The sequence below is a fragment of the Macaca fascicularis genome, chromosome 1 (genome assembly GCF_037993035.2).
Source record: "Macaca fascicularis isolate 582-1 chromosome 1, T2T-MFA8v1.1".
NCBI classification, from domain to species: domain Eukaryota; kingdom Metazoa; phylum Chordata; class Mammalia; order Primates; family Cercopithecidae; genus Macaca; species Macaca fascicularis.
The window spans coordinates 233,050,853-233,176,900 of NC_088375.1; the positions used below are offsets into that span (position 1 = coordinate 233,050,853).

The 126,048-nt window shown below is 56.4% G+C and overlaps 5 protein-coding genes, 2 long non-coding RNA genes and 1 pseudogene across 117 annotated transcripts; 5 read left to right on the forward strand and 3 right to left on the reverse strand.

Moving 5' to 3' along the window:
- The first annotated feature begins 7,040 nt into the window (after positions 1-7,040).
- SLC35E2B (solute carrier family 35 member E2B) lies at positions 7,041-47,277 on the forward strand. Of its 13 annotated transcripts, none has more exons than XM_045388435.3 (9): positions 7,041-7,167; positions 24,120-24,588; positions 25,256-25,391; positions 25,862-25,989; positions 29,850-29,970; positions 31,644-31,697; positions 32,061-32,133; positions 36,261-36,406; positions 42,151-47,277. In XM_045388435.3, the coding sequence occupies exons 2-9, from the start codon at positions 24,267-24,269 to the stop codon at positions 42,386-42,388; spliced, it is 1,218 nt and encodes a 405-aa protein (XP_045244370.1). In that variant the 5' UTR covers positions 7,041-7,167; positions 24,120-24,266; the 3' UTR covers positions 42,389-47,277. The 13 variants fall into 13 exon arrangements, 9 of the variants coding, with proteins under 9 accessions (XP_045244370.1, XP_005545108.1, XP_073879486.1 ...); XM_005545051.5 differs by having other exon boundaries at positions 7,041-7,099; XR_012427533.1 differs by lacking the exon at positions 29,850-29,970.
- LOC141409094 (uncharacterized) lies at positions 44,267-45,275 on the forward strand (annotated as a pseudogene).
- A 2,330-nt stretch (positions 47,278-49,607) lies between the features above and the next one.
- CDK11B (cyclin dependent kinase 11B) lies at positions 49,608-75,878 on the forward strand. Of its 46 annotated transcripts, XM_074023045.1 has the most exons (23): positions 49,608-49,654; positions 49,728-49,963; positions 51,077-51,200; positions 51,273-51,319; positions 53,788-53,903; positions 55,121-55,248; positions 57,447-57,585; positions 63,982-64,118; positions 68,310-68,432; positions 68,820-68,915; positions 69,000-69,158; positions 69,706-69,771; positions 70,365-70,540; positions 72,510-72,600; positions 72,788-72,910; positions 73,215-73,336; positions 73,584-73,689; positions 73,892-74,013; positions 74,099-74,206; positions 74,305-74,421; positions 74,623-74,771; positions 74,978-75,167; positions 75,248-75,878. In XM_074023045.1, exons 4-23 carry the CDS (start codon positions 51,311-51,313, stop codon positions 75,338-75,340), a joined length of 2,370 nt encoding a protein of 789 aa, XP_073879146.1. In that variant the 5' UTR covers positions 49,608-49,654; positions 49,728-49,963; positions 51,077-51,200; positions 51,273-51,310; the 3' UTR covers positions 75,341-75,878. The 46 variants fall into 46 exon arrangements, with proteins under 46 accessions (XP_073879146.1, XP_073879135.1, XP_073879142.1 ...); XM_074023034.1 differs by having other exon boundaries at positions 49,608-49,963; positions 68,310-68,471; XM_074023041.1 differs by having other exon boundaries at positions 49,608-49,963.
- Positions 75,879-76,434: 556 nt separating this feature from the next.
- On the reverse strand, positions 76,435-78,985 carry MMP23B (matrix metallopeptidase 23B). Of its 3 annotated transcripts, none has more exons than XM_045388671.2 (8): positions 78,749-78,985; positions 78,212-78,342; positions 78,005-78,144; positions 77,770-77,937; positions 77,212-77,376; positions 77,025-77,135; positions 76,757-76,880; positions 76,435-76,637 (listed from the first exon to the last, which is right to left on the reverse strand). In XM_045388671.2, exons 1-8 carry the CDS (start codon positions 78,902-78,904, stop codon positions 76,463-76,465), a joined length of 1,170 nt encoding a protein of 389 aa, XP_045244606.1. In that variant the 5' UTR covers positions 78,905-78,985; the 3' UTR covers positions 76,435-76,462. The 3 variants fall into 3 exon arrangements, with proteins under 3 accessions (XP_045244606.1, XP_005545123.1, XP_073879528.1); XM_005545066.4 differs by having other exon boundaries at positions 76,754-76,880; XM_074023427.1 differs by lacking the exons at positions 77,025-77,135; positions 77,212-77,376 and having other exon boundaries at positions 76,754-76,880.
- A 1,517-nt stretch (positions 78,986-80,502) lies between these two features.
- MIB2 (MIB E3 ubiquitin protein ligase 2) lies at positions 80,503-95,627 on the reverse strand. Of its 50 annotated transcripts, none has more exons than XM_074023219.1 (22): positions 95,433-95,627; positions 94,461-94,567; positions 93,250-93,384; positions 87,372-87,640; positions 87,127-87,298; positions 86,255-86,361; positions 85,957-86,151; positions 85,718-85,860; positions 85,493-85,600; positions 84,366-84,470; positions 84,121-84,283; positions 83,913-84,046; positions 83,676-83,824; positions 83,420-83,576; positions 82,924-83,084; positions 82,703-82,829; positions 82,380-82,613; positions 81,871-82,049; positions 81,616-81,797; positions 81,402-81,467; positions 81,202-81,298; positions 80,503-80,812 (listed from the first exon to the last, which is right to left on the reverse strand). In XM_074023219.1, exons 4-22 carry the CDS (start codon positions 87,616-87,618, stop codon positions 80,803-80,805), a joined length of 2,736 nt encoding a protein of 911 aa, XP_073879320.1. In that variant the 5' UTR covers positions 87,619-87,640; positions 93,250-93,384; positions 94,461-94,567; positions 95,433-95,627; the 3' UTR covers positions 80,503-80,802. The 50 variants fall into 50 exon arrangements, with proteins under 50 accessions (XP_073879320.1, XP_073879292.1, XP_073879315.1 ...); XM_074023191.1 differs by having other exon boundaries at positions 87,372-87,682; XM_074023214.1 differs by lacking the exon at positions 95,433-95,627 and adding an exon at positions 94,992-95,178.
- Positions 95,275-97,277, forward strand: LOC123572322 (uncharacterized). Of its 2 annotated transcripts, XR_012427560.1 has the most exons (4): positions 95,275-95,392; positions 96,333-96,461; positions 96,621-96,787; positions 97,101-97,277. It is a non-coding gene; the product is annotated as an uncharacterized lncRNA (long non-coding RNA). The 2 variants fall into 2 exon arrangements; XR_012427561.1 differs by lacking the exon at positions 96,621-96,787.
- Positions 97,278-104,785: 7,508 nt separating this feature from the next.
- Positions 104,786-112,890, reverse strand: LOC141409095 (uncharacterized). Of its 2 annotated transcripts, XR_012427567.1 has the most exons (4): positions 112,803-112,890; positions 112,369-112,626; positions 107,292-107,398; positions 105,536-105,982 (listed from the first exon to the last, which is right to left on the reverse strand). It is a non-coding gene; the product is annotated as an uncharacterized lncRNA (long non-coding RNA). The 2 variants fall into 2 exon arrangements; XR_012427568.1 differs by lacking the exon at positions 107,292-107,398 and having other exon boundaries at positions 104,786-105,982.
- A 67-nt stretch (positions 112,891-112,957) lies between these two features.
- FNDC10 (fibronectin type III domain containing 10) lies at positions 112,958-115,108 on the forward strand. Its single transcript, XM_005545239.5, has one exon. The coding sequence runs from the start codon at positions 113,099-113,101 to the stop codon at positions 113,777-113,779; it is 681 nt and encodes a 226-aa protein (XP_005545296.2). The 5' UTR covers positions 112,958-113,098; the 3' UTR covers positions 113,780-115,108.
- Positions 115,109-126,048: the final 10,940 nt, after the last annotated feature.

A 126,048-nucleotide genomic window follows, 5' to 3' on the forward strand; every position in this document is an offset into this window, starting at 1 on the left:
CTGTAATGAGAATCTTTGACATGAACACGGCGAGGGACTCAACACGCTGATTCTCCTCCTGCCTCTACCATGAGTCTCCAGCCTGCAAAGCACTGGCAGCTGTGGTGCATGTGGGTGCTGCTACCCCGGCACGCGCCTCTTCCACGGGCACAGGTGTGTGGAGGCCGTGGTCAGAGCCTGGTGTCCTGGTTACTGCTGCCCGGGCGTCTGTATTTTGAGTAACTGCTCTGAGTTTTGCACATGAAGTTGTCCTCATCTGCTGGAGACTGATAAGAAAAAGGCGGCACAAAACATTCGCCGCCTCCGGTGAGCTTCCCGCAGCCATCCGGCTCCACCTGGGCACGTTCTCTGAGGCACGTGTCTCCCCCGCTCACCCTCGTCTGGGCACCGCAGCATCGGCAGACTTAGCGTCCAAAAACCCCGAGTGTGATTCTGGGCAGCGGGCCTGGCTTTAAGTCTGCCGTGACCCTGGGCACAGGAGAGGCCCAGCTGTGGGCTTAGGAGGAGAGAGGGACCAGCACCCAGCGTCAGGGCCGGAAGACAGCAGTGTTCAGAATTCCAGCCACTCATCTGAAGAAAAAAGGTGTGAACTGAGCTCTAAAGCAGCACGAGACGGAAATGATCTAGAAAACTTTGGATTTTTGACGTAAATTTTAATGTTTCATATTAATTTCTTGAAAATTTATTAAATGTCATTGAAAGCCTTATTACGATTTTCAGATCCTTTCAATAAACAAGACTTGTAAAAAAGAAGCTGGGTTAATAACACCTTTCTTCTGACGCCTTGTAACCAACATAGAGGGGTTGGGCAGGGTCACCCCCATTAAATCCTGGCCCCAAAATGCCCATCCACCGAGTGTGGGGCCGGCAGGCCGTCCTCCCCAAGGGGCTGTGTGGTGCCCCAGGGGCTGGGAGTGCCGCTGGCTCTTCTGGGCAAGGGGGCACTGCCCTGGCAGGGGGAGGGGTAGACAGAGGGACTCAAAATCGTGGGGTGGTGTTGCCTCGGGCAGGCTGTGTTTCTCCTGGAAGAGCCACTGAGACCAGGGGGAGTTGGGTCCCTGCATCCCCGGGGCCAGCAGAGCTGGAAGGGCCCCTCCATCCGGGCTGCCTAACTCAGGGGCAGCCACAAGCCAGGTGAGGACCTGCTGTCCCCTGGGCCCAGCCTGGGCACCGACATCGGCCTCCCTCCCTCCAGTGATGTGGTCCTCCCCGCAACCCCCCAACACCGCAACCCCACACCATCCCTGTTGTCCTAACAAGGCCCAGATGAATGTGGCTCAAGGCTTTGCCCGGAGCCAATCTGTGCTACATGCGTGCAAGGCCAGGAGAGACCAGAATGACCACCCCATGGGCACCTGCACCACCAGCACCCTGCACCGTTTTGGGGATGTGAAAGCCTGGGCTGTGGGCCCCTCCCTACTGACCTGGAGCACCTCTGTCTCCCCGGCCTGGAAGAGGCTGTGGATCAAGCCTTAAGCTTCCCAGCTTTCGGGAGCACAGAGGCCCCAAGACATCCTCGGGGGCTGCCGGGCTCAGGCCTGGGGCTTGGAAACCTTTTCGATCCTGAAGCGGCGGCATCCAGGGTCTCTGCCGGGCCAGCTCCAGCCTGTACCCTGGGCACCTCTGTGCTGGGCCTGGCACCTTCACCCTGCCTCCCACAGCCATGGTGTCTCCTCAGGTCAGGTCAGAAGGTGCTGCAGCCAGGCCCAAACACCTATCCCAATTCCTGCGGCCCCTGCGGGGTCTGGTGAGGCCTGTTCTGCTGGGAGCCCAGGAGGCTGCGACCCTGGAGCCGGAAGTCCGGTTGGGGGAGAGCAGGGTGGGGAGGGTATGGCAGAGGAGCTGGCCGGAGGAGCCCAGGGAAGGCTGGCAGTGCTGGGGATGTCGGGGACGGCAGGAGCTGGTACGTCACCGCGTGGTTCAGCCGTTTCCAGCACATCCCGCCCCAGAAGGATCTTGACCAGGGCATAGGCTGCCTTCAGGGTCTGGTAACACCAAGGAGCCAAGGCAGGCAGTAAACTGAGGCCACAACCTCCTTAGGAGCCTCCACCACCAGGACACGCACCGGAAAGAGGAAGGAGGCCCCTGCGGAGAGCAGGGTGGGCAGGAGTGGGTGGCCAGGACAGGCAGTACCTAGTAAGGGGTGGTGGGGACCCAGGAGCCACAGAGGAGCTGGCTCGGACACCCTGTGCAGGAGGCACTTGGGGCCTGTGCTCCGGCCTCACCAGGGCTGCCCCACACCCATATCCTGCTGATAAGCCCCAGGACCAGGATCCCCACCCAGCTGCTCTGCAGAGGGGACAGGAGGCCAGACAAAAAGATGGACAAACACACACACAGACACACCACACAGAAAAATAGGCGTGGGCACCACTGAGACACACACGGGCACCACACTCAGACACAGACACACACAGAAAAAGACACATGGACGCCACTGAGACGCACACACTCAGAGACACGCAGTGCGCTCTGGGAAACAGGACGGTTCCTCCAAACCAGCAAAGGGCCCAGGAAAGCATGGGTGGCCCTGAGTATGGAGGGTCTGAAGGCTGCGGGAACTTGCCCATGAGTGACCTTGGCCTGGAGAACTCCCTGGCCTCTTTCCCCACCTGCTGATGAGGACAAATTGCAGGGGCATGAGCGGCTGCTGCTCCCCCACCGCTGGACAGGTGACCGAGTGGCCTGCAGGCTGGGTCTCCAGGTGGGGACCCTCCCCGCTTCCTCCCCATCCATGGGGCCTTGGCACAGACCCCATTCTCTGGGCCCTCTGTTCACACCCCACACCTCCCTGCTGTCCTCAACGCCCCTTGGGAAACTTCAGCTCCTCTGGGCTGGCAGGTCTCACCCTCCCTGCTGAGTGGGAGCCCAGACCCAGACTGAGGCTGGCTGGGGGACATGGAGGAGCCTGTGGGCTGGGGGGACCCAGAAGGGGGCAGAACAGAGCTAGCCATGACCTTTCCTTCCTGCCTTCTAGAAGATCATCCAGGCCCTGAAGGCAGAGGAAAGGAATCCCACAGCCCATGGGCCCCTCAGCCTGGGGAGACCCTGCCCTGAGGTCAGCAGGGAGCCCAGGGAGGACCGTGTGGAGGACTCTACCCAGCCATGTCGCAGGCAGCACAACCCGGGAGGTCCCGGGAACCAGGGATGCACTTTGGAGGTTTGAATAGCGCCTGGACCCATCAGCCTCCCACACAGCGAGGTTTCCTGACTCCTAACTGACTCCACATCGTGTGGATAGAAATTCACTGAAATACATGACAACAGCATGCAGGCAGGAAAACATGTGCAATAATACAACAGCTCGATGTTCTCAATACAAAGCTCATGGAATTGACACAAAACACTAATAGAAAAATTGTCAAAGGGCAGAAACCGATGACTCAAGAAACAATATAAATAGCTAAGAAGTGCCAGGCACGGTGGCTCATGCCTATAATCCCAGCACTTTGGGAAGCCAAGGTGGGTGGATCACGAGGTCAGGAGATTGAGACCATCCTGGCTAACATGGTGAAACTCCATCTCTACTAAAAATACAAAAAAAAAAAAAAAAAAAATTAGCTGGGCGAGGTGGCGGCGCCTGTAGTCCCAGCTACTCGGGAGGCTGAGGCAGGAGAATGGTGTGAACCCGGCAGGCGGAGCTTGCAGTGAGCCGTGATCGCGCCACTGCACTCCAGCCTGGGTGACAGAGCGAGACTCTGTCTCAAAAAAAAAAAAAGAAATTTAAAATTAAAATTATTAATACACGCCTCCCAGGCAATATAGCAAAGAGAAGTGGGGCATGGTGGCTCACGCCTGTAATCCCAACACTTTGGGAGGCCAAGGTAGGTGGATCATGAGGTCAGGAGATCGAGACCATCCTGGCTAACAAGGTGAAACTCCATCTCTACTAAAAATACAAAACAATTAGCAGGGCGTGGTGGTGGGCATGTGTAATCCCAGCTACTCAGGAGGCTAAGGCAGAGAATTGCTTGAACTCAGGAGGCGGAGCTTGCGGTGAGCTGAGATCACAACACTGCACTCCAGCCTGGGCGAGAGTGAGATACTGTCTCAAAAAAAAAAAAAGGCCGGGCACGGTGGCTTGGGCCTGTAATCCTAGTACTTTGGGAGGCCAAGGTGGGTGGATCACAAGGTCGGGAGATGGAGAACATCTTGGCCAACAGGGCGAAACCCCGTCTCTACTAAAAATACAAAAATGAGCTGGGCGTGATGGCGCACGTCTGTATTCTCAGCTACTCAGGAGGCTAAGGCAGGAGAATCACTTGAACCTGGGAGGCAGATGTTGCAGCGAGCCAAGATCACGCCACTGCACTCCAGCCCGGGCGATGAGAGCGAAACTCCGTCCCCCCCCAAAAAAAAAAGAAAAAAAGAGTACTTTTTATAAATCTGCTTTTGAAATCATTTGGATACTACAGCGACCCTGCTGACCACAACAGCCGAGACTAGTGGGCAAATCACCAGACATTTCTGGGTTTCCTGCAAAGTAGGAAAATCTACTTTGTAAACTGCTCTCAAATTTATGAACTCCGTGTGGATCGTGAACTCAGGCACCAGGCAGATTGCACCCCACTGCGTTAATTTCACTTCTGAGTCTTTTATAATTTTCTTTATTCCTTTTTTTTTTTTTTTTTTGAGACGGAGTCTCACTCTATGGCCAGGCTGGAGTGCAGTGGCGCGATCTTGCCTCACTGCAACCTCCACCTCCTGAGTTCAAGCGATTTTCCTGCCTCAGCCTCCCAAGTAGCTGGGATCACAGGCAGCCGCCACCATGCCCAGCTTTTTTTTTTTTTTCATATTTTTTGTAAAGACGGGGTTTCACCGTGTTAGCCAGGACGGTCCAGATCTTCTGACCTTGTGATCCGCCGGCCTCGGCCTCCTAAAGTGCTGGGATTACAGGTGTGAGACACCGCGCCCGGTCTTTTCTTTTTTTTTTTTTTTTTAAGACAAGGTTCTCACTCTGTCGCCCAGGCTGGAGTGTGATCCTAGCTCACTGCAGCCTCGACCTCCCTGGTTCCAGCCATCCTCCCACCTCAGCCTCCAGAGTAGCTGGGACCACAGGCACCATCACCGCGCCCTGACCGGCTCCCGGGGGCGCTCCGCGCCCCTCCTCCTGCCCCACTCCTCTGGGACATCCCCACCAAAGACCCCGCGGGAGGAAACAGTCCCAGTCTCTGGCCCAACCGTGTTGCGGGCCCCACGGGAAAGCCTGGGGAAGGAGGCTGCCATCAGCGGACGCCCTGGCCAGGATCTGAAGCTTTACGAAGGTTCGTACAACGTAAAGAAGAAGAAGTGAAAGTTTAACGAAACGTAAAAGTAGTCTTTATTTATTTACGAGACGGAGTCTCGCTCTGTCCCCCAGGCTAGAGTGCAATGGCGCGATCGATCTCGGCTCACTGCAACCTCCGCCTCCGGGTTCAAGCGATTTCCTGCCTCAGCCTCCGGAGTAGCTGGGGCTACAGGCGCGCGCCACGAGGCCCGGGTAATTTTTGTCTGTATTTTTAGTACAGATGGGGGCAGTTTTACCATGTTGGCCAGGCTGGTCTCGAACTCCTGACCTCAGGCGATCCGCCTGCCTCAGCCTCTCAAAATGCCGGGATTACCGGCGTGAGCCACCTCCCCCGGCCAAAAGTAAACTTTTCTTTTTTCTTTTGAGAGGGAGTCTCGCTCTGTCGCCCAGGCTGGAGTGCAGAGGCGCGATCTCGGCTCACTGCAGCCTCCACCTCCGGGTTCAGGCGATCCTCCTTCCTCAGCCTCCAGGGCCGGGACTACAGGCGCCCCCACCACGCCCGGCGAATTTTTGTATTTTTAGTAGAGACGAGGTTTCACCTTGTGATGCGCCCGCCTCGGCCTCCCAAAGGGTTGGGATTACAGGCCTGAGCCACCGTGCCCGGCCCAAAAGTAATCTGTAAAGAGCCCTTTAGCTGCAACTTCATGAGAAAGTAACGCTAGGAAATCGCTCCACGAAGTTCCAGAGCCAGAGTCCTCGGGGCCGCGGGCAGGTGTGTCTGCTCCGGACGCCCCCAGCAGCGCGGGCGCCAGCCTGATGCGGAGGCCCCGCCCCCGAGCGCGCCACAAGCCAATCAGCGCCCTGAGGCGAGTCCTCACCCCGCGCGGCGGCCCCGCCCCCCAGCAGCTTTCCGTCAGGCTGGGCGGAGCTCCTTCCGCCAAGAGGCGCTTTTGTGTCTTCTAAGTTAAGCGTATTCAGTGGATTTCTTATTCCTTGAACCCAAACCTGGGGCCTCTGGGGCTTAGAGAGCGGCCTCCACAGACTGGCCGATCCCGCCCTGAAGTGCCGGCGGTGGAACAGCCCGGGCGGAACCAGCGGGCTGCCGCGGGGGTGGGGGCCGCTGTTTCCCCCTCCCATGTGCCTGCAGTGGAACAGCCCGGGAGGAACCAACGGGCCGCGGGGGTGTACTGAGCTCACCGTCTTCCTCCTCCCTCTGCCTGCAGTGGAACGGCCCGGGCAGAACCAACCGCGCGGCCGCAGGGAGCACTCAGCGCGCCGTGTGTCTCCCCCCAACCCTCCCCGTGCGCCTACAGTGGAACCAACAGACGGCGGCGGGGAGTAGGCGCGCCGTGTCCCCACCGTGTGCCTGCAGTGGAACGGCCCCGGCGGAACCAACGGGCGGCCGCGGAAGGGCACTAAAAACTCCTGTTTCCATCCCCCCATCTGCCTGCAGTGGAACGGCCCGAGCGGAACCAACGGGGAGGGGCGCTGAGCGCGCCGTGTTTTTACCCCCAGTCTGCCTGGAGTAGAACGGCCCGGGCGGAACCAACGGGTAGCGGCGGGGGCGTTGTGGGCCGCGGCGCGGTTCCCCGCTCCCCGGCTCCGGGCACTGAGGGGCGGCGCCCGCGGGGCAGCGAGGAGCCCGATGCCGGGTTCTGCGCGTCATTTTCGGCCCCGCGGGCGCCCCGTGAAGCCCACCTGGGTCCGCCCGCCCTGTGACACTCCCCATAGCCGAGCTCCGAGCCCCCTCCGCGGCCTCGCATCCGGCCCCTCCAGCGCGCGCCTCTCAGGCCCCGCCCGCCGGCGTCCCTTTGTTGTGAAGGCGGCGGGGCCCAGCGCTATGCCTGCGGCGGAGACTGCATCAGGCTGTTGGTGGGTTCTGCGTGCTGGGTGCTGTGCTCGGTGCTCGGTGCTGAGTGCTGGGTGCTGGGTGCTGCGAGGTCGGTGCTGGGTGATGGGTGCTGGGTGACGGGTGCCGGTCCTGATGCTGAGTGCGCGGGCGCCCGGGGTTCCCCTGCCCGGATTGGCTCCGGGGGGGTCCTTTCCTACGGCGGGCGCTGTGCGCGGAAAACGTTTTGCGAGCTGGCTTTGTTTTCACGTTCGGGAGTCCACGGCGACCCCCACGCCCTGAAACCCGGGAACGCGGTGTGCGTGGCCACAAAAAAAAAAAAGCAAAAATCTCCCGACAGCCGAGCTCCCGTTCGGTGGCTTTTTAGTTCTTTGTTTGTTTTTTAATGGAGCGCAACCTACTTTGCTCAGGAAGCCTGCACGTCACATTTTCAGGCCACACGAGCCCGTGTTTTAGGAAGGGTCGCTGAGGCAGGAGTAGGAAGGTTTTCCACGCCACTCACGCATTTTCAGTGTAGGCAAATCAGAAAACGGAGGGCAGAACGAAAATGAGCGGATCTGGGAGTCCAGGCTGCGCTTCGTCCACATCTGTAACAGATGTTTCCTGGTGAAGATGTGTAGGGCGCAGTGGGTTACCTGGGCGGGGGGGGGCACAGGGCACCCTCCTCGGGGTGCCTGTGGCGTTGGGCACTTGTGTGGTCTCCAGCTTCCGGGTGTTGGAAGGGAGTGTCCCCCTGCAGCCTGAGCCTCTGCCAGATGGTTTCCTTGGGAGGAACTCCCAGGGGGAGGTCTGAGTTCCGGGGCATGGTTTGAAGATTTGGGACACGTTTTGCCTGAAATGCCCTTCTGGCTGTTTGAACCCACCTGGACTTCCTGACCAGGGGCACGGATTGTTAACCTCTGGTGCAGGGGCCTGGCTAGGAGAGGTCTGCACAGTTGGACAGGGTGCAAAGTGACGCTTTGTCATAATCCGGTGCTCAGATTCCTGTGGTGGGACGAGCAGCTCCTGTGGCTTTATCCCATTTTAAATCCAGGTTTTCTTTTCCTTCTAGTCCTCGGGCTCCTCCCGGGGACCCTTGTCCAGACAGCGGAAGGGAAGGATGTCACTTCTGAGATGAGGTTCAGAAAGGCCAGGGCTCCTGTCCTGGCTGCTGTCTCCCCCTCCCTGATGAGCTTGCTGGATGAAAGCTCCTGTCAGGCTGTGGGGTGTCCTGTGGAGAAACTGGCAAGAAACTGGTCTGGGGCCTTTCCACCTATAGCCAGCAAGGAACTGAACCCAGCCAGCATCCACGTCATTGAGCTCAGAGGTGGACCCCAGCCCCAGCTGAGCCTTCGGATGAGGCCACAGCCCTGGTCCACGGTGTGATTGCAGTTTCAGGAGGGGCCTTAAGCTAGAGGCGCCTGGCTAAGCTTCCCACAGATTCCTGCACCACAGGAGCCGACATCAAAAGCATTTGTTGTTTTGAGCTGGTAAGCGTGGAGTGACTGTTACAGGGCAGTAGAGAAGGGACATGTACCCTTTGTTCTTTTTATTGGCCTTTTAGAAGTTGTCCTCTGTGCCGGGCGCGGTGGCTCAAGCCTGTAATCCCAGCACTTTGGGAGGCCGAGACGGGTGGATCACAAGGTCAGGAGATTGAGACCATCCTGGCTAACCCTGTGAAACCCCGTCTCTACTAAAAAGTACAAAAAACTAGCCGGGCGAGGTGGTGGGCGCCTGCAGTCCCAGCTACTGGGGAGGCTGAGGCAGGAGAATGGCGTGAACCCGGGAGGCGGAGCTTGCAGTGAGCTGAGATCCGGCCACTGCACTCTAGCCTGGGTGACAGAGTGAGACTCCGTTTCAAAAAAAAAAAAAAAAAAAAAAAAAAAAAGTTGCCCTCTGTGAATCGCTTGAACTTGGGAGATGGAGGTTGCAGTGAGCTGAGATGGTGCCACTGCACTCCAGCCTGGGCAACAAGAGCGAAACTCATTCTCCAAAAAGAAATAAATTATCTGTGAAATATGTTTTTTTTCTTTTTTTTTTTTTTTTTTTTTTGAGACGGAGTCTTGCTCTGTTGCCCAGGCTGGAGCAATGGCACAGTCTCAGCTCACTGCAGCCTCCGCCCCCCAGGTTCAAGCGATTCTCCTGCCTCAGCCTCCTGTGTAGCTGGGATTACAGGCCCCCACCACCACACCTGGCGAACTTTTGTATTTTTAGTAGAGACAGGGTTTCATCATGTTGGCCAGGCTGGTCTTGAACTTCTGACCTCAGGTGATCTGCCCGCCTCAGCCTCCCAAAGTGCCAGGATGACAGGCATGAGCCACCATGCCCGGCCGACTTTTTTTTTTTTTTTTTGCCTGTTTTTCTAATTGGTTTGTAGGAATTCTTTATACAGTCTGCATATTAATCCTTTGTCATGTTGCAAGTATCTTTTCCCAGGTTGTGGCTGTTCAGTTCACTTTGAGGTATGTATATATATATTTTTTTGTTTTTTTGTTTTGTATTGTTTTGTTTTTTTGAGACAGAGTTTTGCTCTTGTTGCCCAGGCTGGAGTGCAATTGTGCGAGCAGCTGGGGTTATAGGCATGCGCCACCACACCTGGCTAATTTTGTATTTTTAGTAGAGACGGGGTTTCACCGTGTTAGCCTTGATCTCCTGACCTCGTGATCCACCCGTCTCGGCCTCCCAAAGTGCTGGGATTACAGGCCTGAGCCACCGCGCCCAGCCATTTTTTTTTTTTTTGAGACAGGGTCTCTCCGTGTCACCCAGGCTGGAGTGCAGTGGCGCGATCTTGGCTCACTGCAACCTCCGCCTCCTGGGTTCAAGCAATTCTCCTGCTTCAGCCTCCTGAGTAGCTGGGATTACAGGTGCACACCACCACGCCTGGTTAATTTTTGTATTTTTGTAGAAACAGGGTTTCACCATGTTGGTCAGGCTGGTCTCGAGCTCCTGACCTCAAGTGATCCACCCGCCTTGGCCTCCCAAAGTGCTGGGATGACAGGTGTGAGCCACCGCGCCCGGCCCACTTTGTGGTACACTTTGGTGAAACAGAATTCTTTGTTTAGCCAATTTAGTCCACCTGACCCTTTTTTTAATGGGTCATGCTTTTGGGGTTTGATTAGAGAAATTATTGTCCTACCCCAAAAAGGGTCAGGAGGACATTCCCTTATATTTTCCTGACCATAAAGTTTGGTGTTTTTTTTTTTTTTTTTTTTTGAGACGGAGTCTTGCTTTGTTGCCCAGGCTGGAGTGCAGTGGCGTAATCTCGGCTCACTGCAAGCTCCGCCTCCCGGGTTCATGCCATTCTCCTGCCTCAGCCTCCTGAGTAGCTGGGACTACAGGCACCCGCCACCACGCCCAGCTAATTTTGTTTATTTTTAGTAGAGATGGGGTTTCACCGTGTTAGCCAGGATGGTCTCAATCTCCTGACCTCATGATCCGCCCGCCTCGGCCTCCCAAAGTGCTGGGATTACAGGTGTGAGCCACCGTGCCCGGCCAGCATAAAGTTTTACACATTTAAGTTTCTCATAAGAACAGGCCACCTGGGTTCAAATCCTGACGCGGCTGCTGTGAAGCCCTGTCTTACCTTTGTGTGTCTCACGTGGTGATAACGGCACCTTCCCCAGAGGGCTATTGTGTGGATTCACCGCTGTGCAGAGGGCCTCGGACCCTCCAGCAGCAGAGTCAGGGCTGCGTCCGTGTTACTCGTTGTCGCCGTGTGTCTACTGATACGGGATCAGAATCCGGTTTTTCTTTTCCCCTGGCGTGGACAGCTGCCTGGTATCATAGACTGAATAAGGCTTGCTGCTTCAACAATTGGTGGTGCCTCCATTCTGCACACGCCAGACCTGTTTGTTTGTTTGTTTGTTTGTTTTGAGAGAGTTTCACTCTGTCACCCAGACTGGGGTGCAGTGGTGCAATCTCAGCTCACTAAAGCCTCCGTCTCCCAGGTTCAAGCAATCCTTGTGCCTCAGCTCAGCCTCTCGAGTAGCTGGGACTACTGGCACCCGCCACCACGTCCAGCTAATTTTTCTATTTAGCAGGGTTTCGCCATGTTGGCCAGGCTGGTCTCAAACTCCTGACCTCAGGTGATCCGCCTGCCTCTGCCTCCCAAAGTGCTGGGATTACAGGCGTGAGCCACTGCGTCCGGCCAGCATATGCTAGGCCTGTTTCGAGGTCCTTATTCTTTTGCATTTGTTTACTCGCCCAGCCCTGCACCGAGGTCTCAGACTGAACTAGAAGTCCTCCTGTCTTGGGAGGACAGCTGCCGCCCCCTCCCCGCCCTGCCGTCTCCTCGCAGGACGTGTTTGTTCTACCCATCGTGTGTGCATAGTCTCCCTCTGTGATTGACACGTGTCTCATAGGGCTGGATCTATCTTGAGACTACATAGCCTCTTGTTTCTAAGCTTTTTTTTTTGAGACGGAGTCTCGCTCTGTCGCCCAGGCTGGAGTGCAATGGCGCGATCTCCGCTCACTGCAGCCTCCGCCTCCTGGGTTCAAGTGATTCTCCTGGCTCAGCTTCACTGAGTAGCTGGGACTACAGGTGCCATCACACCTGGCTAATTTTTTTGTAGTAGAGATGGGGTTTCACTGTGTTGGCCAGAATGGTCTCGATGTCCTGACCTTGTGATCCACTACCTCAGCCTCCCAAAGTGCTGGGATTACAGGAGTGAGCCACCGCGCCCGGCCGTTTCTAAACTTTTACTCAGTAGTTTTAGTGTCTCTTGGTGACACTGTGTGATTGGGATTATTGTGATGGTTGCCACATGGTGGCTTCTCATTCCCTCACTCTGATGATCATGGATTGACTTTGTGCTGAAAGAAAGACTTCCCCTCCGTTGCCATTCATTCATCAGCATGGCCTTGTGGGCTGTTGTTTTACTGGGGGTTCTGATCCTTTACTGTGTTATTTACTCTGCCTTTCAAGCCCCCTGAGCCCTCCCTCAGCCAGCTCTGAGTTCATTCCTGGAACACAAACTTTCGGTGCAGCTAACCTGACAGCTCCTCGCATCTTTCCCACCACAGCCCAAGAATCAGTCATTTTTCAAAGAAGCCTGGTTGGCTTTAGTGGAGAATGATATAGATTATTTTTGGTTTTGTTCTGTTGTGTTTTTTAGACGGAGTCTTGCTCTTTGCCCAGGCTGGAGTGCGGTGGTGCAGTCTTGGCTCACTGCAACCTCTGCCTCCTGGGTTCAAGCGATTCTCATGCCTCACCCTCCCAAGTGGCTGGGATTACAGTCACCCGCCACGACTAATTTTTTTTTTTTCTTTTGAGATGGAGTCTCCGTCTGTCACCCAGGCTGGAGTACAGTGGCCCGATCTAGGCTCACTGCAACCTCCGCCTCCCGAGTTCAAGATATTCTCCTGCCTCAGCCTCCCAAGTAGCTGAGACTACAGGCGCCCGCTACCATGCCTGGTTAATTTTTTTTTTTGTATTTTTAGTAGAGACTGGGTTTCACTATGTTGGCCAGGCTGGTCTTGAACTCCTGACCTGGTGATCTGCGCGTCTCGGCCTCCCAAAGTGCTGGGATTACAGGAGTGAGCCACCGTGCCTGGCCTAATTTTTTGTATTTTTAGTAGAGACTAATTTTTTGTATTTTAGTAGAGACTAATTTTTTGTAGTTTTAGTAGAGACAGGGTTTCGCCATGTTGCCCAGGCTAGTCTAGCACTCCTGAGCTCAGGTAATCTGCCTGCCTCAGCCTCCCAAAGGCTAGGATTACAGGCGTGAGCCACCACGTCCAGCCCCGTTAGTGGAGAATATTTAGAAACCAAGGTTAGGGTGCTGGCGGCGCTGTCCATGTGTCGCTGTCTCTGGGCAGATGTGCTGTGTTCAGGTGTGTGCGTGCGTGCATGTCGCCTGTTCACCCATCTGTTACATCCCGTGCACTCTGGCCCAGTAGCACCATCACAGGCAAACACCATGGGGGTCATTCCGTCCATCTTCCTTTCTTCTTTTTCTTTTTATTTATTTATTTATTTATTTTTATTTTATTTATTTTTTTTTTTATTTTTTTTATTTTTATTTTTTGAGACAGAGTCTTGCTCTGTCCCCCAGGCTGGAGTGCAGTGGCGCGATCTCGGCTCACTGCAAGCTCCGCCCCCTGGGTTTACGCCATTCTCCTGCCTCAGCCTCCCGAGTAGCTGGGACTACAGGCGCCCGCTACCTCGCCCGGCTAGTTTTTTTGTATTTTTAGTAGAGACGGGGTTTCACCGTGTTAGCCAGGATGGTCTCGATCTCCTGACCTTGTGATCCGCCCGCCTCGGCCTCCCAAAGTGCTGGGATTACAGGCTTGAGCCACCGTGCCCGGCATATTTTATTTTATTTTTGAGACAGCCTGGCTCAGTCGCCCAGGCTGGAGTGCAGTGGCGCGATCTTGGCTCACTGCAAGCTCCGCCTCCCAGGTTCACGCCATTCTCCTGCCTCAGCCTCCTAAGTAGCTGGGACTACAGGCGCCCACGACCACGCCCGGCTGATTTTTTGCATTTTTTGGTAGAGACGGGGTTTCACCATGTTAGCCAGGACGGTCTCGATCTTCTGACCTCATGATCCACCCACCTCGGCCTCCCAAAGTGCTGGGATTACAGGCGTGAGTGCCTGGTCTTTTTATTTTTTTGAGACACAGTCTCTTGTTGCCCAGGCTGGAGTGTGGTGGCATTATCTTGGCTCACTGCAACCTCCATCTCCTGGGTTCAAGTGATTCTTTTGCCTCAGCCTCCCAAGTAGCTGGGATTACAGGTGCATGCCACTGCACCCAGCTAACTTCTATATTTTTAGTAGTGATGGGGTTTTGCCGTGAACTCCTGACCTCAGGTGATCCACCTGCCTTGGCCTCCCAAAGTGCTGGGATTACAGGCATGAGTCACTGTGCCCAGCCTCTTCTTTTCATTTTTATTTTAATTTTTTCACTACAAGAAGGACTTCCTTTCCTATTTGCATCTCTCTTCACTTACAGTATGAAGTCTGTCTCCCGTCATCTACAAAATATTTATGTGTTTGCCCAATCCAGAATTCTAACCCATGACTCAGCAAGAAAAAGAAAAGAAAAGGGAGGCTGGGCGCGGTGTCTCACGCCTGTAAATCCCAGCACTTTGGGAGGCTGAGGCGGGCAGATCACGAGGTCAGGAGTTCGAGACCAGCCTGACCAATATGATGAAACTCCCATCTCTACTAAAAATACAAAAATTAGCTGGGCATGGTGGCTCACACCTATAATCCCAGCACTTGGGGAGACCAAGGCGGGCGGATCACCTGAGGTTGGGAGTTTGAGACCAGCCTGGCCAACATTGAGAAAACATGTCTCTACTAAAAATACAAAATCAGTGGGGCATTCCTGTAATCCCAGCTACCCGGGAGGCTGAGGCAAGAGAATCGCTTGAACCTGGCAGGCGGAGGTTGTGGTGAGCCAAGATCTTGCCATTGCATTCCAGCCTGGGCAACAGGAGTGAAACTCCATCTAAAAGGTAAAATAAGTACAAAAATTAGCTGGGTGTGTTGGTGGGTGCCTGTAATCCCAGCTACTCAGGAGGCTGAGGCAGGAGAATCGCTTGAACCTGGGAGGCGGAGCTTGCAGTGAGCTGAGATGGTGCCACTGCACTCCAGCCTGGGCGACACAGCAAGACTCCATCTCAAAAAAAAGAAAAGGGAAAATCGTGCTTAAAGCTTAGTATTTGTTTGGAGCTCCTTGTGTGTCTGGATCTCAGTGTGTGTCTGGAGCTCCTTGTGTGTCTGGAGCCCTTGTGTCCGTCACCTGTGCACCCGCATCCAGCGTACATGCACCCGAGTTCCCGTGGCTTGTTCTGCTTCTCCCCTCGGTGATTGTGTCGTTCATTTGATCTGTGGTGTGGTTGATGCATTTGAGTTCGTATTCCATTTCAGAGACCCTTTTCCCCTACTCTTGTTGATCTAATTATTTTTGCTTTTTTTTTTTTTTTTTTTTTTTTTGAGACGGAGTCTTGCTCTGTGCCCCAGGCTGGAGTGCAGTGGCACGATCTCGGCTCACTGCAAGCTCCGCCCCCCGGGTTCACGCCATTCTCCTGCCTCAGCCTCCCTAGTAGCTGGGACTACAGGCGCCCGCCACCACGCCCGGCTAATTTTTTGTATTTTTTTTAGTAGAGACGGGGTTTCACGGTGTTAGCCAGGATGGTCTTGATCTCCGGACCTCGTGATCCGCCCGCCTCGGCCTCCCAAAGTGCTGGGATTACAGGCTTGAGCCACCGCACCCGGCCTATTTTTGCTTTTTATGCAAGTGACATATTTTCATGGTTCCAGAAGTCAGACCTGGAGCCGCCTGCCTCACTCCATCCACTCCCGCCCGCCTCACTCCACTCCGCTCCCGCCCGCCTCACTCCACTCCGCTCCCGCCCGCCTCACTCCACTCCGCTCCCGCCCGCCTCATTCCACTCCGCTCCCGCCCGCCTCACTCCACTCCGCTCCCGCCTGCCCCGTCACTGAAGAGTCTCCTTATTCTTGGGTGTATCTTTCCTGTATTTTTTCTTTTTTTTTTTGAGACAGGATCTCACTGTGTTGCCCAAGCTGGAGTGCAGTGGTGAGATCACAGTCACTGCAGGCTCATCCTCCCAGACTCAAGTGGTCCCCCCACCTCAGCTGGGACCACAGGCCTCAGCTGGGACCACAGGTGCATACCACCAGGCCCAGGCCTAATTTTTGTACTTTTTTGGTAGAGATGAGGTTTCATCATATTACCCAGGCTGGTATTGAACTCCTGGGCTCAAGCGATCTTCCTCCCTCAGTCTCCCAAAGTGCTAGGATTACGAGCATGAAACAACACCCCCGGGCAAAAAATGTTCCAACTTGTTTTTTTTTTTGAGATGGAGTTTTTGTTCTTGTCGCCCAGGCTAGAGTGCAATGGCGTGATCTCGGCTCACTGCAACCTCCACCTCCCAGGTTCAAGCGATTCTCCTGCCTCAGCCTCCCGAATAACTGGGACTACAGGCATGCGCCTCCATGCCTGGCTAATTTTGTATTTTTAGTAGGAGATGGGCTTCACCATGTTGGTCAGACTGGTCTTGAACTCATGACCTCAGGTGATCTGCCCTCCTCGGCCTCCCAAAGTGCTGGGATTACAGGCGTGAGCCACAGCGCCCGGCCAAAATTTTCCAACTTTTTATTTTGAGAAACTTTTTAGACTTACAGCAGAGCTGCAGAAGTTCACCCATGTGCCCTTCTGTCCGCTTGCCCTGACAGTAAGACCCTCGGGAACCTCAGTTCCACTCGCTGGCGTCACATGGCCCTGGCGACTCATCCGCGGGCTGTGTGTTCAGCTTGGGCCAATCTCCTGCACCCATCGCCTCTCTGTGGCATGAGCCGCCCAGGATCCCACGTGGCATCCTGCTGTCCTGGGCCTTGGGCTCCACAAGTCCTTGTCTTTCATGGCCTGCAGATTTTTGGGTTTGCTTGACGTTTCTCACGGTTAGATGTGCGGTTACATATTTGGGGCAAGAAAACCTTGGTGGTGACGGAGCCTTCTCCCGGCGTCAGCTCAGGGAGAGCAGGAAGTTGCTGTGTCTCCTGTCTGGTGACTTGGTGACTCTGGCCCTTGGTGAAGGCAGCGTCCACCAGTTTCTCCAGAGTGAAGTTATGCCTCCTCCTTTGTAATCAGCAGACGTCTTGTGGGGAACTCACTGGAGAGGACACGTGTCCCTCCCTGAGTTTCATGGCAGGTCCTATTTCCTCTTTCAACATCCTTTGGTTTCATCCGTACCCCAGGGCTGATCCTGTTTGGTCTCATCCATGCCTGCGGGGCTCTTTCTGCCCGTTTTGGGACTTGTCTACCTGACGTGTTCCTTCTGTCTGAGAGCCTCTGGCCTGGGGCTGGCGGCCTCCTGGGAGCTTCCAGGCCACTGCGCCTCCGCCACTGCCACCACTCAGCCTGGCAACCTTTGACCTTCGACCTTCATCATTGATCATCTGTAAACATTCTCAGGCCTGACTTGTACAAGGTTTTGTCCAGAGAGGACTTGTTTCTCTGCCCACAGCTGGGTCCCCTACAGGCCCCCAGATCAGCCTGGCCACCCCAGGCTCCCCTCTCTTCCTGTTGGGGGGGTGGTCCTGGGAGCTCCCCTCCGTCTCAAGAGCACCAAGACCCCTTTGCAGCCGCTGCCGTCCAGGGTCCAGTTGTTGAGTTGGGGCTTCTGTGGAGCCGCTCGCCTGCCCCCACCGTGAGGCAGGAGGCCCTGGTGAGGTTTTGCTTCCACTGTCCTGTTTTTTTTTTTTTTTTTTTTTTTGAGGCGGAGTCTTCACTCTGTCACCCAGGCTGGAGTGCAGTGGCACCATCTCGGCTCACTGCAAGCTCCGCCTCCCGGGTTCGCGCCATTCTCCTGCCTCAGCCTCCGGAGTAGCTGGGACTACAGGCGCCCGCCACCGCGCCCGGCTAATTTTTTGTATTTTAGTAGAGACGGGGTTTCACCGTGTTAGCCAGGATGGTCTCGATCTACTGACCTCGTGATCTGCCCGCCTCGGCCTCCCAAAGTGCAGGGATTACAGGCGTGAGCCACCGCGCCCGGCCTTTTTTTTTTTTTTTTGAGATGGAGTTTTGCTCTTGTCACCCAGGCTGGAGTGCAGTGGTGTGATCTCTGTTCACTGCAACCTCCGCCTCCCAGGTTTAAGCAATTCTGCCTCCGTCTCCCGAGTAGCTGGGATTACAGGCTAATTTTGTATTTTTTTAGTAGAAACAGGGTTTCTTCGTATTGGTCAGGCTGGTCTCGAACTCCCGACCTCAGGTGATCCCCCTGCATTGGGCTCCCAAAGTGCTGGGATTACAGGCGGGAGCCACTACACCCGGCTGGCCATCGTGTTCTTAATTTACAAGGCCCACTTGGGTTGCAGCCAGTCCCCACTTACCATGGTCTGAGTTGTGATTTTCTGACTTTGTGACTGTGGAAAAGCCAAATGCCTTCAGGAGAAACGCTGCCCTGAGCTCACAACCATCCTGTCTCTCACTTCCGGTGGGGTTGTCTGAATTTCATCAGCTGCTCAGCACGCTTGTAGCCAGACTCCGCGTTAGGCGGCTTAGCCCAGGTGTCACTGATGTGGGTGTCAGTGCACAGAGGTGGGTAAGACACATTCAGTGCCAAAGGACGGGCTGGGGCTGTCTGTAGAGACGTTGGTGGCCTTGAAAAGATGGTGCGCCGGGGCTGGTGTCTCACGGCGGCCGAGTGTGTGCCCTGCGGCCCACGCGTCTCCTGGGCTGTGCTCCAGACGTGCGTGGACAGCGAATGATCCTCCCTCCTCAGCCTCCCAGAGTCTGGGGTTCCAGGCGTGGGCCACCACCCCTGGCCAGATGTGAAGGTTTGACTGAAACAGGCACCTGTACCTGGGGGACTCCGAGACCCGGTTTCCAACCACGATGTTTTGCACTTGTGCTCGGATACGAGATGTGTTTGGTCTTTGTTCCTGGTTCCTGGCACAGAAGCTCCTCGAAGCCTTGGAATTTCCTGAGTGACAGGAGTGTTTCAGATCACACCTGAGCTTATGCTGATGAGGCGGGGGTTGGCCCCGGGAGAACGGGGTTTGGGGGGACTGGTCGCCAGAAGACCAGGTGACCCCAGGATTGGAGGCTGGGAGCTTTCAGCCCCACCTGCCAACCTCAGGGACACAGCGAGCGAGGGTGGAGAGCAAACGCTGTAAAAACCCGTGAATGAGAAATGAAAGAGTGGGATGGTCTTTGGATTGCAGTATGCGAGGCGGCGCTGGGGGAAGGGGGTGGTGCCCAGAGAGGGCCTGAAACCCAGCGCCTGCCCAGGCCTTGCCTTCGTGTCTCTACATCCAGCTGCTCCTCTGTTTTGTTGGCAGTAACATAAGTGCTTTCTGGAGTTCTGGGCAGTCCTGTCAAACTGATTGATCCCGAGGAGGGTGTCCTGGGGACCCTGATTTATTTATTTATTTATTTATTTTGAGACGGAGTCTCGCTCTGTCGCCCAGGCTGGAGTGCAGTGGCACGATCTCAGCTCACTGCAAGCTCCGCCTCCCGGGTTCACGCCATTCTCCTGCCTCAGCCTCCAAGTAGCTGGGACTACAGGCGCCGCCACCACGCCTGGCTAATTTTTTGTATTTTTAGTAGAGACGGGGTTTCACCGTGTTAGCCAGGATGGTGTCGATCTCCTGCCCTCGTGATCCGCCCGCCTCAGCCTCCCAAAGTGCTGGGATTACAGGCATGAGCCACCGCGCCCGTCCAGGGAACCCTGATTTATAGCCGTGGGTCAGGAGCACGGCCCACAGCCTGACTGGCATCTGAGGAGGGGGCAGTCTTGTGGGATCCCGCCCTTGCCGCGGGGGACCTGGCGCTCCCTCCAGGTGGAGGGCTTTTGAACCAGAGGACACACAGCTGGTGTCTGTGGAGAATTGTTCAATGTGGGAAAAACCCACATCTCCTGTGGGAAGTGTTGTGTGGGAGTGCAGAGAAACCGCGTGCCTCACAGGACTTTATTTGTGTATTTATTTGTTTGTTTTTGGACACAGAGTCTCAATCTATCCCCCAGGCTGGAGTGCAGTGTCTCGATATGTGCTCACTGCAATCTCCGCCTCCTGAGTTCAAGTGATTCTCCTGCCTCAACCTCTGAGTAGCTGGGATTACGGGCGCCCACAAACACACCCGGCTAATTTTTATATTTTTAGTAGAGACGGGATTTCACCATGTTGGCCAGGCTGGTCTCGAACTCCTGACCTCAAGTGATCACCTGCCTCCAAAGTGCTGGGATGACAGGCGTGAGCCACTGCGGTCGTCCATTCACAGCAGTTTAAACGGAATTATTTTCCTCCGTGTAAATCTTTTTTTTTTTTGAGACAGAGTCTAGCTCTGTCACCCAGGCTGGAGTGCAGTGGCGCAATCTCAGCTCACTGCAACCTCCGCCTTCCGGGTTCACGCGATTCTCCTGCCTCAGCCTCCCGAGTAACTAAGATTACAGGTGTCCGCCACCACGCCCAGCTAATTGTTATAATTTTAGTAGAGATGGGCTTTCACTGTTGGCCAGACTGGTCTCGAACTCCTGGTGTCATGATCTGCCTGCCTTGGCCTCCCAAAGTGCTGGGATTACAGGTGTGAGCCACCGGCCCGGCCTTCCCCGTTAAACCTTGAACTCTCAGAACTGCTTAGGAAGGACCCTGGGCTGTGAACTCTCACAACTACTTAGGAAGGACCCCGGACCCGCGGCTGCTCAGCTGGGTTCCAGTACCCGAAGATACTGTTGCCTTCCCCTGGGCGCCGTCCCCAAGATGAGAGCACCAAGTGTCTTTCACTCTCAGGCACTTTCGTGTTTTTACTTCGACACGTGGTGCTTCCTGCACAGCCGGCAGCGTGTGGTGGAGCCGAGTTGTGCGTTTCTGTCTGTGATTGTCCCTCAGGCTCCCCCCCTGCTCTAGTGGGTTTGGGTTTGGAGTCCGCCCCTGGGACTGAGCCCCTCATTTCCTTTTTTTTTTTTTTGTTTTTTGTTTTTTGTTTTTTGAGATGGAGTCTCGCTCTGTCGCCCAGGCTGGAGTGCAGTGGCGCGATCTCGGCTTACTGCAAGCTCCGCCTCCCGGGTTCACGCCATTCTCCTGCCTCAGCCTCCCGAGTAGCTGGGACTACGGGCGCCCGCCACCGTGCCCGGCTAATTTTTTTGTATTTTTAGTAGAGACGGGGTTTCACCGTGGTCTCGATCTCCTGACCTTGTGATCTGCCCGCCTCAGCCTCCCAAAGTGCTGGGATTACAGGCGTGAGCCACCGCGCCCGGCCTTTTTTTTTTTTTTTTTTTTTTTTGAGACAGAGTCTCGCTCTGTTGCCCAGGCTGGAGTGCAGTGGCCGGATCTCAGCTCACTGTAAGCTCCGCCTCCCAGGTTCCCGCCATTCTCCTGCCTCAGCCTCCCGAATAGCTGGGACTACAGGCGCCCATCACCACGCCCGGCTAGTTTTTTGTGTTTTTTTAGTAGAGACGGGGTTTCACCACATTAGCCAGGATGGTCTCCATCTCCTGACCTAGTGATCCGCCCATCTCGGCCTCCCAAAGTGCTGGGATTACAGGCGCCTGCCACCATGCCCGGCTAATTTTGTATTTTTAGTAGAAACGGGGTTTCTCCACGTTGGTCAAGGTGGTCTTGAACTCCTGACCTCGTGATCCACCCGCTGCAGCCTCCCAAAGTGCTGGGATTACACTCGTGAGCCGCTGTACCCAGCATTTTTTTTTTGGGAGATGGAGTCTCGCTCTTTCACCCAGGCTGGAGTACAATGGTGCAATCTCGGCTCACTGCAAGCTCTGCCTCCCAGGTTCAAGCGATTCTCCTGTCCCAGCCTCCCGAGTAGCTGGGATTACAGGTGCCAGCCACCAGGCCCGGCTAATTTTTTTTGTATTTTTAGTAGAGACGGGGTTTTGCTGTGTTGGCCAGGCTGGTCACGAACTCCTGAGCTCAGGCGATCCGCCCGCCTTGGCTGCCCAAAGTGCTGGGATTCCAGGTGTGAGCCACTGCTGCTGGCCCAGAACCTTAAGTTCTTGATGTACAGAGAACAGCAGCATCATTGAAGTGTGATTTCTGTTTTTTTGTCTCCACTAATTGTGAGCAAACATTAGGGTGGGGACTGGGCTGCTTGTGCGGGTCCCACGGGCTTCTTGGGAGCCCAGTGTCAGCAGAGAAGGGGAACGGGGGCCCTCACTGTGGGGAGCAGTTTTGCCTGGAGTGCTGTGAGTTTCTCAGATGGAAACTAAGTGGACAGACTGTTCTGGCAAGAGAGGGATGCGCGGCCGCGTGTGGGCTGGGAAATGCTTGCCTTTGGAATTCCAGGTTTGCCTTGATGTCAGGTGGGCCATGACGGGCATCGTCTGCCCACGCCCGGAGCCCGGCGTCCTGCTCGTTGTTCCTGGGGGTGGGTTCTTGAGCGTTGCCTCCTTGCCGTGTAAATGAATTTGGTTTTAGAAACTCGCTGGTGGTGGCAGAGTCTGCGTAGCAGGTGCTGTGACAGCGTCCCCAGTCGAGGTGGGAGGGAGAGGGCAAGGGCCGTGAGGCCCAGTGAGGTGGGGAGTGAGATCCCGGCCTGCTGTGCAGAGCCCTGTCCCCGTGCTCTGTCCTTTTGTTCTGCCGCACCCTTTGTTCTTGGATTTTCACCTCAGGAAAGCCAGGTAGCTGCTCCACCCCCAGCCCGGGCCCATCAGTCCGGGAAAAGGGCACAAAGTCTCCTAGCTCCCTGGCTCAGGGCCCAGCCAGTCCTAGCTCCAGGGAGGCTGCAGCCCACAGAGATTTAGCTCCCGGCTCATTGTCACCCCAAGCTAAGCCGCGGACCATGCTGCTGAGCAGGAAGAAGGGAATGGTGCCTCTGTGGAGATCCGGCACTGTCAGTGGCCTGAGGAGTGGACACAGTCGCCTTTTGCTATTCTGAGGCTGTGAGAAGTGGTGGAGGGGCTGGCCTCGTCCCCACTGAGGCCTGGGGTGCCCTTGGAGGCAGCTGTCCTGGTGCACCGAGGGGTCAGGGCACACATGGGTGGCCTGGGAGCGTCCGGGTGGCACTGAGCTAGCGGTGTGATGGGCAGATGGGGAGCTCTGGGTGCACAGACACACAGAGCAGGGGTAGGAGAGGAGAGAGGGGACGGCGGCAGAGGCCACAACACACAGAGCAGGGGGAGGGGAGGAGAGAGGGGACGGCGGCAGAGGCCCTGGTGTTGCCCCCACTGGGGAGAGGGCAGGACCACCTGTTCCCGGGTGTGGAGAGGCCGAGTTTCAGGCACCTCTGAGCACTGCTGGGCAGGTGAGCTGGGGGAAAGGCCGGCCTGAGCACCTGGGGGAAGTCTCGGTAGGGGAGGGGGCGGAGTGCGTCCTTCAGTGTGAACATAGAATATATATACAGACAGCACGCACGCAAGTGCATAAGCATAAACCTAGAAGGAGGTCGTGGGTGAGGTGGGAACCCCAGTTTCCTGGGGGAGAAGTGAGAGGAGGAGGGGTCCTGGGTCGGGCAGCGCGGCCGGCACCACACGCTCCCAGAACGCCGTGTTGGTGAGACAGGATGGGTGCCCCTTCAGATGCACAGCCACCCACCGAAGTAGGAAGAGAAACCCAAGTGTGAGAAACAGGAAATCAGGGCTGCCTGAGTGCTGGGGTTGAGACCTGGGGGAGGTGGGGTCTCGGTGCTGCGGAGTCACGGTGGCACCTGCGCAAAGCCCGAGCTGGGGGGATGATTCCCACCGGCCCTTGGAAGGAAACAGGCTGTTCTGACCTTCCCGGAGGTTGTGGGAAGGGAGGGGGTGTCTCGCCTGAAAAGCCACAGTCACCTGAGTGTGAGGCAGGGGTAAGTGTGGCTTTGTACCACGGGGTCTGTCTAGAGAGTAGCATGGAATTAGTCCTGGGACACCTGGCGGCGGCAGCCACAAAGCCCATCAAGAAGGTGCAGCTGCCAGCCAGGGCGTGAAGGACCCACAGCCCCAGGTCTGCCAGGAAGGTCAAGTGTGCCTGGAGACTGTCTCCCAAGAGCAAGGATCTGCCAACACGTGCAGAGAAAAATGGGATTCAATTGCTAAAACTCTCTGGACAGTGAATGATTGCATTTTCTTTTTTTTTTCTTAAGACAGTCTCACCCTGTTGCTGAGGCTGGCGTGCAGTGGCACCGTGTCGACTCACTGCAACCTCTGTCTCCTGGGTTCAAGCAGTTCTCCTGCCTCAGCCTCCCAAGTAGCTGGGACTACAGGCACCTGCCACCATGCCCAGCTAATTTCTTTTTGTATTTTTAGTAGAGACGGGGTTTCACTGTGTTAGCCAGGATGGCTATGATCTCCTGACCTTGTGATCCGCCCGCCTCGGCCTCCCAAAGTGCTGGGATTACAGGGGTGAGCCACTGCACCCGGCCCCGCCTGGCTAGTTTTATATTTTTAGTAGAGACGGGGTTTCACTGTGTTGGCCAGGCTGGTCTTGAACTCCTGACCTCAGGTGATCCACCTGCCTCGGCCTCCCAAAGTGCTGGGATTACAGGTGTGAGCCACCGTGCCTGGTGCAATTGCATTTTCAGAGTAATTTTAAATTGGTGGTTGAAACCTTTGAGGACATTGAATGTTCAAAACGGGTAATATGTTTCCCTTTCTTACCGTTTTAGCGTCTGCTTCTGCGCTCTGCCTGGGAGAGGCCCTGGTGGCCTCGTTCCTGGCGCCCGGAGTCCCTGCTGCGGCCCCACCCCCAGGCGGTCCCGGTGACCCATGCTGCCCAGCCTGGAGGTAAAGTCGTTCCTGGCAGTGGCTTCGGCATGTCGTCCTCGGTGAAAACCCCGGCGCTGGAAGAGCTCGCTCCTGGCTCTGAGGAGAAGCCTAAAGGCAAGTCGCCTCTCAGCTGGGGCTCTCTGTTTGGTCACCGAAGCGAGAAGATTGTTTTTGCCAAGAGCGACAGTGGCGTGGATGAGAACGTCCTGACCGTCACCATCACGGAGACCACGGTCATCGAGTCAGACTTGGGTGTGTGGAGCTCACGGGCGCTGCTCTACCTCACGCTGTGGTTCTTCTTCAGTTTCTGCACACTCTTCCTCAACAAGTACATCCTGTCCCTGCTGGGAGGCGAGCCCAGCATGCTAGGTAGGCGGCGGCTGGCGCGGGGTGGAGACCAGCTGCCTGGGAGGGTGTGGGGAGCCCGGGTCAGGATGGGAACCCGGGGTGGAGCCCGCTGCAGGTGCGGGGTCAGGATGGGAACCCGGGTCGGGATGGGAACCCGGGTCAGGATGGGAACCCGGGGTGGAGCCCGCTGCAGGTGCGGGGTCGGGATGGGAACCCGGGGTGGAGCCCGCTGCAGGTGCGGGGTCGGGATGGGAACCCGGGTCGGGATGGGAACCCGGGGTGGAGCCCGCTGCAGGTGCGGGGTCGGGATGGGAACCCGGGGTGGAGCCCGCTGCAGGTGCGGGGTCGGGATGGGAACCCGGGTCGGGATGGGAACCCGGGGTGGAGCCCGCTGCAGGTGCGGGGTCGGGATGGGAACCCGGGTCGGGATGGGAACCCGGGGTGGAGCCCGCTGCAGGTGCGGGGTCGGGATGGGAACCCGGGTCGGGATGGGAACCCGGGGTGGAGCCCGCTGCAGGTGCGGGGTCGGGATGGGAACCCGGGTCGGGATGGGAACCCGGGGTGGAGCCCGCTGCAGGTGCGGGGTCGGGATGGGAACCCGGTTCGGGATGGGAACCCGGGGTGGAGCCCGCTGCAGGTGCGGGAGGGGTGATTCTCCCGCTTGGCTTTGGCCCCCTCCCTCCCGCAGGTGCGGTGCAGATGCTGTCCACCACGGTTATCGGGTGTGTGAAAACCCTCGTTCCTTGCTGTTTATATCAGCACAAGGCCCGGCTTTCCTACCCACCCAACTTCCTTATGACGATGCTGTTTGTGGGTCTGATGAGGTAAAGAATCTCACGCTTTGGTTGAGTCTCTTTTTCTTTAAATGTAAAGTCCCTGTCTTGTTACTAGAGCGGGGACTCTGCTGGCTGGTGAGTTTTCAGTGCAGAGTTTATAAAAGCGTCAGGGCCGTCCAGATTTTAGGACACCAGGTGAATGTGAATTCGTGGCTCTCACTGCCTCTTGCGCAGTCAGCTTCTTTCCAGGCTGGTGGTCACAGGACAAGCTGCCTCCTTGTCTCTGGGGCATTTTCAAAGGGTGGCGGATGTCACTTCACGTTGGGCGCAGTGCCATTTCCTGGGGGCTCGACCTAAAGCGTCGCAGAAGCAGGTCCAGGCACCACGTTGGTGATGAGGAGGTGGGAAGAGGGGCTGACGTGCCCATTGACCGAGCAGGTCCCTTGGAGAGAGCCTGCCCAGTGGCTGCAGGTAGACAGACTCGTTCTAAGGTAATGGTGCTTTTTGCTAATTTTTAGGTTTGCAACTGTGGTTTTGGGTTTGGTCAGCCTGAAAAATGTGGCGGTTTCGTTTGCTGAGACGGTGAAGAGCTCCGCCCCCATCTTCACAGTGATCATGTCTCGGATGATTCTAGGGGAGTATACAGGTGAGGCCCCTGGGCCCCACCATCCCAGGCCTTCATCCGCGCTGCCTGTCTTTGCCCCCTCCCATGGGGCTCTGCCGAGAGGACCACTCAGAGCGGGGCCCACACTGGCAGTGCCTTCACTTCTCTCCTGAAACATTTTCCCCACGGTCACATGTGCGGGGGTGTCTTGGAGCCTGGTGTCTGCCAGGTCTTCTCACACTGGCATGCGGAGGTCAGGGCAGGGTTGTACCTCATGGCCCTAACTGGGTGGGGAGACAGTTGGGGACTGGGCAGATTCCTGGCAAGCAAGATTACCGCAGGTGCCAATCACTGACCCGAAGAGGATGGGCGGGGGCCGCCTTCGGCCAGCATCACACAGGTGGCTGTGGCTCCTGGTGTATGGGCCAGCCTGTGCCAGCACCCTACAGCCTCCCCAGCGCCCGCCACCACAGGCCTCTCCTGGGCCCCAGCCCCTGACCTCAGCTGCAACCCAGGCTCTTGCCTCTCCCACCTCTTAATGACTCACAGGCGATTTCCAGCGACATGTAGGCTCCATGTCGCATACCCGGTGTGGCTGCATGAAAACAAGCGAGGGACAGAGGCACCCACAGAGCGTGGCGTCTTGCACGGAGTGGGGGGGGGGGGTATGTACACACGTGTTCGCCCGTTTAAGAAACGACAAGATCTTAAGGCCAAGGCAAATGTCTGTCTGCCTTTGGGGACGGGAGGAGGCTGAGGGTCCAAGGCGGGGTTGGGCTTGCCCCACGTGCACGTGAGACCCGCACACACGTTTAGGTGATTATAACAAAATCAAAGCTTAAAAGTCAACTGCTTCTTTGTTTTTGTTTTTTTGTTGTTGTTTTTTTGAGGCAGGGTCTTGCTTTGTCGCCAAGCTGGAGTGCAGTGATGAGATCACGACTCACTGCAACCTCTGCCTCCCGCTTAGGCGATCCTCCCACCTCAGCCTGTTGGGTAGCTAGGACCTCAGACATGTGCCACCATGCCCGGCTAAGTTCTGTATTTTGTGTGTGTGTGTGTGTGTGTGTGTGTGTGTGTGTGTGTGTGTGTGTGTTTTAAACTGTGAATGTACGTTAGTCATTTTTCTTACAATTGAAACTTGAAACTCTGGGGATTCAGAATTAACAGTCTTGCCTGTGAGCTTCTTCTCGACACCAGAAAAAGTTCTGACCTTGCATTTCACATTGTTCTGCTGGGCTTTGTCCAAATGAACCCTTGTGAGCTGCTGCTGTCATTTTCATGAGGATTCTCTTGTCCACAATTTCACCTGGGAAGACCAAGTCCTCAAGGATTGTGACGTACGCGACTGTCAGACCGTGGATCCTGGGACACCTTTGCTTATTTTTTGTACACCTTTTTTGAGTTGGTTTAGACAGAATTCTCCTCTAAGCAATAGACAGCATACTTCCCAGTGAACTTTTTCTTCAATTCATGTACTAGCCAGACTTGGATTTTCTGGAATGATTTCAGAGGCAGAACAGGAACAAAAACTATAACTTCCTTTTTTTCTTTTTTTTTTTCTTTTTTTTTTTGAGACGGAGTCTCGCTCTGTCGCCCAGGCTGGAGTGTAGTGGCACGATCTCGGCTCACTGCAAGCTCTGCCTCCCAGGTTCTCGCCATTCTCCTGCCTCAGCTTCCTGAGTAGCTAGGACTACAGGCGCCGCCACCACGCCTGGCTAATTTTTTGTATTTTTAGTAGAGATGGGGTTTCACTGTGTTAGCCAGGATGGTCTCCATCTCCTGACCTCGTGATCCACCCACCTCGGCCTCCCAAAGTGCTGGGATTACAGGTGTTAGCCACTGTGCCCGGCCCTTTTTTTTTTTTCTTTTTTTGAGATGGAGGCTTCCTCTGTCGTCCAGGCTGGAGTGCAGTGGCGCGATCTCGGCTCACTGCACCCTCCGCCTCCTGGGTTCAAGCGATTCTCCTGCTTCAGCCTCCCGTGTAGCTGGGATTCAGGAGACTGCCACCACACCCAGCTAATTTTTGCATATTTAATAGAGATGGGGTTTCACCGTGTTGGCCACGCTGGTCTCGAACTCCTGCCCTCGTGATCTGATCTCCCACAGTGCTGGGGTTCCAGGCATCAGCTGCTGCGCCTGGCCTGTGGTAACTTTCTGACCACCAGCGACCTCCGTTTCCCTCGCTGCCGTGGTGATCAGCTCCCTGAGCTGAGCCCTGACGTCCGAGTTCATTTCCAGCTCCCGAAGAACTGAGAAGCCAAGAACAGCAGGGCCAACCCTCAGCGCATGTCTGAGCACCCCCGGCCTCATATGTGTGTGTTTTATAGAGATGGGGTCTCGCTATGTTGCCCAAGCTGGTCTTGAACTCCTTGCCTCACGTGATCCTCCTGCCTTGGCCTCCTAAAGTGCTGAGATTATAGGCGTCAGCCGCTGCGTCCGACTTTAAAAAGCAATCCTGAAAATCATGAACAAAATGACACAGAGCAACCTTGTTGCCCATCAAACCGTGCAGAAAGGAGCTGTTTATTTCCAGCAAGTTTAAAACGTCGATTTGACCTCCAGCCATGGTAGATGAGATATTAGAAAACCAACTCTCTTGCTGACAACAGTGAGAAAATCTTGATGCCATTTAGCAAAAAGAAGTCTGTAGGGGAGGCGTTGGAGAGTGACGGAGGTGCCAGGGCCTGAGGCACTCAGCTTCCGGAGCCTCGGGCAGCCCAGAGAAGTGACCCTGTCTTAAGGCACCACCCTCCCCAGTGCATTTGCTAATGGTTTCTGAGCAGAGCAGTCTCCTGGGGCTGAAGGGGCACAAGCTGGAACGGGCGCGCCACCTTGGGGACCCCCAGACTCCAGACCTTCAGCTGGGATGGGAATCTGGTGCTGGATAAAGGTGTCTGACGCCCCAGCGGCATGTCACCAGCAGCAGCACGTCCTCCCGGAAGGGTGAAACGGCGTTCAGTCTCCAGTGTTCTCTACACATTTCATAAATGTTGTCTGGGATTCAACCGGTTTCCAGCAGAGGACGAGACCAGGTGATGGCAAATGAGAGGATGCCCCAGTGGCTGGAGCCTGCCAACACGGACTCGGGTCCCTCTGCTACGCCAGGGTCTCGGCCAGGCCGCATCTGCGGGTTTCCCACATTAACTTGACTCTGGTTTCTTTTTCTTCTTTTGAGACAAGGTCTCACTCTGTTGCCCAGGCTGGAGTGCGGTGGCGTGATCACAGCTCACTGCAGCCTCGGCCTCCCCAGCGCAGGTGATCCTCCCACCACAGCCTCCCCAGTAGCTGGGACCACAGGCGTGTGCCACCACACCCAGCTAATTTTTGTATTGTTTGTAGAGGTGGGGTGTCCTTGTTGCTCAGCCCTGGGCTCAAGTGATCCTCCTGCCTCGGCTTCCCAAAGTGCTAGGATTACAGGTGTGAGCCATGTTCTGCGGATTTTTTAAAAATTCCTTCACGTAAAAGTGTTTTGTTATGTTTCAAAAGGAACAGAAAAGCAGCAACTCAATGTGGGCGCGCCCCTCCTGGCCCCCAGAGTCTCTTTCTCTGCAGTTCCCGGGGGACCATGTTCACACTCACCGTTTCACATTCACAGAACATTCTGAGCATCCACAGAACTAGGAAGGTTTCTGGGGCTCGCCCGCCCGTGGCTGGGGCTCAGCCTCTGGGAGACGCATCGCATGCAGAGTGAAAGGCGCCACCTTTGCCGTGGGGACGGGACTTGTTCGCAGACGTGGACTTTGATTTGCTTTATCTTACAATGTGAAGGAACTGACAAGTATTGTTTTTGAATTGAAGGAAGCGTCCGTTCCTTTTATAAGAGGGAACGGAAACAGCCTGGGCCTCGGGAGGGAGCTTCCACCCGGCGGGTCAGCCACTCACAGGGGCTGTCCTCTTGCCAGGGCTGCTGGTCAACCTCTCCCTCATCCCAGTCATGGGCGGGCTGGCACTGTGCACGGCCACTGAGATCAGCTTCAACGTCCTGGGGTTCTCAGCCGCGCTGTCCACCAACATCATGGACTGGTGAGTCACAGAGAAGGTGGGTGTGAGGGGGACAAGACCTGGTGCTCCCTTGCCTGCATCTGGGTGTGCGGATTCTCAGATGAGCTGAGAATTCTTCCCGTGAGCCAAAGCAGGTGCATCCTATGCTGCGCTTTCCTAAAGAGCAAAATAGGCCGGGCGCGGTGGCTCACGCCTGTAATCCCAGCACTTTGGGAGGCCGAGGTGGGCGGATCATGAGGTCAGGAGATCAAGACCATCCTAGCGAACACAGCGAAACCCCGTCTCTACTAAAAAATGCAAAAAACTAGCCGGATGTGGTGGCGGGTGCCTGTAGTCCCAGCTACTCGGGAGGCTGAGGCAGGAGAATGGTGTGAACCCAGGAGGCGGAGCTTGCAGTGAGCCGAGATCGCGCCACTGCACTCCAGCCTGGGTGACAGAGCGAGACTCCGTCTCAAAAAAGGGAAAAAAAAGAGCAAAACAGCAGTTATCCTCGTAAGGTAACTTTCTCAAAAACAAGCCAAAATTTCAGGATGGACAGTCTTGATACTTAAAATACTAACCATGGAGACACGGTTAGTTGATAAATGCCTAAATGCACGGCATATGTTCAGCGGTGCGTCTCGCTCAGGGCGTCTTCACGCGGCTGCCAGAGCAGGGACAGTCCCCCAGCGGCAGGTTCTACCTGTTCGGGAGCTGCGCCACCTCCAGGCCGGGTGGATCCTCTGCTTCCTTGGTGGCCGTCGGTGTCCTGGTGTCACGATGGCAGAAAGGATGAGAGGCCAATTCCCACAGTGAGGACGGCACGTGGCGGGGTCCAAGAGGAAAGGGCCCTGTTATTCATGTCTTTGTCACTCAGTAGAGAAGAGCGGTAGACGCTGCACTTTGGGGCCTGTTCAGATTCACCCAGAATTGGGCGTCCACATCCCTGCTGTGCTGTTAATGGCCACACTCCAGCCCTGGCAAAACTTGCCCTTTGAGAATGACTGGCTTCTAGGCTTTTCCTGCTTTTGAGGAAGGAAAGGAAAAGACACCACCACCGGTGTCTAAGAGTTTATCATTATTACTAATAAGCAAAACAGGTTCATGGTGAGATTTTGAATAATACAGAAGTAAAAATAAAAATCTGTTGGGCGCGGTGGCTCACGCCTGTAATCCCAGCAGTTTGGGAGGCTGAGGTGGGCAGATCACAAGGTCAGGAGATCAAGACCACCCTGGCTAACACGGTGAAACCCCATCTCTACTAAAAATACAAAATATTAGCTGGATGTGGTGGCGGGCACCTGTAGTCCCAGCTACTCGGGAGGCTGAGGCAGGAGAATGGCATGAACCCGGGAGGCGGAGCTTGTAGTGAGCCGAGATCTCGCCACCCCACTCCACCCTGGGTAACAGAGCAAGACTCTGTCTCAAAAAACAAAATCTGTTGGGCGTGGTGGCTCACACCTGTAATCCCAGCACTTTGAGAGGCTGGAGTCGGTGGATCACTTGAGGTCCACAAAGCTGGAGTTGGAGACCAGCCTGGCCAACATACTGAAACCCCATCTGTACTAAAAATACAAAAATTAACCGGGCGTGATGGTGGCACCACTGAGGTCTGGTCATTGTCGCTGTCGCTGCGTGTGAGCGCAGACACCTAGTCCCCTGATGTTCCGTGCTGAGGGCTAGTATTGATGCATCACCTCTTTTCTTTATTCTAGTTTGCAAAATGTTTTTTCGAAAAAGCTTCTCAGCGGGGACAAATACAGGTTCTCGTAAGTATTACTCGTCAGTGAAATCTCCAGGTCATAAGACGAAGAGGACTTCCTGCCCACTTTAAGAGTCAGAGCACCCCACAGACCTGACTCCCTTCCTGTCTGGCTTGGGTGGTCTTTACAAGTACCTTGTCTAAGGTCGGGAGGGACCCGCCTGCTTCTCAGCCGCTCCCTTGAGCCCCTCAGCCAGCCTGGCGTGCGTTTGCGTTTTCATTTCTGGGAAGCTGCAGCGGCCCTTGTCCTGCCTAGAGAGAACGAACGTCTCGTGGGCTGGGGTGCCTGGATGTTCTTGCTGTGAGGAGCTGCTTGTGGACCCGGCCTCTCCCGACATGGCGGGGGCCCAGCGTGTTCTGTTGCCCACAGGGCCCCGGAGCTGCAGTTCTACACCAGTGCCGCCGCGGTGGCCATGCTCATCCCGGCCCGGGTCTTCTTCACGGTGGGTTTCAGACACAGGTGTCCCGTCCTTACTCGCCCGGCTGCCTTATCTGGTGATTCAGGGGCAGAATGACTTCCCTTTCCAGGCCGTGTGCTGGCTGGTCGTGCCCAGCTCCGCCGCCGCCCTGCTTAGCTGAGGTGCTCTGGGAGCCACTTGGGGTTTGCAGCTCAGATTTTTGTGTGAAGACTTTTATTTTGTTTATTGTTTGTTTTGTTTTGATTCTTCATCATTCAACTTGAGGGGGCTTTTAGGCTAGCTTAATTTCTTTTTTTAATCACAAAAACTTTTTTTTTTTTTTCGAGAAGGAGTCTCGCTCTATATCCCAGGCTGGAGTGCAATGGCGTGATCTCTGCTCACTGCAAAGTCTGCCTCCTGGGTTCACGCCATTCTCCTGCCTCAGCCTCCCAAGTAGCTGGGACTACAGTTGCATGCCACCACGCCCAGGCAATTTTTTTTTTTTTTTTTTTTTTTTGAGATGAAGTCTCTCGTTGCCCAGGCTGGAGTGCAGTGGCACAATCTGGGTTCACTGCAACCTCCGCCTCCAGGTTCAAGCGATTCTCCTGCCTCAGCCTCCCGAGTAGCTAGGATTACAGGTGCCCACCACAACGCCTGGCTAATTTTTGTATATTTAGTAAAGAGGGAGTTTCACCGTGTTGACCAGGCTGGTCTCCAATACTTGATCTTAAATAATCCACCCGCCTCGGCCTCCCAAAGTGCTGGACAGGCGTGAGCCACTGCATCTGGCCTAAATAGTTTTTTTTTTTTTTTTTAGACAGAGTCTCGCTCTGTCGTCCAGGCTGGAGTGCAGTGGCACCATCTCGGCTCACTGTGAGCTCCGCCTCCCAGGTTCACACCATTCTCCTGCCTCAGCCTCCTGAGTAGCTGGGACTACAGGTGTCCGCCCCAACACCCGGCTAATTTTTTTGTATTTTTAGTACAGATGGGGTTTCATGGTGTTAGCCAGGATGGTCTCGATGATCTGACCTCGTGATCCACCCGCCTCAGCCTGCCAAAGTTCTGGGATTACAGGCGTGAGCCACCGTGCCCATCCCATGTTAACTATTTTTAAGTGTAAAGCTGAGTGGCCATCACCATCACCCATCTCCAGAACTCTTCGTTTTGCAAAACTGAACCTTTGCCCTCATTCAGTACTCTCCATTCTCATCCCCCAACCCTGGCACCCTCATTCCACTTTCTGTCTCTGAATTTGGTGACCCTAAAGACGTCATACAAGTGGAATCATATCACATCTGTCCTTCTGTGTCTGGCTTATCTCACGTAGCATGGTGTTTTGGTGTTTTGAGGTTTACATGTGTTGTTGCATGAATCAGTTTCTTCCCTTCGTATTTTTTGAGACTGGGTCTTGCTGTGTCACCCAGGCTGCAAAGCACTGCAGCCTCATAGCTCACTGCAGCCATGGTCTCCCAGGCTCAAGCGATTCTCCTGCCTCAGCTTCCCAAACAGCTGGGATGGCAGGCATGTGCCACACCTGGTTTATTTATTTATTTATTTATTTATTTTATTTTTATTTTTTTTTTTTTTGAGACAGAGTCTCACTCTGTCGCCCAGGCTAGAGTGCAGTGGCCGCATCTCAGCTCACTGCAAGCTCCGCCTCCCGGGTCTACGCCATTCTCCTGCCTCAGCCTCCCGAGTAGCTGGGACTACAGGCGCCCGCCACCTCACCCGGCTAGTTTTTTGTATTTTTTTAGTAGAGACGGGGTTTCACCGTATTAGCCAGACTGGTCTCGATCTCCTGACCTTGTGATCCGCCCGTCTTGGCCTCCCAAAGTGCTGGGATTACAGGCTTGAGCCTCCGCGCCTGGCCTATTTTTATTTTTTGAAATGGAGTCTTGCCCTGTCACCCAGGCTGGAGTGCAGTGGGGCGATCTTGGCTCACTACAGCCTCCACCTCCCGGATTCAAGTGATTCTTCTGCCTCAGCCTCCAGAGTAGTTGGGATTACAGGTGTGCGCCACCACTCTGGCTAATTTTTGTATTTTTAGTAGAGACGGGGTTTCACCATGTTGCCCATGTTGCAGTGGCACAATCTGTGCTTACTGCAGGCTGGTCTTGAACTCCTGACCTCGAGTTATCTGCCCACCTCGGCCTCACAAAGCGCTGGGATTACAGGTGTGAGTCACCGTGTGCAGCCAGTTTTTTATTTTTTGTATTAACAGGGTCCTACTGTATTGCCCAGGCTGGTCTCAGACTCCTGGGCTCAAACCTCGGCTTCTCAAAGGTGGCTCCCACCTGGGATGACAGGCGTGAGCCACTGCACTCAGCCTTTTTTCCTTTTTTTTTTTTTTTTTTTTTAATGAGACAGTGTCTCGCTGTGTCGCCCCACCCAGGCTGGAGTGCAGTGGCACAATCTTGGCTCACTGCAAGCTCCTCCTCCCGAGTTCACGCCATTCTCCTGCCTCAGCCTCCTGAGTAGCTGGGACTACAGGCGCCGCCACCACACCTGGCTAACTTTTTGTGTTTTTAGTAGAGATGGGGTTTCACCGTGTTAGCCAGGATGGTCTCGATCTCCTGACCTTGTGGTCTGCCCACATCGGCCTCTCAAAGTACTGGGATTACAGGCGTGAGCCACCGCGTCCGGCCCCTTTTTTCTTTTTTAAGGTTGAATAGTACTCCATTGTGTGGGTAAGACCACATTCTGTTTATTCATCCATCCATTGTGGGTTCTTTCTGCCTTTGGCTGTTGCAAATAATTCTGTAGTGAATGTGGGGATGCAAATATCCCTTAGAGACCCTGCTTTCAATTCTGTGTTTTAGTATTTTTAATAATAGGTACCTCTTTATTAACTCATTAAATAACCAGATCTAGCAGTAAGCCTAGTGTCTATGGTAGTTTGATGTAGTGATGAGGGTAAACAGTATTTCAGGGTATCAGCAACAACTGCTAACAGGATATGAAAGTATCTGCAGTTTTGTTTTTTGTTTTTTGTTTTTGTTTTTGTTTTTGAGACTGAGTTTCACTCTTTATTACCCAGGCTGGAGTGCAGTGGCGCAATCTCAGCTCACTGCAAACCGCCGCCTCCCGGGTTCAAGCGATTCTCCTGTCTCAGACTCCTGAGTAGCTGGGATTATAGGCATGCACCACCACACCCGGCTAATTTTTGTATTTTTAGTAGAGATGGTGTTTCACCATGTTGGTCAGGCTGGTCTCAAACTCCTGACCTCAGGTGATTCACCTGACTCGGCCTCCCAAAGTGCTGGCATCACAGGCGTGAGCCACTGCGCCTGGCCTATCTGTAGTATTAAAGTTTATTCCCAACATTCATAATTGAATGAAATGCTGAGTTTCAAGTAAAGGTTAGTAAAGATAAAGATGCAGTTTTTTCCCAGTTGAGTTCATGGACTTTCTAAATGCAATTTGTAGACTTCCCTAGAGTCCCCCACACAGAGGGTTCTCTGTGCGAGGTGCAGTTGCAAGTTCTTATCTTATTGTCGTTTTCTGGATTTTAATCCGTTAGCTGTCAAGGCTGGCTGACTTGGCCGTTCTCCCTGCGAGGAAGTTGTGGTTGCCGGCCGGGGCCATCAGTTCTTGTGGGTGTGTACCCAGCAGTGGAACTGCTGGATTATATAATAATTCTGTGTTTAATTTTTTTTTTTTTGGAGATGGAATCTCACTCTGTTGCCCAGGCTGGGGTGCAGTGGTGCAATCTCATCTCACTGCAGCCTCCGCCTCCCGGGTTTAAGTGATTGTCCTGCCTCCCTCCTGAGTAGCTGGGATTACAGGCGCACACCACCACGCCTGGCTAATCTTTAGATTTTTAGTAGAGACGGGGTTTCACTGTGTTGGCCAGACTGGCCATGCCCGGCCCTTCCTTGGGGTTTCTGTTGCATTTTCCTGCTGATGGTGATGTTCGGCTGCTTTCATGTGCTTGTTGTCTGTTTGCATCAACATGGTGAAAACTAATTAGTGCAAAAAATAATGGGAAAAAAAAACAGAAAATGGATGAGTGCACAGTTCAGCTCTCCGCCCTAGAGGCATTTTCATAGCTGTTCTCAGTGTCAGCAGCTTTACCCAGTGTCTGGGCAGGAGTGGCGCTGGGCATTTTTGGTGCATGATTAGTAAATGGAAAATGCAAACCAATAGAATATCGTTTTGTTTTTGCCACATAGGACGTCCCAGTGATCGGGAGGAGCGGGAAGAGCTTCAGCTACAACCAGGACGTGGTGTTGCTGCTTCTGACAGATGGAGTCCTGTTCCACCTTCAGAGCGTCACGGCCTACGCCCTCATGGGGAAGATCTCCCCTGTGACATTCAGGTGAGCAGGGGAACTTCCAGGAGCTGAGGGTGTCCAGGTCGTTTCGAGAAGAGACTAAAAATCTAGGTATTTTTATAAGAGACACATGTGGCCAGGCGTGGTGGCGGGCGTCTGTAGTCCCAGCTACTCAGGAGGCTGAGGCAGAATGGCGTGAACCTGGAAGGCGGAGCACTCCAGGTTCACTCCAACAGAGCGAGACTCCTTCTCAAAAAAAAAAAAAAAAAAGAGGCCGGGCGCGGTGGCTCAAGCCTGTAATCCCAGTGCTTTGGGAGGCCGAGACGGGCGGATCACGAGGTCAGGAGATCGAGACCATCTTGGCTAACACGGTGAAACCCCATCTCTACTAAAAAATACAAAAAACTAGCCGGGCGAGGCGGCGGGCGCCTGTAGTCCCAGCTACTCGGGAGGCTAAGGCAGGAGAATGGCGTAAAACCTGGGAGGCGGAGCTTGCAGTGAGCTGAGATCCGGCCACTGCACTCCAGCCCGGGCAACAGAGCGAGACTCCGTCTCAAAAAAAAAAAAAAAGAAAGAGACACATGTGATTCTCTTCCACGGGGATGACTGTGGCTGTGCACTGTAATTACTAGGCCATTTTATACCCATGCCATTTGAAATGCAAATGATAGGCCGGGCCCAGTGGCTCACGCCTGCTGATCCCAGCACTTGGGAGGACAAGGCAAGTGGATCATTTGAGGTCAGGAGTTCAAGACCAGCCTGGTCAACATGGTGAAACCCTGTCTCTACTAAAAATACAAAAAAATTAGCCAGGTGTGGTGGTGCGCCTGTAATCCCAGCTACTGGGGAGGCTGAGGCAGGAGAATCACTTGAACCCGGGAGCCGGAGGTTACAGTGAGCTGAGATCATGCCACTGCACTCCAGCCTGCGTGATGAGAGCGAGACTCCATCTCAAAAAAAAAAAAACAAAGAAATGATAAACTGTAAAATAAACTGTAAACTGTGTGAAATAGGTTTTTAGGGAAATCTCCACTAGAAGTCTTTGCATTTGACGGTTTTTGAAATTGAGTGCTGGCCGGGCGCGGTGGCTCAAGCCTGTAATCCCAGCACTTTGTTTTTTTTTTTGTTTTTTTTTTTGTTTTTTTTTTTTTTGAGACGGAGTCATGCTCTGTCGCCCAGGCTGGAGTGCAGTGGCCAGATCTCAGCTCACTGCAAGCTCCGCCTCCCGGGTACACGCCATTCTCCTGTCTCAGCCTCCCAAGTAGCTGGGACTACAGGCGCCCGCCACTTTGCCCAGCTAGTTTTTTGTATTTTTTAGTAGAGACAGGGTTTCACCGTGTTAGCCAGGATGGTCTCGATCTCCTGACTTCATGATCCGCCCGTCTCGGCCTCCCAAAGTGCTGGGATTACAGGCTTGAGCCACCGCACCCGGCCAATCCCAGCACTTTGGGAGGCCGAGGCGGGTGGATCACGAGGTCAGGAGATCGAGACTATCCTGGCTAACATGGTGAAACCCCGTCTCTACTAAAAATACAAAAAATTAGCCGGGCACGGTGGCGGGCGCCTGTAGTCCCAGCTACTTGGGAGGCTGAGGCGGGAGAATGGCGTGAACCCGGGAGGCGGAGCTTGCAGTGAGCCGAGATCACGCCACTGCACTCCAGCCTGGGAGACACAGCGAGACTCCGTCTCAAAAAAAAAAAAAAAAAAAAAGAAATTGAGTGCTTTTCCGTCTAGAATAGCAGGGTGCCTCGACTAGTCTTGTCTGCAGGAATGGAATGGTCTCTTCTGGGCTGTCCAGTGCAGCAGCCACTGGCCACATACAGCTTCTGAGCACTTGAAATGTGGAGAATGTAACAAGGACCAGATTCTGAATTGAAGCTGATTGTCGTCAGTTTGAACTTGAACAGACACCTGTGGTCACTGGTTCCTGTGCCGCGCAGCGCAGCTCTAGAAACGGGGGTGAGGCTCCTTTGGCTTCTTTCCACTTCTGTAACTGAACAGACTGAAGTTGCAATTTATTTATTTATTTATTTTATTTGCCCCAAAACGGAGTCTTGCTCTGTTGCCCAGAGCTTGAGTGCCGTGGTGTGATCTCGGCTCACTGCAACCTCCGCCTCCGGGTTCAAGCGATTCTTCTGCCTCAGCCTCCTGAGTAGCTGGGATTACAGGCCAATGCCACCATGCCCGGCTAGTTTTTGTATTTTTAGTAGAGACAGGGTTTTGCCATGTTGGCCAGGCTGTTCTCAAACTCCTGACCTTAGGCAATCTGCCCGCCTCGGCCTCCCATAGTACTGGGATTATAGGCGCGAGCCACCACGCCCAACCAAAGGTGCAATTTGAAGACGAAACTAGCCGGGAGGACTGGAGGTCGAGGCGGGCGGATCGCCTGAGCTCAGGAGTTCAAGACCACCCTGGGCAACGTGGTGAAGCCCCGTCTTTACTGAGACACAAAAAATTAGCCAGGCCTGGTGAAATGTACCTGTAGTCCCAGCTACTTGGGAGGCTGCGGCATCAGAATCACTTCAGCCCAGGAGGCGGATGTCGGAGTGAACCGAGATCACGCCACTGCACTCCAGCTTGGGCTACAGAGTCAGACTCTGTCTCCGAAAAAAAAAAAAAAAGACTGGAGACTTTTTGGTGGCAAATACAAAGGAACGAGGTTATGTCACCAGCAGGGGTAGAAGTCCCCGCGACTGGCAGCAGCAGCCGCCTCACATCCTATTGTGGAAGTCAGCGGCCCTTTTTTCTGAAACTTCTGATCTATCATGAGGTGGTGGAATGGTCCCCAAACATGAAGTGAAAATGAAAAGCAGATGTTGGGGCCGGCGGGGGTGGGGGACAGTCAGGCGTAGCTCTCCCTCTTCTCTGCTTTCCGTCTGGTCCAAGTCAGTGCGGTAAATTCTCAAATACCCGTCGGAGCTGGTAGCCGCGCCCCGCGCACGGAGCGTTCCACAGCTGAGAAACTGGAGCTCGCGCCTCCTCTCACCAGCAGGCCCCGCAGGCCCCACACGGAGCCGTCTCATCCATGGCGCTGCCCCGCCCCACGCTTCCTGCATCCTGAGCAGGAGGTGTCTCCGAGACAGGAAAACTGGCTGTGCTTTCTGAGTTTTTCTAAGTTCACAGTGGTCTCCTGGGCTTGGTCACTGTCTCTCCCCAGCATGTTTCTTTCTGGGGCCAGGAATTATTTCCAAATGCTCCTGAAGCCTAGTGTTTTAGTGAACATTAGTGATTGTTAGCAGTGGTTTAAAAAAAATGATAAAACCTTTTTTATTTTTTGAGACAAGAGTCTTGCTCTGTAACCCAGGCCGGAGTGTGGTGGTGCCGTCTCAGCTCACTACAACCTCCGCCTCCCTGACTCAAGTGATCTTCCCGCCTCAGCCTGCTGAGTAGCTGGGACTGCAGGTGTCCACCACCACGCTGGGCTAATTTGTGGGGTTTTTTTTGTTTTTTTTTTTAACCAGAGTCTCACTCTGTCGCCCAGGCTGGAGTGCAGTGACGCGATCTCGGCTCACTACAACCCCGCCTCCCAGGTTCAGGAAATTCTTCTGCCTCAGCCTCCTGAGTAGCTGGGATTACAGGCGCCCGCCACCACGCCCAGCTAATTTTTCTATTTTTAGTGGAGACAGGGTTTCATCATCTTGGCCAGGCTGGTCTTGAACTTCTGACCTCAGGTGATCCGCCTGCCTTGGCCTCGCAAAGTGCTGGGATTACAGGCGTGAGCCACCACGTGTTACCCAATTATTTTTCTTTCTTTCTTTCTTTCTTTATTTTTTGAGATGGAGTCTCACCCTGTCCCCCAGGCTGGAGTCCTGTGGCGCCATCTTGGTTCACTGCAAGCTCCGCCTCCTAGGTTCAAACAATTCTCCTGCCTCAGCCTCCCGAGTAGCTGGGACCACAGGCGCCCGCCACCACACCTGGCTAATTTTTTGTGTGTTTTTAGTAGAGACAGAGTTTCACCGTGTTAGCCAGAATTATCTTGATCTCCTGACCTCGTGATCCACCTGCCTTGGCCTCCCAAAGTGCTGGGATTACATTCATGAGCCACCGTGCCCAGCCTGCCCAATTATTTTTCAATAGTAATTTTTTGTTTTATTTTCATGTTGTAAGAGCAGTGAATTAAGTACTCATTATGGAAAGTTTGCACAGGGTATTTCCCGTCACCCTTTTTTTGCACAGTCCTAACATTGTGTATTTGGTATCCTTTTTCACCCAACAAATGATCTCAAGGGATTGTTTTCCCTGGGGCTGCAAAGGCACTGCGACTGTGTGGGCGATGTTCTTATTCTTTTTTTTATTGAGACAGTCTTGCTCTGTTGCCCAGGCTGGAGTGCAGTAGGTGGCGCGATCTCAGCTCACTGCAGCCTCCTCCTCCCGGGTTCAAGCTATTCTCCTGCCTCAGCTTCCCAAGTGGCTGGGATTACAGGCTACTACCCAGCCCGCCACCACACCCAGCTAATTTTTTGTATTTTTAGTAGAGACGGGGTTTCACCGTGTTAGCCAGGATGGTCTCGATCTCCTGACCTTGTGATCCGCCCGCCTCAGCCTCCCAAAGTGCTGGGATTACAGGCGTGAGCCCCCGCGCCTGGCCTGATGTTTTTGTTCTTTAGAGAACAGGCTGAAGTACTCAAGGGGTGAAATGTCACGATATCTGTAATTTTTGTTGTTGTTGTTTTTTTGTTTTTTTTTTTTTTTTTGAGACGGAGTCTCACTCTGTCGCCCAGGCTGGAGTGCAGTGGCGCAATCTCGGCTCACTGCAAGCTCCGCCTCCCAGGTTCACGCCATTCTCCTGCCTCAGCCTCCCGAGTAGCTGGGACTACAGGCGCCCGCCACTGCGCCCGGCTAATTTTTTCTATTTTTAGTAGAGACGGGGTTTCACCATGGTCTCGATCTCCTGACCTTGTGATCCGCCCGCCTCGGCCTCCCAAAGTGCTGGGATTACAGGCGTGAGCCACCGCGCCCGGCCTTGTTGTTGTTTTTTTGAGACAGAGTCTCTGTTGCCCAGGCTGGAGTGCAGTGGCGCGATCTCGGCTCACTGCAAGCTCCGCCTCCCGGGTTCACGCCATTCTCCTGCCTCAGCTTCCTGAGTAGCTGGGACTACAGGCGCCCGCCACCACGCCCGGCTAATTTCTTGTATTTTTAGTAGAGACGGGGTTTCACCGTGTTAGCCAGGATAGTCTCAATGTCCTGACCTCGTGATCCGCCCACCTCGGCATCCCAAAGTGCTGGGATTACAGGCGTGAGCCACCGCACCCGGCCTCAATATCTGTAATTTACTTAAAAATATTCCATCCGGGTGTGGTGGCTCACGCCTATGATCCCAGCGGTGTGGGAGGCCCAGGTGGGAAGATCACTTGAGCCCAGGATTTGAAGACCAGCCTGGGCTACACAGTGAGATCCACCTCAATTGGATGAAGCTGATGAGGCGATATCATGAATTCCTGCGTCTAGATCACAGGACGTGGCTGTTCCTTAGGTTTCTCCTCCTCTGCCTTTTTTAATAATGAAAAGCACCCCTTAAAAAAGAAGGGGCGAGGGAGCAGGCAAGCCCCACTCAAAGCTCCCAAACCCCTGGGCTGAGCTCACCACCACCCAGGTCCCGTCGAGCACCCCCCGCCCCACCCTGGCCTCCAGACCCGGGGTCAGCCGAGCTGCTGGCTGCAGGCTTGATGTCACCGTGACCCTGAGTGCCCCCACCCCAGCCTCCAGACCGAGGCTCAGCCAAGCTGCCGGCCACGGGCCGAGGTGACCATGACCCCGAGCGCCCCTGCTCCCTCCCCTTGTCTCTGCAGCGTCGCCAGCACCGTGAAGCACGCCTTGTCCATCTGGCTCAGCGTCATCGTTTTTGGCAACAAGATCACCAGCTTGTCAGCAGTCGGCACAGCCCTGGTGACAGTTGGGGTCCTGCTCTACAACAAGGCCAGGCAGCACCAGCAGGAGGCGCTGCAGAGCCTGGCTGTGGCCACCGGCCGGGCCCCAGAGGACACGGTGGAGCCGCTGCTTCCACAGGACCCCAGGCAGCATCCCTGAGAGCAGGAAGCTGCCAGCTGCTGCTGTGCTCGTGACACTGCATCCCCCGGAAACGGACAGGGACACCCTCCTCCATGGCCCTGCTGGGGTGCCGGACACAGGGAGCTAAGTCGGCCATTCCCTGAGGTTTTCTTGGTTTGCCAGTGAAGACCAGCAGAAACTCAAACTGGGGATTCCAGGTATCAGCTTCCTGGAGTGGAGACCAGAGCCCCCTGTCAGCTGAGCCCATGCCCGTGTAATGTGAAAACAGCCTCTGCGGCTCCCATGCTGGGGGTGCCCACTTTCTCTCTGGGCAGCACCCCAGGGTCCACCGGGAGCCAGGGCTGGGTCCAGTGCCAACGAGAGCTGCTCCCTGCTACAGCCAAGAGAGCACTCAGCTTCCCACACCAGCCATCGAAGGCCCTGAGCCCTGGACTGGCTGCAGATTGGCCCTGGGCATGAGGTCACAGAGCAGGGCTGACGGGCAGGGACAGAGGGCCCTGGAAGGAGGGGTCTCCTGCTGCCACAGTGGGCAATCAGAACTCCTCACCTGACCCACCAGGGCTGTGGGCATCCTCAGACTATCCCAGAGTCATCACGAGCCTCAAGCTACAGCATTGCATGGAAATCAAGGGCTATGACCACGGAGGCCATTCCTCGCTTCTGTGAAGAGGAAGGCCCCCGTACCCCTTCCACATCCTGGGCTGCGTGAGCCCCCCACTCCAGCGTGCCCTGCCCATCGCCTTCCACACCCTGGGCTGCATGAGCCCCCCACTGCAGCATGCCCTGCCCATCGCCTTCCACACCCTGGGCTGTGTGGGCCCCTGCCCCACTATCCCTTCCCCACCCTGGGCTGCGTGAGTGCCCGCTCTGGGGCGTCCTGCCTGTCACTTCCACACCCTGGGCTGCATGAGCCCCCCCACCCCAGGGCACCCTGCCCTCCTACCTGTGGTGGTTTCTTAGCCCTGAGGTTGAAGACAAACCTCTCATGTTTAATTTGGGAGGAGATGTGTACATTCCTTTTCTTTTTTGGACTCTGAGTATCAGGCAGACTATTCTGAGGTCCCTGTGGGGTGAGCCTGCCTGTTCTGCCTTGGAGCCCACTGTTCCTAATCTCATCATCCAGTACCTGTCCCGACTCCCCACGTGAGCCTTGGGCAGGACGTTGTAGTGTTGATGGCTTGGGTTACGTGGTGTTTACCTGGCGCCATCCTTGCTGAAAAAGGAAGCACCCACACTGAATGTTCTGGGGCACATGGTGTGTATCAGGCGCCCACCCCGTCCCACTCTCCCCGAGGGACAGCAGTAGTGCATGGTGGGGCCAAGGGCCAGCTCAACCCATCCTCCTCAGCATCACGCATCCCCGAGGGTACAGGAGGCCTGAGGAGTGGCTGCTGGAGCTGTGTGTTAGGCAGAGGCTTCTGACCATGCCTGAGCCCTTCACCCCCCGTCTCGCAGCCGGCGAATTCCTATGCCTGGTGCAGTCTGTTGCCAGCCAGCCTTTGAGACCCAGAGCTCCAGGGCTTGTCAGAGGCAGCATGGGGCTCCAGTGGTCCCGAGTCTCATTTCTCTGCTTGCTCCATCCTGAGTCTCATTTCCCTGCCTATTCCATGCCAAGTCTCATGTCCCTGCCTGTTCCATCCCGAGTCTCATGTTCCCTGCCTGTTAAGCCCCGAGTCTCATTTCCCTGCTTGCTCCATCCCGAGTCTCATTTTCCCTACATGCTCTTTAGGCCATTGGCGCCTGAGGTCACTTCACTGGTTTTCCATTTGGCTTCTCACCTGGGAAATACAAAAATAGCCCCTCCTGAAGATAAAATCGTTCGGAAACAGCAATAATTATGACTCATTAACTTCTACCTACTCAAAAAAGTCTGCCTTGATGGTAGACTGAAATGAGGCTTTTTAACCCACAAGCAACCTTTTTATTTTTTTGAGACTGTCTTGCTCTTTCACCCAGGCTGGAGTACAGTGGCATGATCTTGACTCACTGCAGCCTCGACTTCCTGGGCTCAAGTGATCCTCCCATCTCAGCCTCCTGTGTCGCTCTAACCACAGGCACGTGCCACCATGCCTGGCTATTTTTTTGTTGAGCTGGGCTCTCACTTTGTTGCCCAGGCTGGTCTTGAACTCCTCAGCTCAAGCAGTCCTTCCCACTCAGCCTCCCGTAGTGTTGGGAATACAGGCGTGCACCACTGCACCTGCTCCAGCCACTTGTATAAAACCACTGACCTGTGTGTGGAGGACAGGCCAGGTGTGTGCTCACTGCACTGCGAAGACGGGTCATCACGTGACTTTCCCCAGTTTTCCATTTCTCTTTTTCTGCTTTCCTCAAAAACCAGTATAAGACCGGGCACGGTGGCTCACACCCGTAATCCCAGCACTTTGGGACGCTGCAGCTGGCGGATCACAAGGTCAGGAGTTTTGAGACCAGCCTGGCCAACATGATGAAACCTCGTCTCCACTAAAAATACAAAAGTTAGCTGGGTGTGATGGTGGGTGCCTGTAATCCCAGCTACTCAGGAGGCTGAGGCAGGAGAATTGTTTGAACCCTGGAGGTGGAGGTTGCGGTGAGCCGAGATCGTGCCATTGCACTCCAGCCTGGGCAACAGCAAGACTCTGTCTCAAAAACACTTAGAAAATGCCCTGGAGGTGGCAGAGGATTGTAGATATGTGAGGCCAACCCCCAGGGTGGCCCTGTCCGCCTCCCCATTGAGAATGGCTGCCAGGCTTCCCACTAGCCTCTGAAGATGATGGTCTGGTGTAAGGAAAGGTGCAGGTGCCTGGTTCTGAGCACCCTGGAATTTCTGGCCGCACATCCTCTGGTGCCCTCCCTTCCACCCTGACAAGGAGCTTCCAGCCTGTTTTGATTTTCTGTTTGTGGACCAGAAACACGTTTTTCCAAATGATGAGCAAATAGGGTGATTTCCTTTGTAATGCTGCTCTGGGGCCTCTTCCTCATCCTGGCAGAAGCAGCCTGGATACCATGCGGCAGCCGACACTGTGCCCTTGCTCAGGCATGCTGTCCCCTCCCTCTCCCTCAGTCTCCTCTCCATGCCCAAGTCGGTTTCCAGCTGCTGGTCTTCACGGCATTCCCAGTACAGCCAGGCACCAAGAGGCAATACCCAAGGCCTGGCTTGGCCATGTTAACAATTGTACAGACATATATTTTTAAATAACTTTTGTGTAATACTTTTCTAGCATAGTAAGTTCTTGTTAACTGTCACAGATGTCCTAGAAACACCAGGTGTTACTTCCACTGAGTGTGTCCGTGGTCGTGGTCTATGCCTTTGTAAACAGAACACTTGAACCACCTCCCGAATTGCGTCATCTGCTTCTTGAAATTGACACTTAAGAGATGTGCATCTCTCTTAACTTTCAAGGAAACTTCCCCACTAAATGGCATGAAAAGGTTTAAATAAAATCCGAGAGTCCCAATTCCCTCTATAACAGTGTTAAAATAATCTGTCTACCTGGAAAGATGAAAACACTCTTGCACAACCCAAAATGTGTCTTTAATTTGTGAAAAATTAACATGGTGAGTCAAACAGTCATTTTAAAGAGCTGAGCAAAGAATATCATCAGCCAAATAGAGCTCTGCTTTGTAGGGTGCCTTTAAACTCCTTGCCACAAAACCAGTGAGCTCTGCTTGCTGCTGCCACGCTCCTGGATGATCACTTAGATGGGTCAGTGGGAATAACAGGCGAACAAGACAGTTCTTTACATCTGTCCAAATGATGTCCTTTCTCAGGCCTGGAAGTATTTCATTGCTGGAAGAAGGAAACAAGAATGTCATTGCAGGCCGGGCGCGGTGGCTCAAGCCTGTAATCCCAGCACTTTGGGAGGCCGAGACGGGCGGATCACGAGGTCAGGAGATTGAGACCATCCTGGCTAACACCGTGAAACCCCGTCTCTACTAAAAAATACAAAAAACTAGCTGGGCAAGGTGGTGGGCGCCTGTAGTCCCAGTTACTTGGGAGGCTGAGGCAGGAGAATGGTGTGAACCCAGGAGAGGGAGCTTGCAGTGAGCTGAGATCCAGCCACTGCACTCCAGCCTGGGCGACAGAGCGAGACCCTATCTCGAAAAAAAAAAGAATGTCATTGCGGATAGAAACAGACTGCTCTCGTTTGCCCTTGACCAACATGGTACTGAGGGGTTTATTGTTTCCCAACGCACATGCGTGCCCTACTTGGGGGCCTTACTTTATAGAACGAGAGCGTCCGAGCTCCCCTAATGATTCTGACTAGTTCTTTCCTGGCTGAGGATACAGGAGTGGGACATCCACCCTCAGATCCCTCAGAGCACAGAAACCTTCAGCTTGGCTGTCTCAAGTATTTCTTCCAGTTTCCCTGTGGGCCTCTGATGTTTGAGTTTGATGGCTGCTAGATCCTTAACGAAAACTCAGTTGGAAACTTCCAACTCGCAGTCCTAGTTTGTTTGTTGTTTTCCATTTCATTTCACTTACAGCTGAAAGTGGCATTCAGCTGACTTGCTCGTTTAAACTGTTCACAGAGTCTGAACTGCCAACGTGGCGTTGGAGGCTCCATCTTTTAAGAGGGCCACAGACTTTCCCACATGGGAAAACTTGAAAATTACATCAACAATCAACGTCAGAGCCAAATTATATTTGCTTTATACCAAACTATGGAGAACTAAAAGTACATTGTACAAAATGTTTCTAGTGTTTTGTATGTGACCTATTTCAATATTTATATTACCAGATCAGTGCTTTCCAGCAAACGATTCTGTTAAATAATGTAGCCAGTCGCTGTTAATTCTGCAGCAGTGATAAGCTGATACTGTGCAACTAATCCTGTGGAGGCCTCCTGCTTATTTTTGTCTAAACTAAGTTAATCATGGTAGCAGCTATGATTCTTGCTCAGCAAAGTAAAATAAATGTTAAATATGGACTGCTTTGTTTTCTTCCTTGTGTAGCTCTGGTGTTCATGCTGCTGAAATGATCAAGGTTGGCATCTTAGTGCCTACACCAGTTTCTAGCAACCTAAAATGAGCAAGAGAAACCAATTCTCCAAAACAAGAGGCTGTTTGCAAACAGCCAAGGATTGCAATCCAGGGTCTGTCCACAGGCTCATCTGAGAGGCTGGGGCAAGGGCGAGCTTCTGCAGGTGGAAAGAAGTCCACGTAAGCTGTTCTGACACAAAGGTCAGTGGCTACAGGAGCTTGTTGCGGTGGTGGCCTTTGTTCACCAATGGGGCTGGCTGTTGCTAGCAGAGGGTCTTCACAGAAGTGGCTTAACCCCAAGTTCTAGTTGGGAAAGGCCTTTGTGGCAGCTCCTACTACAAACACAAGTGCGAGGCCGCTTCCTCCTCGTTGCCTCCGGGGTCGATTTTATTAGGGTTTGACTAAGTGGCAGCATTTGGGTACTCACTGATTTCATGAAGAGTAAATGGAGATTTTTGGCCAGGTGTGGTGGCTCATGCCTATGATTCCAGCACTTTGGAAGGCTGGTGGGTAGATCACTTTAGGTCAGGAGTTCAAGACCAGCCTGGCCAACATGGCAAAACCCTGTCACTACTAAAAATACAAAAGTCAGCCAGGTGTGGTGGTGCACACCTGTAATCCCAGCTAGTCGGGAGGCTGAGGCAGGAGAATCACTTGAACCCGGGAGGCGGAGGCTGCAGTTACCCAAAATTGTGCCACTGCACTCCAGCCTGGGTGACAGAGCAAGACTTCTTCTCACACACACACACACACAAAAGCCAGGTGCAGTAGCTCACGCCTGTAATCCCAGCATTTTGGGAGGCCAAGGCAGGCGGTTGACGAGGTCACGAGACTGAGACCATCCTGGCTAACACGGTGAAACCCCGTCTCAACTAAAACTACCAAAAATTAGCCGAGCGTGGTGGAAGGCGCCTGTAGTCCCAGCTACTCGGGAGTCTAAGGCGGGAGAATGGCGTGAACCCAGGAGGCGGAGCTTGCAGTGAGCCGACCCGCTCTCCAGCCTGGGCGACAGAGCGAGACTCCGTCTCAAAAAAAAAAAAAAAAAAAAAAAAAGAGCTTGGGTACCCAAAGCAAGCAGCATTTCATTCTGGAATGAAAAAAATTCCAATACCCATCGCCCTTTTTGTGCCCTTGTCAATTTCTTGTCACATTTTACAGTTTCCCATTTCAGGCCCAGTAAATGCGGATGTTTATGTCTCTTTCCTGAGATTCAGATGTCTAAAGCAGTTTTCTGTGACTTTTCAAGTCAAGAGGATAACCTAACATACGGAAAGGGAATTAATTACTCGTTTTATCCTCTTCTGGAATGTTCGGAATCCATGGGTTTGGGGTGGGGCCTTGGGAGTTGGGGAAGCACCATACCCAGTGAGTTTGCACAAGCACTTTGAGGACCCACTGCCAGTGTCAGCTTTAAAATCACACTATAAAAGCCGGGGTGCGGTGGCTCACGCCTGTAATCCCAGCACTTTAGGAGGCCGAGGCAAGCAGATCACTTGAGGTCAGGAGTTCGAGACCAGCTTGGCCAATGTGGCGAAATCCCGACTCTACCAAAAATAGAAAAATTAGCCGGGCGTGGTGGCGGGCGCCTGTGGATCCAGCTACTCGGGAGAATCCCTTGAAGCCGGGAGGAGGCTGCAGTGAGCCGAGTCTACGCCACTGCACCCCAGCCTGCGTGGCACAGCGAGACTTCGACTCACAAGTAAATACATAAATAAATAAAATCACATCGTAAGAGCTCTCCCTGCCCTGTTTTTGGGTAAGGTTCAGAGTTAAACTCCGAGATAGGCCTTTACAGGACGCACAGACCTGAGGCGCCTCAGGAGGTAACTCGCAGGTAAATGGAGCGCGCTCCACCCACCCGCCACTAGGGGTCCCAGCGGTCAAGGGAATGGAATACGGGCGTCCAACGCGAAGGCACTCCGATCGCAAGGCGCGGGCTTCGCTACCGGGAAAGTCCCGGTCGGATTCCGGAAGCCGGCCACGCGTTCTGCGCAGGCGCAAACTGCTCCCAAAGTAGGAGTCGCTCCGCTCGGCGCCCCGATGCTTGCGTCATCAGCCCGCGCCGAAGTCGGAAGTGCAGTTCACGGCGCTGTTTCTTCCGGAGTCCTGGATCTGAGCAAGCGCTGTCTTATGCGTCATCATCCCGCGCAGGCACAGGAAGTGCCACACAGAGGGAACCCCTGTCGTTGTCTCGAATTCTGGGCCGGAGGCCGGCTATTGTGTCATGATTACGCGCCAATACAGGAAGTGACGATACTCCTGGCGCGCGCCGGTAGCTGTTTCTTCTCTGGCTCCGGGACCGGCGGCAGCGGCGGCGGCGTAGGGGTGAGTTCCGATTGGGCAGACCAGGTGTGGGAGCGCGGCGAGAACTGCGCACCGAGGTCTTTCTTCCGAGCAGGCCTCGGAGCGGGGCGGACCTGGTCCCGGGGGCGAGCGATACCCTGGCTTCCGCGGACAGTCTCATCCCGCACCGAACTTCGGGTGGTGGAGGCGGCGGACCCAAACGCTCTCTGGAGCCAGCGTCTGCCAGGCTGAACCTCAAGTGTGCGTGACTGCACCCAAGGAGATAGCCCACTGCCCGGGTCAGGTGGCCTTGTTCGCGAGCACATCTCGGAGCGTCTCCCCGGTCTCAAGGTGCAGCTGTCCAGTGTGCTAGTGGCTTCACGTAGTCCATGTGGTCCTTCTAGCAGATTCTGACAGTAAAAGCAGTGTTTGATGAGTGGCAGGTCATGAGTTAAGAGCCTTTAAACGGACGATCTTTAATCCGCGATCGATACTGTCACGTAGGTCGTGTTATTCTGGTTGTACAGAAGACTAAACTGAGGTGAATTACGTTACCTAAGACCATGCAAGAATGACAGAAACGAGATTTGATTTCAAGCGGTCATTTTTCAGAACGCTTTTTTGTCGCCCATGCTACAGTGCAGTGACTGTTCACAAGCGCACTTCAGCCTGGAACTCCTGGGCTCAATCGGTCCTCCTATCTCAAGCTTGCAGAGTACCTAGAACTACAGGCCCTCGGGCGCTTGCCACCTTGCCCCTGGCTTACAACTTATCCTTCTTTTTTCTTCCTTTTTTTTTTTTTTTTTTTTTTTTTTTTTTTAGATAGGGTCTTGTGCAGTGACGGGGCCTCGGCTCACTGGAACCTCCGCCTTTCGGATTCAAGCGATTCTTCTGCCTCAGCCTCCTGAGTAGCTGGGATTACAGGCATCTGCCACCACGCCCAGCTAAGTTTTGTATTTTTAGTAGAGACAGGGGTTTCGCCGTGTTGGCCAGGCTGGTCTTGAACTCCTGACTTTGTGATCCACCTGCCTCAGCCTACAACTTTTTTTTTTTTTTTAACCAAGTCTTACTTTGTCATCCAGGCTGGAGTGCAGTGGCGCAGTCTTGGCTCACCGCAGCCTTGACCTCTCTGATTCGAGTGATCCTCCTGCTTCTGCTCCCTAAGTAACAGAATACAGGCACGCGCCACCACACTCAACTAATTTTTGTGTTTTCTGTAGAGACGAGGTTTTGCCATGTTGCGCAGGCTGGTCTTGAACTCCTGAGCTCAAGTGATCCATCCGCCTTGGCCTCCCAAAGTGCTAGGGTTACTGTCTTGAGCCACTGCGCCAGGCCACAACTTCTTATTCTTAATGAGGATTTATTCTGAATGCCCAAAAGTGACTAGGTTCAAGTGTTCAGAAACAACAGAGCACCATAGCTTGCTGTGTCCTGATGTAGGCTGAATTATTTTTCTTTTTGCAGTGTTTTAACTCAAATGGGTGATGAAAAGGACTCTTGGAAAGTGAAAACTTTAGATGAAATTCTTCAGGAAAAGAAACGAAGGAAGGAACAAGAGGAGAAAGCAGAGATAAAACGCTTAAAAAATGTAAGCCATATTTTTTAAGTAAGTGGTTTTCTTAAAGGAGATTTAATTTCTTTGCCCTCATTTTTCCATTAGAACAACGCTTCTTCGGTGAAGTTCTTTTGTACTTCCAAATGTCACAGGTGAGCCCAAAATCTATTACAAAAATTAACAAAAACATTTAAATATTCAGTTGACATTAAAGGCGGATTTAACACACTAAAGCTGTATCTAGATTGAGCATACATGGAGAATAAAATATTTTGAATGTTAAGTCATTAGCAAAACTGGACTAATTTTTCTCATTTCATCATTAGTACATTCATAATACTATCTCTAAGTATTTTTAATATAGTGGGAACTTGCCTTGAAATTAATATAAATATTTTACATCTTTCTTGGTTTGCATAGTAATGTACTCGGTAAACCTTTTCAGGAATTTGGTAAGAGGCATTGGCAAAGTACCTCTTTTGCTAAGATTTGTAGCATCATTTGAGATGTTTGTGAGTACAGGCATACCTTGTTGTATTAGACTTCACTTTATCGTGCTTCACAGATTTTGTAATTTTTCCAAGTTAAAGGTGTATAGCAAACTCTGCATTGCGCGTTTTTGCAATAGCATGTGCTCACTATGTTAGAGTTTTTAAATTTTTTTTTTTTTTTTTTTTTTTTTTGAGACGGAGTCTTGCTCTGTCGCCCAGGGTGGAGTACGGTGGCGCAATCTCGGCTCACTGCAAGCTCTGCCTCCCAGGTTCACACCGTTCTCCTACCTCAGCCTCCAGAATAGCTGGGACTACAGACACCCGCCAAATTTTTTGTATTTTTAGTAGATACGGGGTTTCTCTGTGGTCTCAATCTCCTGACCTTGTGATCCGCCTGCCTCGGCCTCCCAAAGTGCTGGGATTACAGGCATGAGCCACCATGCCCGGCCGAGTTTTCTTATTTATTTATTTATTTTGAGATGGAGTCTCGCTGTGTTGCCCAGGCTGGAGTGCAGTGGCGCGATCTTGGCTCACTGCAAGCTCCACCTCCCGGGTTCATGCCATTCTCCTGCCTCAGCCTCCTGAGTAGCTGGGACTACAGGCACCCACCAATATATCCAGCTGATTTTTTGTATTTTTTACTAGAGATGGGGTCTCACCGTGTTAGCCAGGATGGTCTCAATCTCCTGACCTTGTGATCCGCCTGCCTCGGCCTCCCAAAGTGCTGGGATTATAGGCATAAGCCATCACACCCAGCATTTTTTGTTTTTTTTTTCCTGAGACAAGTCTTGCTCCATTGCCCAGGCTGGAGTGCAGTGGTGTGATCTCGGCTCATTGCCACCTCCGCCTCCTGGGTTCAAACGATTCTCCTGTCTCAGCCTCCCAAGTAGTTGGGACTACAGGTGCCTGCCACCATGCTCGACTAATTTTTGTGTTTTTAGTAGAGTTGGGCTTTCACTTTGTTGATCAGGCTGGTCTCGAACTCCTGACCTCAGGTTATCCACCTGCCTCAGAGTCCCAAAGTGCTGGGATTACAGGCGTGAGCCACCATGCCCGGCCTAAACCAAACTTTTATATGCATTGGGAAACCAAAAATTTGTGTGACTCACTTTATTGTGGTGGTCTGGAGCCAAACCCAGAATATCTCCAAGGTATGCCTCTACTATATGAGGTATCACAAAGTATTTGGTTTGTAGGATACGTCTTAAGACTCATTTTTGGCTCATATAAGCAACTAACATACTTGGCATAGAGTCTAATGTCTCTTGTCATATATGCTATTTTTTAATTTCTCAGGTTTCAGAGTACAGAGAGTTGTAATTTTTTTGTTTGTTTGTTTTGTTTTGTTTTTTGAGACGGAGTCTCGCTCTGTCACCCAGGCTGGAGTGCAGTGGCCGGATCTCTGCTCACTGCAAGCTCCGCCTCCGGGGTTTATGCCATTCTCCTGCCTCAGCCTCCCAAGTAGCTGAGACTACAGACGCCCGCCACCATGCCCGGCTAGTTTTTTGTATTTTTAGTAGAGACGGGGTTTCACCGTGTTAGCCAGGATGGTCTCAATCTCCTGACCTCGTGATCCGCCTGCCTCGGCCTCCCAAAGTGCTGGGATTACAGGCGTGAGCCACTGTGCCCGGCCGAGAGTTGTAATTTTAATGTGTTGCGATTTGAGTGAAAGTTTTTTGTTTTTTTTTTTGTCCCGAGACAGAGTCTAGCTCTGTCGCCCAGGCTGGAGTGCAGTGGTGTGATCTCGGCTCACTGCAATGTTCACTTCCCGGGTTGAAGCCGTTCTCCTGCCTCAGCCTCCGAGTAGCTGGACTTACTGGCACTGCCACCACGCCCAGCTAATTTTTGTATTTTTAGTAGAGACAGGGTTTCACTGTGTTGTCCAGGCTGGTCTCGAGCTCCTGACCTCGTGATCAGCCTGCCTCGGCCTCCCAAAGTGCTCGGATTACAAGTGTGAGCCACCGTGCCCGGCCACAAGTTGTTTATATTTTATAACACTGGCTCATTCAGAGTATATATGAAAGTTTGTTTTTGGATGTTGTCCAGGTTTGATTATTATTAAAAATACTTCTATCTATGAAGGAAAAAAAGGTATAAAGAAAATGATTAGCTTTATCTTTGCTTCTTAGTCTGATGACCGGGATTCCAAGCGGGATTCCCTTGAGGAGGGGGAGCTGAGAGATCACCGCATGGAGATCACAATAAGGAACTCCCCATATAGAAGAGAAGACTCCATGGAAGACAGGTGAGCGGATGCAGAGGTGCAAGAGCAAGCTGCGCACAGCGTGGCCTTGCAGGTCCTTCCTAGGGTTACTGTGACAACTGCCTGCTGTTGTAACTACTGAGGGGGACTCTGGTTTTTTTGAGACAGAGTCTCAGAGTCTCGCTCTGTTGCCCGCCTGGGCTGGAGTGCAGTGGTGCGATCTCCCCTCACTGCAAGCTCCGCCTTCTGGGTTCACACCATTCTCCTGCCTCACCCTCCCGAGTAGCTGGGACCGTCACCTCGCCCGGCTAATTTTCTGTATTTTTAGTAGAAATGGGGTTTCACCATGTCAAGCAGGATGGTCTCAATCTCCTGACCTTGTGATCACCAGACTCAGCCTCCCAAAATGCTGGGATTCCAGGCTTGAGCCACCTTGCCTGGCCGAGGTGTACTCTTTTCTAGAGTTACTGTGACAGGGTGTGCTGTTGTAACTGTTGAGGTTTGCTCTTTCCTAGGGTTACTGTGACACAGCATAACTATTGAGGTTTTTATGTCACAGTTGTGACTGACTCTCATGTGTTATCTGTGGCCCTCCACACCCTTGCCCCTTCTTCCTGTAAAGAACTTTGCCATGTGTTACAATGATTAATAAAATTTACTATATAGGATTTTGCACAGGCCAGGTGCGGTGGCTCACGCCTGTAATCTCAGCACTTTTGGAGGCCAAGGTGGGCTGATCACCTGAGGTCAGGAGTTGGAGACCAGTCTGACCAACATGGTGAAACCCCGTCTTAAAAGGAAAAAAAGGCCGGACACGGTGGCTCATGCCTATAATCCCATCATTTTGGGAGGCCTAGGAAGGCAGATCACGAGGTCAGGAGATCGAGACCATCCTGGCTAACACAGTGAAACCCTTGTCTTTACTAAAAATAGAAAAAATTAGCCGGGTGTGGTGGCGGCGCCTGTAGTCCTGTAGCTACTCGGGAGGCTGAGGCAGGAGAATGGCGTGATCCCAGGAGGCGGAGCTTGCAGTGAGCCGAGATGACGCTACTGCACTCCAGCCTGGGCGACAGAGTGAGACTCCGTCTCAAAAAAAAAAGACGCCTAAAGTTGGAGAGTTACTGTAATTTTTTAAATGATGTTTCAGCTTCGTTCCTATCTGAATCCTGCGTTTTTCTGGGTTGAAGAAATCTCATAATAGCCTCATGTTTCTTTGCACTTTCTCAAGCGTGACACAGTGCTGTTGTGTTTTATTTCAGAGGAGAGGAAGATGATTCTTTGGCCATCAAACCACCCCAGCAAATGTCTCGGAAAGAAAAAGCTCATCACAGAAAAGATGAAAAGAGAAAAGAGAAACGTAGGCATCGTAGCCATTCAGCAGAAGGGGGTACAAAAGCATTTACTTTCTTTGACATCATGTTCAAGTGCTGTTTCTTTCCTGTTCTTACTCTTCTGCCTTCCCCAGAGCACCACTGAAAAACTAGAGAGAGCAAACTCTGGCCGACAGCATGAGTGTGTCCCAGACCATTCAGGAGGGCTAGTCCTTTTTTCCTCTGGGGTTTTCTCTCCCCCGTTATATTGTTTGGGAGCAGTTTGTTTACATTTAAAATGCCCTTAATTCAACAAGTGTAGGAGGAAAACACCCCCAACATGGGTATTTGGTCAAGTCCAGAGAATGGGTTTGGCTTGAGCAGTTGTTTGATCTCATACCAACATGAGGAGGTTCTTACAGGTGTTAGGAAAATTGGACCTGGAGCCTGATTTAAATCTCATTATTATAAATACATTTGATGCCGGGCGCGGTGGCTCAAGCCTGTAATCCCAGCACTTTGGGAGGCCGAGACGGGCGGATCACGAGGTCAGGAGATCGAGACCATCCTGGCTAACATGGTGAAACCCCATCTCTACTAAAAAATACAAAAAACTAGCCGGGCGAGGTGGCGAGCGCCTGTAGTCCCAGCTACTCGGGAGGCTGAGGCAGGAGAATGGCATAAACCTGGGAGACGGAGCTTGCAGTGAGCTGAGATCCGGCCACTGTACTCCAGCCTGGGTAACAGAGCGAGACTCCGTCTCAAAAAAAAAAAATAAATAAATAAATACATTTGATAAATTAATGTGGCTTCATTGCACGGTGTAGAAGCCTGCTGATAGCAAAGCTTTTTTCTGTAGTCTTTACGAATAGTGATTTTTTTTTATTATAAAACTAATAATTGGCCGGGCGCGGTAGCTCAAGCCTGTAATCCCAGCACTTTGGGAGGCCGAGACGGGCGGATCACGAGGTCAGGAGATCGAGACCATCCTGGCTAACACAGTGAAACCCCGCCTCTACTAAAAAATACAAAAAACTAGCCGGGCAAGGTGGCGGGCGCCTGTAGTCCCAGCTACTCGGGAGGCTGAGGCAGGAGAATGGCGTAAACCCGGGGGGCGGAGCTTGCAGTGAGCTGAGATCCGGCCACTGCACTCCAGCCTGGGTGACAGAGCGAGACTCCGTCTCAAAAAAAAAAGAAAAAAAAAAAAAACAAAACTAATAATCATAGTTTATTCAGCGTAGAAAATTTTTAAAAGATGAATAATACGACCACGCACGGTGGCTCATGCCTGTAATCCCAGCACTTTGGAAGGCTGAGGCGGGCAGATCATGAGGTCAGGAGATTGAGACCATCCTGGCTAACACGGTGAAACCTCGTCTCTACTAAAAAATACAAAAAATTAGCCAGGCGTGGTGGCGGCGCTTGTAGTCCCAGCTACTTAGGAGGCTGAGGCAGGAGAATGGCGTGAACCTGGGAGGCGGAGCTTGCAGTGAGCAGATAACGCACCACTGCACTCCAGCCTGGGCGACAGAGCGAGACTCCCTCTCAAAAAAAAAAAAAAAAAGATGAATATTACAATTCTGCTCTTCTGTGATAGCAGAATTGTTTTTCGTTTTTCTTCTTTCTTTGTAATTACATGCTTGTTGCAGATAGTTTTCTATTTTCAAAGTTTTTTATTTAACATAAAATCATGATTATTTGGCTGGGTGCAGTGGCCCAGGCCTGTAATCCCAGCACTTTGGGAGGACAAGGACGGAGGATCGTTTGATCCCAGGAGTTCAAGACCAGCCTGGCTGATACAGGGAGACCCTGTCTCTTTAAAAAAAAAAAAAAAAAAAAAAAAGATGATTGTTACTTAACGTTAGCATCATTATTTAAATATTTAATGTTCTTGATTCAATTTCATTTTCATGTGGGTTTTTTTTTTTTTTTTTTTTGAGACGGAGTCTCACTCTTTCATCCAGGCTGGAGTGCAGTGGTGTGATTTTGGCTCGCCGCAACCTCCGCCTCCCAGATTCAAGCGATTCTCCTGCCTCAGCCTCCTTTAGTAGCTGGGATTACAGGCGCCCACCACCATGCCCGGCTAAGTTTTGTATTTTTAATACAGACAGGGTTTCACCATGTTGGCCAGGCTGGTCTTGAACTCCTGACCTCAGGTGATCCGCCCGCCCCAGCCTCCCAAAGTGCTGGGATTACACGCATGAGCCACCATGCCTGGCCTCATGTGAAATTTTTGAAGTGAGATTTCTTTGCATGACTCATTATTTCTCATTAGGGAAGCACGCTAGAGTGAAAGAAAAAGAAAGAGAGCACGAACGTCGGAAACGACATCGAGAAGAACAGGATAAAGCTCGCCGGGAATGGGAAAGACAGAAGAGAAGGGAAATGGCAAGGGAGCATTCCAGGAGAGAAAGGTGAGCGGGCTGGGTCAGTTGAGGACTTTAATGAAAGGGTTGTGGTGGTGTGTCCCGTCACAGCAATGAAGAAGAATTTGGCAATAGAAGTCACATTTGGTGCAGAAGTGGTAGATAGAAACAGCACAGTGAACACTGGACGAGGCTGACCAAGAGAACTGTCCTGAGGGAGTGAGTTTTTACTGCATCTGGAAGTCAAGAACGGGGGTAATTTGATTGAGGGAAGACAATGAAGGGATCAGAAATCTGCACGTCCGGCTGGGTGCGGTGGCTCACTTTATCCCAGCACTTTAGGAGGCTGAGGTGGGAGGATCCCTCGAGCCTGGATGGTCAAGGCTGCAGTAAGCCGTGATTGCGCTACTGCACTCCAGCCTGGTTGACAGAGTGAGACTCTGTCTCAAAAAAAAAGAAGAAGGGGGATCCCAAAAACCTTGAAACAGTCTGGAAATCGGGACACTGGACTCCTAGGACTCCTGGGCATTAGTCTGTATGTTCGTTCCCCTTTATAAGCTCAGATTCATAAGAAAGAACATCGGTGTAGCCCCGCATCTGTTTTATGAACCAGGAAAAGGCTACAGGCCAGGTGCAAGCAGGCCCATCTCTGCCTTGAGAGTGAGTCCAGAGAAAGCTTGCAAGCTGCTTCAGGAAGGGTGAGGGCGTGGGTGGCCCTTCCACTTCAGACTGGCTTTCAGCAGCCAGGGCTGGGTGCACAGCATGTAAAGATGATGAAAGGGCACTGGTTCTTGTTGATGCCAAAGAGTGTGGGAGACACTGAGGCCCAGAGGTCAAGGTCCGAGACCACTTGGGGGTGGGCAAGGTTTCAGTTGGCCAAGTTCCTGTTAGTGTGTGAAACATTCATGTAGGCCAAGCCCTGTGCCAGACACCAAGTGTGCCTTGTCCCACGAGAGTGGAGCTTGGGATAGAAGTGTGGAGGTTGGTAGATGAAATTTGGGCTGTCATTGATTTCCCAGAAGGGATAGACGGGAGAGTGAAGGAGCGAAAAGTGTTGGGGGCAGACTTGTGGGTAGGGCCAGTTGAGATCAGCCAATCCAGAACTGGGTGTGGTAGCATATGCTACTTGGGAGGCCAAGGCCAGAGGACTGCATGAGGCCAGCCTGGGCAACGTAGGGAAACCTTGTCTCTGACAAAAAACAAACTGATAAGGATAATCTGAGAAGCACCGATGCTTGAAGAACTGCTGACTGTGGGTGAAAGTAGTAAGAATCTGACCTTCTGACCTTCTGGCCTGAGAGCTGCTCCCTCTACTGCCTCCACTCTGCACTTGGGAAGCACGGAGGTTCCACTGGGACAGGGCAGCCGCAGGACCTGCAGTTTCCTTGCTGCCTTGGAAGGGGTTACTCCATTTAGAGCAGTGGGCAACCTTGACTCCTAGGAAGCCAAGGTTGAAAATTAAAATAGGCTTATGGGAAAGAATAGGGGTGGCCATAAGCTATGAGGGAGATAGATTTCACAGACAACCAGACAGGCCTCGATGGTAACAACTAAAGGGAAAACTTAGAATCCAGAACTGCTACAAATGGATCATCTAAAATACAAAGAAGTATGACAGTGTGACCCGTATTGAAGAAGATCATCAGTAGAAACTGTCTGAGTGTCCAGATGTTGAATTTAGTAAAGGCTTGGAAACAGCCTGTCTATGGAGCAGCAGAAATTATCCATTCTGAAGAACAGAGAGAAAAAACAAGAAAAATGAACAGAGCCTCAGAAACCTGTGGTACAACATCTGCTGTGCCGAAACACGTCCAATGGGGGTTCCAGGAGAGAGGAAATACATTTTTTACAGTAATGGTTAAAAACTTCCCAAATTTGAATTTAAAAAAAAATCTGCACATTGAAGAGCGCAGGAAGTTTGAACTAGAATAAATACAAAGTCACATCATAGTCAAACTGGCGAAAGCCAAAGACAAAATGTTGAAAAGCCTCAGAGAAGAATGACCAATCCCATGAAAGTGGAGCTTCAATACCGCCAGCCGCTGACTTCTTAGAAACAATGGAGGCCAGAAGGCAGTGGAGTGGCGCACTCAAACTGCTCAAAGAGAAGAACCGTCAGCCAGGAATCAAAACGGTTCTACCCAAGTGAAAGGGAATGAAAGACAGCATTCTCTGAGAAGCAAAGACTGGTGAAATTCATTGTTGGCGAGACCTGCCTTAAAGGAAATACTAAAGGAAGACCTTCAAGTTGAATGGAAATGACACCAGACGGTAACTTGAATCCTCAGGAAGGAAGGACAGGCGCTGCAGATAGCAAGTGTAGGTTGACATCAATATCCTATAAATATCTCTCCTCATATGTTAGGTTTTACTGGAACTACGGTTGTATAAAATAATTACACGGTGTTGTCATGGCATATAACACAAATGAACTGCACAAAGAAGAGAGAATGAAGCTGTATTACAACAGCTTTATATTTTACTGGAATTCAGCTAGTATTGTGAGGCATACTGTGATCTCTAGAGCAGCCACTAAGAAAACAACTTTTTAGAAATTACAAATAACAGATTAAAATGGTATGGTATGCTAAACATATGTAATTTAAAATCATAAAGGGAAGAATAAAAAAGACACGGAGCAAAGCAAAAACAGTAAATCCAAGCGTGTGTGTAATTACATGACATGTGAAAGGTCTGTGCCCCAAACAGACAGGGCCGATTATCAGATAGAAAAACAAGATCTAACTGTATGCTGTCTCCTAGAGAACGGGAAAAGGGGCAGTGTAGAAACACTAGCTCTCATAGGAGAGCTTGAATGGCTGTACTCATACCAGATAAAACATATGTTAAGAAATATTAGAAACCACCCTGGCCAACATGGTGAAACCCCATCTCTACTAAAAATACAAAAATCAACTGGGTGTGGTGGCGCATGCCTGTAATCCCAGCTCCTCGGGAGGCGCAGTTATGAGAATCACTTGAACTAGTGAGATGGAGCTTGCAGTGAGCTGAGATTGTGCCACTGCACTCCAGTCTGGGCGACAGAGCAAGACCCTGTCTCAAAAAAAAAAAGCTAGAAACAACAAGGAGCAAGGACTTCACAGCCACAAAAAGGCCAATGCAGCGGGAAGAAGCAGCAGTGACACGTGCGAATGCATCTAACCACAGAGCCCAAAATCCGTGAAGCAAACACTGATCGAATGGAAAGAAATCCATCATTTATTAATTAGAGTTGGAAATGTCAGCCGGGCACAGTGGCTCGTGCCTGCAAACCCAGCACTTTGGGAGACCAAGGTGGGCAGATCATCTGAGGTCAGGAGCTCGAGACCAGCCTGGCCAACATGGTAAAACCCCATCTCTACTAAAAGTGCAAAAATTAGCCAAGGATGCTGGCGGGCACCTGTAACACCAGCTACTCGGGAGGCTGAGGCAGGCGAATTGCTTGAACCTGGGAGGGGGAGGTTGCAGTGAGCCGAGATTGTGCCATTGCACTACAAAAGAATTAAATTAGAAATTAACAACAGAAAGAAACCTGGGGAAATCTTCAAACGTTAGGAAATCTAACAACACGATTCTGAATAACCCATGGCTCATAGAAATAATTATAAGGAAAACAAAATATTTTGGAGTAAATAAAATTGAAAACAATGTGGCCAGGCGCAGTGGTTCACGCCTGTAATCCCAACACTTAGGGAGGCCGAGGTAGGCAGATCATGAGGTCAGATCAAGACCATCCTGGCTAGCACAGTGAAACCCTGTCTCTACTAAAAATACAAAAAATTAGCCGGGCGTAGTGGCAGGCAGCTGTAGTCCCAGCCACTCAGGAGGCTGAGGCAGGAGAATGGCGTGAACCCGGGAGGCGGAGCTTGCAGTGAGTAGAGATCAGGCCACTGCACTGCAGCCTGGGTGACAAAGCAAGACTCTGTCAAGAAAAAAAAAGAAAAGAAAGTGTCAAAATTTAGAGATGCAGCTACAGCAATGCTTAGAGAAGGCACTTACATCAAAAAAGGTTATTACATTAACCAAGGCTTTCTTCACCCGAAGAGATGAGAAGGAAGGAAAGCAGCAGACCCTGCCGTGCAGAAACTATAGAGATGGCAGAACAGTCGCCCGGAGTGCTGGGTCCTGGACTACAGGTGCCCATGAGGAACGGGGTTGGTGATGGAAATGCCGAAAACTGGCTCGTGGTGACTGATGGTTGCAGAACTTCATCAATTTGCTAGAAATCATTGGATTCAGTGGTCGAATTTTATTTGTCAGCTTTTACTTTGAAGTAGTTTAGGATTCACGAGAATTTGAAAGTAGCACCTGGAATCCTGGAAGCCTCCATCCAGCCTCCTCCAGCGGTGACATCCGATGTAGACCAGCGTTGGCACAGTGCTGTGCACTGCTAGACTGGAGGCCTTTTTCCATTGTTCCCATTTCTTAGGTGTGTTCATTTCTCTGTGTGTATAGTGATACCTTTTTTTTTTTTTTTTTTTTTTTTTTTTGGAGACAGAGTCTCGCTCTGTCGCCCAGGCTGGAGTGCAGTGGCCGGATCTCAGCTCACTGCAAGCTCCGCCTCCCGGGTCTACGCCATTCTCCTGCCTCAGCCTCCCGAGTAGCTGGGACTACAGGCGCCTGCCACCTCACCCGGCTAGTTTTTTGTATTTTTTAGTAGAGACGGGGTTTCACTGTGTTAGCCAGGATGGTCTCGATCTCCTGACCTCGTGATCCGCCCGTCTCGGCCTCCCAAAGTGCTGGGATTACAGGCTTGAGCCACCGCGCCCGGCCGATACTTTTTTCTAAAAGCGTATTTTTCATATTATATCTGGGCTTAACTCTAGAAGAACACGAAAAATTGATTCTCACGGATCAATGTTAGTTATTTGGCTGCTTTATGATGCAGCCAACTGCAGATACTCGGTCACTCATAGCTCCTACATTCGCAATGACGCCTTTTTAGGGAGCTTCCCCTGCCCCTCCCTTATCATGTTCGTGCCCACATAGGTGGGAAGTGGTCTGGGGTCCATGTGCCCAGACAATCCATTGAGTCACGGTCAGCACCGGGGCCTTGGCCTGAGTCTGTGGCCTCATCCCCACTATTCCTAACAGGCTTTTCTGCTGGGGTTTTTGTTTTGTTTTGTTTTGTTTTGTTTTTAGCCTGTGCAGATTTATCTCATAGTTAATTTGGGTTTAAATTTGGTTGTCATACATACTGAAGGAAATGCTCTGTTTTAGAGCTGCTAAACAGAAATATGCCAGAACCAGTGGGGTGTCTTTTTGTTTGTTTTTCGAGACAAGGTCTCACTCCTGGTCAAGCAGTCCTCTCACCTCGGCCTCCTGAGTAGTTGGGATCAGCGGTGCACACCACCGTGCCCAGCTAGTTTTCTGATTTTTGTAGAGACGGGGTTTCACTACATCTCCCAGACTACTCGTGTGACTCACTGGGGACAGAGCTCTCAGAATGTGTATATTGGCGGGCAAAGTGGCTCATGCCTGTAATCGCAGCACTGTGGGAGGCAGAGGCAGGAGGATCACTTGAGGCCAGGAGTTCAAGACCCTGTCTCTACTAAAAATGCAAAAATTAGCCTTGTGTGGTAACACACGCCTGTAATTCCAGCAACTCGGGTGGATAAGACACGAGAATCGCTTGAACCCAGGAGGCGGAGGCTGCAGTGAGCCGAGATCGTGCCACCGCACTCCAGCCTGGGCAACTGAGTAAGACGCTGTCTCAAAAAAAAAAAAAAAGAGGCCGGGCGCGGTGGCTCAAGCCTGTAATCCCAGCACTTTGGGAGGCCGAGACGGGCGGATCACGAGGTCAGGAGATCGAGACCATCCTGGCGAACACGGTGAAACCCCGTCTCTACTAAAAATACAAAAAACTAGCCGGTGGAGGTGGTGGGCGCCTGTAGTCCCAGCTACTCGGGAGGCTGAGGCAGGAGAATGGCGTGAACCCGGGAGGCGGAGCTTGCAGTGAGCTGAGATCCGGCCACTGCACTCCAGCCCGGGCTACAGAGCAAGACTCCGTCTCAAAAAAAAAAATAAATAAAATAAAAGAAAAGCGGCCGGGCGCGGTGGCTCACACCTGTAATCCCAGCACTTTGAAAGGCTGAGGCGGGTGGATCATGTGTCAGGAGATCGGGACCATTCTGGTCAACACGGCAAAACCCCGTCTCTACTAAAAATGCGAAAATTAGCTGGGAGTGGTGGGCACCTGTAGTCCCAGCTACTCGGGAGGCTGAGGCAGGAGAATCGCTGGGACCCGGAAGGCGGAGGTTGCCGAGATTGCGCCACCGCACTCCAGCCTGGGGGACAGAGCGAGACTCCGTCCCAAAAAAAAAGGAAAGTAAAAGAAAAACTCTCCGTGTATCGAACTGCATAGAAAGCCAGTTGACAAATTTGGGCAAAAACGCGATAGCAAGCTCTCTGTTTAGAGGGAATGATGGCGTGTGCCTCTTCCAGGGACCGCCTGGAGCAGTTAGAAAGGAAGCGGGAGCGGGAGCGCAAGATGCGGGAGCAGCAGAAGGAGCAGCGGGAGCAGAAGGAGCGCGAGCGGCGGGCGGAGGAGCGGCGCAAGGAGCGGGAGGCCCGCAGGGAAGGTAGGCGGCGCGGCGGCGGCTGCGCTCGGCGGACGCGTGTCTGCTGCCCCCTGGTGTCGGGCACTTGCTCTCACAGGCGGGTGCTTGGTCCCTGTGCTCGGTTTTGCCCCCGCCTTTTTTTGGGAGAGTTTTGCTCTTGTCACCCAAATTGAAGTGCAATGGCGCGATCTCGGCTCCCTGCAACCTCTGCCTCCTGGGTTCACGTGATTCTGCCTCAGCCTCCCGAGTAGCAGGGATGACAGGCACCCGCCACCATGTTCAGCTCATTTTTTGTATTTTTAGTAGAGACAGGGTTTCACCATGTTGACCAGGCTTGTCTCGAACTCTAGACCTCAAGTGATCCACCTGCCTCGGCCTCCCAAAGTGTTGGGATCACAGGCCTGCCCCTGCCTTTTTATTTTTTTTTAAGACGGAGTCTCGCTCTGTCACCCAAGCTGGAGCCCCGTGGTACTATCTCGGCTCACTGCAACCTCCGCCTCCAGGGTTCAAGCAATCCTCCTGCCTCAGCCTGTGGAGTAGCTGGGTTTACAGGCGCCCGCCAGCACGCCCAGCTAATTTTTTATTTTTCGTGGAGACAGGGTTTCGCCATATTGGCCAGGCTGGTCGCAAACTCCTGACATCAAGTGATCCGCCTGCCTCTACCTCTCCAAGTGCTAGGATTACAGGCATGAGCCACCGCAGCTGGCCACCCCTTCCTTTTTTATTTCCCCAGTTTTTAGAAACTGTGATAAAACATGTATATTGTAAAATGTACCATCTTCACTATTTCTTTTTTTTTTTTTTTTTTTTTTTTGAGACGGAGTCTCGCTCTGTCGCCCAGGCTGGAGTGCAGTGGCCGGATCTCAGCTCACTGCAAGCTCCGCCTCCCTGGTTTACGCCATTCTCCTGCCTCAGCCTCCCGAGTAGCTGGGACTACAGGCGCCTGCCACCTCGCCCGGCTAGTTTTTTTGTATTTTTTAGTAGAGACGGGGTTTCACTGTGTTAGCCAGGATGGTCTCGATCTCCTGACCTCGTGATCCGCCCGTCTCAGCCTCCCAAAGTGCTGGGATTACAGGCTTGAGCCACCGCGCCCGGCCTCATCTTCACTATTTCAAGTGTAGAATTCAGTGGTATTAATGCATTCACAGTGTTGTGCAACCATCTATCCACAGAACTCTCTTCTTGTAGAATTAACACCATCCCCATCAAACAGCAACTTCCTGTCCCCAGTCCCGGCACCCACCATCCCACTTTCTTTCAGTTTGGCTGCTCGGGATGCCGCTTGTGAATGGAATCGCAGTCATTGTCCTTTTGTGACCGGCTCACTCAGCAAAGTCCTCGGGGCGTCGTGCTGTGGTGGGGGTCGGCGGGCCCTTCCTTCTGCACCCTTGGAGGAGGAGGAGGAGGCGGCGGTGGCAGCCAGCCGCCTCACCAAGCTTTGTTACCTCTTAGCCTTACTGCCTCCCCCTCATTTTCCACATAATTGTCTTGTGTTCAGTTGTTTTTGGTAGAGAAATGTTTAAATTCCTCTCTCATTTATGTTTTATATCTCTCGACTTTCTGATTACAGTAACGATTACACTGAACATCCTGCAGTTATAATGCACTAGTTCGAATTGAATGCCAAGTTAACTGCAGTAAAATACAAAAACTTGACTCGGGGAGTGTATATTCAGGGCAACTTAAATCTATGCTCCCAGGCTGCAGCCCTTTGAAATAAAAACACAATGAAGAAAACAAAAAACAAACTGCTTCTTTAGCAGTTCCACTCCCACTTCCTGTCGACATCACTAGATCACATTTATACATTGTCCATAAATGATGACATCTTTATGCATTGTCCATAAACTTAATAATCCCTTTTTAAATGCATTAGCCTGTTAAACTATGTAGAAAACAAAAAGTGGAGTTAAAAATCATTGTCACAACAATGCTTTTTGATTAATAATTGCTGCTTTTTAAATGTGTTAATCTTTTAAGTTATATAGAAGATAAAAAGTAGAGTTCTAAAACACTGTTACAATAACACGAGCTTTTATAGTTACCCACGTCCTCACCTTAATGGAGATCTTTATTTCTTCACCCAGCTTCCGGTTTCTGTCTCGCGTCCTTTCATTACACCCCACACAACTCCCTGGAGCTTATTCTTCAGGGCAGGTCTAGGTCTAGCAGTAATGAACTTCCCTCTGCTTTTGTTTATCTGGGAATATCCTCATTTCTGTCTCACCTTCGAAGGAAAGTTGCTGGATACGTGGTTCTTGGTTGATAATTTTTTTGTTGTTTTGAGACAGAGTCTTGTTCGGTTGTCCAGGATGGAGTGCAGTGGAGCAATCATAGCTCACTGCAACCTCGAACTCCTGGGCACAAGTAATCTTCCCACCTCAGCCTCCCACGTGGCTGGGACGACAGGCATGTGGCACCACACTCGGCTCATTTTTCAGTAGAAACAAGGTCTCCCTGTATTGCCCAGGCTGCTCTTGAATTCCTGGGCTCAAGGAACCCTCATGCCTAGCTGACAGTTTTTCCTTTTCACTTACAATATTTCAGCCCATTGTCTTCTGGCCTCCAAAGTTTCTGGTGAGAAATCTGATGATCTTATTGAGGATCCCTTGGATTCTTTTAAGATTCTCTTTGGCTTTGGCTTTCAACTGTTTAATAATGGGTTTTCGTGTGGGTCTCTGGATTTCATTCTACCTGGAGTTCATTGAGCCTCTCTAATGTTTATATTCATGTTTTTCATCAAATGTGGGGGGTTTTAAGTAATTCTTCAGATACCCTCTCTGTTCCTCTCCTGCTTCCTGGACTCCCACGGATCTGTTGGGGTCCCCGAGGCCCCTGAGCACTGCTCACTTTTCTTCAGTCTCTTCTGCTTTTTCCTCAGACAACGTGATTTTATTGTTGTATCTTCAGGCTCACCAATTATTTCCTCTGCCTGCTCCATCTGCTTGTGAGTTTCTATTGTGAATATTTACTTTTTAGTGTTTATTGTGAATATGTACTTATTAGCTCTGGAATTTCTCTCTGGTTTCTCGTTGAATCTTCTGTCTCTGTTGATATTTCCGGTGTGTTCACGCGTCATTTTCTTGACTTTCTCCACATCTTCCTTTTGTTCTCTGAGGAACTGAAGGTTAAGACAGTTCGTTAAGTCTTCGTCTGGGACATCTACCATCAGGTGATTTTCAGGAACGGTGTCTTGTTGGCTTATTTTTTTTCCCTCTGAATGGGACATACTCTCCTATTTCTTTGTTTCTCTTGTGTTTTTCTTAGTCAAAAAAATGGACATTTGAATCTCATGATGCGATTCTTCCTGGTCACCACTCAAGGCTGTGCACGTGCTGGTTTGGTCGTGCTGGGCTGTGTCTGGGGTCGGCCTGTTGTGGAAACTCGGGCTCTTCAGGGGTCTTTTCCGAGCCTATGCCTTTCCCTGGTCATGTGCAGACACTCTTTAACGTTCCCGTCAATACAGCTGTTTTTAATGTTCTTGTCCTGAGGTGTCTGCCTCCTAAAGGGGGAAAAGAGAGAAATGAAGGGGGCAAAGGGGGATGTGGCATTCATGCCCTGGAAGTACCTTCAGCCTGGGGGACAGCCGTGGCTGCTGCCTCTTCATGCCTCTGGGGTGGGACGCACAGTCATCACACCGACCTCGGGTGTGCGTGTCCGTCTGCCCACCTCAATCCGTCTACCCACGTGTGTCCGTCTGCCCTCCTGGGTCTGGCGAGCTGCATGCAGGCTGCTGCCTGCCACGGGGGGAGTGGGGTGGGAGCCACTAAATGTGTGAAGAGGTGACGTTGATTCATGAATCACAATTTACTCGCCAAGATTTCCCCTGAAGTTGCAAACCTTCAATAGACTACAGAGCACTTCGGTAGTTGCACAGGACTGATCCTGTGAAGCAACTGCTATCTAGGTGGGGAGACTGATTCCCAGCGCTTCCTACTCCATCTTTCCAGAATCTTCTCCCGCCCCTTCCTTTTTGACCAGTGAAGATCAGTCTAGAAGGTCCACCTGGGTCCTTGGGCTCACGGCCTCCAGGTTGGAGCTTTTTCTCCCTGGGCTTCTTAGCCTCTGACCCCGATGCCGTCAGCACCGTGTGTGCGCTGTGGGTGTGTCTGCCAGGTGTGGGTGTGGGAGACGAGGCAGCTGTGCCCAGGTGGGGCCTTTTGAGGAAGGCAGTGTTGCTAGTGCCATCTCCCTCTCTGCCCTGCACGCCAGTGTCCGCACATCACCGAACGATGAGAGAGGACTACGGCGACAAAGTGAAAGCCAGCCACTGGAGTCGAAGCCCGCCGCGGCCGCCACGGGAGCGGTTCGAGTTGGGAGACAGCCGGAAGCCAGGTGAGGCCAGGCCGGCGCCTGCGCAGAAGGCAGCACAGTGTGAGTCTTTTCTGGGGGATGTTTGGCATAAATTTGTAAGATTCGTGTAATGAAAGCCCAGCTAAGTAATGTCTTCAGAAGAAAATGATAGATGTGCTGGCTGAAGTCCTCTCGTGTTGTGAGAGAGACCGTGAGTGTCTGTGTGCAACCAGGACACAGGACGTGTGTTTATCCGCTGGGACCTTTGCCACTGGCCCCATTAGAGAAGTGACTTCCAGCATCTGTGGATAAGCTGGTTTCTTACCAAGCGAAGTTAATCATGCGAAAGGCACTAGTTTTGGGGTGGTGTTACCTTGTTTGTTTAAAAAGCATTTCCCCAAATTCACTTTTAATGGTTTATTTCATAAGTAAAAGAAGAGAAAATGGAAGAAAGAGACCTGCTGTCCGACTTACAGGACATCAGCGACAGCGAGAGGAAGACCAGCTCAGCCGAGTCCTCATCAGGTACCTGGAACCGCCTGGCCAAGGCCTTGACCGCTGCTGCCAGGAAGGCCCAAGTTCACCCTCCGCTCTGCTGTCTTTCTACAGCGGAATCAGGCTCAGGTTCTGAGGAGGAAGAGGAGGAGGAGGAAGAGGAGGAGGAGGAAGGAAGCACCAGTGAAGAATCAGAGGAGGAGGAGGAGGAGGAGGAAGAGGAGGAAGAGGAGACCGGCAGCAACTCTGAGGAGGCGTCAGAGCAATCTGCCGGTGAGTCACCACGATGACTGTGTGAGGTGTTGTGACTTCACTGTAGTGTTAGAAACTGCAGAGAAATAGCTGGTGGGCGGGGGAGTTGAAACTCCCTTCTATCTAGGACTTTCTCAGGACACCTCCACGTCGATTCTTTTGTTTGTTTTTTGAGACGGAATCTTGCTCTGTTGCCCAGGCTGGAGTGCAATGGCACGATCTCAGCTCACTGCAACCTCCGCCTCTCGGGTTCAAGTGATCCCTCCTGCCTCATCCTCCCAAGTAGCTGGGACTACAGGCGTGGGCCACCATACCCGGCTAATTTTTGTATTTTTAGTCGAGTCAGGGTTTCACCATGTTGGCTAGGCTGGTCTCGAACTCCTGACCTCAGGTGATCCACCCGCCTCGGCCTCCCAAAGTGCTGGGATTACAGGTGTGAGCCACCGCGTCCGGCCTCAGTGTCGATTCTTGGGAACACTTGTTGCTTAGCTGAAGCGGAGCCCGCATCCTGCCTGTGATAGCACTCACCCCAGTGCCGGTCTGAGCAGACGCTTCCTTTCTCTTGCAGAAGAAGTAAGTGAGGAAGAAATGAGTGAAGATGAAGAACGAGAAAATGAAAACCACCTCTTGGTTGGTAAGAGGCCTCCCTGGAGACAGAGCACCCTCCTTGTCTGTCTCCAAGTGCAGCGGCCCTCTCTTAAGACGGCCGGTCCTGCAAGGCATGGGGCACGCCAGGGGCCGGGAGGCTGCCTGATTCATTGGCCGCTCCAGTCTGTGCCGGTGGGGCCCGAGTTCCTCAGTGAGGCACAGTGCTAACCAAGGACGTCCTGTGTGCCCAGCAGGGCCGAGGAGCTAGGAAGCCCAGTCCCAGTTCCCCACAGGGGAGGCCAGTCAGATGGTGGCTCGGCCTGTCCCTGCAGAGTGGAGGCCTGCCCTGGCCTCCGGCCGGCAGTGAGGCTGTGTCTTCCGCCTGGGGGACATGGATCCAGGCGTGTCCCCCGCAGGACACCGCGTACCTCCTCCCAGCTCAGCATCTGGGCGCTTTTTCAGTCGAGCCCGCCAGCGCTCCTAGGCCTCAGTGCCCTGGGTCCAGGGGGCGAGAGCCCAGCACCAGCACCTCCCAGCAGGACACAGGGCAGCCCTGCCACATGCTTCATGTCCCTGGGGCAGGAGGAGGTTCGTGATCTTTGCTTGTCTTAGCTTCATAATTAGGTTCACCTTTTCCAGTTCCAGAGTCACGGTTTGACCGAGATTCCGGGGAAAGTGAAGAAGCAGAGGAAGAAGTGGGTGAGGGGACGCCGCAGAGCAGCGCCCTGACAGAGGGCGACTACGTGCCCGACTCCCCGGCCCTGTCACCCATCGAGCTCAAGCAGGAGCTGCCCAAGTACCTGCCGGCCCTGCAGGTCAGGCCCTCCCCTCGCCCCGGGCCGCTCGCTGTCTGCATTGGCAGTTGGAGTTACCGCAGGGGCTGAGCGAAGCCTGGCCCCGTGTTGGCGTCTGTCTCCTCACAGGGCTGCTGGGCCCACCGGGGCAGTGAGGGGCAGGCACAGCCGCTGGCCCCTCGTGCTTCTGGGTCCCGCCTCTTTCTCGTGCTGGACGGAACTGGGTGGACAGGGAGGTGCCCGCAGCTTGGAAGGCAGGCAGCCTGGGCGTGCGGCTGCCCTGCTGTCACTGCCACCTGAGCTGTGTCCTCCTCCGCGCTGGAGAACAGTGCCCTCCAGTTGACCCCTGCGTGGGTGGGTTATGTAGGCATCAAGGCCTTGTTACCAGCATCTGTGCAGGGCTTGGATGGTGGCTGCGGGAGTCAGTGTAGATGTGTGTGGCCAGAAGCCTTTTGTTCAGGCAGCTATCAGTGAGGCAGGATATTGCTTGGAGCGATTTGGAAGGGACAGGCCTGAGAAGGTGCCAGTGGCCTCGGGGGCCTAGGAGACCGGCAGGGACTCGGCCCCTCCGTGGTGCCTGTGGGTGGAGAGGTTCTCTCTGGCACATGCGGCCTCTGTCGACTGCTCTCTGCATTGTGAGCGCCTCTGCCCCTCAGTGTTCCTGAGCATGGGCGTTGGGCCACAGGCCACCCCGAGTATGTGACATCCGGCCTGGGCACCGGCCCCAAGGTACACCCAGGGGGAGGTGCCCTGGCATGGGGCGCCGTGCTGCACCTGGCAGGTAGTGCCCGTCCTCAGTGTCATCCTGGTACAAGCAGGGGACACACCCAGTTTGACAGGAACACTCTCTGGATGGCCTTTTTTTTTGGAGACTGGGTCTGGCTCTGTCACCCAGGCTGGAGTGGAGTGGCTTAATCATAGCTCACTGCAGCCTACACCTCCCAGGCTCAGACAATCCTCCCATCTCAGCCTCCTGAGTAGCTAGAACTACAGGCGCAATCTACCATGCCTGGCTAAGTTTTTAATTTTGTAGAACACAGTTTTGTCCGGGCACAGTGGCTCACGCCCATAATCCCAACACTTTGGGAGGCCGAGGTGGTGGGTGGATCATGAGGTCAGGAGTTTGAGACCAGCCTGACCAACATGGTGAAACCCCATCTCTACTAAAAATACAAAAATTAGGCCGGAAGCGGTGGCTCAAGCCTGTAATCCCAGCACTTTGGGAGGCCGAGACGGGTGGATCACGAGGTCAGGAGATCGAGACCATCCTGGCTAACACGGTGAAACCCCATCTCTACTAAAAATACAAAAAACTAGCTGGGCGAGGTGGTGGGCGCCTGTAGTCCCAGCTACTTGGGAGGCTGAGGCAGGAGAATGGCGTGAACCCGGGAGGCGGAGCTTGCAGTGAGCTAAGATCTGGCCACTGCACTCCAGCCTGGGCAACGGAGCGAGACTCCGTCTCAAAAAGAAAAAAAAATACAAAAATTAGCCAGGCGTGGTGGCGCGTGCCTGTAATCCCAGCTACTCAGGAGGCTGAGGCAGGAGAATCGCTTGAACCCAGGAGGTGGAGCTTGCAGTGAGCCGAGATCTCGCCATTGCACTCCAGCCTGGGTAACAGAGCGAGACTCCATCTCAAAAAAGAAAAAAGAAAAGAAAACAGTCTTGCTGTGTTGGCGAGGCTGGTCTTGAACTCCTAGGCTCAAGCAATCCTGCCTTGCCCTCCCGAAGTGCTGGAGTTACAGGCCTGAGCCCTCACACCCGGCTGGGATGGCCTTTTGTTCACACTGGTTTTGTTTCATAATAAAGTGTCACATGGTCTTGCAAGGAAACAGACTTTGAGAACTGAGCTGCTCCTGGCCCTACCCCCTGCCCAGTCCCACAGCTCTGCCCTGCACCCGCCCTGCGCCAGGTGTGCCGTGCCCGTGGACGCAGCTGCCCTCCTTCCAGCTGGCATGGCCACTGAGACCTCACATAGCCGCTCCCTCCCCAGGGCTGCCGGAGCGTCGAGGAGTTCCAGTGCCTGAACAGGATCGAGGAGGGCACCTATGGAGTGGTCTACAGAGCAAAAGATAAGAAAACAGGTGGGTGGAGTCCCGGCTCACCCCACAAAGACAAGGGGAAGTGGGGCAAGGCCTGGCCGCCCGAGAGGTCCTGCCTCACCTGAGCAGCTACTGGAGGTTGGACCTCTCAGCGTCTCTAGAAGCCAGAGGTCAGCCTGGCCCTGGGGCTTTGCCACTCCCTCGCAGTAGCAGGTGGCCTGCCCCACAGGGCTGAGACCCAGCGCGTGGAGTGGTCTGCGCCAGGGCTGGTCTGCAGGTTTGCATTCCCAGCGTCCCGCCCAGCAGGTGTGTGAGCCGGGGACTCTTGGGGAGTCAGCCACTGGGATCCCAGGTAAGGCCAGCTCTGTTGGGGAAGTTGACATGGAGTCAGTGTGGCCGCTGGGATCCCAGGTGGCTGTAGGTGGCTGTGGGTGTCCGTGGTGCGTTGAGAGTGTGGAAGCCTTTGGTCCGTTGGTGTTGCCATGACTTCGGCTGGGCGTTCTCCTGGTGCCCACGTGCCGCCACCTAGAACGAGACCCCCCTCTGTGAAATGCACTTTGGGCACTGCCTGTGATCCTCACTGAGCAAGTCCACAAAACCACTGTTGGTGCCGTGATTTTGAGAATGCCTCTCAGTGCCGTCTGTTTTCTTCACAGATGAAATTGTGGCTCTGAAGCGGCTGAAGATGGAGAAGGAGAAGGAGGGCTTCCCTATCACGTCGCTGAGGGAGATCAACACCATCCTCAAGGCCCAGCATCCCAACATCGTCACCGTTAGAGTGAGCATGGCCCCACCACGCACAGCCCCGGGTAGAAGCTTTTCCCACGGCCCCATGTTGTCCTGGTGCTGTCCTGGGGCCAGGTGCTTCCCTGCGCTTAGCGGAGCCCTTCACAGACCACACAGAAGCAAGCATTCGCCCCCCGGGTGGCACTGGAGGTCCTACTGTCCCTCAGCATCTGCTCCCGGGTTCAGGTGGTGGCAGGGGTTGGGGGGCCCTGAGGTGCCCACAGAGCCATGCCCTGCAGGAGATCGTGGTGGGCAGCAACATGGACAAGATCTACATCGTGATGAACTACGTGGAGCACGACCTCAAGAGCCTGATGGAGACCATGAAGCAGCCCTTCCTGCCAGGTACAGCCCCAGGCCTCTTGGCACACAAGCGGGAGCAGTGTCCTGGTCACCCCCGCGGTGACACTGCTGCAGGGAGGGCCAGCTGCATCCACAGGGAAAGCCCTGAGAAGCCTCTGTTGCTGCTGAGGCGAGTGGGCCACCCTGAATGCCCTGGGCTGGGGGCGGTCGGGTCCACATGGGAGCCTGTCTCCCTCCCTCCCAGGGGAGGTGAAGACCCTGATGATCCAGCTGCTGCGGGGGGTGAAGCACCTGCACGACAACTGGATCCTGCACCGTGACCTCAAGACGTCCAACTTGCTGCTGAGCCACGCCGGCATCCTCAAGGTGAGCCTCCCCCACCACCCACCGAGCGGCCCATCCCGGAGAGACCTGCCCGGGCCCATCCACAGCCGCCCATCTGTCCTTGCAGGTGGGTGACTTCGGGTTGGCGCGGGAGTACGGATCTCCTCTGAAGGCCTACACCCCGGTCGTGGTGACCCTGTGGTACCGCGCCCCAGAGCTGCTGCTTGGTGCCAAGGTGAGTCCTGGGCATCTGAGAGCCTCCCCTGCCCCCCATGCAGTCTCCCACAGCTCCGCGGGCCCTGGCCCTCCTGAGCGCCTCTCCTGTCCTCGTAGGAATACTCCACGGCCGTCGACATGTGGTCGGTGGGCTGCATCTTCGGGGAGCTGCTGACTCAGAAGCCTCTGTTCCCAGGGAAGTCGGACATCGATCAGATCAACAAAGTGTTCAAGGTGGGTCTGGGCCCCGCTGCAGTTGTGCTGTGGGGTTGTGGAGGAGCCTCAGGAATGGGGCTGGGGGGCACACAGGTGCTGGGTTGAGATGGGGACCGGGGCCACCGAGAGCCCTCCTGGTGGTTTGTCTTCTCTACTGGGACACAGGTGCCAACACCATGGGCCACGTGGCGTGGCTGTTGAAACGCCTCTGTCTTTCAGGACCTGGGGACCCCCAGTGAAAAAATCTGGCCCGGCTACAACGAGCTCCCCGCAGTGAAGAAGATGACCTTCAGCGAGTACCCCTACAACAACCTCCGCAAGCGCTTTGGGGCCCTGCTCTCAGACCAGGGCTTCGACCTCATGAACAAGTGAGCCCCGTGCAGCCGGGCAGCGGGAGGTCCCAAGCCATAGTGGTGGCTTCCCGGTCCCAGGCCCACCTGCTGGCTCAGCACTTTCCAGAACTGTTCTGGTGCCTGGTGCCCCATGCCCTGAGCCCTGTCCCAACACAGCCCATCTCTGGGGGACCCAGTGGAGCACTCGAGCACCTCCTGGGCCTCTGGTCCCCTCCCCCCAGGTTCCTGACCTACTTTCCCGGGAGAAGGATCAGCGCTGAGGATGGCCTCAAGCACGAGTATTTCCGCGAGACCCCCCTCCCCATCGATCCTTCCATGTTCCCCACGTGGCCCGCCAAGAGTGAGCAGCAGCGTGTGAAGCGGGGCACCAGCCCGAGGCCCCCTGAGGGAGGCCTGGGCTATAGCCAGCTGGTGAGGGGCCTGGCTGGTGGGGCGTGCCCAGAGGTGGGGCTGGCTTGGGCAGGGTCCTCACGGTAGCCGACTCGTCCTAGGGTGACGACGACCTGAAGGAGACGGGCTTCCACCTTACCACCACGAACCAGGGGGCCTCAGCCGCGGGCCCCGGCTTCAGCCTCAAGTTCTGAAGGTCACAGTAGACCCCGTCATGGGGAGAACTCAGCCGGGACCACAGGCGCGGCTACTGCGGCTGGAGCTGCCATGAGACTCAGAACTCCTCATCTTATTTCGTGTTCCACGTTTTGTTTTTGTATTTTGGTTTGTAAATTTGTAGAATTAAATCATTTTCCTTGTTGTGGAGGAAAGAGCTGTGTTTTCAGGTCTCCCTGACTTGCCCAGGGAGGAGAGGGTGGGCATCTGCGGGCACCTACTTGGGGCAGCACAAACCCCCACACGCCCTGTCCCACTCTCGACACACCGGGCTGGCTGGGCCGTGATTTGGAGCAGGTGGGGGTCGGGTCGATTGTTTCATCTTTGGAGCTGGAGACCTGTTTCTGTGTTGGGATGAGTGATGCTTTCCTGCCCCAACTCGCTCGTCCAGACCAACCCTGTCCACACAGGCCCCCGGCCCCCAACTCCCAGCCCCAGGTATTCTGGCAGCCTCAGCAGGTTTTTATACAAGGTTGTTACGAGTTTTAAAATGTATTAAAATATTCTTGGAGGAAAGCTCCCCGTGTTCTTCTTTCAGTAGCCCGGGACCATGTGTGAGAGGGCAGTCGCAGACCACCAGGCTCTAGGGGAAGAGGGTGGGGTGGGTGGCTGTGGCCTCTGACCCCACGTGGGCCAGTCTCTTCCCCAGGCAGGAGGGGTGCTCCTATCTCCGGGGGGCCTCCACTCTGGCAAGGTGGTCCCCCACCCTGTGCCAATCCTCCCAGCCCCCACCCACATCCCCTTGCAGAAGATCCTGGAGACCCATCCCAATCCCGAGCTTCCCTTCAGGAAGCTCCCCTTGCCTCCCTCCCCCATCTCTGAGCAAGCCCTAGACAGAACCCAGGCTTCCGGGGCTACCCCACGTGCTGTCCCCGGCACTGGGGCCTCCACTATCCCACTTTTCCAGGGGCCACCTTGGCAAAGCCTGTCCCGTCCTGTGCTGTATCTGTCGTCTGTGCAGGAAAGCAGGGGGTGCCTGGCCCCAAGGACGCCCACCTCTTGGTGGACCAGGGGCTGGGGTGTCCACCTGCCCAGACTGCCCGCTGCCCTCCCAAGAATGAACGAGAGGACATAGAGAGAAAGTGCTTTATCAGCCGGGCTCAGCCCCGCACACGGACTCGCCAGGAGTAGGTGGTCAGCACGCGCTGCTGGCGGCGCACCACGCAGGTGTAGGTGCCCTCATTGACGGCGTTGGCAATGATGCTCAGGTGTGCCTCACCCAGGGCCAGGTAGCCGGGGTAGGAGAACTCCAGGGGCTCCTGGTCCTTGTACCAGCTGCAGGGGGGCGGGGTGTCTCCTGCAGGCACAGCCTCCACCCACTGCCTGCCCTGCACCCCTGCCCCAGGGCCCCAGGCTGCCCACCCTGAGGACCCGCCAGGGCACCCACTTACTACACTTTTCCTTTTTTGTGGAGAATCTTGTGGCCGCACCGGAAGGTCACGTTCCTGCCCTCAGGCACCAGCCTGGTTTTGGTCCTGGGGGGCGGTGGGGTGGTGGCCACCGTCGGGAAGGGGAATTCTGCGCCGGGTAAGGGAAGAGCCCCCTCAGCCCAGACCATAGCCAAGACCCAGCCCCCACGCAGCCCCGTCCCGGCCCGTGGGAGCCCAGACCATAGCCAAGACCCAGCTCCCACGCAGCCCTGTCCCGGCCCCTGGGCATCACCGTAGCAGAAGTCGCAGCTGCTGGGGCAGAGCCTCTTCATGAGGCGCCGGCGAGCGTCGCAGAAGCCCCTCCGTGCCCAGGACGCGCACACGAAAAGCCTGTCCAGGCATCCTGCCGGGAGCGTGGGAAGCACGGCCTGGCTCAGGACCGCCCGATCCCCGCCCTCCCGCCCGACGAGGGGACTCACCGTAGAGCCGGTGCAGCCCCCACAGCTCGTCCTGGGACAACGCCTTCCAGCCGCGCAGCGTGGCGTTCAGGTGCATGAGCGCCCGGCCGTGTTGTGAGTGCATCAGGCCCAGCGCGTGGCCGATCTCGTGGGCCGCCACGTGCACCAGGTCCGTGAGCCACACGCCTGCGGGCCCCGGGGATCAGCGCCTGGGAGCCCCGGGCCCAGCCCCGCCGCCCGTGGGCCAGCTCCCCAAGGCCCGGCACATCTGCTGGAGCGCAGCCGCGGAGCCGCCCTCCGCCGCAGCCACGGAAAGATAAGAATGTTCTGGGCCCAGGCGGTGAGCTCGGCCCCCAGGAATGCAGCTCCTGCTCCCGCTCCAGAGTCGCAGGGGGATGGGAAAGGGAGTTCAGGGCTGCCGGGACTGGGGGCTCCCACGGGCTCCCCTCCTTGCCTGCTCGACTCCAGTAGCAGCCACCACCCCGGAAGGTCCCTCCTGCCGTCTGCCCCAAAGCCCGACCGCGGCAGCCCACTGCGCGGCGGAGGAGAGGCCTCCAGGAGGCCAGCCTGGACGGTCACCTTTCTTCCAGCTGTAGCGCGTGGGGCCCAGCACCCAGTACTCGCTGTCGTCGAAGTGGATGCCGCCGTGCGGGGGGAAGAAGGCATGGGCCAGCTCCCCCGTGGGGCCATCGAAGCAGTGGTGCAGCGCGGAGACCAGGCAGTCCGTGTGGTTGATCGGGTAGAAGCCTGAGGGGAGCACAGGGCTGAGAGGCCAGGCGCGCACGGCCGGGCCGGGGCGGGGGCGGGCGCCCACCTATCCGGAGGTCGCTGGGCTGCTCGGGGGCCACCTCTCGGAAGCTGAAGGGGGACACGTCGCTCCACATGCGGAAGGCGGCAGCCAGGGCCCGCCGCGTCTCCCGCGGGCTCAGCAGGTTCCGAGGGAAGGAGAGGATCCTGCAGGGAGAGCGAGCTCAGCGGGGGCCGGCCGCGCCCCCTCCCCCAGGGCCAAGCCAGGGCGCACCTGTAGGTGAGGTTGAAGTGGTCCCAGCGCAGCCTGGCTGGAGTCAGCGTGTAGCGGCGTCTGCGGGGGGCCAGTGGGCCCGGGACCCGGGTTGGGGGGACCCCCGAGAGGCCCAGCGCAGCGGCGTCTCCCTTCAGGGAAGAAAGCGTGCGTGGGAGGCATCGGTGACGGTCCCCAGGGCCAAAAACTGCCTCGGAAAATGGACTGGAAGGAAACGGGGGTGGGGTGCCCAGGGCTGGGAGCAGGCGTGGCGGGTCCTGTCTGCCTGTGGTTTCGGGTCTCCTAACCTGAGCGTCCTGTTGCATGTCCCTGGGAACGCGGCCCAGTGGAGGCGAAGGGGCTGAACAGCAGGGCGCGGCCTCCCACCCCTCCCAACAACTGGACACAGGAGAGTCCGACCCTCCGACCTCGGGACGCACATCCGGACCCTCAAACACCCCACACACCCCGCACACGTCCTGCGGGCCCCCAGACAGACCAGACCCACAGACGTGAGAACCCTCACCCCGACACCTGGCTTCCCCGCCCGCCGCTCACCTGCGCTGCGCTCCAGGCCGGCACCGCCGGGGCCCCCAGCCGGGCCAGCAGCACCAGCACGGGGAGGAGGCACAGGGCGACCAGCGCGGCTCCAAGCCAGCGGCGCTCGACGCCGGCCCCCGGGGCCTCCGAGGGGACACGGGCCCCGCGGCCCATGGCGGACTTGCTGTGGGGCTCAGGGCCGCATGGGGCAGAACGGCGCGGGGGCCCGGGCCGCAGAGCCGCCGGGGAGGATCTGGAGGGGAGGCAGTGGCTGGGCGGCTCGGGTTACAGCCCCGTGGGTGGGGGGGGAGACGGGGCGGGAGAGGGGGCAAGGCTGCCCCTGAAGGGAACCAGCTGGCCCGACCGTTGGCCGAGCTGCCTGCTGCCTCCAGCCGGGGGCATGGGGACCCGCGTCCTGTGGGCCAGGGGCAGAGGCCTGGGCATGGCCTGCTGGGCGGGGTCCTCGGAAGGGGGGAGCGAAGAGGGCCCCAGGCAACCCGGGAAGGGCAGCGCCAAGGCTCCCGCTTAGGAAAGGGCAGCCAGTGGGGTCCCCGAGCCGGCCGGGCAGTGAATGACCTGGTGGCTTTTTTCCCAAATGGAATCCCCAACAATGCCCTGAGCCCCACAGGAGCGGAGTCTCCATCCTGGCCCAGGAGGCTGAGCTGGGCCGCAGGGGACGCGCCGCCCGCCTGACAGTGTCCCCGAGAGCTGGGAGGGGACGGCAGGATGGGGACGTGGCAGTGAGTACGGGGCGGCGGAGGGGGAGGCGGGGAGGGGGTGCGTGGGTAGGGAAGGGCCACGGAGGGTGCCAGGTTGCGGGTCGGAGGGAGGGAACTTGTCGGGGTCTCCCAGGGAGCCGGGAAGGGGCGGGCCCTGGCTCGGGGGAACCCCGTGGGCGGCGGCGCGGGAGGTGGAGGGTGTGTGGCTCCTGAATCCCCGGCTAGGCCCCAGTAAAGGGGAGAGGGAAACGGGAGGGGGAACGGGAAGCGGAGCCAGGCGCCGGGCATAGAGGTCTGGACCGGTCCTGATTGGGGGTGGGGGCGGGGAGCTCGGAGGCCCAAAGGCTCGACGGGGCGGCCTGTGTCCAGACGCGAGCGGCTCGGGGCTGGGACCGAGACCCGGCACCGGCGTCCCGTGGGGCGGGGGTGGGGGATTGGGCAGAGAAGCAGGAGATTCCGAGCCAGACCGGCCTGTGTCCCGTCCCTCCCCGTTTTCCGCGCCGGCCTCGGGCCCAGGGTGACGGCAGCCCGGCCAACGGGGTCAGCGCCAAGCAGCTGGCGGCGGCCGCGGGCGGTTCTTGGAAAGCGCGAGCCGCTGGACCCGCCCGCGTATTTGCTTCGACACCGCCCCCCACCAGCTTGTCCCCCCCACCTGCTTGCGCCCAGTCCCTTCCCCAGGTCCCAGACCCTGCCTTGGACGCCCCCCAACTGCCTGCTGGGACGGGACCCCACAGCCCTGGGGAGCGTCGGGCCCCTTGGGTCAGAGCACGAGCCCCCACGGCCGCCCCCAGGACGGAGGAGCGAGGGGGGCCCGGGGGCGAACACAGGAGCCCCCGCCCCGTCGGACCCGGGCCCGGGTGGCGGGAGGCGGCCGTGCCCACGCCGGGAGGGTGTCCTGGCCCGGAGGCCGCAGTCTGGACGGGAGTCTAGACGCAAGAGCCTGGGGCGGGCGGGGCGCACCCCAGGGAAGGAGGGGCCCCCAGGCTCGCCCGCGTGTCCCGAGGGGAGGACCCCAGAGGCGCCCGGTCCCCCAGGCAGACAGCGGAGGCAACGTCCGAGAATCTTTTTATAAAACACAGGGCGGGGGCTCGCGAAGGCAGCTCGGGCGTGGCGGGCGGCGCGGCTCACACGAAGATCTGGATGCGGTCGCGGATGGGCTGGCGGCAGATCGGGCAGGCGCTGAGCGCGGAGCCGCAGGGGGCGCATGCGCCGTGGCCGCACTGGAACACGAGGCGGATGTGGCTGTCGATGCAGATGGGGCAGGTGATACGTTCCTCCATCTGCCGGTAGCGGCTCTGCAGCTCCTCCACCAGCTGGCGCGGCGGGCCGGGGGCGGGGGCGGCGCTCGCCACCTCAGAGCCGTCTGCGGGGTGAGGGACGGGTGTGAGCTGCGAGGCCGGTGGGGGAATGGGGGAGCGGGGAGCTGCAGGCGGGCAACGGGGGGCGAGGCTGGGGGCGGGGTGTCACCTGGGACGGGGTGTGACCTGGAAGGAGTTGGTGGAGTGGGTGTGACTTGGAGGCAGAGCTGGGGCCGGCTGCGGGCAGGATGTGAACCGTGGAGATCAGGCGTAAGGTGGTGTGGGGGCTGGAGTCAGGGCCGCAGGTGGGGTGGGTGTGACCTGGGGCGGGGTGTGATGGGGAAGCGGTGCTCTGGGTGGGCGGTGATCTGGGGTGGGGCTATGGAGAGTGTGACCTGGGAGGGGCCGTGAAATCCAGCGGGACTAGGGTGTGAGCTGGGGAGGAGGGTGTTACCTTGAGGCGGGGTATGGGCAGGGTGTGGTCTGCAGCAGGCCGTGACCTCTGGCGGGGCTAGGGCCAGGGTATGAGCTTTGGGAGGGCGGGGCGCGACCTGGGGAAGGGCCATGGGCAGAAGTGTGGGAGGGGTGGGGGACAGGGACCCGGGGACCACCAGCTGAGCAGGAGGCGTGTCGGGGGCGCCGAGCCTCACCCACCTGCGCGTAGCTTCTTGCTGACGGCCACCTGGCACCTGATGCACTTCTTCATCCTGCGCGCGCACTCTGCAGAGAGGAGCGCGGTTGGCTGGGGCTGGACTACCCGGGCGCACCCCCCGGGGCCCCCCCTCACCCTCGCGCACTCTGCGGAGAAGAGCGCCCGGTTGGCTGGGGTCAGACTACCCGGGCTCCCCCCCTCGGGGCCCCCACTCACCCTCGCACACGGTGCGGTGCTGGCATGGCGAGAACAGCACCAGCAGCGCCAGCTCGGAGCACACCAGGCACTCAGCAGCCTCGGGCCCCGGCGCGGCGCCCACGTGCAGGTTCGTCACGGTGTTGGGGGTCCCGAGCGCGTGCCTGGGGCCTGGGGCCGCGCCCCCGCCCGCCTGTCGCTCCCTGCAGGGGGAGGAGGCGGCTTGAGAGGGGCCCGGAGGCCGCAGGACCCCCTCCCCACCGCCCGCGGGCTCACCGGAAGCGCTGGGCGCAGCCTTGAAGGGCCTTGAGCACGCGGCCCTCGGCGGCCAGGTCCAGCGGGCTCCGGCCGCGGTGGTTGGTGTAGCTCACGTCGGCGCCCTCCAGCGCCAGGAAGCAGGCGACCGCCGCGCCCACCGTCAGCTCCGTGCTGCCGGGGAGGCCCGAGGCCTGTAGCTGGGCGGCAGGACAGACGCCGGTGAGGGCGGGCGCCGGGGCAGGCCCGAAGGAGGCATCTCCTGGCACCCGGCAGCCCCAGCAGCCGGCGCCCCAGGTCTAAAATAGAAGGCAGGGGCACCTCTTCCGGAACCCAGGTGGGACAGGCAAGAGGGGCACCCTGCTGGGTGAACTCTGAGACCCTAAGCCCCACCTCTCCCCACCCCATGGGCACCACCCCTCTCCCAGGCTGCCTAGGGGTGCAGGCTGAAGGATCACATAGAACTTGGTTCCGTCTGCTCCACCCCCAGAACGCCTGGCTCCCTGGGCCATCACTGGACACTTCCTCACCCTGGACATCAGCTGCAAGGGCCCTGGGTCCCCCCCGGCCCCATCAGCCACCAGGGGCAGCAGCTGATGACGCTGCAGCGCCACGTGCAGGGCTGTGTCCCCCTCCTCGTCCTCGGCGTTGACACTGCACCCAGCGTCCACCAGCAGTGGCACCAGCCCCACATGGGCCTGCTGCACGGCTAGATGCAGCGGGGACTGCAGCTTCCGGTTGCGCACATTCACGTCACAGCGGCCCTGGGGAGGGGTGGGCACGGGCTCAGACCAGGGACCCCAGTGGGCCTCCCGCTCCCTGGTCCTTGGGCAGGCCTGGGCCGCGCCCTCACCTCCCGGATGAGGATCTGGGCCACCTCACGGTGGTTGTTGAGGGCGGCCAGGTGGAGCGCCGTGAAGCCGTCCTCCTTCTTGGCGTCCACCAGCTGCCGTGCCCGAGCCAGAATCTTTCTCACAGCTCTGTGGGAGTAGGGAGGTTGGTCTGGGACCTGGGACTGTCCCTGGGCAGCACAGCAAGAGGCTGGCCGCAGCTGTGTGCCCACTCCACACTCACAGCGAGTGGCCTTTGAGGGAGGCATGGTGCAGCAAGGTGAAACCCTGGCTGTTGGTGGCGGTGACATCGATGTTTGGCACCTCCGTGAGGACCTCGACGATGCCACTGGCGCCAGTGCCCGCCGAGATGGCGGAGTGCAGGGGCGTGTCCGAGTGGGCATCCTGCTGGGCAGAGTCCGTGGTCACTTGGGGTGACTTCTGCTTGGGTCAAGAGCCAGGGCACCCAGGGAGCAGCGCTCGCGGGCAGGGGGCACCCAGGGAGCAGCGCTCGCGGGCAGGGGGCACCCAGGGAGCAGCGCTCGCGGGCAGGGGGCACCCAGGGAGCAGCGCTCGCGGGCAGGGGGCACCCAGGGAGCAGCGCTCGCGGGCAGGCGGCACCCAGGGAGCAGCGCTCGCGGGCAGGGGGCACCCAGGGAGCAGCGCTCGCGGGCAGGTGGCACCCAGGGAGCAGCGCTCGCGGGCAGGGGGCACCCAGGCCAGGTGGAAGCAGAACTCACAGGCAGGTTGACGTCACAGCCATGCTCACACAGGGCCCGCACCACCTCCAGGAAGCCCCTCTGCACGGCCACGTGCAGCGCTGTGCTCTGGGTGCTGTTGATGGCATCTGCCCGGCACCCAGCATTCAGGAGCACCCTGCCGACCTCAGGCTGGTTCCTGACGGGAGAGGACGTGAGAGGGAGGGCGCCGTGCCCACTGGTTGGACACACAGGCTCAGCCCTGCCAGGCCCCTCCCGGGCCCCTCCCAGACCTCACCCCAGGGCCGCGTAGTGCAGCGCCGTGTTGCCCTCATCGTCCGGCAGGTCCACGCCCGCCCTGGCTTGTAGCAGCAGCCGTACCAAGTCCACCTGACCCAGGTAGGCAGCCACTTGCAGAGCGGTCCTGCCTTGGTTCTTGGTGTCCACCTGCCAGGAGAGCCAGCAGGTGAGTCCCTGGCCTTCTGCCCCTCACCCTCAGACTGGACGGTGTGGGAGGACGGGGGCGGGAGCTCGCCTGCTCTGGACGCCTCCGCAGCAGGTCCAGAGCCCGGGCCATGTTACCCAGCGCCACCTCCACCACCAGCCTTCCCGGGTGCTCCGGGTCACTCTTCTGGGCCCGAAGCTTGTCCAGGGCCACGCTCAGTGAGCCTGGGGGGCAGGGCTGAGGTTAGCAGTGGCCAGGGGCAGCCCCACCGCCCACGGCCGCCTGAGCTGTGCCGCACTTTTGTTCTCCCGGGCGCGCTCAGCCACGTCCAGGTTGGCATCCTCCTCGGGCCGGTAGGCCACCAGGCAGGAGGGGCTGAAGGTCCACCGCTGACCAGCGACTGCTACACGCAGGTTCCCGTCTCCAAACACTTTCACCACTTTCCCGACGCGGCCCAGGGCCTGCGGGGAGGGGAGGGGGTCACAGCAGGCTGCAGGTGTGGGGGGCAGCGGCCCTAGCGGCGGGGGCGGCAAGGGGACTCACAGGGGCCATGTCGTCCGTCCACTCGCCATGCCCAGCCTGCAGCCGCTTCACCGTGTCAAGGTCGCCGATGACCCGGACCACGTCGCCCACCCAGAAGGAGTGGTGCTGAGCAACAGAGAGGGGCGTGAGGGGCCCCCCAGCTGTGTGTGGCTGCCCAGGCTCATGGAGCACAGGAGGGCAACCCGCTGAGCTCCGCAAGACAGGCAGGCCCGACTCGGCCCCCGCCCCGGTCCCGGCCCCGACCCTGACCCCGACCCCAAGCACTGCCAGAGGCTCTGGCTGGACGAGAGCCCCAGGTGTCCAAGGCAGCCCTGGGTGTCCCCAGCCCCAGAGCCATGGGAGGAGTGTCCAGGCAGACAGAAGCCAGCTCTGGGCAGGTGTGAAGCCGAGGTGGCCGGCCGTGGGGAGCTATACGCTGACCAGCAGCAGGCAGCATGGCCAGGGCCCCGTGAGCCAGTGTGGGGGTGGGGCCCCAGGACATTGGGGTGCAGGGCGGGCCCACTCTGCCCCACCTGAGCCCTCATATGCAGGGAACTCACTCTACAAGCCCATCTCATGACTCCCCTTGGCGCTTCCTCAAAGGTGCCCAGATCCAGATTTGAGCTCTGACGCTTTGTCCTGGGCCTGCCCCTCCCAGGGCCATCCAAGCTGCCACCGCCACCACCTCCAGCCCCTTCGCTGACATACTGCTTCCCAGGCAGCCCTCACTACCTCCCACACCACTAGGGTGGTGGGGACCGCCACCCTAGGCCAAACGTGCACCTCCCTGTCCTCACCAGCCACCCCCATCGGCCCCCATACAGCACTAACCAGGAGCGTCTCAGCCCAGCTGCCTCCCTCCCGCCCACGAAGCTGTCCTGCCTTCCTGGTGTCCTGGAACCGAGGGAGGCCCTAACCTGCCCGTATCAGCCACGCCAGCTCCCAGAGACATACCCTCCTCTGGGTTCCTTCACACCCAACCCCCTCTTCTCCTCGACCTCACCCACCAGTCCCTACCCTTCCTTCAGGGCTGGGGACTCGTGGGTACAGCTGGCACCCTAGTCCTGCCTGACCCCCCGAGGCCGAGTGGATACATGGAAGGGGTTACAGAAGCAAACAGATGGGGTGCAGCCCAGCCCCCCAGGCACCTTGGTGAGCGCCCCGGGGTGGAAGGTCCAGCGCGTCTCGTGGTTGAACTGCACGCGCACGTCCCCGCGGTCCGTGATGCGATGCACGGTGCCCGTCTGTCCGATAAACTGTGGCGGGTCATGGAGCTGTGGCTGGGTCGGGCTGGACGCTTGGGGAGGAAGGGGCTGGGGGTCCGCAGGGCTGGGAGGGCAGGGCACACAGGGCTCCACGGTGGGGCGGCTCACCTCCGCCATCCTGGGGTTCCAGCCGCCGTGGCCTTCCTGCATCTCCCGCAGGACGTCAGTGTCCAGCAGACATTTGACCTTGTCCCCGTGCTGGAAGGGCTGACCGTCAGCACTCACCCTGCGCTGCAGCTCGGCCGGCTTGCCTGGGGGAGGGTGGCAGGCCTCAGGCAGCAGTCCCTCCCCTCTGGGACTTCAGCCAGGGTAGGAGGGCTGATGGGGTCAGTGGGACAGCCTCATACCAAGCCTTGGGAGGTGGTCCTTGTAGTAGAAGCCGCCTGCTGCCTCGCCCACACACTTGAGGTCCACCTTGCCCTTGTGGCCCACACGGTACACGTTCGTGGTACCATCAGCCCACGTCACGCTGGCCACACTCCGGCCTGTCTCCACATCCCAGCCACGGATGTCCACCACACGGCCTGGTTTCCCTTCCCCTCCTGGGGAAAGAGTCCCCGCCAGCAGGCTAAGGCTGTGCCTTGAGACTGAGCCATGAGCCAGCCACAGCCGGGCCCTGCCCTCTGCCCGTCTGCCTCCACTCACCATCCTGTGAGCCCCACTCCCAGTCGGGGCCTCGCACCACCTTCGCGCCCTGGAAGATGCCCCTTAGTGGGATCCTCAGGAGGCCCTGGCGGGGACTCAGCGTGACACTGCAAGAGGGTTCACAAATAAAGCTCTCGGAAGAAAACTGCCATCTCTTCCCATCCTGAGCCACTCGGGAGAGCCTGGGAATGGCCGGCCCAGCAGGTCAGCATCCTCCACACACTGCGAGGAAATGCCCCCGGGCTCAGGGGCCTGGAGCGAACCTGCGGACCACGTTCCTCCAGGGACTTCCCTGATGCCAGGCTGGGAAGGCACCCAGGCCCACCCTTGGCAAGACCTCTGGGTGCGGTCGCTTTATGCCTGCTGCCTCCCGGTGAGCTGGGGCACAGCCAGGCCCAGAGGTGGGCTCAGCATGTGGTAAGGGAGGAATGAGGCCAACAGCACTCCCCAGTCGCCCACAGCTCCCCCCACATGCAGGGAGGGCCAGAGACAAGGGTGACATGCAGGAGACGGGGTGGCATCTCTGGCTGCCTTTGCCCCAAGCAGGCTAGATTCTCCCCCAGCTGATGCCCTCGGACCAGAGCGCAGCAGCCCCCAAGGCAGCCCAGGGGCTGGCTCCAGGTGTGGACAGTCCTCGTGGAGGTCTCATGCCTCCCTGGGGGATGCTGGCTGCCTGATGGCCACTGCTGCCTGTAGAGCCACCCAGAGGCCACCCTCTGTGCCCCGCCCATGGCAACACCGCTTAAGGCCATTGCCCTGGAGAGACTTGCTCCATCTCCCTGGGAGTGGTTGGGAGCCTCCCCGAAGGCCGAGGCCCCCATGGCAAGGCCTGGGTATCCGCCGCACAGGAGCTGGTGCGGCCCGGGACTCACGGGCGTGAGTGGGCTGTCTCGTAGCGGTCGAAGGCGTGGGCAAGCTCGTGCTTGTTGTGCATGTAGCACTGCGTGCAGAGGTCGTAGTCCAGGCACACGCGGCACTTCCAGCGCATCCCCCGCAGCCCGTGCTTCTTGCAGCAGTCACAGATGATGTTGGGGTGCCGGACGCCTGGGGGTGGGGTGGGGTCAGAGGGGGCGTTCCCGCCCCCGGGTCCTGCCCGTCCCGCCTGCCCTTGGCGCACCAATCTGGGCGTTGTCGTAGAGCAGCAGGTCGTGCGCGCCCTGGTAGCCGGCGCGGTAGTTGGTGCGTGTGCCCTGGTCCCACTGCACGACCACCGTGCGGTCGGGTGTCGAGGGGCTGCCGTGGCGGCCAAGCTCCACCACCGTGCCCACGCCGCCCTCGCCGCCGTCCTGCTGGCCCCACTTCCAGTCCACGCCGCGCACCACCCGCATGCCCACCTGCACGCCCGCCTGGGGGTCTGGGTCCATGTTGGGCGGGGCTGCTCGGGACCTGTGGGCAGAGGGGTCCATGGTGGGCCGGGCTGCTCGGGACCTGTGGGCAGAGGGTATTCTCAGGCCACCACGGGACACTCCCGGTCAGAGCAGGCTCCACGGGAGAGCAGAGGAGAGGCCCAAAGGGGCAGGTGGGCTGGTTCAAGCCCTAGGGCCCGAGGAGGCAGCAAGGAGGCCCACAGTCTGGCACCAGCGAGGCTGGTGGGGAAGGTGGGTGCCATGCCAGCCTGGCGCGGGACCGGCAGGGTGGTCTGGGCCCAGGGGGCTTCGTGAAAGGTTCACAAATAAAGTTCTAGGAAGAAAATTGCCATCTCCTCCCGCAGCCAATTAATGAGCTGGACGCTGGAGTTCACTAAAGAGCTGCCGTCCCCTAAGACACTCACATGGTTGGACGGGCAGCGGCATGTGAGCAGACACCGTGACATGCGTCCCTCAGAGGACTTGTGTCCACACACACACAGGGTGAGGAACTCCTGCGATCCACATGAAAACGTCACACAACGCAACAGAAAAATGGCAAACACGACGCAGGCACCATACAAGACCAGCAGGCACTGGCCAGCAAGGACCTGGGGGCGTCTGTCCCCAGACACTGCTCCTGGGGGATGCCAGCTTTGGACCCTGCGCGCCAGAGACAGTGCAGCGAGGCCAGACAGCACCCCGGAGCCTTCTCTGGAAAAGTGGCCCTGGCCACGCCACGCACCCACAACAGAGGCCAGACACTTGAGCACAGGCAGGTCCCTGGGTCCTCAGTGGCCACGGGGTCCTGAAGCGGGGTTGAGTCCCAACCAAGCAGGGACCCACTCACCACAAAGAGCACAGGCCAGAGGTCACCAGCAGATGGAGGGAAGTAGCCAAGTGCAAATGCCAGGTGGCTCCATTTACACAGAGGTGCACATTCCAGGCTGCTGGAAGCAGGGATGGAGCCAGCCACAGGGCTCAAGGCCCAGAACTGCTAATCCCGAATCTGGGTGCTGACCCCCGAGAGCTCACTCTGCAGATGTGAGTCACCGTGGGCTGCCCTCTCCACCGTGCTGGGCTTCAGCACAGTCTCGTTAACAAGAAGAATGGATGTGAACGTTAAGAGGGCAAATCAGAAGGTAGAGGCTACAGCTGGCTGTGATCGCATCACTGCACTCCAGCCTGGCGGGCAAAGCAAGACCCTGTCTGGGGGAGGGGAGGGCCCCTACTCACTTCTCATTAAACCACTAGGACCCCATGGCCGGGGAAGGAGGCAGCCCAGGAGCACTGCCTGAAGCAGAGGTGGGGGACACGGCAGTCCCAGGAGGCTGGAGGGACCCCTGAGGCTGGGTGGATGTGGCTGAGGATGGAAGGGGGCCCTGCCAACTCCAGGACACAGGCCAGCCTGGACCTCACATGTCAGCCTTCCACCTGGGCTGCGCTGCAGCCCAGCACTTTGCATCTCAGGCCAGTTCAGGAGACACCCTGGACCAGGGGAGGCTGCAGATGGGCAGTGAGGAGGGGCCACAGCAAAGCCCCCGACTCCTGCTCTGGCTCAGGGGCCTGAGTCCCACAGGTTGTCCCCCGAGCAACGCCCGGTGAGGAGCCCAGCCCCACTCCAGAGACTGAGTCCAGCGCAAGGGCTCGCCTGCAGGGCTGGGCTCCTCACCGTGCCCCAGCTGCATGTGAGCATGGGACTCCCTCTAATTCTCAGGGGCACAAACCTGGCCAGCTTGGCCTCTACAGTTGTCTCTCCTCAACTTGCCCAGAACCGCCAGGGCTTCCACAGGACGGGGGGATGTTTTAAAAGCACAGCTCTCCCTGTCAGTGACAAAGAGGAGCCCCCACCCAGCAGCCAGGCTCTGCTTCTTCAGGGAAACCCCACGTGGCCTCATCTGTCCAGAGGCCTCACCTGTTGGGTGACACTGCCCCCTCACCTGGGGCGAGATCCTGCCAAGATGTGCACCAAGGCCTGGGCCAGGGCTGCTTTTTCCTGTGGCACCAGTGAGCCCCAGACAAGGAGATGGGTCCCATGGGCAGCTCCACAGCCATCAGGGAAGGTGGCTGGCTCTGCCCTCCCCACGGCCTTCTGCAGCCTCCTGGCTGGGCCTCTGCATGGTCAGCTTCCACAGGTGGCAGCCAGAGCGGCCCCACCTTGCCCTCAGAGGCCCCGCGGAGCCAGGAGCCCAGCCACCACCCAGGGTGACCCACAGGCCCTCCCCATGGGCCTCTGTGGCACTGTTCCCCTGGGCGGGCCTCTGAGGGCAGCCCCCAGGTGGTGCACTGCCGCGTCCTATGTTTGGCCAGGACCCCACCAGCTGCAGCTTTGACTGAATGGCTGCGTGAGTGAACAAAACATAAGAACCAGAGAGAATCTGTGCCAGGCTTCTGTGATAGCGGCAGCCCCCGTGTCCCGAGGACCCACCCAGCAGAGGCCACTTCCAGCCATCCCAGCACTGACTACGCCTCACCCAGAGCATGTCCAGGGGGACACAGTTCCACCGGCCAGCCCAGCTCCGCGGCCCCACCCTGGCCATGACCCTTGACTCTCCAGATCCCTGCAGACCCCACGGGGGCTGTCTTGGAGGGAGGTCACCCCTCCTGCCCCAGCAGCTCCCCACTGCCTGCTCTGCCACCAGCTGGGGGCAGGCTCTGCAGGGTTCCTGCTCCCAGGATCCACACACTGTCCTCAGCTTTTGCCCATGGAGTGCCCAAGAAGGGTGAGGCGTGGCCTGGGCTGAGCTCCCCCACTCCAGCCTCCTCTACACAGGGACCTTCCCCGCAGAATGGCACAGCCGGGGAGGCCGACGCAGCAGTCTGCTGGTGGGGGGACGAGTGACAGGGGTACTGCTCCTTAGGGGTGCGGGCCCCACCCCCTGCCAGGCCATCCACCTCCACCAGATCCACATGCAACCTCCTCCTTGCCAGGATCCCCCCAGAATTGGCCACAGCTGGCGTCACGCTAAGCCGGGGCCTCCTCCCTGCCAGACACCTCCATTGAGCCGGAGCGGGACCCATCACAGGCAGCCGCAGAACCAACACTGAGCCGGAGCGGGACCCATCACAGGCAGCCGCAGAACCGACACTGAGCCGGAGCGGGACCCATCACAGGCAGCCGCAGAACCGACACTGAGCCGGAGCGGGACCCATCACAGGCAGCCGCAGAACCGACACTGAGCCGGAGCGGGACCCATCACAGGCAGCCGCAGAACTGACTGGAGGTCTTTGCTAGCAGGGGACACGCATCTGCCGAGCCCTGAGATGGGCCTGGCAACCGAGATGAAAGACTTGGGACCGCGAAAAAGTCAATGCCATGAGCCCACACTGTGATCCTTCTGCAGCACGGGGGGTGCCCTCTGTCTCTGCGCCCAGACTCTCAGCCAGAGCCAGCCTAGCCCACAGTGATCCTTCTGCAGCAGGGACGCCCTGTCTCTGCGCCCAGACTCTCAGCCAGAGCCAGCTTAGCCCAGGCCAGCGGCCACACCTGCCCGACCCGCAGGCATGGACCCCAGCCATATGCCACTGGACCTTTCCAACAAGACAGGGGCAGGGCGCCCCATGCGTGGACCAGAGTGTCCTGTGCCCAGCCTTGCCCTTGGGGGGATGGGCAAAGGGCAGAGATGTCAGGGAGGCCACCAGCAGGACCTCTGGGAATCAAGACCAAGCCTCGGTGGCCCCCACCTCACAGGCGCAGCGGGGTGGGGTGCCAAGGCCATCAGCCTGAGACAGGGTGGCCCGTGCCCCAGACGGGCACCTGTCTGCAGCATGCCCAGTATTTTTAGCACAGCCAGGCAGCTCTCCAGCTCTGGCCCACAAAGCCCCACCCTCCCAGAGGCTGTCCCTCATGGAAGCCCACCAGAGTTGGGGCACAACTGGGCCGAACACGGGCAGGGCTTCCTCCCCGGCCTCACTTCTCGTGCCTGGAACCAGCCTCCCACTTGCTGAGGGTTGCCCCAACAAGGGAGAGGAGCCCGGACAGGGGAGTTGGGTGCGCCTGCCCACTCCACGCCTCTCCCCGGGCGCTGGGATGTGAGCATACAAGGGCCTATAGCCCTGGCACCTGCTCATGGCTCCCCTGCAGGGCCCCCACCCCAAGGTTCTGGGGTGTGTCACGCTGCCAAGGCAGCCCCTTCTGTCCAGCGTGGCACTGCCCTGGCGTGGCCGCCTCATCTGAGCGGGGTCTCCGGCCATGCCTGCCTCCCGCCGACCCTTCTGTGGCGCCAGTGTGCAGACACACCCCGTGCAGGCAGCTCCCAGGCTCGGGAGCTCAACATCCGGGACCCTCTGAAGGGGCCAGCAGCTTTTTAGGCTCTGCCGCCTTTCTCCTCAGCTCCTTCCTGCAGCCGCCTGCCTGTCTTCCTCACCACTGCCCAGGGCCAGCAGTCACCCAAGACCACCTGCCACTGGCCTTCCGGCCCCCGGCCCCGGGGCTCAGTACCTGCCTCCGAAGGCCTCTCTAGGGGGTGTTTGTGGTGGAGGCAGGAGGCAAGAGTGAGACCCCCACAGGCAGGGAGGAGGAGCACCCCAGCCAGGACCCAGCACTTGTATCCCTCCATCTGGGAGGTCTCTCCTCAAAGGGGACAGAGTGTACCTGCTTAGGGGCCACCAGCGAGGGGCCTGTCCCATCCCCACTGTTCATGAGAGTTGGGGGCTGTGGGGTCGCACACACAGCCTGGCCACCTCAGAGGGAAGCTTGTGGACAAAAGGGCTCATCCCCTGGGCTTCCCTGACCATCTTGTCCTCCTGAGGCCATGGGAGAGGCTCTGGGCCGGGACTGGGTCAAGCCGACCCCAAGGGCACTAGCTGCAGGCCCCATGCTCTGGGCAGGGGTGGGAGCAGGTGATGTGGGGCCAGCACTTGGCACACCCGCTGCAGACCTCAGGTGAGGACTTCCCGGAGGCGTGCAGGTGAGGAACGCCAGATTAGGGGTAGGAGTGGGGTGGGCGGTCCTGGAGATCAAGCCCTCTAGGACAGATGTTCCCCCAAGGGCCCCTCACTCCGTCTGCCTCCACCCTGGACCTGCCCAGCACCCATCCATTTCTGGAGATCAGGAGGCCTCTGGGTTGCCCCCTCCTATTTTTCTGTTCTAAACCCACAAGGCTCCAGGTGCAGAGGAGGGGACCAATGAGCCCTGATCACCCTGATCACCTGCCCACAGCGGGTGAGCTCTGGGCCAGAGGCTGCTATGGAAAGTGCAAATGTCCAAGGCTGGCCCTGCCCTCATGCCAACCTGGCCAAGGTTTCCCAGAAAGACAAACCAGAGACAGCCACAGCCACAGCCCAGCACTGGTGGAGGGGCTCCAGGGAGCAGACCAGAGCTGCGGCCAGGCAGCCCCTGGCGTACATGGTTGTGGCCACTCCTGCTCCTCCTCTTGTAAACATACAGCCCAGGCTTCCGCTGTATGTGAGGATGCTGCCTCACAATGGGTGTCTTCACCTCAGTCAGAAATTTACCCAGAGAGTCACCAAATGTTTTTCCTTTGCTAGAAATGCTAGACTTTGCCATCTACCCAGAGTTCACAGGCTGTGCCCCTGGCTGGCATCTGAACCTCGCCGCAGGCAACTGCTCCCGATGTTTAAAATGATGGAGGCAGTCAGGGCGTGAAGACTCGGGCGACAGATGTGCTTTGGCAAATCGGAACTTACCTCAGAGCACACACCAGCCTTGAGGCAGCATCCCAGGTGTTTAATTGCTACTTCCTGGGTCACAGATTTCCTGTTGGAAGCTAAAGCCACTGGAGACACAACACAGCAAACCAGACGGGCAGCCAGCAAGCCAGGCTGGAGAAAACGGTTTATAAAGGCAGTTTCACACATTCAGCATTTACCATCTTAACCACGCAAGCAGCCACCAGGTCTGTTCTACTGCTTCTTAGTTTCTCTTTTTCACAAGAAACTGCCGGCTCTCAGAGGGCAGGAGGATTTTTTTCACAAGAAACTGCCGGCTCTCAGAGGGCAGGAGGATTTTTTTCACAAGAAACTGCCGGCTCTCAGAGGGCAGGAGGATTTTTTTCACAAGAAACTGCCGGCTCTCAGAGGGCAGGAGGATTTCCGAACCATCAATCAGGAGAGTGTAGGAGGAGAGACTTCCCTTATTGCAAGAATTTTATTGGATAAGCTTTGAAAGCCATAGAGACCAAATCCTATTTAGCGAGGAAGTTAGCAAATTGCCTTTATTCAGAAGAAGCAAGTTACATAGAACTGGGACTGGACATGAGGCTGCCCTCCTCCTTGCACCTCCAGCTGTGCCTAATGACACTGAAATGCCGCTGTGTGTGGCACGCCACGGGCCATGGAGTAGCTCCAGCTAATGCAGATGGACATCCCGGGTGCCCCAGGGAGATCAGGCCCACTGAGTGGGATGAAGCCCTGAGCCTGGCCAGCACGGAGACACCTGCTAGGGGAAAGCCCACGAGCGCTGTGGCCACCTCCAATCCTGCCCATCTGGGTGGAGACCCACAGGCACCCTGCAGGCTGGGGTGTCAACCCACTCACTGCCCAGGGCTGCCCTCGGCCAGGAGAGAGCCACATTCAGACACTTGTTGCATGTGAAGCAACAGGCCAGGGTGGAACCGGACAGAGGGGGCCTTCCGGGAAAGGCTAGGCTTGCCGGCGCTCCTGCGCTGCGGCCACTCTGCCCCAATCCTGCAGGTGCCTATCAGGGGCCTGTCTGGCACCTCTGCTTATTTCCTCCATGGGTATCGAACCTAGAGGGGAGACGCGGGATTACTCACCACTTCCCTCCACTCACACGCATGTTCAGACACAAACACAGCCCCTCTGACGTGGCTTCCACGGAGCCCCAAGGTGGGAGCGCCAAGTGCAAACTACCAGGCTGCGGACGGTCAAGAGCTCACCTGTCCGGCCGTCCAGTCGCCCGCCCGGCCGCCTTGAGGCTCTTGGGCTGCAGCCCTGATGCCTGGAGACTTTGGGACTGGCCTCTAGCCTCGCTGGGCTTCCAACCCTGTGGCCGAGGGGAGATGCCAAGATGCACAGTTAGCACTTCGGCCTGTGGCTCGGTCGCCTGTCTGCCCCCGGGGCTGCCCGCCGGCTCCAGGTCCACTCGGGCCCACGGCCGCGACACCCAGGGCCGCCGCCTGCCTGGATAGGCTCCCTGGGGTCTGGGGCGCGCAGGAGCCGCCAGCGCCGGGCCCGTAATTGCGTGCGCCCGGGGTCTGGCGGCCGCGGCTCGCAGACGTCAGGAGGCTCCGGGACGCGCACGGGCGCCGGCGCAGAGGAACAGGCGGGCCGGGGGCGGGCACGGCGGGCACCCCACCCGGAGCTCGCCCCGCCCCTGTCATTCGTGCTGAAGGCTCGCGGAGGCCGCCCGGCCCCGTCCGCTGCCAGACCTTGCCAGGGCCGCGCAGTACCCGCCGACCCCAACTTGCCCGGACGTTTCCGTCCCGCCTGCTCCGCTCGGGGGCGCGGGGCTGCCGGCCAGTCCGTCTGTCAGTCTGTCCTGGCGTGCGAGGCCGCCCACCGGCCCCGACTGCTCAGAGGGGGCCAGGCCAGGCCAGAGCGCCCGCCGCGCGCCGCAGCCCACCGGGCCCAGACGATGACCCCAGCGCCGACCCCAGCGCCGCGGGCCCCGGGCCGCGCGAGGCCTGCCGGGAGCTGGAGTCCCGCGCGGGCGGCCAGACCACAACTCCCAGAAGGCCCCGCGGGGGCGCTGCGCGCGCAGCCCCAGCCCATCGCGAGCGGACCCTGCCGGCCCGGTGCGGCTGGGCCAGCGGGAGCGGGACCGGGACGGCGCTCGCGTTCTGCCAGAGCGGAGCACGACTCGGGGACGGTGCGGAGGGCCAGGGGAGGAGATCCGCGCCTGCACGCACCATCAGCCGAGAGAACGGCCTGCATCGTGCCAGTGACCCAGGAGCGACTCGGGAACGGCCTCGGGCTCCCAGGCCCTCCCGGGCCACCGGGCACTGAGGAGAGGGGCGGCTAGAAACTGGGACCCCGACAGCGGGAGCCCAGGGCCAGCCCCCGCCGGAGCGCCGCGGCCACGGCCACGCCCTCGCCGCAGGGATGGGCGGGGCAGGCGCCGGAAGTGCGTCAGCGCGGGAGGGTCGGCTTCGCCGGCCCTCCGTGGCGCAGCTGGGGGCCGAGCGGCTTAGCCTCTGGGCGCCTGCGCAATGGCGGTCCCGGAGACGCACTCGGTTGCCATAGAGACGGGGGCTCGGGACCGACGTCGCGCTCGCGGGCACTGGCGGGACTTGCCGCGCGGCAGCCACCTCTTTCCGACTCCACCAGAGTGGACCCGGTCCGGGCTTTTGAGTCTCGCAGACCTGCACACAGCGAGAAACGGCAGTCCGGGCCCGTCCTCCCGCCCCCGGTTCTGCACCCTAGAGGCGGACGCTTGTTTCTCGCTTTCTCCTCAGAGAAGTCTCCGCCTTTCTAAACAATGCACTGCTACTTTCTCATTTCTTTTTTTTTGAGGCGGAGCCTCTCCCTATCTCCCAGGCTGGAGTGCAATGTCGCGATCTCGGCTCACTGCAACCTCCGCCTCCCGGGTTTAAATGATTCTTCTGCTTCAGCCTCCCGAGCAGCTGGGACTACAGGCACCCGCCACCACGCACACTTAATTTTTGTATTTTTAGTCGAGGCGGGGTTTCACCATGTTGGCCAAGCTGGTCTCGAACTCCTGACCTCGTGATCTGCCCGCCTAGGGCTCCCAACGTGCTGGGATTATAGACGTGAGCCACAGCCCCCGGTCTCTCATTTCTTAATTGTAGACATTGCGTACTTCCGGAGAAGGTCCCTGAGAACCTGGCTGATCTTCCCCGCTGCACCCCTCACGTGGTCCTGTTAGCTCCCAAACTGTCAACCTGAAAGGAAACCCAGAGGCAGGCTCTCCAGGACAAGTGAGTTAATCTGGGCATCGCAGGGGGTTGCAGCCTAGGGTGTTCGTGCCATGACTGATCATAGGCCTATCCGAGGGGGCCGGGAGAAGGGGAAAATATAGATGAGCTCACAAAAGTCGTTTTGTAACAAAAACCACTGGCCGTGGGCGCTTGCTGCAGGAGTGGGCGTTAGCTCGTTGTTGGAGAGAGAGCCTTACCAGGCCCAAGTCCTCGTGCAAGCTGCTTATCTGGAACACTGCAGTCCTGAGGAATTTCCCTGCAGTAAGTCTGGTTACAGGCAAACGTGCAGGACGTGCGGGAGCGTGTTCTGAGGAGGCCTGCTGCAGGTATCCCCGTGTGAGAGCTCCCCCTTTGTGGCCTCCACTCCATTTGTTTAGGGATTGGTAGAAGTAGTTCCATTTTGGTACCTGCAACTGTCACAGCTGTGGTAATGAAACCAGGCTTATCTCTTCACGATTGAGTACCTGCTGTTCACTGCTACTGTATAAAACCATGCCACAATTCCTATACAACCTTTTTTTTCTTTTAATAGTTACCTAATATTTTCACATACCTAGCTTTTTACTAACCCATGGCCAGTTTTTTTTTTCAAGTGTCCCAACGTTTTTGCCACATGCCTAATAATAACATTTTCCAAAGGCTCAAACACATCCGCTGTGTCTGATCCTCCTGTTCGGACCTAGACCGATCGCCTCCTGACCGTGCTGCACAGCTCTTATCTCGAGCTTTTCTCTGCTCTCATCCTTGAGACTCACTTTGCCTGTCTCCTTTCTTGGATTCCCTATGTAAACGAAAAATAAAATCCTGAGCCCTCTACCAACTGTTTTATGTTTTGTTTTGTATTTGAGACAGGGTCTTGCTCTGTTGCCCAGACTGGAGTGCAGTGGCACTGTCTTGGTTCACTGCAGCCTCTGCTTCCTGGATTCAAGTGATCCTCCCATCTCAGCCTCTTGAGTAGCTAGGACCACAGACACGCACCACCATGCTGGTTATTTTTAAATTTTTAGTAGAGACGGGGTGTTACCATGTTGCCTAGGCTAGTCTCAAACTCCTAGGCGAAGCTATTTGCTCACCTCTGCCTTCTGAAGTGCCGGAATTGGCTGGGCACGGTGGCTCACGCCTGTAATTTCAGCACTTTGGGAGGCCGAGGAGGGCGGATCACTTGAGGTCAAGAGTTCATGACCAGTCTGACCAACATGTTGAAATCCCATCTCTACTAAAAATACAAAAATACAGTGTGTGTGTGTGTGTGTGTGTGTATATGTATGTGTGTGTATATATATATATATATATATTAGCCAGGCATGGTGGTGCACGCCTGTACTCCCAGCTACTTGGGAGGCTGAGGCAGGAGAATTGCTTGAACCTGGGAGGTGGAGGTTGCAGTGAGCTGAGATCATGACACTGCACTCCAGCCTGGGGAACAGAGCAAGAATTTGCCTCAAAAAAGAAAAAAAAAAGGAAAAACCGGCTAGGTACAGTGGCCTACACCTGTAATCCCAGCACTTTGTGAGGCCGAGGTGGGAGGATCACCTGAGGCCAGGAGTTGGAGACCAGCCTGGCCAGCATGGCGAAACCACATCTCTACTAAAAATACAAAAATTAGCCGGGGATGGTGGTACTCGCCTGTAGTCCCAGCTACTCGGGAGGCTGAGGTGGGAGAATCGCTTGAACCCAGGAGGCGAATGCTACAGTGAGCCAAGATCTGGCCACTGCACTCCAGCCTGGGTGACAGAGTGAGACTCCGTCTCAAAAAAAAAAAAAAAAAGAAAAAGAAAAGTGCTGGGATGACAGGTGTGAGCCACTGCGCCCAGCCAGCCTTCCACCAATTGAACAGATTCCCTCTTGGCCAAGGGGACCCCAGAGAAATTTTTAAAACAGTTTCCGGCCAGGTGGATCCACCTATAACCTATAAGCCCCCACTTCAAGATATCCTACCTTTTTAGGCCAAACCTACATATACTTTCCATGTATGTATTTATGTCTTTGCTTGTAACTCCTGCCTTTCTAAAGTGTACAAAACCAAACTGTAAACCAACCACTTCAGAACCACTTACTCAAGGCTTCTCGGATGTTTGTTTTCCTGGGAACCCCAGTCATTCATATCGGCTCAAAGTAAACCTCTTGAAAGTATTTTGTGAAGCTGGGCATGGTGGCTTATGCCTGTAATGCCAGCCCTCTGGGAGGCTGAGGTGATCGGATCACTTGAGCCCAGGACTTAGAGACCATCCTGGGCCACATGTTGAAATCCCATCTCTACAAAATACACAAAAATTAACTGGGTGTGGTGGCACACGCCTGTGGTTCCAGCTACTCTGCGAGGATCGCTTGAGCCTGGGAGGCAGAGGCTGCAGTGAGCTGAGGTCGCACCACTGCACTCTAACCTGAGCAACAGAATGAAGCCCTCTTTAAAAAAAGAAGAGCCCGGGCACAGTGGCTCACGCCTGTAATTCTAGCACTTTGGGAGGCTGAGGCGGGTGGATCACGAGGTCAGGAGTTTCAGACCAGCCTGGACAACATGGTGAAACCCCATCTCTACTAAAACTACAAAAATTAGGCTGGGCGCGGTGGCTCATGCCTGTAATCCCAGCACTTTGGGAGGCCGAGGCAGGCAGATCACGAGGTCAGGGGTTTGAGATCAGCCTGACCAACATGGTGAAGCCATCTCTTACTAAAAACACAAAAATTAGCCGGGCATGGTGGCACACGCCTATAATCCCAGCTACTCAGGAGGCTGAGGCAGGAGAATCACTTGAATCCGGGAGGCGGAGGTTGCAGTGAGCTGAGATCGTGCCATTGCACTCCAGTCTGGGCAACGAGCAAAACTCTGTCTCAAAAAAAAAAAAAAAGAAGAAGAAGAAGAAGGAGGAAAAAATGTCTTCTTCAGAGTTTGGCTTTTCTGTTAACAGCTGTTTCCTGGAATCTGCATCCTCCTCCTCCTGGCTTTACTCCCTTACTTTGCTGCAGTAAGACCCCTAGTAACTTCCTGGGAAGGGCCCATGTCTGGCCAGTTTCCTCTTCTACTGGAAGGTTCCCCAGAACCCCTGCTTTCTCTCTGTGTCCTGCCTGAGAAGCACAGAGCCTGGGCCACTGCATATTTTCCCTGCAGGCTTGAAGCTCGGCCAGGACCTTGAGTATTCTGTTACTGATGAACTAGGTTGTTGCCTGAGACACTGAAAGATCAAACATGTTGCTAAATATGTGGAAACGAGAGCCACACGAATTAAATCCTCCTGTAAAACTCTCCACTCTAGCCCCTGGGTGCAGGCTTCCTAGGTGGACCCTCTCCATCTCTTGCTGTCGGCCCGAGGATGTGCTTCCTCCCTCCGTACATAAGTTCCCCGAACAAATGCTTTGGGCTTATCACCCTGGCATTTGCTGCTGCTTTTCTTTGGGACCAACCAGCTCCACCTCAGGACGGTTTGGGGCAGTCCCTTGCTGGAACTTGCCTGCTACCACTTTTGGGGTGACTCTAGCCATGGGCTGGAGGGATGAAACAGCAGAGTCAGCAGGATTCCAAAGAAATGGGCTGGGGGAACCAGAAGCAATGGGGAGACCCCCGGACGGCCACAGGATCCCTGCAGCCTGCTTGCTTCACACTGTCTCCTTGTACAGCAGCCTGAGGATTAAAACTCTCTTTCTGCTGCAACCCGTGGTGTCGGTGTAGTGATGTTCCATGCATCAGGAAACGGGCCCGCGATGGCCACAACAACAGAGAGATGCCTCTCCAAAGGGTTTCTCCAGGAATGACGGGGAATTGCAGTTTGGGATATGCATGCTACAGCAGACCACAGGCACATCCAGAGAGGCTGGGACGGGAAGCTTCTAAAACACAGAAAGGAGAAGCCCACCTAAGCTGCTTTGAAACAAAGAGCACAGGTGACACGGACTTTGTGTTAGTCCATTCTCACGGTGTTACAAAGAACTGCCTGAGACTGGGTAATTTATAGAGGAAAGAGGTTTAACTGACCCACAGTTCCACATGGCTGCAGGAGAGAGATGTGCTGAGCAAAGGAGAAAAGCCCCTTATACAACTACCAGATGTCCTGAGAACTCACTGTCATGAGAACAGCATGGGGGTAACTGCCCCCATGATTCAATTACCTCCCACCAGGTCCCTCCCACAACACGTGGGGATTATGGGAACTACAAGAGGAGATTTGGGTGGGGACACAGCCAAACCGTATCAGGCTTGTTGCAGGAGTTGGCATTCATTTGGAGGTGAAGACGGCCCTTGTTAGGCAAGCGTCCTTATGCAAGCAGCTTAGCTGCAGTACTGTGGTTTTGAGTTAATTCCTTAGTTTCTTTCCTGGCACACCTGGGAGAGCCCTTCCTTTGTGGCCTCCTGGCTCCATTTTTCAGGGTTTGACATAAGTGACTCCATTTTGGTAGTGGCCACTTTCACACTGGATATCCACAGATAATGTCTTCCAGGCTCAGGTCCATCACCCCCGCATGTGCAAGGCTGAGCTAACTGCCATGTGTGTGGCCTTAGGCCCCTTGGCAGCCAGGACAATATGTTTTTTTCTCTTTTTTTTTTTTTTTTTTGAGACAGAGTCTCATTCTGTCGCCCGGGCTGGGGTACTATGGCGTGATCTCAGCTCACTGCAAGTTCCGCCTCCTGGGTTCAAGTGATTCTCCTGCCTCAGCCTCCTGAGGAGCTGAGATTACAGGCACGGACCACCACGCCCGGCTAATTTTTATATTTTTTTAGTAGAGACAGGTTGGCCAGGCTGGTCTCAAACTCCTGACCTCAGGTGATCCACCCGCCTCGGCCCCCCAACGTGATGGAATTACAGGCATGAGCCACCATGCCCAGCCTCCTTTCTTTTCTGAGACAGGGTCTCTGTTGCCCAGGCTGGAGTGCGGTACAGTGATCACAGCTCACTGCAGTCGCGACCTCCTGGGCCCAAGCCATCCTCCTACCTCCGCTTCCTGAGTAGCTGGGACTACAGCTGTGTGCCACCACACCCAGTTAATTTTTGTATTTTTTTTTATAGTGATGGGGTTTTGCCCTGTTGCCAAGGCTGGTCTTGAACTCCTGGGCTCAAGTGATCTGCCCGCCTTGGCCTCTCAAAGTGCTGGGATTACAGGCTTGAGGCACTGCACTCGGCTGACAATGGTCTCGCTCTGTCACCCAGGCTGCAGTGCAGTGGAGAGATCTCAGCTCACTGCAATCTGTGCCTCCTAGGTTCAAACAATTCTCCTGCCTTAGCCTTCCTAGTAGCTGGGATTATAGGCATGTGCCACCACACCCAGCTAATTTTCTCTTTTCTTTTCTTTTTGCTTTTGAGACAGAGTTTCCTTCTTGTTGCCCAGGCTGGATTGCAGTAGCACAATCTTGGCTCACTACAACCTCCACCTCCTGGGTTTCAGTGATTCTCCTGCCTCAGCCTCCCAAGTAGCTGGGACTACAGGTGTGCGCCACCACAACCAGCTAATTTTTGAATTTTAGTAGAGATGGGGGTTTCACTATGTTGGTCAGGCTGGTCTTGAACTCCTGACCTCAAGTGATCCACCTGCCTTGGCCTCCCTAAGTGCTGGGATTACAGACGTAAGCCACTATGCCTGGCTGGTACCTACTTTTTTTCTTTTCCTTTCTTTTTTTCTTTTTTTTTTTTTTTTTTTTTGAGACGGAGTCTTGCTGTGCCCCAGGCTGGAGTGCAGTGGCGCGCGATCTCGGCTCACTGCAAGCTACGCCCCGCCGGTTTCACGCCATTCTCCTGCCTCAGCCTCCCAAGTAGCGGGGACTACAGGCGCCCGCCACCTCACCCGGCTAATTTTCTTGTATTTTTAGTAGAGACGGGGTTTCACCGGGTTAGCCAGGATGGTCTCGATCTCCTGACCTCGTGATCCGCCCATCTCGGCCTCCCAAAGTGCTGGGATTACAGGCTTGAGCCACCGCGCCCGGCCTCTTTTTTTCTTTTTCTTTTTTTTTTTTTTGAGACAGAGTCTTACTCTGGAGCAATGGCACAATCTCAGCTCACTGCAACCTCCACCTCCCAGGTTCAAGCAATTCTTCTGCCTCAGCCTCCAGAGTAGCTGGGATTACAGATGTGTGCCAGCACGCCTGGCTAATTTTTTGTATTTTTGTACTAGAGACGGGGTTTCACCATGTTGGCCAGGCTGTTCTTGAACTCCTGACCTCAAGTGATCCACCTGTCTCGGCCTCCCAACGTGCTGGGATTACAGGTGTGAGCCACTGCGTCTGGCTGGTACCTACTTTTTTTTTTTTTTTCTTTTTTTTTGAGACAGAGTCTTTTTTTTTTTTTTTTTTGAGACGGAGTCTTGCTCTGTTGCCCAGGCTGGAATGCAGTGGCACGATCTCGGCTCGCTGCAAGTTCCACCTCCCAGGTTCATGCCATTCTCCTGCCTCAGCCTCCCGAGTAGCTGGGACTACAGCTGCCCACCACCACGCTCAGCTAATTTTTTTTTTTTTTGTATTTTTTTAGAGATGGGGCTTCACCATGTTAGCCAGGCTGGTCTTGATCTCCTGACCTCGTGATCCACCCGCCTCGGCTGCCCAAAGTGCTGGGATTACAGGCGTGAGCCACCGTGCCTGGCCGCAGTTACCTACTTTGGTAATGTATTTGTGGACCAGGTTTGGCCCCTGCATGAAAATCAAATGATTAAGTAAATCAATGACTATTTTCAGCAATACGGTAAATCAGGTCACCTGAAAGATCTTCTCAATGAAACAATAAAAGATCTGTATAATGTATTTTATTGGTATTATTATTATTATTTTTGAGACAGGGTCTCACTCTGTCACCCAGGCTGGAGTGCAGTGGCGCAATCACAGCTCACTGCAACCTTGACCTCCTGGGCTCAAGTGATTCTCCTTCCTCAGCCTCCTGAGTAGCTGGGATTATAGGCTCGTGCCACCACACCCAGCTAATTTTCTTTTTTGGTACATTTTGTAGAGACAGGGGTCTCACTGTGCTGCCCAGACTAGTCTCCAACTCCTGACCTCAAGCGATCTGCCTGTCTCAGCCTCCCAAAGTGCAGGAATTACAGGCATGAGCTGCCGCACCCAGCCTATTTTTTTTTTTTTTTTTTTGAGACGGAGTCTCGCTCTGTCACCCAGGCTGGAGTGCAGTGGCGTGATCTCCGCTCACTGCAAGCTCCGCCGCCTCCCAGGTTCACGCCATTCTCCTGCCTCAGCCTCCCTAGAAGCTGGGACTACAGGCGCCCACCACCACGCCTGGCTAATTTTTTTGTATTTTTAGTAGCGACGGGGTTTCACCGTGTTAGCCAGGATGGTCTCGATCTCCTGACCTTGTGATCCGCCTGCCTCGGCCTCCCAAAGTGCTGGGATTACAGGCGTGAGCCACCGCGCCCGGCAACCCGGCCTATTTTTTTTTTTTTTTTTTTTTTTTTTGAGACGGAGTCTCGCTCTGTCGCCCAGGCTGGAGTGCAGTGGCCGGATCTCAGCTCACTGCAAGCTCCGCCTCCCGGGTTCCCGCCATTCTCCTGCCTCAGCCTCCCGAGTAGCTGGGACCACAGGCGCCGCCACCTCGCCCGGCTAGTTTTTTTTTTGTATTTTTTAGTAGAGACGGGGTTTCACCGTGTTAGCCACGATGGTCTCAATCTCCTGACCTCGTGATCCGCCCGTCTCGGCCTCCCAAAGTGCTGGGATTACAGGCTTGAGCCACCGCGCCCGGCCCTATTTTTAAATTATTTTTAAGAGATGGGGGTCTTGCTCTGTTCCCCAGGCTGGAGTGCAGTGGTGTGATCATAGCTAACTGCAGCCTCAAACTCCTAGGCTCAAGGGATCCTCCCGCCTCAGCCTCCCAAGTAGTTGGGACGATGAGTGTGAGCCACTGTGCCTGGCAAACAATCTGTATAAAATATCGAAAGCAGGCCGGGCGCGGTGGCTCACGCCTGTAATCCCAGCACTTTGGGAGGCCGAGGCGGGCGGATCACAAGGTCAGGAGATCGAGACCACGGTGAAACCCCGTCTCTACTAAAAATACAAAAAATTAGCCGGGCGCGGTTGTGGGCGCCTGTAGTCCCAGCTACTCGGGAGGCTGAGGCAGGAGAATGGCGTGAACCCGGGAGGCGGAGCTTGCAGTGAGCCGAGATCGCGCCACTGCACTCCAGCCTGGGCGACAGAGCGAGACTCCATCTCAAAAAAAAAAAAAAAAAAAAAAAAAAAAAAAAAAAAAAAAAAAATATCGAAAGCACAGGAGGCTGAGGCAGGAGAACTGCTTGAACCCAGGAGGCAGAGGCTGCAGTGAGCTGAGATCACACCACTGCACTCCAGCCTGGGTGACAGAGCAAGACTCCATGTCAAACAAACAAACGAACAAACAAGCAAAATATATATATATATGCATCGTTTAAAATCCATGACTGAGCTGACATACAGTAAGGAAGTAAACAGCAGCCTTGAAATAGAAAACCTGGAGCACAGGAGGAGGAGGGGGCCTGAGGGGATTGTACCCCCGGCTTGGACTCATGGAGGGATCCGTATTCTCCCCCATCTCTCCACCTGGCAGGGCCTCGACATTTTTGACTAACTGTATGACATGTGAGTGAATTCTGCATATTGATGCATTCAGCATGCATTGTGGCTGTGCAGTGGCTTCCGAGATGCAGCTCTGAAGGCAGCTTTGCAGAGGTGCCGGGAACAGCAAGACTGCTGCCTGCCACAGGGAGGAGAGATGGGAAGCGATGCCAGCCACAGGTGCTCAGGAAGGCCCAGGCAGCACTGGTGTGGACAGACTCAACTCTGCTTAAAAAGGAAATCAAGGCCGGGCACAGTGGCTCACGCCTGTAATCCCAGCACTTTGGGAGGCTGAGGTGGGCAGATCACCTGAGGTCAGGAATTTAAGACCAGCCTGGTCAACATGGTGAAACCCTGTCTCTACTACAAATACAAAATCAGCCAGCTGTGGTGGCAGGTGCCTGTAATCCCAGCTACTTGGGAGGCTGAAGCAGGAGAATCACTTGAACCCAGGAGGCGGAGGCCGTAGTGAGCCGAGATCGCGCCACTGCACTCCAACCCAGGCAACAGAGTGAGACTCCGTCTCAACAAGAACAACAAAAAAAAATGGAAATCAACAACATCATGACAGTTAGTGTAACTTTGCACCAAAGGAGAAGGGGAAGTTCCAGAACTTTCTTCCAGCTTCACAGATAAGTCGCACACAGGCCTTTCAGGAGAGAGGTCACATTGGGGATGTTTAGGACAGGACGTTGCCAGTGGCAGAGACTGCTCCGAGTGCTGGCGTTAGCACATGGCAAGTCCCACCTCAGAAGTCCAGCTGTGTAGAAAGCTCCTCTGAGCAACGGGCAGGCCCAAGCATAGTTTAACAACATCAGAAAAGACAGCAAGACGGGCTCCTCCAAATTCTCTGCTCCAGGTGGAGAGGGGGACCCTGTGAGTGTGCTTGGTGACCCCCGTGGAGACGTGGACAGCAGGGGCCGCTCACCGTCCTCCAGCAGCCGGTCACTAAGTAGGCTGGAAGTTCCTGTTAACCTTCTAGAAAGATGGGCCTCCCTGAACTGGCAGGTTCCTGAAAAGAAAATAATGTTTTAAGAAAAAGAAAATAAAAATAGACGGGCCTACAGAGCTCAAGCACACCAAAGATTAGGTAGTAGGTGGAATAGAGCTTTTCCAAAGGAGAACAGGATATGGTACCTGTGGCGGAAAAGAGGACGTAATGACACGTGCAGCGGGAATGGGAACAGGAGCACCACGGATGTTCTGACCCCACGCCTGACCAGCTGACCCTGCGCCTGAGCAGCCCAGCCCACTCCACGCCTGACCAGTCCAGCCCATACCTGACCAGCCCACCCCACACCTGAGCAGCCTACTCCACACCTGACCAGCCCACCCCACACCTGACCAGCCCACTCCACACCTGACCAGACCACCCCACACCTGACCAGCCCACCCCACACCTGACCAGCCCAGGCCACACCTGACCAGCCGACCCTGCACCTGACCAGCCCACCCCACTCCTGACCAGCCCACTCCACACCTGACCAGCCCACCCCACTCCTGACCAGCCCACTCCACACCTGACCAGACCACCCCACACCTGACCAGCCCACCCCACACCTGACCAGCCCAGGCCACACCTGACCAGCCGACCCTGCACCTGACCAGCCCACCCCACTCCTGACCAGCCCACTCCACACCTGACCAGCCCACCCCACTCCTGACCAGCCCACCCCACACCTGACCAGCCCACTCCACACCTAACCAGACCACCCCACACCTGACCACCCCACACCTGACCAGCCAACCCCTCACTTGACCAGCCCACTCCACACCTGACCAGCCCAGGCCACTCCTGACCAGCCCACCCCACACCTGACCAGCCCACCCCACTCCTGACCAGCCCAGCCCAGCCCACACCTGACCAGCCCAGCCCACACCTGACCAGCCCACTCCACACCTGACCAGCCCACCCCTCACCTGACCAGCCCACCCCCCGGCCACCTGACCAGCCCACCCCCCACCTGACCAGCCCACCCCCCCCACCTGACCAGCCCACCCCCCACCTGACCAGCCCAGCCCTCACCTGACCAGCCCACCCCCCCCCCACCTGACCAGCCCACCCCCCCACCTGACCAGCCCACCCCCACCTGACCAGCCCACCCCCCCGCCACCTGACCAGCCCAGCCCACACCTGACCAGCCGACCCCCCTACACTGACCAGCTGACCCCACACCTGACCAGCCCACCCCACCGCCTGACCAGCCCGGCCCCCCGCCTGGCCAGCCCACCCCGTGCCTGACCAGCCCACCCTGCGCCTGGCCAGCCCACCCTAGGCCAGCCAGCTGACCCTGTGCTGAGCAGCAGGGCCCAATCCTCACCTGCCTTCCCCATGGCCCTCGTTGTCACTGGCTCCATATGGGGTCTTTATACGAGAGCAGAAACAGACAGAACCTGGGTGAGCTTCACATGTGCCTTCTCACTGATCCTTGGAAACAAGCAGATTCTACTCTGTTCACCACTCTTTCTGCTCAGTTTGATGCATTTTAGGCAAAAGCTGCCATCTTGCCAAGGCTCAGCCTCCTGGGCGTTGGGAGGGCTGGAAGATGGCAAGCCCCTGGGGGGATACGGGGCACGTGCAGGTCCCTCCACTTCCAGGTGCCCTCCACAGGGTCTTGGGGCAGCAGAAGCCCCTCGGTGGGACCTGACTCTACTTCCTGGCCTCATGGGCCCTCTAAGCCTCAGTTTTCCTCTCTGCACCAGAGGACAGCCAGTGGTCAGTGGCCCTTTGGGCTTGGCTGCTGCCCCTCACCTGCTGACTCGCTGCCCGTCTGTACTAGGGGTCAGGTAGTCAAGGGGCAGGTTCCAGGTTAGGCTCACCTTCCTATGTGACCTGGTCACCACGAGGCATAGCTCCTTTCCTAAGAGGAAAGTATCTGAGCACCTGAGGGTCCACCATGAGCCCCAAGGGTCCACCATGAGTGCTGAGGGTCTGCTGTGAGTCCCGAGGGTCCACTGTGCTACAGCCCACTTGGGTCTAACGGAACCATTGGACCTGGAGAAACTGCCCAACCCCCATTGCTCAGAACGGAGTGGGCTGGGCTTCCTCAGGGGGACCCTGGAGCCGGGGCTGCTCCATCCCTGCTCTACCAGGGAGAAAACAGAGGCCTGGGTGGTGGGGCCGTGGCTTCTGGTCTGCTGACCACCTGCCCTAGAGACATGCTTCAAAATGCTGCAGGCCAGGCTCATGCCTGTAATCCCAGCACTTTGGAAGGCCAAGGCAGGAAAATCACTTGAGGCCAGGAGTGTGCGACCAGCCTGGGCAACACAGGAGACTCTGTCTCTACAAAAAAAAAAAAAAGCAAAAAAAAAAAAAAGAAAGGCCCAAAGGATGGGGGGTTACTTGGACCAAGGCTCTGGCAAGCACAAGCTCAGCTGTGGGTTACCTGTCAGTCTCACTGTAACAAGCAGCCAGCACTGCAGGAAACGGACAGCTGCTGGGACAGAGTCGTCTCCACCCTCCCTGAAGCCCCTGGAGGATGAGGCTCCTCCCAGCTCTTGCAGCCACCGAGCCCTGGGGTCTGTGGGGTCCCTCAGCTCCACCCCTTCACTGGCAGCGCCGCTGTGGATGCTCTTGGGATAGGACCCAGGAGGCCACCTCCTTCCCCAGCTCCGGCCACAGAGATGCCCGGGCCACGGTGCCATCTGCTTCAGTGGTTGGGCTGAGGCACCTGCAGGGACTGGGCCCGCCATCCTGCGAGAGCCCAGGGAGTCTGAGGACAGCACTTGAGAAAGTCACCCCAGAGAGGGACTTTCAGGTCTGGATCCCACTGAGGTCAGCATTTGGCCCAGGCTCGGAGCCCAGGATCTGGTGAGAATGGGGCATCCACTGAAGGTCACTCCTCCCTGGCAGCAGCAGAGCAGTGTTGGGGGGGGCACCCGCCTCTCCACCAGGGGCTCTGTCCCCTCCCTGGGGGGGCACCTGCCTCTCCACCAGGGGCTCTGTCCCCTCCCTGGGGGGGCACCCGCCTCTCCACCAGGGGCTCTGTCCCCTCCCTGGGGGGGCACCCGCCTCTCCACCAGGGGCTCTGTCCCCTCCCTGGGGGGGCACCTGCCTCTCCACCAGGGGCTCTGTCCCCTCCCTGGGGGGGCACCTGCCTCTCCACCAGGGGCTCTGTCCCCTCCCTGGAATTTTGGAGGCATGACCAGAGGTGGTGAAGGGCTCACAGGGGCACACGTTTCTGGAAGAGAAAACAGTCACTGCTGCTGGAGAAACAGGAGACCCACAGGGGCAGGGAAGGGTGGCTCCTGGGAGCCCTAAAGGAGAAGTGTGTGCCAGGATGCTGAAACTGGCACTCAGCTCCCAGCGTAAAGGGGCTGAGGGTCATGGGGGCCATGAGAAGCGGTGGCTGCTGCCCTAGAGCTCTCGTTCTCACAGCTCCTAAGCATCGAAGCCATTCCCCAGGTCCCCAGGGACCCACTTGCTCACGTCCCAGCAGGCCCCGTGCCAGCCACAAGGCTCCCTCAAGGCCATGGCCAGGAGGACACCTCGTCCGGAAGCTCCCCTGCCCCCGTGTCTCCACTGTTGCTGGAGACTTCCATTGTTACTGGTCCAGCCTTCCCCTGCCAGGCAAAAGCATGTTCAGCCCATCCTGGGACTGGGGCAGTTGGAAAGAAGAGGGGTTCCCAGAGGGCGGCCTGCCGAGAGGGCAGCAGCTTCCCTGCTACAGTGAGGACTCAGCCCTGGCTAGGGCTGCCCACGAGCCCCCGTGGCCCAGTCACCTGTGTGGGGAGGAGATCAGGAGTGGCTGGGTGGGACCTCTGAGGGGTCCCCTGGACAGACACCCCTCTGGGGGCAGAAGTAGGGTCTGAGAGAACAGGGGAAGCACTTCCTCAAGCAGGGACCCCCTGGGTGGGGCTCAAGCTGTGGCAGAGGATGGGCCAACCTGGGGAGCAGAGGGACAGCCTTTCAGAGACCGTCTGATGCTTCCACGCACAACAAGAAACCAAGAACGTCTGATAGTTATTTTTCTGACACCTTCTATTTATGGAAGTGATACTTACTATTTGCGATCATGATCTGCTTTTAGAAAGCACTCTAAGTGAAAAAGTGAACTCATTTAAAGAAAACATTTAGTGACTATCAGGATGCTAGCGTGTGTACAAACAGCATTGGAGACGGTGCTGCAGGCGGGGAAGCCTGTGCGTGTGAAAGGCCACCGCTGCCCAAGTGCAGGCGCTAAGCAGAGGTCACTCCCTCCCCCTCCTCCTCGCCCCTCCCTGTCCCCTTCCCTCCTTCCTTCCTTAGGGTTGGCCCCAGCTGTTCTTCGAAATACCCAGATCCCCATAGCTCAGCAGGAGGCCTGGGGAAGCAATGTTTTCCTCTCACAGACTCGGTTTCTGCTGCTCTGCTGGCCGCCCGAGGCTCCACCCTTTTCTCTGCTGGTCCCTCTTCCCTCGCTGCTGGCCTCTCACTAGGAGCTCAGTCCCAGGACTAAGTCTGCAACCACAGTCCCTGGCTAGAGGTCTGATGCAAGGCGGGCAGGACTAGCTTCATAGCAGTCTGCAGGGTCTGCAGCCACGACATCCCGGTACCCTCGGTTGCAATGGTCAGAAACCCTGTTTTGGTGTTGACAATGACTTTGCAGTCCAGGAGGTAGCTGGCTTCAGGTGAGGCTGGATCCAGATGCTGGAAGCAGCTGGGCCAGGCCGGCGTCCTGCCTCTCCCAAGGCTGGCTTCATTCTCCCGTTCTTCCCACCACCCACCTTCAGGGCCACAGCAGCTGGAATCCAACACCTGTCAGGGACAGTCGCCCCTTTCACAAGAGCTTCAGCAAAGGCCTTGAGACTAAGGGGTCCAGTCTGGCTGGCCGGGCCCAGGTCACCTGCCAACTCCTAGGCAGGGGAGTGTCAGCCCCACCCAAGCTCCCCATGATCTGAGGATGGATAAAGGGGGCTGCCCAGAGGGAAATGGAGGTGCTGCAACACGAAGCTGGAATGGTCACAGCACAGGGTGAAGTCCCCAGCTGTCCTCAGGCCAACATGCCAAGGTAGTTAGGGGCCCCCCACCCCATACACCGTCATCCAGGCTCCTGCCCTGCCCCACTGCCCATACCCTCACAAGGGGCTTCCACTGAAAACTGGTGCAGTAGACCGGCTGAACCCCTGAGGAGTTCTGGGCAAGGACATGGGGGTCCCCTGAGTCACCATCACTCTCTGCTTTGCTGGCGCAGCCCCTGAGTCGCCTCACAACGATGGGGCAAGAGTCAGAGCCCAGGGTCTGCCCTTCCTAAGCAGAGGTGGGAGCTGGGGGCAGGGGGCAAGAAGCGCCTCTCCCAAGGTCTCTGCCCCCAACCTCTCTGTGCCAGGTGCAGAGGCCTCAGCAGATCCTGCCAGGGGCCCAACAGGTTGGAGAAGTGGTGTAGGCGGTCAGGGCCCTCCATGCTGGGGACAGAGGTGCACTGTGACCGCAGTTGGTGGAGGCCTGACCGCTGGGCCTGGGCTCTGGCTGAGCCTCTGAGATCCTGTGGGGGCCTGACCACTACCCTGGGTTTTTCTTTTTTTTTATTTTTATTTATTTTTTTTTTTTTGAGACGGAGTCTCGCTCTGTCGCCCAGGCTGGAGTGCAGTGGCGCGATCTCGGCTCACTGCAAGCTCCGCCTCCCGGGTTCACGCCATTCTCCTGCCTCAGCCTCCCGAGTAGCTGGGACTACAGGCGCCCACAACCGCGCCCGGCTAATTTTTTTTTTGTATTTTTAGTAGAGACGGGGTTTCACCGTGGTCTCGATCTCCTGACCTTGTGATCCGCCCGCCTCGGCCTCCCAAAGTGCTGGGATTACAGGCGTGAGCCACCGCGCCCGGCTTACCCTGGGTTTTTCAAGATGACCAGGAGTTCGTGAGGCTGGGTGGGGACTCCGTGGGGGGCGGGGACATGGCCATCCAGAGGTCGGGAGCAGAAGAGCCAGTCTCTCCTCGCTCTCCCCCAGGCAAGAGCAGCACAGAAACGGGTTGCAGGAGCTCAGGGTCCAGTTGCCAGAGACCCCTCCCCACCCCTGCAGACCCAGAGCTGGCTCAGCGGAGGTGCCAGCCCAGCCTTAGGTGCACAGCTTGGCCTCCTTTCCAGTTAGGGCAGGCCGGCCAGACCCAGCCATGTCTGCATACAGTCCCTGGCTATAGCCCTGGCCCTGGAGGGGTGTCCTGGTTGCTGGGTGATCTATGCAGGGATGGGATTAAGGGGCCGGGGTCTTGGGGTGCGTCCCGCCTTCCCCTCCCCATCGGTGCCACCTACCCAGTGCACCAGGTGGGCTTTTTGAATTCCCTTTGTCCAGCCCTGACCTCCCTGCAACCATCAGGAGGGCCCCCCAGAGCGCATCTGGCGGGAGAGGTGGGGCGATGAGGCTGAGAAGGTCGGCGCCCTGCAGCTGCCCCAGCTGCGTGGGGAGCGAAGGGAGTTCTCACCTTGCGAAGTCTCGTCTGTCAGGCTTTCCTCCGGGTGGGCGCTGTCCGTCTCGAAAGGAACAGAAGCCGCGGGGCCAAGGAAAGGCTCCGTGGTGGTCCCCACCCCATCGGTATGGACAGGTACCCTGACTGTGCGGGTCCAGGGGGGCCAGCGCGAGGGTTCGAGGCCCGGGGTGCTGCGTGTGCCAGGCCACTGCGCCCCCATCGTAAAGCACGAAGTCCCCGAATGGTGTGGCCACGGGCGGTCGCGGAGCTGCACTACACGAAACGAAGCCGGCCACAGCCCGTGAGCTTCGGCTCGGAAAAGCCGCAGGCGTCCAAGGTGCGCTCACTAGGCGGGAAGCCGGGTGAGAGGCGGCCCTGCCCGCACCCGGCCCCTGCCCGCACCCGGCCCCTGCCCGCACCCCGCGCCCCTGCACGCACCCCAGCCCCACCTGCACTTCGGCCGCCTTACTGCGCCCCCCTCCTCCCCCCGCCCGCCCTGGATCCCCTGCACCCGCAGGCTGCGGCCCGGCGAGGGTTAAGAGGGGCGGGGCGAGGGGCGGCCCCGCCTCCGCCGCCGCGCCGGGTCCGAGCGCGCACGGGGCGCGGGGGCGGGTCGGAGCGGGCGGCGGCGGAGGGCGCGGCGCGCCGGGGATCGCGGGGAGCGGGCAGCGGGGACGGCGGCGGCGCGGCCCGCGTGACCCAGCGCCGCGCCCCGTGGCCCCGCCGCGCCCGGCCCAGCCGCAGGATGCGCGCCCCGCCGCTGCTGCTGCTGCTGGCCGCCTGCGCGCCGCCGCCCTGCGCCGCGGCCGCCCCGACGCCACCGGGCTGGGAGCCGGCCCCCGACGCGCCCTGGTGCCCCTACAAGGTGCTGCCCGAGGGCCCCGAGGCGGGCGGCGGGCGCCTGTGCTTCCGCAGCCCCGCGCGCGGCTTCCGCTGCCAGGCTCCGGCCTGCACGCTGCACGCCCCGGCCGGCCGCTCCCTGCGCGCCAGCGTCCTGCGCAACCGCAGCGTCCTCCTGCAGTGGCGCCTGGCCCCGGCCGCCGCGCGCCGCGTGCGCGCCTTCGCGCTCAACTGCTCATGGCGCGGCGCCTACACGCGCTTCCCGTGCGAGCGCGTGCTCCTCGGGGCCTCCTGCCGCGACTACCTGCTGCCCGACGTGCACGACGGCGTCCTCTACCGCCTGTGCCTGCAGCCGCTGCCGCTGCGCGCTGGGCCCGCCGCCCCCGCGCCAGAGCCCCCCGAGCCCGCCGAGTGCGTAGAGTTCACCGCCGAGCCGGCCGGCATGCAGGACATCGTGGTGGCCATGACGGCGGTGGGCGGCTCCATCTGCGTCATGCTGGTGGTCATCTGCCTGCTGGTGGCCTACATCACCGAGAACCTCATGCGCCCGGCCCTCGCGCGCCCCGGCCTGCGCAGACACCCCTGAAGCGCGAGGCCGCCAGCCCACCTGGGCGCCGCCTGCCCGAGGGCGCCTGAGCTCCCAGGTCCTCCGCCCGCTCTCCTCTCCTCATTCCTGCTGCTTCCTTAAGATCCCCGCGGAGGAGGACCTGCCGGCGACGGCTCCGGCACCTTGGCATCGTCACACGCCCTTCCCAGCCGGGCGTCAGACTCCCAGACTCTGGCTCTGGATTGGCCCCTGGGCCTGCGCTGCTGTGCCGGCCGCATCCAGGGCTCTCCCCGCTCACCACAGGCCTTCATGGAGGCGACCAGGGCATGGAGCCCCTTCCAGCAAGAGCCATGGGCACTCCGGATCACCCCGCACCTCCATCCTGTGCCAAATTGTCCCAGATAGACCGTCGCCCTTGCTAGGTCACTGTGCTTTACAGGCCTGGGACGCAGCTCTCCAAGCCTGTCCTCCCCCGCCCCACCCCACTGGGCTTAGGTTAGCTTCGTGCCTTAGTATCTCGGGCCCACACTGCAGGAGCCAACACCCCCTGCTGTCCAGGGGGGTCTGTGGCCCTAAGATTGGCCGGCCCCTCCATGCACCTGGCCAGCGTCCCCTTGGAGACACCCCCACCTTCAAGCGCTGCAGAAGCATGAGGTGAGGGCCTGCAGCGCTCTGTACCGTTTAGGGTGTTGGACCAGCCGGGAGCCATGACATGGCAGGCCTGGCCCAGCGGCCAGGGTGAGTGTTCTCAGACCCGGGGCGGCTGGTGGTTCTCCAGGGCCGGGTACCCCTTTTGTGTGTGCGGCCTCTGACTAGGACTTCCTGTGGAAATGGGGGCAGATGGTGGCCATCACCACTGGGTCCCAGGGCAGAAGCTTAGATACCAGCCTTGAGCAGTCCGACCTTCCACCGCGGCCTGAATCCCAAGCCTCAGCCAACCCAGGGGACCTCAGCAGCGACAGTGTGACTGACAGCACCACCCCTAGCCTTTGCATGCCCAGGGGTCCAGAGCCAGGATCTGGCCCGGCAATGCCACCCGCCATGGAAGAAAAGCTGACCCTGCCCACCTGCTGCAGACCCGGGCCCCGGGCTAAGGTTGCTTTCTGTGATGGCTGCCTGGTGACATTGGACACCAGGAGGGGTATGGCACTGCCCTCCCCTCCTGGAGCCCCTGGCACTGACCTCCTGGACTTGACCTGACTCCTGGTCACTGGCCAAACACCCACCTTCACCCCAGCCACCCCAGGCCCTGGCTGGTGCCCCATGATACCTGCAGCCCACCTCTGTGTCTTTGCTCCACCCACCCCTGCGTGGCGCTGGTCAGGCGCAAACCTGGCGCCAATGTCTAAATGTCCATCCTCAGATCAACAGTGCTGTCTGTGTGTTATTTGGGAGGTGGGAGGGAAGAAAAAGGTGGATTCCCCTTCTCCCCAGCTGCCCTAGGACCCTTGGGTATTGGCCGGTGGCTGGCCCCGAACCCTCTCCTGGCCCGGGTGGCATTGGCCCCGGGTGGCGTTGGCGCCGGCAGCGTGTGCGGCACACTGCCTTACATTTCCTGCCAGGACAGGCAGGGTGCCCAGTGCTTGTCTCTGCGCCTTCTTGTCGTGGGCCAGCTGTTGGCGGGGGATGGGGGAGGCAGTACCTGCCGCGCTTAGATATAACCCATTCCCATGGCTACCCACTTGAGCTGTGACGGCCACGATTAGGCTGCTCCAGAGGGGCTCCCCACCCTGTCTGGACCTCCCTGTGCAGAGCTAGAGCTGGGGTGGGAACGGTGGACAGAGGACAGCCTGGGGCTCCTGTGTGTATCCTGTGCTGAATGCCATCCTCCCTCCCCCACAGCCTCTTCCAGGGTGTCCTTGAGGCACCTGCAGCCAGGGGTGACCCTGAGGAAGCAAAAACAGGCGGGGGCGGGGGGAGCCCAGCTCTGAGGAGTGACTCATCCCCAGAGGGGCGTGCAGCAATGTGTCTAGACAGCCTGGTGGGATTAGGGGGCTTCCCGTTCCAGCCACCTTCTGCCCTGGCCACCGGCAAGGGTGTTGCCATGTCTTCTACCAGCAAAGGCAGAGTCCAGGGAGCTGGGGCAGCATGGCTCCTTGGGGATCGATCGGGAAGTTTCGGAGGCTCCCTGGCCTGCGGCAGGATTCTGGCTTGTTTGTGAGCTTAGGCTCACACCGGCTACAGCCACAGGCCTGTCCCGTCAGTTCCGGGAGTTTCTCAGAGGCCTGGAGTCCAGCTGAGGAGTCCAGCTGAGCGTTTGCAGAGGTGGGCTTCAGCAGCCTGTGGGGCCCAGGGGACAAGCCTTGGCCTGGGAGCAGGCGTTCCTGCTGGGGTGGGGGGGTGTCTGCATCTGAGCTCGTGGTCACTTGCACAGACTGCTCATTCCCTAGCTGGCCACCTTCCCAGCTGGCCCCATTATCCTCCCAGAGGCGTGGGGACCCCCCAACCTCTCCCTCTGACCTGGTGCACCTGAAAGATCGGTGGTGCAGCTTCCAGTCCCACCCAGAAGGTTCTTTCCTTCTGCTCCACCTGGAGGAGCCTCCCCTCCCTCTCTCTGTCTCTCCATTCTTTCTCTCTCTCTCTCTGCCCTTCCTCTCCCTCTATCTCTGTCTTCCCATGTATCTCTGTCTCTGGCTCTCTCTGTCTCTGGCTCTCTGTCTCTCTCCCTCTCTCTCTGTCCCTATTTCTGTGTCTCTGTCTCCATCTCCCTCCATCTCTCTCTGTCCCTCTCTCTCTCTTTCTGTCTCTCTGTCTCTCTCTATTCCTCTCTCTGCCTCTCTGTCTCTCTCCACCTCTGCCTCTGTCTCCAGCTCTCTCTGTCTCTGTCTCTCTGCCTCTTTCCATCTGTCTCTCTCTGTCTCTCTCCATCTCTCTCTGTCCTTGTCTCTCTGTGTCTTTCTGTCTCTCTGTCTCTGTGTCTCTCTGTCCCTCCCCACCCTGTTCTCTCTGGACCATGGCTCTCTGCTCTTCTTCAGACTTGGTGGCCCAGGCTGGGGGCGGGGGGGAAGCTCTCAGTGTAGCAACCGCCATGTGCTGTGGAGCTGGAGAGCAGACGGCTCCACCTGACCTTTCTCGCTGGTGCCTGGAGGTATACGCTTTTCCAGTGTGAGCCGAAGGGACCTGCCCTGCCTCGGAAGCTGCCCCGACTTCATCCTGGCTCACCCGTGCCTGCCCTTCAGGAGGCACGAGTCTTTCAGTGCCTCCACTGTGGAATGGAAACAGCCAGGTAGAGATGAGAACTGGAGCCATTGTTACCACAGCTTGAACTGCCCTGGGCCGAGACCCCTGGAGCCGCGTCCCAGCCAACCCTGCCGAGACCAGAGGCCCTTCTTGAAGTTTTCACTTTGATCACTCGGGCCTCTCACCCCTTCTGTGTCCAAAAGAGAACCCTATGCCTCCCTGCTCACCTCCGTAGCCTGGCCCACAGCGATGGCCCCATCTTAGCAAACCGCAGGACCCACAGCCATGCTGAGTACAGGAGCTGGAGGCCCAGCGTGGTCTGGATGCAGGGAGCCAGGCCCTGCTTTCTCCCCAGGTGCCCCAGGAGGGGTGGGTTCCAGGCCTCCTGGGAGGAACAGAGGACTGTGAGGCTGGTGGTTCCCTGTTCGCTTCGGACGGGGGTCTCTACTACTGGACAGGGGGCTCAGGAACGGCCAGGAGCTGCTGGAGACCCTGGCCTGGCAGGTGCAAGATTTGGCCAGTCTAGCAAGCCCTGGGTACCTGGCACCAGGGCCTCCCGCCTTGACTCGAAGAAGGGAGCCCTTAGATGGCGTGAGGGGGCCCCCACCTTCCAATGGGCCGAAAGCCTGAAGGGCGGCAAGCACCTCCACTTTCTTTCCAGACAGGACTGTGGCCCCTCCCAGGACTGTGGTGCCCCTCCCTCAGGCTTTCCTTCTTCTTTGGACTTTATGGATGTTTACTAAGTGTTACCTTTTTTTTCTTTTTTTTTTTCTTTTTTTCTTTCCTTTTTTTTTTTTTTAAGAGATGGGAGATATCATTGTGTTGCCCAGGCTGGTCTTGAACTCCTGGACTCAAGTGATCCCCCCACCTCAGCCTCCCAAACTGCTGGGATACAGGCCTTTTTTTTTTTTTTTTTTTTTTTTTTTGTGATGGAGTCTCACTCTGTCGCCCAGGCTGGCGTCAGTGGTGTGATCTTGGCTCACTGCAACCTCCGCCTCCCAGGTTCAAGCAATTCTCCTGCCTCAGCCTCCTGCGTAGCTGGCATTACAGGTGCGTGTCACCATGCCCAGTTAATTTTGTATTTTTAGTAGAGACAGGGTTTCATCATGTTGGTCAGGCTGGTCTCGAACTCCCGACCTCAGGTGATCCACCCACCTTGGCCTCCCAAAGTGCTGGGATTACAAGAGTGAGCCACCACGCCCAGCCGACTTTTCTTTTTCTTTTTTTTCCTTTCTTTTCTTTTTTTTTTTTTTTTTTTTTTTTTTTTTTTTTTGAGACGGAGTCTCGCTGTGTCTCCCAGGCTGGAGTGCAGTGGCGTGATCTCGGCTCACTGCAAGCTCCGCCTCCCGGGTTCACGCCATTCTCCCGCCTCAGCCTCCCAAGTAGCTGAGACTACAGGCGCCCGCCACCACGCCCGGCTAGTTTTTTGTATTTTTAGTAGAGACGGGGTTTCACCATGTTAGCCAGGATAGTCTCGATCTCCTGACCTCGTGATCCACCCACCTTGGCCTCCCAAAGTGCTGGGATTACAGGCTTGAGCCACCGCGCCCGGCCTTTTTTCTTTGAGATGAATTTTTGCTCTTTTTGCCCAGGCTGGAGTGCAGTGGCACCATCTCAGCTCACTGCAACCTCCGCCTCCCGGATTCAAGCAATTCTTTTGTCTCAGCCTCCTGAGTAGCTGGGATTACAGGTATGTGCCATCATGCCTGGCTAATTTTTGTATTTTTAGTAGAGTTGGGATTTTACCACGTTGGCCAGGGTGGTCTCAATCTCCTGACTTCAGGTGATCTGCCCGCCTCAGCCTCCCAAAGTGCTGGGATTACAGGTGTGAAACATTGCCACCAGCCTGGATAATTTTTCTACCTCCCTTTAGCTTACTATGAAATATTTGGTTCAATGTTCATCTGTTTTCTGGGCATGCCTTCCTGGTATACCTTCTTTGCAGGAATGTTACAATGTTTATTGTTTTCTTTTTTTTTTTTTTTCTTTTTTTTTGAGACAGAATCTCGCTCTGTCCCCCAGACTGGAGTTCAGTGGCAGGATCTCGGCTCACTGCAAACTCCACCTCCCGGGTTCATGCCATTCTCCTGCCTCAGCCTCCTGAGTAGCTGGGACTACAGGTGCCCGCCACCATGCCCAGTAATTTATTTATTTATTTATTTTTTTTTTTGAGACGGAGTCTCGCTCTGTCGCCCAGGCTAGGGTGCAGTGGCCGGATCTCAGCTCACTGCAAGCTCCACCTCCTGGGTTTACGCCATTCTCCTGCCTCAGCCTCCCAAGTAGCTGGGACTACAGGCGCCGCCACCTCGCCCGGCTAAGTTTTTGTATTTTGTTGTTGTTGTTGTTGTTGTTGTTTTTTGTTTTTTTTTTTTTGAGACAGAGTCTCGCTCTGTCGCCCAGGCTGGAGTGCAGTGGCGCGATCTCGGCTCACTGCAAGCTCCGCCTCCCGGGTTTACGCCATTCTCCTGCCTCAGCCTCCCGAGTAGCTGGGACTACAGGCGCCCGCCACCGCGCCCGGCTAATTTTTTGTATTTTTAGTAGAGACGGGGTTTCACCGTGGTCTCGATCTCCTGACCTTGTGATCCGCCCGCCTCGGCCTCCCAAAGTGCTGGGATTACAGGCGTGAGCCACCGCGCCCAGCAAGTTTTTGTATTTTTTAGTAGAGACGGGGTTTCACCGTGTCAGCCAGGATGGTCTCGATCTCCTGACCTCGTGATCTGCCCGTCTCGGCCTCCCAAATTGCTGGGATTACAGGCTTGAGCCACCGCGCCCGGCCAGTAATTTATTTTTTAAATTTTTAAAAATTTTTTTATTTTTGGTAGAGATGGGTTTTCACCGTGTTATCCAGGATGGTCTTGATCTCTTGACCTCGTGATCCGCCCACCTTGTCCTCCCAAAGTGCTGGGATTACAGGCTTGAGCCACTGCGCCCGGCCTATTGTTTTCTTTTTCTTACAGAAATGCTCTATGGGATTCGATCACTCTCCCTTTCTGTCAGCCACATTTAACTAAATGGGTGCTCCTGTGCTCCCAGGAGGCGTGTGGGTCCCTGAAGTCCCTCTAGGCGCCCCTGCTGTTGTCCCTGAGCATTAAACATGCGGCCTTGGGCTAGACGGGTCTCTTTCCTTTGGTGTCTTTATTTTGCTTATTTTTGGTTCTTCTCTGGTCCATTCCCTTCCTTCTCATTGGCCACCATCCTTGGCCACATTGGGGGTTTTTGTTTGTTTGTTTCTTTTTTTTTTTAATTGAGATGGAGTCTGGCTCTGTTGCCAGGCTGGAGTGCAGTGGTGCCATCTTGGCTCACTGCAAGCTCCACCTCTCGGTTTCCAGTGATTCTCTTGCCTCAGCCTCCCGAGTAGCTGGGACTACAGGCCACACCCGGCTAAGTTTTTGTATTTTAGTAGAGACAGGGTTTCATCATGTTGGCCAGGCTGGTCTCGATCTCCTGACCTCATGATCCACCTGCCTCGGCCTCCCAAAGTGCTGGGATTACAGGTGTGAGCCACCGCGCCCGGCCAGCTTCTCTTGGTGATCCTTGGGTTGTAGATGCATCAGCCCAGTCTCTGCCTCCGTCCCCACAGGGCGATCTCTCTGCCTGTCTCCACTGTCTCTGCGGCCAGATCTCTCCCTTTCTTTTATAAAGATCCCTGTAACGGCCGGCGCGGGGGCTCACGCCTGTAATCCCAGCACTTTGGGAGGCCGAGACGGGCGGATCACGAGGTCGGGAGATCGAGACCATCCTGGCTAACCCGGTGAAACCCCGTCTCTACTAAAAAATACAAAAAAACTAGCCGGGCGAGGTGGCGGCGCCTGTAGTCCCAGCTACACGGGAGGCTGAGGCAGGAGAATGGCCTGAACCCGGGAGGCGGAGCTTGCAGTGAGCTGAGAACCGGCCACTGCACTCCAGCCTGGGCGACAGAGCAAGACTCCGTCTCAAAAAAAAAAAAAAAAAAAAAGATACCTGTAATATTGGGAAAAACAAAGAGCTACTTTCCTCTTCTCTCACTCAGCAGTCCACACTGCTGTGTCCCAGGAGCGTGGGGTTTCCCACACCAAGGAGTTCTGTTTTTTGTTGAGGCGGAGTCTCGCTCTGTCGCCCAGGCTGGAGTGCAGTGGCACCATCTCAGCTCACTGCAAGCTCCGCCTCCCAGGTTCACGCCATTCTCCTGCCTCAGCCTCCTGAGTAGCTGGGACTACAGGTGCCCGCCACCACCCCCGGCTCATCCAAGCATTTTAGGAGCTGTGTGTCATGAAACAGGGAGTAAGAGCAATGCATGTTTCCCTATAGCACAGCACCATTGATGGGAGGAGGGCCCACACTAATTCAACACGACCTCATTTCATTTGATTACGCCTGCAAAGATCCCTATTTCCAAATAAGGTCACATTCATAGTTAATGGGCCAGGACCTCATCATACCCTGTGGAAGGACACAGGAGCTACGAGTCGCTGTGGACACCGTGTCTGGGGGCAGCCACGAGTCGCTGTGGACGGTGTGTCTCGGGACGGCCACGAGTCGCTGTGGACGGTGTGTCTCGGGACGGCCACGAGTCGCTGTGGACGGTGTGTCTCGGGGCGGCCGCGAGTCGCTGTGGACACCGTGTCTCGGGACGGCCACGAGTCGCTGTGGACGGTGTGTCTCGGGGCGGCCGCGAGTCGCTGTGGACACCGTGTCTCGGGGCGGCCGCGAGTCGCTGTGGACGGTGTGTCTCGGGACGGCCGCGAGTCGCTGTGGACACCGTGTCTCGGGGCGGCCGCGAGTCGCTGTGGACGGTGTGTCTCGGGGCGGCCGCGAGTCGCTGTGGACACCGTGTCTCGGGGCGGCCGCGAGTCGCTGTGGACGGTGTGTCTCGGGGCGGCCGCGAGTCGCTGTGGACACCGTGTCTCGGGGCGGCCGCGAGTCGCTGTGGACGGTGTGTCTCGGGGCGGCCGCGAGTCGCTGTGGACACCGTGTCTCGGGGCGGCCGCGAGTCGCTGTGGACGGTGTGTCTCGGGGCGGCCGCGAGTCGCTGTGGACACCGTGTCTCGGGGCGGCCGCGAGTCGCTGTGGACGGTGTGTCTCGGGGCGGCCGCGAGTCGCTGTGGACACCGTGTCTCGGGGCGGCCGCGAGTCGCTGTGGACGGTGTGTCTCGGGGCGGCCGCGAGTCGCTGTGGACACCGTGTCTCGGGGCGGCCGCGAGTCGCTGTGGACGGTGTGTCTCGGGACGGCCGCGAGTCGCTGTGGACGCCGTGTCTCGGGGCGGCTGTGAGTCGCTATGGACGGTGTGTCTCAGGGCGGCTACGAGTTGCTGTGGACACCGTGTCTCGGGATGGCTACAAGTCGCTGTGGACGGTGTGTCTCGGGACGGCTACGAGTCGCTGTGGACACCGTGTCTGGGGGCGGCCACGAGTCGCTGTGGACACCGTGTCTCGGGACAGCAACAACTGCTTGGGCCAGCGGCACGGGGTAAAATAATTTACCATCAACCAGGCGCAGTGGTTCACGCCTGTAATCCCTGCACTTTGGGAGGCCAAGGCACGCAGATCACGAGGTCAGGAGACCAAGACGAGCCCGGCCAACATGGTGAAACCCCGTCTCTACTAAAAATAAACAAATTAGCTGGGTGTGGTGGTGGGCGCCTGTAGTCCCAGCTACTCGGGAGGCTGAGGCAGGAGAATCACTTGAACCCGGGAGGTGGAGGTTGCAGTGAGCTGAGATCACACCACCGCACTCCAGCCTGGGTGACCAAGTGAGACTCCATCCCCCTCCAAAAAAAAAAGAATTTACCAAGACAGCTGTAGGTAGAGAAAGGCAGATATGTTAGCGAAAGTAGGAAAATACGTTGCAAGGAGGCAATGGGTGGCCAGCAAGAGAGGCCAACGGCATGGAGACAAAGGCTTGCTGGGCATTTTTGTAGGGTGGCTCCTGGGCTGACGGCCAACGCCAAGGCAGAAGGGAGCTTTACCTGCGTTCTCCTGTCAGCCAGGGTGTTTGGTAATTTGAGGCTTTTGATGGCGAGCAGGAAGTTTGTGAGTGACATGCATTACTTGTTTAGGAGGGCCATACGGAAAGGCAGACCTACAGCCCATGTCCTTTCTGTCTCTGCTTTCCCCTACTCCCTCCAGCCCGACTCCTTTTCCCTAATTAGGGCCCCACACGGGACACTTTAAATGCAGCTACTGTGACTGAGGACCTCCGTTCTATATTTTAGTTAAACTTTTTTTTTTTGAGACAGAGTCTCACTCTGTCACCCAGGCTGGAGTGCAGTGGCGCGATCTCAGCTCACTGCAAGCTCTGCCTCCCGGGTTCACACCATTCTCCTGCCTCAGCCTCCCGAGTAGCTGGGACTACAGGCGCCCACCACCACGCCCGGCTAATTTTTTGTATTTTTAGTAGAGACGGGGTTTCACCGTGTTAGCCAGGATGGTCTCGATCTCCTGACCTTGCGATCCGCCTGCCTCAGCCTCCCAAAGTGCTGGGATGAGCCACCGCGCCCGGCCGTTAAACTTAAGTTTAAACAAATAACCTCTTATGTTTGGTGCACACTTTGTCAGATGGCACAGTTCTCAAAACTCTTTTTTTGGGGGAGAGGACAGAGTCTCCCCCTGTCACCCAGGGTGGAGTGCAGCATCATGATCTCCGCTCACTGCAACCTCTGCCTCCTGGGTTCAAGCAATTCTCCTGCCTCAGTCTCCCGAGTAGTTCGGATTACAGGCAGCTGCCACCATGCCTAGCTAATTTTGGTATTTTTAGTAGAGACCAGATTTCACCATGATGGTCAGGCTGGTCTCGAACTCCTGACCTCAGGTGATCCGCCCGCCTCGGCCTCCCAAAGTGTTGGGATCACAGGCGTGAGCCACTGCGCCCGGCCTGCTCCGGGGATAATTCTTGCCCTGCACTGGGATCTCCAGCTCGGTGCACAGAGTACTTTTTCACAGCCGCCATCCTTCATGTCTTCATTCTCAGCTCACCTAGTTCTGATTCAGAATCAAAGAGTCACTGTGGTTGAAAAAGAGGGGAAGGGAAGGGAAGAAGAGAAGCAAAGCAAAACAGGAGGCTACCCTGATAAATAGAGCTAAGGAAGGCTATTGAAAGGGGGGGTCTCAGGCCCGCATGCCTGAAAACTATCACAAAGGATTCCAAAGACCACATACTTGCACAAAGTCCATGGCAACCTTGTACACACAAAACAACACTTCTGTGAAGACATCTGCCCAGGACTGCCTGTCCACCCTCAGATAGTTGTCATTCTTGTTATTGATCTTTGTGGCCAAGGATAATTATTTCAAAACAAGTAATCCTTCTCATCTTTCCTTTAAAAAACTTTATCTTCTTCTAGGCATGGTGGCTCACGCCTGTAATCCCAGCACTTTGGGAGGCCGAGGCGGACAGATCACAAGGTCAGGAGATTGAGACCATCCTGGCTAACAGTGTGAAACCCTGTCTCTACTAAAAATACAACAGATTAGCCGGGTGTGGTGGTGGGCACCTGTACTCCCAGCTACTCAGGAGGCTGAGGCAGGAGAATCGCTTGAACTCACGAGGCAGAGGTTGCAGTGAGCCAAGATTGTGCCGCTGCACTCCAGCCTGGACCACAGAGTGAGATCCTGTCTCAAAACAAAACAAAACAACCCCGAAATTAACTGGGTCTGTGGCCACCATCTGAAACAGTGGTTCACGTGCTTGACACTTCCTGATAGGATCTATGGAATCTTCTCGCTCTTCAGAAAATAAGAAGACATGAAATGGGATTCTCAAACGTTAAATCACAGCAGGTTTTTTGGGTCTCCAGCAGGCTATATTATGGCCCAACTTGGGCAAACTGTCTTTATTTATCTTTCTTTTTAATTTTTCTCAGCTTCTGTTCTGCTCTAACTTGGGCACATTTTAAAACTGATGGGCGGCCAGGCGCGGTGGCTCACGCCTGTAATCCCACCTTGGGAGGCCGAGGTGGGCAGATCACGAGGTCAGCAGTTTGAGACCATGCTGGCCAACATGGTGAAACCTCATCTCTGCTAAAAATACAAAAATTAGCTGGGCGTGGTGGCCGGCACCTGTAATTGCAACTAGTCAGGAGGCTGAGGCAGGAGAATTGCTTGAACCCCAGAGGCAGAGCTTGCAGCAGTGAGCCGAGATCGCACCACTGCACTCCAGCCTGGGCAACAGAGCAAGACTCCGTCTCAAAAAAAAAAAAAAATTGGCTGGGCATGGTGGCTCACGCCTGTAATCCCAGCACTTTGGGAGGCTGAGGTGGGCAGATCACAAGGTCAGGAGATCAAGACCATCCTGGCTAATCTGTGAAACCCCGTCTCTACTAAAAATACAAAAAATTAGCCGGGCGTGGTGGTGGGCGCCTGTAGTCCCAGCTACTCGGGAGGCTGGGGCAGGAGAATGGCGTGAACCTGGGAGGCAAAACTTGCGGTGAGCTGAGATCATACCACTGTGCTCCAGCCTGGGCGACAGAGCGAGACTCCATCTCAAAAAAAATAAACCAGGCCGGGCGCGGTGGCTCAAGCCTGTAATCCCAGCACTTTGGGAGGCCGAGATGGGCAGATCATGAGGTCAGGAGATCAGGACCATCCTGGCTAACACGGTGAAACCCCGTCTCTACTAAAAAATACAAAATACTAGCCGGGTGAGGTGGGGGGCGCCTGTAGTCCCAGCTACTTGGGAGGCTGAGGCAGGAGAATGGCGTGAACCCAGGAGGCGGAGCTTGCAGTGAGCAGAGATCCGGCCACTGCACTCCAGCCTGGGCGACAGAGCGAGACTCCGTCTCAAAATAAATAAATAAATAAAAATAAACCAAAACAAACAAACAAAAAAACCCAAAACTGATGGGCATGGCCAGCGCGGTGGCTCACGCCTGTAATCCTAGCACTTTGGGAGGCCAAGGTGAGCAAATCACGTGAGCTCAGGAGATCGAGACCAGCCTGGGCAACATGGTGAAACCCCGTCTCTACTAAAAACACAACAGTTAGCTGGGCGTGGTGGTGCACACCTGTAGTCCCAACTACTGGGGAGGCTGAGGCATGAAAATCACTTGAACCCGGGACATGGAGGCTGCGGTGAACCGAAATCGCACCACTGCACTCCAGCCTGGGCAACGGAGTGAGACTCTGCTCAAAAAACACAACGCAACAAAACAAAA

What these genes read in the sequence shown, in the direction of transcription:
- SLC35E2B (XM_045388435.3), top strand. Translation starts at nt 24,267, where the DNA reads ATGTCGTCCTCGGTGAAAACCCCGGCGCTGGAAGAGCTCGCTCCTGGC. An exon ending in GGGGACAAATACAGGTTCTC is followed by an intron (nt 31,698 to 32,060) that starts GTAAGTATTACT and finishes TGTTGCCCACAG; the next exon opens with GGCCCCGGAGCTGCAGTTCT. An exon ending in CGGCCCGGGTCTTCTTCACG is followed by an intron (nt 32,134 to 36,260) that starts GTGGGTTTCAGA and finishes TTTGCCACATAG; the next exon opens with GACGTCCCAGTGATCGGGAG.
- CDK11B (XM_074023015.1), top strand. Translation starts at nt 51,090, where the DNA reads ATGGGTGATGAAAAGGACTCTTGGAAAGTGAAAACTTTAGATGAAATT. An exon ending in GAGCATTCCAGGAGAGAAAG is followed by an intron (nt 57,586 to 63,981) that starts GTGAGCGGGCTG and finishes TGCCTCTTCCAG; the next exon opens with GGACCGCCTGGAGCAGTTAG. An exon ending in GGCTTCGACCTCATGAACAA is followed by an intron (nt 74,772 to 74,977) that starts GTGAGCCCCGTG and finishes CCCTCCCCCCAG; the next exon opens with GTTCCTGACCTACTTTCCCG.
- MMP23B (XM_005545066.4), bottom strand. Translation starts at nt 78,904, where the DNA reads ATGGGCCGCGGGGCCCGTGTCCCCTCGGAGGCCCCGGGGGCCGGCGTC. An exon ending in CACTTCAACCTCACCTACAG is followed by an intron (nt 78,145 to 78,211) that starts GTGCGCCCTGGC and finishes CTCTCCCTGCAG; the next exon opens with GATCCTCTCCTTCCCTCGGA. An exon ending in GCGCTACAGCTGGAAGAAAG is followed by an intron (nt 77,377 to 77,769) that starts GTGACCGTCCAG and finishes CGGGGCCCGCAG; the next exon opens with GCGTGTGGCTCACGGACCTG.
- MIB2 (XM_005545067.4), bottom strand. An exon ending in GGACCACCTCCCAAGGCTTG is followed by an intron (nt 85,861 to 85,956) that starts GTATGAGGCTGT and finishes ACCCTCCCCCAG; the next exon opens with GCAAGCCGGCCGAGCTGCAG. An exon ending in GGAACCCCAGGATGGCGGAG is followed by an intron (nt 85,601 to 85,717) that starts GTGAGCCGCCCC and finishes GACCCGCCACAG; the next exon opens with TTTATCGGACAGACGGGCAC.
- FNDC10 (XM_005545239.5), top strand. Translation starts at nt 113,099, where the DNA reads ATGCGCGCCCCGCCGCTGCTGCTGCTGCTGGCCGCCTGCGCGCCGCCG.